The sequence below is a fragment of the Dermacentor andersoni genome, chromosome 4, assembly GCF_023375885.2.
Source record: "Dermacentor andersoni chromosome 4, qqDerAnde1_hic_scaffold, whole genome shotgun sequence".
Taxonomy (NCBI): Eukaryota; Metazoa; Arthropoda; class Arachnida; order Ixodida; family Ixodidae; genus Dermacentor; species Dermacentor andersoni.
The window spans coordinates 180,806,834-180,950,328 of NC_092817.1; the positions used below are offsets into that span (position 1 = coordinate 180,806,834).

The following is a 143,495-nucleotide window of genomic DNA, read 5'->3' on the forward strand; positions in this document are numbered from 1 at the left end:
TACGTACGCAATCATGTGCTTCATGGCCGAATTCCCGGCACTCAGAAAACCTTGGCACTCTGCAGTCTCTTCCAATGTGTCCTTTGCGTCGACACCACAGGCAAATTGGAGCTCTCACGGGAACGACAACCAGCACAGAGCCACCAAAGATCTTGAACAAATGGGGCAGAGCGTCCGGTGTTAAGTTCCCTCGGAGCGTCATCCGCACAATACGCGTGGTAGACTCAGCTTGCTCGAAGCCCCTCACCTTCCAATCCTCTTCTCTTACTTCTTTCACTTCGCCATAGTGGTCGAAAGCCTTCTTCAGTGCTTCCCCGGTAACGTGGAATGGAACCCAGTGCACTTTGAGTGTTACATCTTGTTGCACTGGGTCAATGACGGCGCAAAAGCGCCCTTTTACCTCCAGGCCACCCGCTTTAACCAGCGCTTCCTTCACCTCTGGAGTTCGTAGCTTGATGAGCCACACATGCGTCATTTGCAAGGGCTGTTAAGAATGGCCGTACGGGGTGGCAACGTGCCAGCTTTCAGCCCGCTGCTCGTGTTCCAAGCCCACCAGACGGGGCGCCCTTCGGAGAACTGCGAAGAGCCGGCAGCCGCGCGATCAACTCAGGAAATTGGTGCTTGGCCGAGCCATCCGGGACAAAGCAGAGTTCTACGAAGCCCTCTGACGTCGGCACTGAAAGCTGGGCGGTACCGAGAACTGTCCGGCCTTTTCACCTGTGTGTGAGTGCAACACGAACATTTCCGTCCACGGGGCCCTTGAACGTGTCAGCCTTTGTGTGTGTAGGCTCGAACGTGTGTGCCTTTGTGTGTGTGAGCCATACTGCGGGGCGGCGGCATGTTTACAATGATTGGACGAACATTCCCGACCATTCGTGCTCCGTCCACGCCGAACGATGACGTCGAACTATGACGTCAAGCGGAGAGCTTATAAGCAGCGTTTGCCGGCTGCTAGAGTGTGCTCTTGTCGTGCTCGTTGTCGGGAGCTGAGTGCTCTGTCATGCTCGAAATGTAGTAGTGAGCTGTGTGCTCGTAAGCTGTTAGCTGTATGTTAGTTTTGCGGGCTCCATATGGGAGTCGCGCTAGACTGCCAATGTATCTTGCTTAAACTGTTAATATGCAAATAAATCCTGTTCACCGAGTTCCTGTCTACGACCTTCATCTCCTTCAAATGGTGGCAGCGGTGAGATAGTCCGACGACTCCAATATCTGGTTGACAGCGGTAGGATCGTCCGACGAATCTAATAACTGAATGGCAGCAGTGAGATCAGCCTACGGCTCTTAGACCAGCCTACGGCTTCTAGATCGGCCTTTCGACTCGGAGACAGCAACGGCAGCTGACGGACGTTGGCACATGGTGACCGACCGGCATCCTGATCAAGTTGGAGGCGACTTGAGATTGACCACCTCTTGCAACTGACTGGATACGGCGGGGAAGGACTGGTGATATGGTGCTGCTTCAGTGGGTAAGCGTTTGGTCTTGGCTGTAAGATTTACCAGGCTTCAATTTCTCTGTGTTTTTGATTTGATTCGCTGGGGATCTTTTACTTGTATTTTGATTTGCGTGGGTATCGCAGCAAGTATTCTGTGACAGCAGAGCCAAAGCTTAAAGTAGCGACCATGATCCTAATGTGTTTGACGAGGGCTGACCTGTTGTGGTTGTGTGAGGAGATAGAGGTAAACGTAGAGGAGGACTTGACGGAATCAGATATTCGTAAGACAATTCTAGAAAGTAACAATGATTCGAAATTCATAGAACAACTGGGTAAACGAATTCTAAGAAAAAGGCAGGAACAGGAATCAATTAAGCAAGAATGCCAAGAGCGCGAGCGAAAACGCCAAGAGCGTGAGCAAAAACGGCAGGTGGTTGAAAAAGAAATTGCAGCAGTAAAGAAACAGATACAGGATTTGCAGCAGCTAAACGCAGGAAGTCAACAGCGGCTTGAGAAATCTGTAGGCTGGACGCAGCAAAAGTGTGAGGAAGTAGATTGCAGATTTTCGTCGAAAGCCGAGACTAGTAGTAGTACCTGTGAGAGTAGCAGCACGTTCATAGGTGAACTCGAAGTGCTAGCAGCTCACGAAGCCTTAGTGGCAACAGAGGCCGTTAAAGGCCAGAGTGAGAGCGACGAGGTGCTGTGCCAACAGAGGACTGTAGAGACAGCTAGGCCAGCTGCGAACAAATTGGCACAGTTACCGCGCGTGTGCGTCGCATCTCATGGTAGCGAGGTCGTTAGCGAGGTACAGAATACTACGGACTTGACAGACGCGAGCACCCATGTCGAGTCAGATCTGCGTGCAGAAGTGAAGTGCAAACTGGACGATGCAGTTGAGAATAGTTCTCGGGGTGGCGAGCTCCGTAGCTCACGAGAGAACAACTGCATTGTTCAGGGATCGGTGCGGCTCTCCGCCAGTCTAGATAGCCTAGATAGGGATGATTCAGTTGTTAATCATTCGGACTGTGCGTGTGAGACAGCGATCGATACCGACGGGCTGTGTACAGATGCACAGCGTCAGCTGGGCAATGCAGTAGAGGGCAGTTCGCAAAAGTGCGAGTTGCATAACTCGAGTAAAGCCTGCTGCATTGTGCCAGAGTCGGTTGAGCTGTCCGCCAGTCGAGGCAGCGAGAATGTTGATTTAAATGAAAATCAATCAGACTGTGCGGGTAAGAGACCGATCCGGGCCGACGAGATGTGTAACGGCCAGCACGAGGCGCGAGATGACGGCATGAAAGAGAGTTCGAGGAGAAAGCGCCGCAGAAAGAAGCGCCGAAAGGATCGGAATGCGGTGGCTAATGTAGCGAAGCCAAAGACGGCGACAGGCGCGAAAAGGCAGGGCGCGAAGAAAAGACAGGTGCGGTCGTCACGGACGATATTGACGCATCAAACACGTTCGAGCCACCGGTCAAAAGGGGACCGAGAAGCATGTTCTGCACAGACGCGGACAAAGGGCACGGGGCAGTTAAATTCCTCGTCGTTCCGTCGTTCTCTTAGAAGCTCAGCGTGCAGTACAAAGAAGCGCAAGGTGGCAAGACGAGACCAGGTGGGGAGTAGCGACGCGGTCAATCGAGGACATGCTGAAAACGAGGCGCGAGGACGCATATTGGCAGGGGACTCTAACGTCTTGGGGGAGCTGATAGTGAGTCAGCCCTTTTGTACTTCCCCCGTAGCCAGAGTAGCTTTCGGACCGCGACCACCTCGAGTACGGCTCAAAAGTATGAGTCAGTTGTAAATGCTTGGAACGGGAGGCCAAGGGAGCTTCCGTTGAAGTAAAGCATGTTGTTTTGTTTTATTTTTGAGCACTCAGATAATTTTCGCGATTTAAGTTTCTTTCAATATGTAAGGCATGAGCTCTGTTTATGTTTTGTTTGAGAAGCTCGAGATTTGAAAGACGCGTTTTAAGTAAACATGTAGTTTCGCGAGGTGTTCATTAATAAGTATATAGGCTTGCTTTTTTGTGTGTGTGAGTAACCTGAAGGTCAAGGTTATCGTTGAGAGGCCTATCGTAACGCGCGTGTGTGCTGTTTAACCTTCTTTTTTTAAGTGTTTTTTGAATTTTCTAAAGTTAAGCGCGTAGATTTTCAGTAAGTGCACGATTTGCACTGAGAAGAGCTCTTAAGTCTATTAGCACGTGTCCTGTGTGGACGGAAGGAAGCAGAACGTTGATGACTGGGTTGCTCGTGTGTGTCGAGGGCAGCCGTATTCTGACTTCTCTGGTGCGCGTGCGAAGAGCTAGTTAGTAAAAGACACATTTGTTCAAAGGTTCCTCTGTGTTGCGTAAGTTACGCAAGTGTGGTTGTTTGTTGAAGGAACGTGTCCTGTGTGGACTAAAGGAACAAATGTGAGTCAGCGTGATGAAAACTTTGTAGGATGCAAGCACGTGTTCGGAATAGGGACCACAAAGCTAGCGCGATTGTGATTGCGTACCTGTGGAGTTGGCCAAACTGTTCAGTGGCAACAGTACGTGAGATAAGTACGCCACTGCGATAGGGTAAGAACAGGCTGTTCGTGAAGTTAGGCTGCTTATGTTATGTTTGGGTATTGGTGTTTGAGAGCCTTCGGTTTAATTCTGCGTAAACCTTTACTCTTGTGCAGCACGACAGTCAGGTTTGGTCGAACTGAAAGGGAACGGGAACGCTCGCTTTGGCGGCACGAAATTTTGGGGCGAAATTTGGGATTCCCAGTTGAGTGACTTGCATTGGAATTGTGATAGGAGGCCTGGTGGGTTAGCAGCTGATTCCGGGCGTTTGAACGCTGAGCCGTATTGTGTTGCCGGGTCGGCTCTTCTGTGCCAGTTGTTGTATGATGGTTGAAGGCATTCCAAGTACGCAGGGGTTGCAGAGAGCAAAGCCATCATCTTGCTCGCCAGCCATTCTCTTCCTGCCCAGCGGTTGCCAGCACTGGCCAGGCGAGATTTTCCGGGCCATGGAGGAGCTGTTAAGAATGGCCGTACGGGGTGGCAACGTGCCAGCTTTCAGCCCGCTGCACGTGTTCCAAGCCCACCAGACGGGGCGCCCTTCGGAGAACTGCGAAGAGCCGGCAGCCACGTGGCGCGCGATCAACTCAGGAAATTGGTACTTGGCCGAGCCATCCGGGACAAAGCAGAGTTCTACGAAGCCCTCTGACGTCGGCACTGAAAGCTGGGCGGTACCGAGAACTGTCCGGCCTTTTCACCTGTGTGTGAGTGCAACACGAACATTTCCGTCCACGGGGCCCTCGAACGTGTCAGCCTTTGTGTGTGTAGGCTCGAACGTGTGTGCCTTTGTGTGTGTGAGCCATACTGCGGGGCGGCGGCAAGTTTACAATGATTGGACGAACACTCCCGACCATTCGTGCTCCGTCCACGCCGAACGATGACGTCGAACTATGACGTCAAGCGGAGAGCTTATAAGCAGCGTTTGCCGGCTGCTAGAGTGTGCTCTTGTCGTGCTCGTTGTCGGGAGCTGAGTGCTCTGTCATGCTCGAAATGTAGTAGTGAGCTGTGTTCGTTCGTAAGCTGTTTGCTGTATGTTAGTTTTGCGGGCTCCATATGGGAGTCACGCTAGACTGCCAATGTATGTCCTGTTCAAAATGTAAATACTGCCAGTAAATCCTAGTTCCTCCCAAGCTCCATCCTTACGTCTACGACCGCTCCAAACTCTAATAGGGCCCAATACCGGTCACGTCTTTAAGTACACCGAGTTCTTGCAGCGGGTCACGGAAGTCTTCGAGGCGGTATGGTCTCCCGGCAACGTCACAGTGTAAAAAAAGATACTCCTTCATAGTTTCGCCTGATGGCAAAGTCGGTAGTACATACCGATAGCCCGGTGGGGCGACAGAAGACCTGTTAACACGGCCAGACGCGGCCGCAGAAACGGCTCTTGCACAGCTCGACATCTTGCGTCCGAAGGCATCCGTGTCCAGAGGCAGAGTGCGATACTAACGAGGTGACATGCGAGGTGCCAGCTAAAGCAGTATATACACGATTTGAAAAAAAAAAAATACGCAAAAGCGTTCGCGCAATCTTACCCACAAGTGGAAAAAAATAGAGACAGCTACTGGGGCGGAGTGTCAAGTGCGACGCCGCGTGCGCCTATAAACAAGAAGGAAAAAAGAAACACTCCCCGTCGGGGAATCGAACCGCGGTCTCCCGCGTGACAGGCGGGGATACTGGCCACTATACTAACGAGGAGACATGAGAGGTGCCAGCTAAAGCAGTATATACACGATTTGAAAAAAAAAATAAATACGCGAAAGCGTTCGCGCAATCTTACCCACAAGTGGAAAAAAATAGACAGTTAATGGGGAGGAGTGTCAAGTGCGGCGCCGCGTGCGCCTATAAACAAGAAGGAAAAAAGAAACACTCCCCGTCGGGGAATCGAACCCCGGTCTCCCGCGTGACAGGCGGGGATACTGGCCACTATACTAACGAGGAGACATGAGAGGTGCCAGCTGAAGCAGTATATACACGATTTGAAAAAAAAAGAAAAATACGCGAAAGCGTTCGCGCAATCTTACCCACAAGTGGAAAAAAATAGACAGTTACTGGGGAGGAGTGTCAAGTGCGACGCCGCGTTGTCGCGGTTGGAGGACAGACTTCGGGATGAAAACAAAACTTGGGAGGGTTTATTTTACATTATATACAGAGAGGTGAGAGTCAAGTAACAGTCGTACAGTCATTACGGGCCGGCAGCGACTCGGACGCTGCGGCCCGCGGCAAGAAGTTCGAGAGAGGTCAATCAGGGAATGCTCTGGTCTCTCTGGAGTGCTTCATTTAAACCCTTCGAGGACTGGAAGTCGCGTCATGTTCGGCCAATGGGAGAGCCCGCTCCGATGACGCCACCTTCGGCCAATGGTAGGCACCCGTGCGGTGATGTCACACCCGGCGGCTCCCCGCGGTCTTGCCTTGCTGTGGTGCAATGCTCTCTTCAAAGGCGGCGAAGGGGCGACGATTGGGCTCCATTGTCCGAGGGCCCCCTGCTCCCGGTGGTACGGCCCCGCTGTGGTGGCAAATGCCCCCTTCAAAGGCGACCGGTGCGACACTGCCAGGCCTTCCCGGTACATCACAGCCGTTTGGCTTCGGGACTCACGTTACCTGGAACAGTGCCGGGCTATCCCTTCGCTTTTCTGGAAGAGTCAAGCAGTGAATAGCTACCGCGGGGCACATGAAGTGGGGGCCGCCAACTTGTTTGCACTTGTCGTGCCTCAGGGATGTGTCATCCATGCTTCTGCATTCCTTACGTAGCAGTGGCGCGATTCGATGTGGTCCGGGGGAACTCGAAGTAGGCGCAGGAAACAGCTCCATATCTAACAGCTCGTCCTCGCCCCGGTTGTTCTGAATGGCCGGTGAACTCAATTCGCTGGCCATGAGGAACGCTGAAAGAACTTGCAGGGTATTGGTGTCGAGCCTCGTTTGACGAACTTCGGGATCCTGGGCCCTGGAGAACATACGTCAAACAAACAAAACAACACAGCGCTGCACCACGCGTAAGCGCAGGCTCTTCACCCCTGACTCGCCAGGCTATTACTGAGTCAAAATGAACCCTGATCTTTTATTTCCCCAATTTTGACAAAGCAGGTCCAACCACCCTTCCAAACAGCTATCCATTTCTCCCGGAATGCCGACAAGACCAGAGTACTATTGTTGTTGCAAAACAAAGGGTCGTCGACGTTGCAAACAACAAATGAAAACAGCCGAACAAACTTAAGTGGCCTAACTACACGAACAGCATGTTTCCAATCTATCGCAGTGGCGTACTTATCGCACATATTGGTGCCACTGAACAATCCGGTCAACCTCACAAGTACGAAATCACAAGCGCACTGGCCTTGTGGTCACTAAACAGAACGCGTACTTGCGTTGTAGGCACGCTTTTCATTTACGCTTACTCACGTTTTTTCCCTGAAGGTCCTACAGGACACGTGACTTAAACGAACAATTAAACTTGCGGGACTTACACACTCCGCAGAACTCTTTAAATAGTGCGTCTTCTAATAACTAGTTCCAGGCACACTCACTAAAGAAGTCAGAATACGGCTGCCCTCAACACACACGAGCAACCCAGTCATAAATCTGCTTCCTTCCGTCCACACAGGACACGCGCTAAGGGAACTAAAAAAGTTTCTCCGTGCAAATCACGCACTCACTGAAAACCCACGCGGTTAACCTTAGAAAATAAAAAAAAAACACAAAAAAAGAAGGTTAACTAAAAAACACGCGCGTCATGATAGGCCTCTCACCGATAACCTTGACCCTCAGGTTACTCACACACAAAAAAAAGAAAGCCTATCTACTCATTAACTAACACTCACGAGACTATATGTTTACATAAACCTGATCTTTCAAATCTCGAGCTTCTCTAACGAAAACACAAACAAAGCTCAAACCTTACACATTGAAAGAAATCCTAGTCTCAATTCGCGAAAACTTTCCGATGCTCAAAATAAAAAACAAAACACTTCATTTCTACGGAAGCGCTCTTGGCCTCCCTTTCCAAACGCTTATGTCTGACTCATACTTTGAGCCGTACCCGAGGTGGTCGCGGTTTGAAAGCTACTCTGGCTGCCGAGGAATAACAAAAGGGCTGACTCACTATCAGCTCCCCCAAGACGTTACGGTCTCCTGCCAATTTGCGTCCTGGCGCCCCGCTTTCCTCACAAACTCGATTGACCGCGTCGCTACTCCCCACCTGGTCTCGTCTTGCCACCTTGCGTTCTTCGTACTGCACGCTGAGCTATAAAAAGAACTGCGGAACGACGAGGAGTTTAACAGCCCCGTGCCCTTTGTCCGCGTCCGTGCATAACATGCTTCTCGGTCTCCTTTTGACCGGTGGCTCGAACGTTTTCGATGCGTCAACATCGTCAGTGACGACTGCACCTTTTTCCTCGCGCCCTGCCCTCTTGGGTCTCTCGCCATCTAGGGCGGCGCTACATTAGTTACCGTCTTTCGGTCTTTACCGCGCTTCTTTTTACGGCGCTTTCTCTTCGCACTCACTTTCATGTCGCCTTCTCGTGCCTCGTGCTGGCCGGTACACATTTCGTCGGCCCGGATCGGTCTCTTACCCGCACAGTCGGAGTGATTTACATTTAAATGTACTCTCACTTTGCCTCGACTGGCGGACAGTCCAACCGACTCTGGAACAATGCAGCAGGCTTTACTCGAGTTAGACAACTCGCACTCTTGCGAACTGCCCTCTACTACATTGCCCAGCTCACGCTGTGCATCGACACACAGTCCGTCGGTATCGATCGCTGTCTCACCCGCACAGTCCAAATGATTAATAACTGAACCATCCCTATCTAGGCTATCTAGACTGGCGGAGAGCCGCACCGATCCCTGAACAATGCAGTTGTTCTCTCGTGAACTACGGAGCTCGCCATCCCGAGAACTACTCTCAACTGCATCGTCCAGTTCGCACTTCACTTCTGCACACAGATCTGGCTCGCGTCATGGGTGCTCGCGTCTGTCGGGTCAGCAGTACCCTTTTCTTCGCTATCAACTTCGCTAACATTACAAGCGACGCACACGCGCGGTAACTGGGCCAATTTGTTCGCAGCTGGCCTAGCTGTCTCTACAGTCATTTGTTGGCACAGCACCTCGTCGCTCTCCTTGCGGCCTTTAACGGCCTCTGTTGCCACTAAGGCATCGTTAGCAGCTAGCCTTTTTCCTTCACTTATGAATCTGCAGCCAATCTCACAGGCACTACTCTTCTCGTCGGCTTTTGGCGAAAATCCGCTCGATGCTGCCTCATTCTTTCGCTCTGTACTACTTACAGAATTCTCAGACAGCCGTTGTCTCTGTGCCATTAACTGATCACAATACTGTATCTCTTTGATCAGTGCTGCCTTCTCTCTCTCATACTTTTGCTCACGCTCAAGCTTACGTTCCTGATACTCACGTTCGCGTTCATTCTCACGTTCGTGACGCTCACACTTAAGAGTAAGTTCTTGAAGCTCATGCTTCCGTTCATTCTCGCGTTCTTCACGCTTACGCTCACTCTCACGTTCACGACGCTCACGCACGCGTTCACGACGCTCACGCTCCCGTGGCTCTTGCATCACCTCCCAAGCAAGCTCAATGCTTTTGTCATCATTGCCACTATCGTTAATCGCCTTTATGATAGCTGGCGTTTTCATCCGTTCGTCCGCCTCAACTCCCAAATCGTCGCACACCAACAAGTCTAACCTCGTCAACCTTCTAAGATCCATGGCAGCTGCCCCGACAGGTGGATAGAACTGTTTTCCTTAACTAATTTGTGCAAATACACAATGCATCAAATTCCCGATTCCCAGAACTATCAAAATGAACACACAACATTTCAGTCTGGCGAATCAAAAGGAAAAAAACCACGCGCTCACTTACGATTGCAGCACCCTGCCATCCAGTTCATTTGTCCGCTGTTCCCGGTTCCTCCGGACTCCCTGGGTCGAAGGCTTGCTCTTCTTCGCTACTCCCAGTTTCTTCGGACCTCTTTCGACGAAGGCTCTCTCTTCTTCGCTCTTCCCGGTTCCTTAGGATCTCTCTCGACGAAGGTTGATCCGTAGCGCTGCCACCAGCTGTTGCATTCGGAGGTGATCTCACCGCTGCCAACCAGTTGTCAGGGTTGGAGGACGGACTTCGGGATGAAAACAAAACTTGGGAGGGTTTATTTTACATTATATACAGAGAGGTGAGAGTCAAGTAACAGTCGTACAGTCATTACGGGCCGGCAGCAACTCGGACGCTGCGGCCCGCGGCAAGAAGTTCGAGAGAGGTCAATCAGGGAATGCTCTGGTCTCTCTGAAATGCTTCTTTTAAACCCTTCGAGGACTGGAAGTCGCGTCATGTTCGGCCAATGGGAGAGCCCGCTGCGATGACGCCACCTTCGGCCAATGGTAGGCACCCGTGCGGTGATGTCACACCCGGCGGCTCCCCGCGGTCTTGCCTTGCTGTGGTGCAATGCTCTCTTCAAAGGCGGCGAAGGAGGGACGATTGGGCTCCACTGTCCGAGGGCCCCCTGCTCCCGGTGGTACGGCCCCGCTGTGGTGGCAAATGCCCTCTTCAAAGGCGACCGGTGCGACGCTGCCAGGCCTTCCCGGTACATCACAGCCGTTTGGCTTCGGGACTCACGTTACCTGGAACAGTGCCGGGCTATCCCTTCGCTTTTCTAGAAGAGTCAAGCAGTGAATAGCTACCGCGGGGCACACGAAGTGGGGGCCGCCAACTTGTTTGCACTTGTCGTGCCTCAGGAATGTGTCATCCATGCTTCTGCGTTCCTTACGTAGCAGTGGCGCGATTCGATGTGGTCCGGGGGAACTCGAAGTAGGCGCAGGAAACAGCTCCATATCTAACAGCGTGCGCCTATAAACAAGAAGGAAAAAAGCAACACTCCCCGTCGGTGAATCGAACCCCGGTCTCCCGCGTGACAGGCGGGGATACTGGCCACTATACTAACGAGGAGACATGAGAGGAGCCAGCTAAAGCAGTATACACACGATTTGAAAAAAAAAAAAAAAATACGCGAAAGCGTTCGCGCAATCTTACCCACAAGTGGAAAAAAATAGACAGTTACTGGGGAGGAGTGTCATGTGCGACGCCGCGTGCGCCTATAAACAAGAAGCAAAAAAGAAACACTCCCCGTGGGGGAATCGAACCCCGGTCTCCCGCGTGACAGGCGGGGATACTGGCCACTATACTAACGAGGAGACATGAGAGGTGCCAGCTAAAGCAGTATATACACGATTTGAAAAAAAAAAAATACGCGAAAGCGTTCGCGCAATCTTACCCACAAGTGGAAAAAAATAGACAGTCACTGGGGAGGAGTGTCAAGTGCGACGCTGCGTGCGCCTATAAACAAGAAGTAAAAAAGAAACACTCCCCGTCGGGGAATCGAACCCCGGTCTCCCGCGTGACAGGCGGGGATACTGGCCACTATACTTTTTTTTTTCATTTATTGCCGTCTTGGACGTGTAATACAAAGTAACATATGGTAAAACACTTCAGCCACACTTGGACTGAGGCGAGTAGTGCTAAAATCTTTTCATTTGTGCTAAATCATCAAGCAGTGATATCCACTCTGGCGGATCAGTCTGAACCCTGAAACATTCGCGAAGATAAACAACACTTTCGATGAAGTTTTCATGTGTGGAACCTGTATTTATGTATGCATGTCGCACCTGCATACGCGTTTTCCACAAACTGTGGAGGCCAAGAAGCATAATTAAATCGTAGGGTACTTCTTCACTTTCAACTGGTAAGTACCGGATGCCGTAAGAATTTAAAGGAAGTTCCTTTTTAATCGTCCTCTGAAGGACATCCCAATAAAAAATTGGATTCCAGCATTCTAGGAAAACATGTTCCACTGTCTCGGGCTTCTTGCATAACAAGCAGTTTGTTGTCCATGGCACGAATAGCCCTTTATCATGCAGCCAGGTTTTAACAGGCAGCGTACCAGAATGCAGTTTAAAAAAAAAAAAAGGTTTAACCCCAGGTCTAACGGGCATATTCTTAACTCTTTTAAAAATATCTTGCCCTGAGCCTCCAAAGTGTGGTGTCCGATAAATGGGTACCGGCTACATCACGTCAACCAGCGCTTTGTACAGCTTTTTCTTATTAACATAACATAGGTATTCAGGGCTGAAACGTACTTTCAACACCTTGCACGAAAGAACAACCTCGCGCAAGTATCCTGTCACAGCACCACACATGTTATCACAGGAGACTACCCTTCCGGGGAGCAGTCTCTGTAGGCGCACTTGCATAACAGTTCTTAGAAAGGGATCACTTTGATCACGCAAAAACATAAATCGCGAGACCACTTGACGTAAAAAAAGATGCGCCAGGCCAAGGCCTCCTCTTTTAACTGAAACAAACAGGTTAGTTCGGCTGGTTCTTCCCCAGGTGGACGCCCAAATAAAAACAGCAAAAACACGATGCATTTCTTGAATAGCTGTTCGTGTCGCACAGAGCACATTCATTACATACCAGAGTTTCGAAATCAAAAAGACATTACAGATAGAGGCACGGGAAAACATTGATAGCTGTCTTCCTTGCCACGCGACCGCTTTCTCTTTCATTGTCGAAGTTTCTTCTTTCCAGTACGAGCTGGGATCCCGATAACCATCCAGGGACACTCCTAGATACCGCGTTGGCAAGGTGGACCATCGAAGCCGAGGAAAACAACCCGGTGTTACGTCCCATTCGCCATGCCAAAAACCGGAACTTTTTCCCCAATTGATCTGACTTCCAGTCTGAGCGCAGGACTTTTCGACCACACCCGTGGCTTCACAGATGCTCTGTCTATCAGCGCAAAACACCGCTATATCGTCAGCATACGCGAGTACTTTCACGTGTGATGACTGCAGTCTGTAACCTGAAATTCGGTCAGAGTTGATAATTGCCAGGCATAGCGGCTCTAAATACACTGCAAAAAGCAAGGGGGAAAGCGGGCATCCCTGTCTTACTGAAGAGCGTACAGCAAGTTTGTCAGTGAGATCGCCATTAACTATAATGCGAGTTGTACAGTTCTTGTATGCCATTTTAAAGCCTTCTACTATAACGTCGCCTAGTTTGGAATGTTCCAAGATGAAAAAAAGAATTTCGTGGGAGACGCGGTCAAACGCTTTCACCAAGTCGAGCTGTATCATTGCTATCTGACCGCCAACTGCATCAACACACTCTAATACGCTGCGTGCGACATGTATATTTGTGGCGATGCTACGGCCTTTAATTCCACACGTCTGGTGAGACCCTACCAATTTCGTGATCACAGACTGCAGTCTTTTTGCTAGAACCTTCATAAATACTTTGTAGTCGACGATGGTGAGACTAATCGGTCGATATGACCCCACCAACAGTCGTTCTTCCGCATCATCAGTCTTGGGAATGAGAACGATGTGGGACGTGTTGAAAGACAATGGAACATGTTTGCGTTCATAAGCCTCAGTTATCACATGGAGCATGCACTGTGCAACAGGAAGCTTAAAGGTTTTATAAAAGGCCGCACTTAGCCCATCTGGCCCAGGAGCTTTCCCAGATGGTAGGTCGTCTATTGCCTTTTCTATCTCCTGTAAAGTTATAGGCAGTTCAAGGCGTTCCTTAATTTCGTCATCTAGTGTTGGCACCAGTCTTAAAAAGTCTACATGGAAGCCTTCTATGGTGTCGAGCTTATTGCTTAGAAGTTCTGTGAAGTGTTTGGCTATAGCGCTCTGAATATCTCTCGCATCTTCCGAAGTCCGGCCGTCATATCGGATGCTCCTAATTTCTATCCGGCAAGCGTATCTTTTCTCGTCTGATAGCGCTCGTTTTGCCGGCGTTTCGCCAGCCCACAATTTTTCAGACCTTGCACGTATGACGGCGGCCCTATACTTGTCAGCGTCAATTCTTTCGAGCTGGCATTTCATTTCCCGTATTTCTTTCGTGAAAGTTCCCAGCGCGCTACTTTCCATGCTCAGCATCCATTCAAGTTGCCCGTTCATTTCTTTTTCTTTTTCTTTCTCTTTATAACGAGCCACGCTGCTCTTTTCTATTGCTTTCATTTTTACCCACTCTTTGAACTCCTCCCATTCAGTTGCAAAACTAGCTGGCTGCGCGTCTAGCAGTTTGTCTAGCTTGGTCTTTACTTGCATAATGAACCCTTCATCCTCCAAAAGCTTTGTGTTCAGTTTCCATAAGTGCCAGTTAAAGCGCGATTTCCTGCCCTTCATTCCTAAAGTCATGCTCACGAGGCAATGATCACTGAAAGACACAGGTTTAACGTCATAACCTGAGCATATCGACATAAGTTCGACCGATACATACATCCTGTCTAGTCTCGCATGGCTCTCCCGCTGAAAGTGCGTGTATTCAGGATGGGTCCCATTGGAAAACACATTGCCAACATCCTCGAGACCATACTCATGCACAAAAGTATTCAAAACTTCAGAGCTCTTGTCTCTCAGTGGCCTACACTTCACTCTGTCAACTGCGGCACACACACAGTTGAAGTCTCCCAGTACAAGCAAGAACTTGTCGCCTTTGAACCATGGCTCAAGGGATTCAAAAAAAATCTTGCGCTCGCTTTCTACATTAGGAGCATATACACAAACAATTCGCCACTATAAATTCGAAAAAGTGAAATCAGCAATCAAACGGCGACCACTTGGGCATGCAAATACAGACTCTACGTTGACTCTTAACGTCTTACGGATGAATACAAGGCACCCACCCGACGTCCCAACAGAATGACAAACGCACACATGAAAGTTTGCTTGAAAGGAAGACACCATGCGGTCAGTGTGCTCTTGGCTCTCTATTTTCGACTCTTGTATAGCAATTATATCAATATCGTTATCCAGAAGAAGGCGATTAAGCTGGTATTGTCGCCTTCTTGCTCCCAGCCCTCTGACATTCAAGGTCGCAACTCGAAGGGGAGTAATAAGAATAAAAGCCATGTCTTGGAAGAAGAAACGCCTCTATCCGCATGGTGCCTACCTTCATTAATGACGTAGCCTTCCTCACGACTGCCAGAACCTCTTGACACCGGTCGACCAACACAACCGGCGCTGACACGGACCAGGACCTTGTGCTACTACGGAGGCAGTTTCCCCGCCTTTCGCGTGTCGGTCGGAAGGTTCGGCCGCGGTTTTAAAGACGAGCGTCTCACTCCCCCTGGCTTCGGCGGAGGCTCCTCGCCGCCACCGCCAGGCTGCACCTTCACGTCGACGCTTTCTTCATGCGGACGTTTCCCAGCCGTGGTGCTCGCCGCTTCCAGGTTCGTCTCCATGGTATCAATGCCGGGGGTCTCCACGTTGCTTTCTTCGGCGACCGCGGCTTTCGCCGCCTCATTCACCTTGTCAACGTCGTCCAGTTCAGGCTTATGCTGCGCCTGTACACTACCATCTGTTGCGCGGGAGGGCCCCGCCTTCTGCTTCACCAGAGTCGTGAACGATGGCTGAGTATCGCGCTGTGGTTGTCCTCCTGCACGGGCTGCTTCCTCCGCATCCGTCTCGTCCATCAGCATCTCGGCCGAGTCTTCGCTGGTTCCCGGGCCTGCAATGCTCGCGTAAGTGCGAGTACACTGGTCTTCTTCGTGCCCGTAGCGTCGGCAGATTCCACAACGCGGGACTCGACATTCCTTGCGGATGTGGCCGTACCACGACACCGAAGGCACAGCGGGGGTCGACCTGGTACCACAACAAGCGCCAACTCACCGCCAACGCTCAGCTGGTGCGGCAAGTCATCCAACTTCACGCCCGCTTTCAACTTGAGGGTGACGAGCCGGGTAGTTGAGCCCTTCTCTGTCATACCTTGCACACGCCAGCGCTCCCGGCCTACTTCGGCAACTTTTCCATAGGGCGCAAAGGCGACACGCACGTCCTCATCAGGCACATTGTGTAGAAGCCAGTGGAGCTTCAGTCGAACATCCTGGTTCGCCGGGTCAATCACCAGGCAGCGCTGGTTTTTTACACGCAGCTCCCCGATGCTCGAGATCTTCTTCACCGCGTCCGCGTCCTTGAAAGTGATAGCCCAGACATGGCTCATGCGATACGCCCCCAGGGCGATAACATCCGGAAGAAGCGAATGCTGTGCCAATGCGTCACGGAAATCTTCAATCCGGTACGGTCGCGCCGTAATATCAGCGTGCGAAAAAACTGTATTTAAAACATAACGACCTGTTGGCATACCTGGCCGAACAACTTGGTGGGTGCCCTCCTGTTCCATCGTCCCGTTTCCGCGGCCAGAAAAGGCCGCTGAAGCCGCTCCAACGGAGCCCGTCATCATGCGTCCGTCACGCTCGGTGGCCGGAAGCAGAATCCACTGGCCACTATACTAACGAGGAGACATGAGAGGTGCCAGCTAAAGCAGTATCTACATGATCTGAAAAAAAAAAATACGCGAAAGCGTTCGCGCAATCTTACCCACAAGTGGAAAAAAATAGACAGTTACTGGGGAGGAGTGTCAAGTGCGACGCCGCGTGCGCCTATAAACAAGAAGGAAAAAAGAAACACTCCCCGTCGGGGAATCGAACCCCGGTCTCCCGCGTGACAGGCGGGGATACTGGCCACTATACTAACGAGGATTTTTTTTTTCTTTATTGCCGGATAATCAAAGATGCAGTACATTCACCATACTAAGGTAAGAACAAAACAAAGTGTTACATAGTCATTACATATACTTCTCGAAATGCACATGTTAAAAACGCTTTAAGGTCACCAGTGTATCCAGTACAGGTAACCATTCTGGTGGTTCAGCCTGAGATTTATACACGTCTCTTATTTGAGAAACACTTTCAATAAAATATTGTCTGGCTGGTTTGGCATCCACATCAGCATTTTGTACGGCCATTCGTGTTTTCCATATGGTGTGTAGGCTCAGCGTCATGATCATGTCATAGGGCACGTCGTTTTCTTTTTCAACTGGGAGAAAGCGGATACCGTAGGGTGATATAGGGAGCTCTTTTTTCAGCGTTCTTTGCAAGACATCCCAGTGGAATATTGCATCCCTGCAGTCTAAGAAAATGTGTTCTATTGTCTCAGGCTTTGAACAAATGAGACAATTAACTGACCACGGTACGAACAGTCCTCTCTTGCAACCATGGTTTAACTGGCAAGGTATTGGTATGGAGCTGAAAGAAGAACGTCTTAACTGAGGAGCGGACTGTCATTCTTTTACCACGTTTCAACACGTCACCTTCCGAACCTACACAATACATGGCACGATATATGGGCACTGGCAACATAATATCAATCAGATCCTTGTATAAACGCTTTTTAGGTACATTACTTAGGTACTCCATTGAGAATCTCACCTTTAGCATTCGAAAAGACATAACGACCTCACGAAGAAAGCCGCGAACACTCCCTTTTTTTTGTGACATTTGATACAACATATTCAGGAATTACATCACTCATTCGTAATTGTAAAATTGTTCGCAGAAATCCGTTATTTTGGTCGCGCAAAAAAATAAATCTTGACACAACTTGTTTGAGAAATAAATGACATAAACTTAGCCCGCCGCTACGGACTGATCGAAATAAATTAGTTCTGCTGCATCTTTCCCATGTTGAACGCCACACGAACACTGCAAAGACTCTGTGCAACTTCTGCACGTTGGTACGAGACATACAAAGCACTTGAAGAACATACCACACTTTCGCGACTAAAAACACGTTGCAAACTGTAGCACGCGCGAAAACGGAGAAATCCCGCCCACCCCATTTATCTGTTTGTTCCCTAACACGTTTGGTTTCCTCGTTCTAGTATTGCGTTGTATCGCGATAATGTTCTAAGGGCACTCCGAGATATTTGACAGGTGTCACAGTCCATTTCATGTTAGCGAAATAATCAGAGGTGTTTTCCCACGGCCCATGCCAGAAGCTAAACATTTGTTCCAATTTATCATACTGCCCGTGTGCGAGCAAAAAATTTCTGCTTCTTTAACGGTCTCCTTAACGCTTTCCTTATCGCCACAGAAGACTGCTATGTCGTCAGCATAACACAGTATTTTAACTTCACTCGTGAGTAATTTGAAGCCATGTATAGTGACATTATTAAGAATCTTTAAGCAGAAAGGTTCGAGAAAAATTTCAAACAATAATGAAGATAATGGACACCCTTGCCTAATACTACACTGAACTTTGAAACTTTCGCTGACACTTTTGTTTAAATTATGCTTGCTGAACTGTGAGTGTAACACATTTTCACACCAGTCGCAATCACAAACCCAACATTAATATACTCCAAAAGACTAAAAAGAATTTGATGTGATACACGATCGAAAGCTTTTTCTAGAGCAAACTGTAGCATTGCTACCCGTTCTGAAAAGTCATCGCAGTATTCAAGTACACTTCTGGTAACATGAATGTTAGTATATATCGAGCGTCCCCTGATCCCACATGTCTGGTGGGGTCCTACCAAAACTGTGATCACGGTTTGTAATCTTTTGGCCAGTACTTTCATATATATTTTGTAATCTACATTGCTTAAGCTTATCGGTCGATAGGACGAAACCGATAGAAGTTTAACTGGGTCATCTGTCTTGGGTATTAATACAACGTGAGAACAGTTGAAAGATAGGGGCACTGCATTTTCATTATATGCTTCGGTTATTACATGATGCAGGGCTTTTGCCAGATCCACTTTAAAAGCTTTGTAAAAACAACTGCTTAAGCCATCCGGGCCTGGAGATTTGCCTACGGATAACTCACTATTGCGTCTTCAATTTCGCGTACGGTAATGTCTGCTTCAAGGCGGGTCTTCACGTCATCGTCTAACCTTGGCATTAAGTGAAGGTAATCATTTTCAAAGCCGGTTTCAATATCAATTTTATGACCTAAGAGATTTTTAAAGTACTCTACAAAAGCAAGTTCAATTATCCGTTTGTATTTTGTTATAACGCCCTCGTACTGTATTTCTTTTATTTCATTTTTGACGGCATAACTTTTCTCATCCGCTAGTGAGCGCTTAGTAGGCGTTTCTCCCAACCACAGTCTTTCGCCGCGAGCGCGAACAATGGCTCCTTTATATCTTTCGACATCTATTGCTTCCAGTTTGTTTTTGACATACTTAATTATATTATTTAATGCCCCTGGTTGTGTGGTTTCTGCGTTCAGCGAATAGTCTAATTGACTACGGAGCACATTTTCTTCGTTTCTTTCACTGTGGCGTAGGGCGCATGCCCTCTCGATTGCAATGATCTTAATCTCTTGTTTGAACAGCTCCCATTCAGCGATGAAACTATCCGTTTTAGACAGTAGTCTTTCTATGCATTCTTTTGCTTTGCTCACAAAGTTATCATTGTTCATAAGCTTATCATTAAACTTCCAAAGTGTCCAACTGAATGATGACCCTTTGTGCTTTGCTCCTAAGGAAAACATAACCAAACTGTGATCACTGAACGAAACATGTTTTACGTTGTAATCTTGGCACAGCGGCACTATATTTGCAGATACGTATAACCTGTCCAAGCGTGCATGGCTTGCGCGTTGGAAGTGAGTGAAATGTGGCCGTTTTCTGCCAGCTGCAATGTGACCAATGTCTTCTAGGCAGTGATCCTGAACTATCGCGCTTAATTTCATGGCACTATTATCACGTACCGGTTCATTCTTTATTCTATCGGCAGAAAAACACACACAGTTAAAATCGCCAAGCATTAGAATCATTCTTTCAGAATTTAAATAAGATTCAAGAGATAGAGAGATAATTTAATTGAAAGAAGGCAGAGAGGTCGGCCTGAGCTAAGGTGCTCTAGCCTGCTACTCTGCACAGGAGGAGGGGGAACGGGGACATAAAGATGTGATAAGGGATGATGATGACATAGCAAGAGGGGTGCGCAAAGGTGAAAGCAAGTTCAACACTCTGATGATAAACATTCACAAATGTCATCCATGAAGCCACAATCAGGTTTCGCATCAAGTCTGTAGTCACCAATTCGAGTGAACTCAAAAATAGAGGCGCTAGGACGAAGCTGGTGTGTGGGCCTCCCCTGCGTGAACAGCACAAGTGCCAAACAAAACCTTTATAGCATATAAAGACCTGCAATGAGCGGCTCTAGCACGGCGAGCACTTGTAGGGCACTTTTAGCGGCCGGACTCTTGAGACCACCGAGAATCACGCGCATTGAGTCTACTAAGTGCTTCAGCATTTTTTGTACACTCTCCTTCTCATTGTGTTCATCTCCTTGCTTGCCCGTACTGTCACCGGTTTCATTGGCCCTGTAATTCTTGGCTTCATGGTGCAGAGGACCACTAGTGCCCGCTGGCATGGCCGTGGGCCTAGAGGGCAGCAAAGGCCATTCCGTGTCTGTATCAGCTGGCGGAGGTGAATGTTTGCCGCGTGCTGTCGTGGACCTTGAATTATCAGTAGACGCCGTTACCGTCTTCGATGCACACACAGGCAGAGGTGGACGTAAGATTCAAGACTTTCAAAAAAAGCTGAGCGATCGGTTTCTCTGGTAGGCGCGTACAAACATATTGCCCGCCACTTCAAAGCAGAGAAAATAAAATCCCACACAACTAACCGCCCAGTTTTACACAAAGTCACGGTCTCTACTACGATTCCCAGGGAGCTGCGTAGTAACAAGGCACATCCACCGGACGAGCCTACTGCGTGACACACACATACATAGTACCGTCGAGTAAAAGGTTCTACCATGCGATCTGTTTGATCTTGGCTTTCGACTTTGGTTTCTTGAATTGCTACGATATCAAGGTCATTTTCCATTAAAAGACGGCTTGCTTGGTACTGTCGACGCCTTGTAGAAAGGCCCCGCACGTTTAACGTGCCTATGCTAAGTGGCGCGTCAAGTTTTACTGCCATCTCTGAGAATGATCAAACAGGTCGCATGGCACTCACCTTGTTCTGTGAGAGGCTGAAAATTTTGACTGGAAGCTTTTCTATCTTCAGTTGCCATGGGCAAACACACCATCAATGTCTTAGAAAGAAGGAACTGGGGTTCCAGCCCCTTAGCTTGTTCTCGCCCACTTTTAGCATGTGTAGCTTCGGAACCAGGAGGCTGACCCGGGCTTCACTGATCCAGGGGGCTACGTGCCCCCCGGAATATGACGGTCCAGTGGTACGTTGGGCTTTGGCTTGAAGCTCGTGCGGCGCCCTTGGGCCGCTTTAGGGGGTGGCTCGCCGGCAGTGGGCTCGTTTGAGGCCGCGTTCACTGCTGGTGTTTCCTCGCGTGTTCTCTTCCCTGCACCGTTCTTCAAATCATTCATGTCGACATCTTCGGATTTCTCCAAAGGCGTTGACTGGCTCTTGATGGGTTTTTTTCCTGAACTGTTGGTCGCACTGGTTTTCGTCGCAGGAGGCAGCAAAGGTTGTACAACTTGCTCACCGTTATCCTCTTTCTCTTTGTTTACGGTGGGCGAATGCGACGAAGCGGGCGTTTCCTCTTGCTCGGGTTCTCTGGTCTTGCTGGTGGAAACATCCTCAGCTTCCGATTCATCCATTTGTAGCTCTGCGTTGTCGTCACACGCAGATCGGCCTGTAACCTTCGCATAAGTCTTCACGCACTCTTCCTCAGCGTGACCAAAACGTCTGCAAAGCGCGCACCGAGGAACACGACATTCGCGTCGTATGTGGCCAGTCCCTTTACACCGTAGGCAGAGTGGAGCTCTTCCAGCCACAACGACTAGCGTGAGATCACCTGCTACTCGTAGTTGATGTGGGATGTCTTCCTTCGTGTAGCCTGCCTTGAGCTGAAGACTGATAATACGCGTTGTAGAGCCTTTCTCCGATAACCCTTCCATTCGCCATCGCTCTCTTGCGACTTCGGTGACTTTTCCGTAGGGTGCAAAAGCGGTCCGTATGTCTTCGTCGTCCACATAATGCAGGACTCAATGCAGCTTTAGTCGAACATCTTGGTTGTTTGGATCTACGATGAGACAACGGCGCTCCTTCACGGTCACTTCAGTTGCAGAAAGCAACCTATTCTTAGCCTCCGTAGTCTTCAGCGTCACCGCCCACACGTGGTTCATTTGGTATGCCCCTAACGCTTCAACGTCAGGGAGCATTGCCAAAGCACCAAGTGCATCACGAATATCTTCTACACGGTAGGGTCTTCCACGAACATCCGCATGAAAAAATACAGTGTTCAAAACAATCCGACCGGTTGGTAGAGTAGGTAAAATGATTTCATAATCCTGGTTGGCACTGGCTGCATTCCGGTTTCCACGGCTAGACATAGCCGCTGACACCGCCCCAGAGGAGCGAAACATTCCCCGACCGTTCACGGTGGTGGCCGGAAGTGGAATCCCTATACTAACGAGGAGACATGAGAAGTGCCAGCTAAAGCAGTATATACACGATTTGAAAAAAAAAAAAATACGCGAAAGCGTTCGCGCAATCTTACCCACAAGTGGAAAAAAATAGACAGTTACTGGGGAGGAGTGTCAAGTGCGGCATTCTGCTTCTGGCAGCCGAGCTGATCGGATCGTTGAATCATGGCCTCAAGCGGGGCGGCGACAGCGGTCACTTTGGGCCGCGGAAACAGGTTCAGCAACGACAATGAAAGGGACTACCAGTTTATTTTGCCCCAACTGCCAAAAGGACGAATTGTTCTCAACACCGTCTTTTTACACGGTGATGTAAGAGCGAGGCCGTACAAGGTCGAGGATTTTCGGGATGCGCTTACGCCCACAAGCCTGCTGCCGGAAGTTGTGTGCCTCGGGGCCTACCAGGTCAATCACGTCTGGGCCGTGACCCTCAGTGACGCAGCTGCAACAAAACGCCTGCTGGCCCTGAAAGAGCTTCAGGTGAAAGGGCGTCGATGTGTCATCGTCGACCCGCAGGACCAGCAGGTGAAACTCCGGCTTCACTGGCTGCTGTACGGCGTTTCCGACGAGGACGTCCGGGCGGCATTCACAACCTTCGGCAAGGTAGAAGAGGTGAGCAGGGAGCGTTGGCGCGTCCAAGGCATGGGAGACAAGACCTCGACCACCCGGACCGTGCTACTGAAGCTGAGAAGCGGCATTAAAGTGGAAGACCTGCCTCACCAGGTCCGCGTCGGCGGAGAGCTGGCATTGGTGGTCGTACCTGGGCGGCCCATGCAGTGCCTGCGCTGCCAAGGGACAGGACACGTACGCCGTGATTGCAAAGTCCCCCGCTGTTCGAGATGCAGACGGTTCGGCAACGTCGACGCTGACTGCGTTAAATCTTACGCGGCCGTGACAGGACCAGCAGCGAGTGATGTTGCTGCAGAGCACGTCATGGACGCAGTCGAGACAGAAGAAGCTGCTAAGGGAGCCGGTGTGCAAGTGCCTTCATTGACGACAAATGCCACGACGGTACCGGAGGTCGCTCAAGCCAAGGTAGTCGAGGGTGCTGAGCAGGTGACTGGGCCTGCACGTGTCGAGAGGGACGAAGACCCTGTGAAGGCAGCTGCTAATGAAGGCGAACGCGAGGAGAATGAGTCAGCGATGCAACAGGGCGAGGATGCAAACGACGGGGACCAGGCGGCTAGTCTCGGTGCCACCTCCAAGCACCCCCGTGACGAGGGCGGAGACAAGGACAGCGCGGCATCCAGCACAAGTGACGGGCCACCAGCGAAGACGCCTCTTGGGAGGCGGTCGGTCTTCAAGCCGAAGCCAAATGTTCCGCCCGAGAGAAAGCCTGGTGACAAAGCACAGCAAAAGAATAACGCCGGGAAGACGGGTGGTCCCGCAGGCGGCTAGCCGAGGGCTGGTCGTGAAAGGTAAGCACCATGCTCCGGGTCTATCTCATACTTTAGTTCATAATGGCTCCTAATCCGTCGCTCACTATTGCCACACTAAACGTGAGAGGGTTGGCGGCCAAGCGTAGGCAAAGCCAAGTCCTACGGTTGGCCGCTGACCAAGACCTAGACGTTCTAGCTGTCCAGGAGACAAAGGTTGACGGAGAGGAGGAGACCGGGAGCATGGTGCGGCGTTTCATGACTAGATATTATGCGGTCGTGAGCCATGCGGTAGGGACGTCCGCCGGTTGTGTCCTGTTTGTTAAGAAGTTGCCTGGCCTTGTTGTTAAAAATGTATTTTCATGTCAAACCGGAAGGATCGTTTTTTGTGATTTTGTTTTTCGTGAATTGGCATTCAGAGTCATGTGCATATATGCACCGAATGCGGTGGAAGAACGCGCTTCATTTTTTGCGAGCCTTTTTCAGTATATTAGCACTGATAAGTGCATGGTTTTGTTGGGGGATTTCAATTGTGTTTTGAGGGCTCGGGATAGAGTCAATAATGCTGGTATTCGCGATAAAAGCAGTAGTGTTTTGACTAAGCTAATTAGTGATAATGAACTGGACGATGTCTGTGAGTGCCTGGAGGGGGAGCGGGAAGTCATGTACACACGATTCCAAGGTAGTAGTCATGCGCGGTTAGACCGCATATACGTATCGTAAGACATAATTCCAAAGTGCCATAGTTATTCGGTGGCACCAGTATCGTTTTCAGATCACTGCATTGTGAAATTTCATATAAGCACGGAGAGGAAGAAACAAGATTTTAATTGGGAACTATGGAAAATGAATGCCTTACTACTAAAAGACGAGCCATTTGTAGAGGCAGTACGAGAGGCCGTCAGGAAAGTAAGTGAAGAAAACAGTGAAACAATAGCAGAGAAATGGGAATACTTCAAACAAAACGTAAAAATGAAAGCTTTAGAAAGATCGAGCTGCTTACGATTTGAGAAGGAAATGAAAGAAAAGGGCTTACAAAAGACACTTAAGCAGCTGATAGCGCTGGAGTGCGAAGAGCCTGGGACGTATAAGCAAGATGTAGGAGCCATTAAAGAAAAAATCGAGCAGCTTGACAAGGAACGGTATCAAGGTGCGATTGTGCGAGCAAGAGCAAATGCATTAGTAGCTGGAGAGACGCCCACTAAACGGGCGCTGGGACTCGAAAAAGCGCAAGCTCGACGGAATCATGTCGACAGAATTTTATGGAACGGCACAGTTGCCGACGATAGTAAGAGCATAGGCCGAGCGTTTCTAGAGTATTATCAGTCACTCTTTGCGTTTCAAGAAGTGATTATAGACGAGTTCAGAAGGGCCTTTCTATCTCGGATGCCGCGAGTGAGTGACGATACAAAACAACGATTGGAATGGAAAATAACAGAACGTGAAGTTGAAAAAGCGATTGATGATTTGAACCAAGGCAAGTCACCTGGACCGGACGGTCTGGGCGCGTGTTTATATAAAGCTTTTAAGAAAGAACTGTCGCCGTTACTAACAGAGCTGTTTAATGATGCGTATGATAACAAAACTTTGCCGCCTTCTTTTGGAAAAGCTCATACCATACTCATCCCTAAGAGTGACCAAGTGGAGAAACTTAGGCTAGTAACATCTTACAGGCCAATATCTTTAACCAATGTTGATTATAAGGTTTTTATGAAAGTTTTGGCTGCCAGACTTCAAAGCGTCATAAATGACATAGTGGCAGATCACCAAACGTGTGGTATCAAAGGAAGGTCCATTTTTTCGAATATTCACACGATGCGGTGCGGGCTGGAGTGCTGTGACGCCACCTCGGGTGGAGTCGCGGTGCTCCAGCTGGACCTCGAGAAAGCGTTTGATTGTGTCTCTCATGATATTTTGTTTGCCATTTTGGATTACGTTAATGTTGGTTCCATCATCACTGAGGGAGTGGCGTTGGCGTACCAGAACTGCACAACACGCTTAATTGTGAACAAATCATTGGGGGCCCCCATTAACGTCATGCGTTCTGTGCGTCAGGGCTGCCCTCTCAGTCCTCTTTTGTTTGACATTTACATAGAAACTATGTGTTTGGCAATAACTGAGAATGAGCAAATACGCGGGTATAGCTTGGCAGCCGCACAAATCATGCTCTTGGCATATGCAGATGACATCGCGGTGTGTTGTACAGGCAAAGAAAGTGTGACGGAAACAATAAGGGTAGTGAAAAATTTTTGTGATGTGACGGGCAGTAGAGTGAACTGGGGAAAGTCCCTCGGTTTGTGGCACGGAGAGTGGTCTTCGGCCCCGGACCATTTTGCAAATGTGAGCTGGATAAAAACCCCGACCAAGTACTTAGGTGTCCCCATGGGCAGTTACAAAAATAGCGACGAATACAGGACGAACCAAGCAAAAGAAACAAGAGAAAAAGCAGACAGGTGGAAAGGCATCAACCTGTCGATTTTCGCAAAAGCAACTGTGTGTAACATGTTTTTTATTACGAAGTTGTGGTACGTCATGCAAACGTTGTACTGTTCAAGGGTAAACGTGCAAAGTTTGCACAGAGTGTTCGCGGTTTTTATCTGGGGCTCTACCTGGGAAAGGAGTAGCCGAACCAATCTGTTCCGGCACGTGAAGAACGGGGGGCTGGGCTTGGCGCATCTTTTTGTACGCCAGCTTGTGAACAGGTTTTTGTTTTTTCGGGATGTGCGTTATCCGTTTCTGCGCACTGTATGCCAACTCAGGTTGAGAGGTGCTTTGCCGGCACTTATTGTTAGTACAGATAGTATGCCCGGAACGCTTCGTGGCTATCTTAAAGAAGTTGCAGATAGTGTGCGCTTTCTTTCTGTGCGTTTTTCTTTTGAGTATTTATGTAATGTTAAAAGGAAAACATTGTATAAAGATATTTGCGATATTGTATTTCCAGTGCCATTGTACAGAGCGCTATACAGTGGAAGATCAGGACTGGATGTCCTTAAGCGAGTGAAAAATATGGAGGTGCCTACTGGGGTAAAGACATCCTTTTTTAAATTACACACAGGAACACTCTCAGTGAAGACATTCATGGAAGAACGTGGCTTTCTTGTACCCTGGGGCTCGCACTGCTTGATTTGCAAGCAACCAGAAACAATAGACCATGTCTTTTTGCATTGCTGGGCCGGAGTGTTCTTCTGGGATGTCCTACAAAGAACAATGAAGAAGGAGTTACCGTTAAATCCGCATGGCATCAGGTACTTAGCGGTAACGAATGACGACGGGGTTCCCTTCGACCTAATAATGCTCAAGGGCCTTCATAGTTTATGGCGTGCAAGGATGTCTGGGTACTACTGCGACCCGGACGCTAGGCCTGCGCGTACGTATTTCCGCGAAAGCATGTCTCGTTTCATTGAAATAAAGAAAATACGAGAATGTGTACCCGAATGGCTGTAGAGGATAGCACCTCTGACAGCACTGAAAGAATTTTAATTAGACAACGCCAGTCCTTATAGGAGTTAATGTTTTGTATTTGTTAATTGTGCATTGTAATTTTGTTCTGTATTATGTGCTCTGTACAATGTCGAAGACCGGCAATAAATAAAAAAAAAAAAAGAGTGTCAAGTGCGGCGCCGCGTGCGCCTATAAACAAGAAGGAAAAAAGAAACACTCCCCGTCGGGGAATCGAACCCCGGTCTCCCGCGTGACAGGCGGGGATACTGGCCACTATACTAACGAGGATTTTTTTTTCTTTATTGCCTTTTCACAGACGCAAACAAGAAGATCAAATACACGACATGTACATATTCTAATAACACCAGCCACAGCTCGGCCCATGTAAGGTGCTTAAAAGGGCTTCACAGAAGCCAATTGGTCTAGTACAGGAAGCCATTCCGGGGGTTCACATAGTGCTCTGAACAAGTCGCGTGTGTATATAATGCTCTCAACAAAATAGTGTCTTGCTGAGTGAGCCTGTATATGACAATGCCTGATGTCCATTCTCGTCTTCCATACGCTGTGCATGCAAAGCAGCATTAGCATATCACTCGGCGCTTCCCCTGTTTCAGCACGTGGAATACTAACGAGGAGACATGAGAGGTGCCAGCTAAAGCAGTATATACACGATCTGAAAAAAAAAAAATACGCGAAAGCGTTCGCGCAATCTTACCCACAAGTGGAAAAAAATAGACAGTTGCTGGGGAGGAGTGTCAAGTGCGGCGCCGCGTGCGCCTATAAACAAGAAGGAAAAAAGAAACACTCCCCGTCGGGGAATCGAACCCCGGTCTCCCGCGTGACAGGCGGGGATACTGGCCACTATACTAACGAGGAGACATGAGAGGTGCCAGCTAAAGCAGTATATACACGATCTGAAAAAAAAAAAAAAAATTACGCGAAAGCGTTCGCGCAATCTTACCCACAAGTGGAAAAAAATAGACAGTTGCTGGGGAGGAGTGTCAAGTGCGGCGCCGCGTGCGCCTATAAACAAGAAGGAAAAAAGAAACACTCCCCGTCGGGGAATCGAATCCCGGTCTCCCGCGTGACAGGCGGGGATACTGGCCACTTTACTAACGAGGAGACATGAGAGGTGCCAGCTAAAGCAGTATATGCACGATGTGAAAAAAAAAAGAATACGCGAAAGCGTTCGCGCAATCTTACCCACAACTGGAAAAAAATAGACAGTTACTGGGGAGGAGTGTCAAGTGCGGCGCCGCGTGCGCCTATAAACAAGAAGGAAAAAAGAAACACTCCCCGTCGGGGAATCGAACCCCGGTCTCCCGCGTGACAGGCGGGGATACTGGCCACTATACTAACGAGGAGACATGAGAGGTGCCAGCTAAAGCAGTATATACACGATCTGAAAAAAAAAAAAAAAAATTACGCGAAAGCGTTCGCGCAATCTTACCCACAAGTGGAAAAAAATAGACAGTTGCTGGGGAGGAGTGTCAAGTGCGGCGCCGCGTGCGCCTATAAACAAGAAGGAAAAAAGAAACACTCCCCGTCGGGGAATCGAATCCCGGTCTCCCGCGTGACAGGCGGGGATACTGGCCACTTTACTAACGAGGAGACATGAGAGGTGCCAGCTAAAGCAGTATATGCACGATGTGAAAAAAAAAAGAATACGCGAAAGCGTTCGCGCAATCTTACCCACAACTGGAAAAAAATAGACAGTTACTGGGGAGGAGTGTCAAGTGCGGCGCCGCGTGCGCCTACAAACAAGAAGGAAAAAAGAAACACTCCCCGTCGGGGAATCGAACCCCGGTCTCCCGCGTGACAGGCGGGGATACTGGCCACTATACTTTTTTTTTTTTTATTTACTGCCGGTCTTTGACATAACACAGAAAATACACGTATCTCACAAATGCAAAACAGCGAAAAAAAATTACAATAATGCCATCCGTCCGTATAGGACCGGCGTTGTCAAATTAAAATTCCTTCATGGCTGTGAGAGGTTCTAGCCTCGACAGCCAATCCGGTGCACATTCTTGCATTTTCTGTACATCAAGAAACCGCGACATACATTCTCTGAAATATATATGAACCGGCCGTGCGTCGGGATCTCAGTGGTACCCAGCCATTCGGGACCGCCATATACAGTGGAGGGCATTCATCATAATGAAGTCATATGGGATGCCATCTTCATCCTTAATAGGTAGATACCTGATCCCTTGGGGGTTTACAGGTAATTCTTTCTTCAGGGTTCGCTTCAAGACGTCCCAGAAGAACACAGCAGCCCAGCAGTGCAAGAACACATGATCTATGGTTTCGGGCTTCTTGCAGATCAAGCAGTGAGAACCCCAAGGTACGAGACAGCCTCGTTCTTCCATAAAAGTCTTCACGGACAGGGTTCCAGTGTGGAGCCTAAAAAAGAAGGATTTTACCCCTGGTGGCACCTGCATGCGTTTAACCCGTTTAAGGACGTCCTGTCCTGGCCCTCCACTGTACATGGCTCTGTATAACGGCACTGGGAAAACAATGTCGCACACATCTTTATACAGCGTTTTCCTTTTCACTTGACACAAGTAATCACTTGAAAAACGAACAGTAAGAAAACGCACACTGTCTACCACTTCCTTAAAATAGCCACGAAGTCTTCCGGTTATGCCGGCCGTACTGACAACATGTGCCGGCAATGCGTCGGTCAATCTGTGCTGACATACGGTGCGCAGGAAAGGATCGCGCACGTCGCGGAAAAACAAAAATCGGTTTACTAGTTGTCGAACAAAAAGATGCGCCAAACCCACACCCCCGTCCTTCACTCTTCTGAACAAATTGGTTCGACTGCACCTTTCCCAGGTTGAACCCCAGATGAACACCGCAAACACTCTGTGCAGCCTTTGCACATTTACTCTAGAACAATATAACGCTTGTATAACGTAGTATAACTTCGCGACTAAAAAGATGTTACAAACTGTCGCTCTTGCAAATACAGACAGGTTAGTAGCTTTCCATTTGTCTACTTTTTCTTTAATTTCACTCGTTTGCTTCCTCCAATATTCATCACTGCTATTGTAACTATCTAGGGGAACACCTAGATACCTCATCGGAGTTCTCACCCAGCTCACACTCGCGAAATAGTCCGGTGCGGAAAGCCAGTCCCCGTGCCACAGTCCGAGGGATTTGCTCCTATTTACTCTGCTACCAGACACTTCACAGAAATGATTTACTACAGTTATTGCTTCGGTTACGCTTGGTTTATCTATGCAACACACTGCAATGTCGTCTGCATACGCCAATAGCTTCACTTCTGTCGCTGCCAATCTAAAACCACGTATTTTGTCATTTTCATTGATTGCCACGCACATGGCCTCTATATAAGTAGCAAACAGAAGTGGGCTGAGGGGACAGCCTTGGCGCACTGAACGCATAATGTTAATGGGGGTCCCCAATGACTTATTAACAATTAATCTGGTTGTGCAATTCTTGTACGCCAAGGCCACGCCCTCAGTGATGATGGAACCGACATTAACGTGATCCAAGATGGTAAACAAAATAACATGCGCGACACAATCGAAAGCTTTCTCTAGATCGAGCTGAAGAACCGCAACGCCACCTCCGTTGACGTCACAGCACTCGAGAACACATCGCATCTTATGAATGTTAGAAAAAATAGTTCGCCCTCTGATGCCACAAGTTTGATGGTCTCCGACTATTTCTTTGATGACGCCTTGGAGTCTAGTAGCTAAAATCTTCATAAATATCTTGTAATCAACATTTGTTAGTGTTATTGGCCTATAGAACGACACTAATTTTAGTTTATCTATTTGATCGCTCTTAGGTATTAGTATGGTGTGCGCTTTTCCAAAGGAAGGGGGCAAACATTTCTGCTGATACGCGTCATTTAATACCTCTGCCAACAATGGCGCCAATTCTCTCTTAAACGCCTTATACCACCCAGCGCAGAGGCCATCAGGTCCAGGCGACTTTCCAAGGTTCAAATCGTCGATTGCCTTTTCTACTTCCCCCTCAGTTATTTTGGCTTCTAATCGTTCTTTGGTATCATCACTTATTCGCGGCATGAGATTAAGAAAATCCGCTTTAAAACCCCCTACATTCGCTGCCTGAAATGCAAAGAGTGACTGGTAGTACTCGAAGAAGGCGCTCCCAATGCTCTCACTGTCTTCAACGACAGTCCCGTTCAATAGAATTTTATCGATGTGGTTTCGCCGTCCGTGCGCCTTCTCAAGACCCAGCGCCCTTTTCGTGGGCGTCTCCCCTGCCACTAGTGCATCTGCTCGCGCACGCACGATAGCGCCTTGATAACGCTCTTTGTCGAACTTTTCAAGTTTTTCCTTGATGTTTCGCACGTCGTCTTTGTACGTACCAGGCTCTCTACACTCAAGCGTTATCAGCTGCTCAAGCAGTCTTCTTAAGCCCTTTTCTTTTATTTCCCTCTCGAATTTTAGGCAACTCGATCTTTCTATGGCTTTAATTTTAACCTTCTGTTTAAAACATTCCCACTTCTCCGCTATTGTTTCCGTTGCATCATCGAATACTTCGTTAACCGCATCCCTTACTGCTTTTACAAACCGCTGATCATTTAGTAACAAGGCATTCATTTTCCATAGATCCCAATTAAAAGCATGTTTCGTTTTCACTACACCTATGTGACATTTTACGAGGCAGTGGTCCGAAAACGGCACGGGCACTACACAATAACTGTGGCATCTTGGAATCATGTCCAACGACATGTACATTCGATCCAGTCGTGCATGACTACTACCCTGAAAACGAGTAAAAGTCACTTCACGCCCCCCTTCCAGACACTCGAAAACATCGTCAAGTTCATTTTCCCCTATTAGGTTTGATAATACGCTACTGCTTTTGTCGCGCACACCTCCATTATTCACTCGGTCTCTGGCATTCAACACACAATTAAAATCCCCTAACAAAATAACGCGCTTATCACAGCAGACATGCTTAGAAAGGTTAGAAAAAAAGGAGACACGCTCTTCGACAGAATTCGGAGCGTAGACGCATATGACACGGTATTCAACATTACATATCACGACATCGCAAAAAACAATCCTTCCAGATTCACAGGAATATACACTTTGAATCTGCAGTCCAGGCAGTTTCTTGACAAACAGAATGCACCCCCCGGACGTGCCTACCGCATGACTAACCACCGCAAAATATCTGTGCGTGAATCGTCGCACCATGCTCCCGGTCTGCTCCTCTCCATCAACCTTAGTCTCTTGGACGGCTAGTACGTCTAAGTTGTGGTCAGTGACCAACCGTAGGACCTGACTTTGCCTACGACTAGCCGCCAAGCCTCGCACGTTCAATGTGGCAATAATAAGGGACGGTATTTCAGCCATTTTCAGCTAGCGAGAAAAGCAGGCCCGGAGCATGGTGCTTACCGTTCACGACTAGCCCTCGGCTCGCCGTCTCCGGGACCTCCCGGCTTGTTTGTGTCGTCAAGCGTGGCCGTTTTGCCCGCAGGCTTCTTTCCAGGTGGTACATTGGGTTTTGGCTTGTAGCCCATCCGCCTTCCTTGAGGCGCCTTCGTCGGCGGCCCCTCGCTGGTGCTGGTGGCACCGCCGTCCTTGTCCTTGGTCTCGTCGTGGGGGCGCTTGACTGGGGCACCAATAATCGCGGTCCGCTCGCCGTCATTGACTTCCTTGTCCTGCAGCATTGCTGTCGTGTCGTTGTCGGGTGCGTCTTCGTTAACGCCCCCCGTAGCAAGGCTCACTGCAGGCAGGACCTGTACCGGTTTGCCCGTCTTCTCGGCAGCCTCAGCCACCGTGCTTTCAGCGCCAGCGGTAGATGACCCTTCAAGTGTGGCTGTCGAAACCAAGTCTCCAGTTCCTTTGGCGGCGTCCTCCGTCTCAACCACGTCCATGACGTGCTCCTCAGCAACGTCAGTCGCTGCTGGTCCTGTCACGGCGGCGTAGGATTTGACGCAGTCAGCGTCAACGTGGCCGAAACGTCTGCACCTGGAACAGCGTGGGACTTTACACTCTCGGCGGACGTGCCCCGTGCCTTGGCAGCGCAGGCACTGCATGGGTCGACCAGGCACAACCACCAAGGCCAACTCTCCGCCGACGCGGACCTGATGAGGAAGGTCCTCAACTTTAACGCCGTTCTTTAGCTTGAGGAGCACCGTCCTGGTGGTCGACGTCTTGCTTCCCATGCCTTCGACTCGCCACCGCTCCCGGCTCACCTCTTCCACCTTGCCGAAAGCCGCGAACGCTGTCCGGACGTCCTCGTCAGCCACTCCGTACAACAGCCAGTGAAGCCTAAGCTTCACCTGCTGGTCCTGCGGGTCCACGATGACGCAACGTCGTCCCTTCACTTGCAGGTCCTTTAGGGAAACCAGTCTTTTCGTCGCCGTCGCATCATTCAGGGTCACCGCCCAGACGTGGTTTATCTGGTACGCCCCTATGCATACCACGTCCGGCAGGAGGCCCGTCGGCAGTAGGGCGTCCCTGAAATCTTCGACCTTGTATGGTCTCGCACGCACATCACCGTGCAAAAACACGGTGTTAATCGCAACTCGTCCTTTCGGCAGTTGTGGCAAAATGAACGGATATTCCTTATCATCCTCTGCAATCCTGTTTCCGCGACCAAAAGTGGCCGCTGTCGCTGCCCCGGAAAAGGCCATGACCCTACGATCCGAACAGCTCGGCTGCCGGATGCAGAATTCTGGCCACTATACTAACGAGGAGACATTTTTTTTTTTATTTATTGCCGGTCTTCGACATTACTCAGACGATACAGTTATCACACACTTATGTATCACAAATTCCAACCATTGGAAGAAACACACGAAAAAAGGAACACCAACGGAAGGTGCCTAAGGATAGGAACCGCACAATTGAGCCGTCTGTCCATATTGGACTGGCGTTGTCAAACTAAAATTCCTTCATGGCTGTCAGGGGTTCTAGCCTTGACAGCCAATCCGGTACACATTCCTCTAGTTTCTGAATTTCAATAAATCGCGAGATACATTCTTTGAAATAAGCACGAGCTGGCCTAGCGTCAGGATCGCAATGGTACCCTGCCATACGGGCCCGCCATATACAGTGCAGAGCATTCAACATAACAAAGTCATAGGGAACCCCGTCGTCATCTTTAATGGCCAGATACCTGATACCTTGGGGGTCCACCGGTAGCTCTTTCTTCAGGGTTCGCTTTAAGACGTCCCAGAAGAAAACTGCCGCCCAGCAATGTAGGAAAACGTGATCTATATTTTCGGGCTTCTTGCATATCAAGCAGTGCGACCCCCAAGGTACGAGACAACCCCTTTCCTCCAGAAACGTCTTCACGGAGAGCGTTCCGGTGTGTAGCTTAAAGAAGAAGGTCTTTACCCCTGGTGGCACCTGCATATGTTTTACTCTTTTAAGTACGTCCTGTCCTGGCCCTCCACTGTATATGGATCTGTATAAAGGCACTGGGAACACTATGTCGCATACATCTCTATACAATATTTTCCTTTTCACTTCACAAAGATAATCATTTGTAAAACGAACAGAAAGGAAGTGTACACTGTCGACCACTTCCTTGAAATAACCACGCAGCGTTCCCGTCATGCTTGCCGTGCTAACAACATGTGCCGGCAAAGCGTTACTCAACCTTAGCTGACATACGGTGCGCAGAAATGGGTCGCGCACATCGCGAAAAAACAAAAATCGGTTTACAACTTGACGAACAAAAAGATGCGCCAGCCCCACACCCCCATCCTTCACTCTTCTGAACAAATTTGTTCGGCTGCACCGTTCCCATGTTGATCCCCAGATGAAAACCGCGAACACTCTGTGCAGCTTTTGCACATTTACTCTAGAACAATACAGTGTTTGCAGGACGTAATATAACTTAGTAATAAAAAACGCGTTACAAACTGTCGCTCTTGCAAAAATGGACAGGTTATTACCTTTCCATTTATCTACTTTTTCTTTCAGTTCTTTGGTTTGGTTCCTCCAGTATTCGTCGCTGCTATTGTACCTGTCTAGGGGAACACCCAGATACCTTGTCGGAGTTCTCACCCAGTTCATGTTCGCGAAATAGTCGGGTGCAGAAAACCAGTCCCCGTGCCACAGCCCTAGAGATTTGCCCCAGTTTACTCTGCTACCCGTTACGGCACAGAAATGCTTTACTACAGAGATTGTTTCCGTTACGCTCGGTTGGTCAGTGCAACACACCGCAATGTCATCTGCATATGCAAGCAACTTCACTTCTGTCGCTGCCAATCTGAAACCCCGTATTGCGTCATTTTCATCAATTGCTACACACATTGCTTCTACGTAGATAGCAAATAACAGCGGGCTGAGGGGGCAGCCTTGGCGCACTGAACGCATGACGTTGATGGGGGCCCCCAGAGACTTATTAACAATTAATCTTGTTGTGCAATTCTGGTACGCCAAGGCCACGCCCTCAGTGATGATGGAACCGACATTAACATGATCTAAGATGGCAAACAAAATAACGTGAGCAACACAATCGAACGCTTTCTCTAGGTCGAGCTGAAGAACTGCAACACCGCCACCGGTGACGTCACAGCACTCGAGCACACATCGCATCTTATGGATGTTTGAAAAAATAGATCGCCCTTTGATGCCACAAGTTTGATGGTCTGCGACTATTTCCTTGATGACGCCTTGAAGTCTGCTAGCTAAAACCTTCATAAATATTTTATAATCGACGTTTGTTAGTGAAATCGGTCTGTAGGATGACACTAATCTGAGTTTGTCTATTTGATCGCTCTTCGGTATTAGAATGGTGTGCGTTTTTCCGAAGGAAGGTGGTAACGATTTCTTCTCGTATGCATCATTAAATACGTGTGCTAGCAAAGGCGCCAGCTCTCTTTTAAAAGCTTTATATAGACCTGCGCTGAGTCCATCAGGTCCTGGTGATTTACCCATGTTCAAATCGTCGATTGCCTTTTCGACTTCTCTCTCCATTATTTTTTCTTCTAATCGCTTTTTCACATCATCACTCAAACGTGGCATGCGATGCAGAAAACCTGCTTCAAAACCGTCAACATTCGCTTCCTGAAATGCAAAAAGCGACTGGTAGTGCTCAAAGAAGGCTTGACGAATGCTACCACTGCCGTCAACGACATTCCCATTCACTAAAATCTGGTCGACATGGTTTCTTCGTCCATACGCCTTCTCTAAACCTAGCGCCCTTTTCGTGGGCGTCTCCCCTGCCGCTAGTGCATCTGCTCGTGCGCGCACGATGGCACCTTGATAGCGTTCCTTGTCAAACAGTTCAAGTTTTTCTTTGACGTTTCGCACATCGTGTTTGTACGCACCAGGCTCTTTGCACTCAAGCGTTAGCAGCTGCCCAAGCAGTGTTCTTAAACCCTTTTCTTTCATTTCCTTCTCGAATTTTTTACAACTGGATCTTTCTATCGCTTTCATTTTAATCTTTTGTTTAAAACTTTCCCACTTGTCGACGATTGTTCCCGCAACATCACATTGAACTTCATTAACCGCATCCCGTACTACCTGTAAAAAGGGCTGGTCATTTAGTAACAAGGCATTCATTTTCCACATATCCCAGTTAAATACATGTCTCCTTTTCATTATACCTACGTTACATTTCACCAGGCAGTGATCTGAAAACGACACTGGTACTACACAATAACTGTGGCATCTTGGAATTGTATCCAATGAAATGTATATTCGGTCCAAACGAGCATGGCTGCTGCCCTGAAAACGGGTGAAAGTCACTTGACGCCCCCCTTCCAGACATTCAAAAACATCATCGAGTTCATTTTCATTAATTAAATTTGATAACACTTCACTGCTTCGGTCACGCACACCTGTATTATTGACTCTGTCTCCAGCACTTAACACACAATTAAAGTCACCTAACAGCATCACGCGCATATTACAACATACATATTGTGAAAGGTTCGAAAAAAAACGGACGCGCTCATCTACTGAATTCGGCGCATATACGCATATAACGCGGAACTCAGCATCACACATAACAATATCACAGAGAACAATCCTTCCTGACGACACGAAAAAATATTTTGAATCTGCAGTCCAGGCAGCTTTTTCACAAGAAGAACGCACCCTCCAGCCGTGCCTAACGCATGGCTAACCACCACAAAAAACCTAGTCGTGAAACGTCGCACCATGCTCCCGGTCCCCTCCTCTCCTTCAACCTTCGTTTCCTGGACGGCTAGTACGTCTATGTCGTGGTCAGTGACTAACCGTAGGACCTGACTTTGCCTACGACTAGCCGCCAGGCCTCTCACGTTTAATGTGGCAATCCTAAGGGACGGTATTTGAGCCATCTTGATCTAAAAGAAAAGTAGGCCCGGAGCATGGTGCTTACCGCTCACGACTAGCCCTCGGCTAGCCGCCTCCGGGACCTCCCGGCTTGTTGGTGTCCTTAGACGTGGCCGCTTTGTCGGCAGGCTTCTTTTCAGGCGGTACATTGGGCTTTGGCTTGTAGCCCAACCGCCTCCCATGAGGCGTCTTCGTCGGCGGTCCCTCACTGGTGCTGGTTGCCCGATCCTCGCGGTCCTTCGTCTGGTCGTGGGTGCGCTTGACGGAGGCAGCAAGAGCCCCAGTATGGTCGTCGTCGGTGACGCTCTCGTCCTGCTGCATTGCGGTCGCGTCGTCAGGTGCGTCTTCACTGACGCTTCCCATCGCCTGCACCTCAGTCGTAGCGACCTGTTCCGCCCTACTCGGTTTCTGGGTAGCCTCAGCCGCCTTTACGTCTACCTCCAAAGTCGTCGTCCCTGTTGTTGTCGCTGTCGACACCATGTCACCGGTTCCTTTAGCCGCGTCCTCCGCCTCGGCCACGTCCATCACGTGCTCTGCCGCAACATCATTCGCTGGTGGGCCGGTCACAGCGGCATAGGACTTCACGCATTCAGCGTCGACGTGGCCGAAACGTCTGCACCGGGTACAACGTGGGACTCTGCACTCACGGCGGACGTGTCCCGTGCCGTGGCAGCGCAGGCACTGCATCGGTCGACCGGGAACGACAACCAAGGCTAACTCTCCACCAACGCGGATCTGATGGGGGAGGTCTTCCACTTTCATGCTGGCCTTCAGCTTGAGAAGGACGGTCCTGGTGGTTGAGGTCTTGGTTCCCATGCCTTCAACGCGCCACCGCTCCCGGCTCACCTCCTCCACCTTGCCGAAAGCCGCGAAAGCCGTCCGGACGTCCTCGTCGGCAACGCCGTAGAGCAGCCAGTGAAGCCTAAGCTTCACCTGTTGGTCCTGCGGGTCAACGATGAGGCACCGTCGTCCCTTCACTTGAAGTTCCTTCAGGGCAAGCAGCTTTTTCGTTGCAGCTGCATCGCAGAGGGTCACTGCCCAGACATGGTTGATTTGGTAAGCCCCTATGCATAGCACATCAGGCAGCAGGCCCGTCGGCAGAAGGGCATCCCTGAAATCCTCCACCTTGTACGGCCTCGCACGTACATCACCGTGCAAAAAGACGGTGTTAATCACCAGTTGTCCTTTAGGCTGCTGCGGCAGAATAAAAGCATAATCCTTATCATCGTTGAGCCTGTTTCCGCGGCCAAAAGTGGCCGCTGTCGCTGCTCCACTGGAGCCCATGATTCTGCCGACCGCTCAGCTCGGCTGCCGGAAGCAGAATGGACTAACGAGGAGACATGAGAGGTGCCAGCTAAAGCAGTATATACACGATCTGAAAAAAAAAAAAATACGCGAAAGCGTTCGCGCAATCTTACCCACAAGTGGAAAAAAATAGACAGTTACTGGGGAGGAGTGTCAAGTGCGGCGCCGCGTGCGCCTACAAACAAGAAGGAAAAAAGAAACACTCCCCGTCGGGGAATCGAACCCCGGTCTCCCGCGTGACAGGCGGGGATACTGGCCACTATACTAACGAGGAGGCATGAGAGGTGCCAGCTAAAGCAGTATATACACGATGTGAAAAAAAAAATACGCGAAAGCGTTCGCGCAATCTTACCCACAAGTGGAAAAAAATAGACAGTTGCTGGGGAGGAGTGTCAAGTGCGACGCCGCGTGCGCCTATAAACAAGAAGGAAAAAAGAAACACTCCCCGTCGGGGAATCGAACCCCGGTCTCCCGCGTGACAGGCGGGGATACTGGCCACTATACTAACGAGGAGACATGAGAGGTGCCAGCTAAAGCAGTATATACACGATCTGAAAAAAAAAAAAAAATACGCGAAAGCGTTCGCGCAATCTTACCCACAAGTGGAAAAAAATAGACAGTTACTGGGGAGGAGTGTCAAGTGCGGCGCCGTGTGCGCCTACAAACAAGAAGGAAAAAAGAAACACTCCCCGTCGGGGAATCGAACCCCGGTCTCCCGCGTGACAGGCGGGGATACTGGCCACTATACTAACGAGGAGACATGAGAGGTGCCAGCTAAAGCTGTATATACACGATGTGAAAAAAAAAAATACGCGAAAGCGTTCGCGCAATCTTACCCACAAGTGGAAAAAAATAGACAGTTGCTGGGGAGGAGTGTCAAGTGCGGCGCCGCGTGCGCCTATAAACAAGAAGGAAAAAAGAAACACTCCCCGTCGGGGAATCGAACCCCGGTCTCCCGCGTGACAGGCGGGGATACTGGCCACTATACTAACGAGGAGACATGAGAGGTGCCAGCTAAAGCAGTATATACACGATGTGAAAAAAAAAAAATACGTGAAAGCGTTCGCGCAATCTTACCCACAAGTGGAAAAAAATAGACAGTTACTGGGGAGGAGTGTCAAGTGCGGCGCCGCGTGCGCCTACAAACAAGAAGGAAAAAAGAAACACTCCCCGTCGGGGAATCGAACCCCGGTCTCCCGCGTGACAGGCGGGGATACTGGCCACTATACTAACGAGGAGACATGAGAGGTGCCAGCTAAAGCAGTATATACACGATGTGAAAAAAAAAATACGTGAAAGCGTTCGCGCAATCTTACCCACAAGTGGAAAAAAATAGACAGTTGCTGGGGAGGAGTGTCAAGTGCGACCCCGCGTGCGCCAGAAACAAGAAGGAAAAAAGAAACACTCCCCGTCGGGGAATCGAACCCCGGTCTCCCGCGTGACAGGCGGGGATACTGGCCACTATACTAACGAGGAGACATGAGAGGTGCCAGCTAAAGCAGTATATGCACGATGTGAAAAAAAAAAAAGAATACGCGAAATCGTTCGCGCAATCTTACCCACAAGTGGAAAAAATAGACAGTTACTGGGGAGGAGTGTCAAGTGCGGCGCCGCGTGCGCCTATAAACAAGAAGGAAAAAAAAGAAACACTCCCCGTCGGGGAATCGAACCCCGGTCTCCCGCGTGACAGGCGGGGATACTGGCCACTATACTAAGGAGGAGACATGAGAGGTGCCAGCTAAAGCAGTATATACACGATGTGAAAAAAAAAAAAATACGTGAAAGCGTTCGCGCAATCTTACCCACAAGTGGAAAAAAATAGACCGTTGCTGGGGAGGAGTGTCAAGTGCGACCCCGCGTGCGCCAGAAACAAGAAGGAAAAAAGAAACACTCCCCGTCGGGGAATTGAACCCCGGTCTCCCGCGTGACAGGCGGGGATACTGGCCACTATACTAACGAGGAGACATGAGAGGTGCCAGCTAAAGCAGTATATACACGATCTGAAAAAAAAAAAAAAAAATACGCGAAAGCGTTCGCGCAATCTTACCCACAAGTGGAAAAAAATAGACAGTTGCTGGGGAGGAGTGTCAAGTGCGGCGCCGCGTGCGCCTACAAACAAGAAGGAAAAAAGAAACACTCCCCGTCGGGGAATCGAACCCCGGTCTCCCGCGTGACAGGCGGGGATACTGGCCACTATACTAACGAGGAGACATGAGAGGTGCCAGCTAAAGCAGTATATGCACGATGTGAAAAAAAAAAAAGAATACGCGAAATCGTTCGCGCAATCTTACCCACAAGTGGAAAAAATAGACAGTTACTGGGGAGGAGTGTCAAGTGCGGCGCCGCGTGCGCCTATAAACAAGAAGGAAAAAAAAGAAACACTCCCCGTCGGGGAATCGAACCCCGGTCTCCCGCGTGACAGGCGGGGATACTGGCCACTATACTAAGGAGGAGACATGAGAGGTGCCAGCTAAAGCAGTATATACACGATGTGAAAAAAAAAAAATACGTGAAAGCGTTCGCGCAATCTTACCCACAAGTGGAAAAAAATAGACCGTTGCTGGGGAGGAGTGTCAAGTGCGACCCCGCGTGCGCCAGAAACAAGAAGGAAAAAAGAAACACTCCCCGTCGGGGAATTGAACCCCGGTCTCCCGCGTGACAGGCGGGGATACTGGCCACTATACTAACGAGGAGACATGAGAGGTGCCAGCTAAAGCAGTATATACACGATGTGAAAAAAAAAAAAATACGTGAAAGCGTTCGCGCAATCTTACCCACAAGTGGAAAAAAATAGACCGTTGCTGGGGAGGAGTGTCAAGTGCGACCCCGCGTGCGCCAGAAACAAGAAGGAAAAAAGAAACACTCCCCGTCGGGGAATTGAACCCCGGTCTCCCGCGTGACAGGCGGGGATACTGGCCACTATACTAACGAGGAGACATGAGAGGTGCCAGCTAAAGCAGTATATACACGATCTGAAAAAAAAAAAAATACGCGAAAGCGTTCGCGCAATCTTACCCACAAGTGGAAAAAAATACAGTTACTGGGGAGGAGTGTCAAGTGCGGCGCCGCGTGCGCCTACAAACAAGAAGGAAAAAAGAAACACTCCCCGTCGGGGAATCGAACCCCGGTCTCCCGCGTGACAGGCGGGGATACTGGCCACTATACTAACGAGGATTTTTTTTTTCTTAATTTCCTCGTTACAGAAATGCCATGCGAATACGTTGTTAAAAAGAGAATCAGCTTAGCTTATGCTGACTCTCTGAAATTAAAATCGCTTGAATTTAGCCAACTCATCGAACAGCGGCAACCAATCGGGCGGTTCTTTCTGGGCTTTGTACACTTCACGCATGTAGACGACACTTTCAATAAAGTTTTCTCGCACAGAATGGGCATTCACATCAGCATGACATACCGACATTCTTGTGGACCATATACTATGGAGGCTCAGCAGCATAATAAGGTCATATGGAATATCGTTATTGCCTGTGTCTAAGTACCTGATACCACGTGGGGTTATTGGTAATGCTTTCTTTAATGTTCGTTGTAAGATGTCCCAATGAAAAAAGGGATCCCAACAATCAATGAAGACGTGATCGACAGTCTCTGGTTTTTTACACATTATGCAATCGGTGGTCCACGGCACATATATTCCCTTGTCGGCCAGCCAAGTCTTTACTGGCAAGGTATTTGTGAGACATGAGAGGTGCCAGCTAAAGCAGTATATACACGATGTGAAAAAAAAAAATACGCGAAAGCGTTCGCGCAATCTTACCCACAAGTGGAAAAAAATAGACAGTTGCTGGGGAGGAGTGTCAAGTGCGACGCCGCGTGCGCCTATAAACAAGAAGGAAAAAAGAAACACTCCCCGTCGGGGAATCGAACCCCGGTCTCCCGCGTGACAGGCGGGGATACTGGCCAGTATACTTTTTTTTTTTTCTTTATTGCAGTCTTGGACGTGTAATACAAAGTAACATATGGTAAAACACTTCAGCCACACTTGGGCTGAGGAGAGTGGTGCTAAAAACTTTTCATTTGTGACAAATCATCAAACAGTGATATCCACTCTGGTGGATCAGTCTGAGCCCTGAAACATTCGCGAAGATAAACTACACTTTCGATGAAGTTTTCACGTGTGGATCTTGTATTAATGTCTGCATGTCGCACCTGCATTCGCGTTTTCCACAAACTGTGGAGGCCAAGAAGCATAATTAAATCGTAGGGCACGTCTTCACTTTCAACTGATAAGTACCGGATGCCATAAGGACTTAAAGGGAGTTCCTTTTTAATCGTCCTCTGAAGGACATCCCAATAAAAAATTGGATCCCAACATTCTAGGAAAACATGTTCCACTGTCTCGGGCTTCCTGCATAACAAGCAGTTTGTTGTCCATGGCACGAAAAAACCTTTATCATGCAGCCAGGTTTTAACAGGCAGCGTACCGGAATGCAGCTTAAAAAAAAAGGTTTTGACCACAGGTCTAACGGGCATGTTCTTAACTCTTTTTAAAATATCTTGCCCTGGGCCTCCAAAGTGTGGTGTCCGATAAATGGGTACCGGCAACATCACGTCAACCAACGCTTTGTACAGCTTTTTCTTATTGACATTACATAGGTATTCAGGGCTGAAACGTACTTCCAGTATCTTGCACGAAAGAACAACCTCGCGCAAGTATCCTGTCACAGCACCACAAATGTTATCACAGGAGACTACCCTTCCAGGGAGCAGTCTCTGTAGGCGCACTTGCATAACAGATCTTAGAAAGGGATCACTTTGATCACGCAAAAACATAAATCGCGAGACCACTTGACGCAAAAAAAGATGCGCCAGGCCAAGGCCTCCGCTTTAAACGGAAACAAACAGGTTAGTTCGGCTAGTTCTTTCCCAGGTGGACGCCCAAATAAAAACAGCAAAAACACGATGCATTTTTTGAATAGCTGTTCGGGTCGCACACAGCACATTCATGACATACCAGAGCTTCGAAATCAAAAAGACATTACAGATAGAGGCACGGGAAAACATTGATAGCTGTCTTCCTTGCCACGCGACCGCTTTCTCTTTCATTCTCGAAGTTTCTTCTTTCCAGTACGAGCTGGGATCCCGATAACAATCCAGAGGTACTCCTAGATACCGCGTTGGCAAGGTGGACCATCGAAGCCGAGAAAAACAACCCGGTGTTACGTCCCATTCGCCATGCCAAAAACCGGAACTTTTTCCCCAATTGATCTGACTTCCAGTCTGAGCGCAGAATTTTTCAATCACAATTGTCGCTTCACAGATGCTCTGTCTATCAGCGCAAAAAACCGCTATATCGTCAGCATACGCGAGTACTTTCACGTGTGATGACTGCAGTCTGTAACCTGAAATTCGGTCAGAGTTGATAATTGCCAGGCATAGCGGCTCTAAATACACTGCAAAAAGCAAGGGGGAAAGCGGGCATCTCTGTCTTACTGAAGAACGTACAGCAAGTCTGTCAGTGAGATCGCCATTAACTATAATGCGGGTCGTACAGTTCTTGTAGGCCATTTTTACGCCCTCTACTATAATGTCGCCTAGTTTGGAGTGTTGCAGGATGGAAAAAAGGATTTCGTGGGAGACGCGGTCAAAGGCTTTCGCCAAGTCGAGCTGCATCATTGCTATCTGACCGCCAACTGCATCGACACACTCTAATACGTTGCGTGCGACATGTATATTTGTAGCGATGCTACGGCCTTTAATTCCACACGTCTGGTGAGACCCTACCAATTTCGTGATCACAGACTGCAGTCTTTTTGCTAGAACCTTCATAAATACTTTGTAGTCGACATTGGTGAGACTAATCGGTCGATATGACCCCACCAACAGTCGTTCTTCCGGATCATCAGTCTTGGGAATGAGAACGATGTGAGACGTGTTGAAAGACAATGGAACCTGTTTGCGTTCATAAGCCTCAGTTATCACATGGAGCATGCACTGTGCAACAGGAAGCTTAAAGGTTTTATAAAAGGCCGCACTTAGCCCATCTGGTCCAGGAGCTTTCCCAGATGGTAGGTCGTCTATTGCTTTTTCTATCTCCTGTAAAGTTATAGGCAGTTCAAGACGTTCCTTAATTTCATCATCTAGTCTTGGCACCAGCCTCAAGAAGTCTACATGGAAGCCTTCTATGGTCTCGAGCTTATTGCTAAGAAGTTCTGTGAAATGTTCGGCTATAGCACACTGAATGTCTCTCGCATCTTCCGAAGTCCGGCCGTCAAATCGGATGCTCCTAATTTCTTTCTGGCAAGCGTATCTTTTCTCGTCTGATAGCGCTCGTTTTGTCGGCGTTTCGCCAGCCCACAATTTTTCAGACCTTGCACGTATGACGGCGGCCCTATACCTGTCCGCGTCGATTCTTTCGAGCTGGCATTTCACTTCCCGTATTTCTTTCGTGAAAGTTCCCGGCGCGCTATTTTCCATGCTCAGCATCCATTCAAGTTGCCCGTTCATTTCTTTTTCTTTTTCTTTCTCTTTATAGCGAGCCACGCTGCTCTTTTCTATTGCTTTCATTTTTACCCACTCTTTGAACCCCTCCCATCCAGTTGCAAAACTAGCTGGCTGCGCGTCTAGCAGTTTGTCTAGCTTGGTCTTTATTTGTATAATGAACCCTTCATCCTCCAAAAGCTTTGTGTTCAATTTCCATAAGTGCCAGTTAAAGCGCAATTTCCTGCCCTTCATTCCTAAAGTCATGCTCACGAGGCAATGATCACTGAAAGGCACAGGTTTAACGTCATAACTTGAGCATAGCGGCATAAGATCGACAGATACATACATTCTGTCTAGTCTCGCATGGCTCTCCCGCTGAAAGTGCGTGTATTGTGGGTGGGTCCCAGTGGAAAACACATTGCCAACATCCTCGAGACCATACTCATGCACAAAAGTATTCAAAACTTCAGAGCTCTTGTCTCTCAGTGGCCTAAACTTCACTCTGTCAGCTGCGGCGCACACACAGTTGAAGTCTCCTAGTACAAGCAAAAGCTTGTCGCCATTCAACCATGGCTCAAGTGATTCAAAGAAAATTTTACGCTCGCTTTCTACAGTAGGAGCATATACACAAACAATTCGCCACCAAAAATTCGAAAATGTGAAATCAGCAATCAAAAGGCGACCACTTGGGCATGCAAATACAGACTCTAAGTTCACTCTTAACGTCTTACGTATGAATACAAGGCACCCACCCGACGTCCCAACAGAATGACAAACGCACACATGAAAGTTTGCTTGAAAGGAAGACACCATGCGGTCAGTGTGCTCTTGGCTCTCTATTTTCGACTCTTGTAAAGCAATTATGTCAATATCGTTATCCAGAAGAAGGCGATTAAGCTGGTATTGTCGCCTTCTTGCTCCCAGACCTCTGACGTTCAAAGTCGCAACTCGAAGTGGAGCAATAAGATTAAAAGCCATGTCTTAGAAGAAGAAACGCCTCTATCCGCATGGTGCCTACCTTCATGGTTGACGTAGCCTTCCTCACGACTGCCAGGACCTCTTGACACCGGTCGACCAACACAACCGGCGCTGACACCGACCAGGACACTGTGTTACTACGGAGGCTGTTTCCCCGCCTTCCGCGGGTCGGCCGGAAGGTTCGGCCGCGGTTTTAAAGACGAGCGTCTCACTCCCCCTGCCTTCGGCGGAGGCTCATCGCCGCTACCGCCTGGCTGCAGCTTGACGTCCCCGCTTTCTTCATGCGGACGTTTTCCAGCAATGGTGCTCGCCGCTTCCTGGTTCGTCTCCATGGTATCAATGCCGGGGGTCTCCACGCTGCTTTCTTTAGCGTCCGCGGCTTTCGCCGCCTCCTTTGCCTTGTCATCGTCGTCCTGTTCAGGCTTATGCTGCGCCTGTACACTACCATCTGTTGCGCCGGAGGGCCCCGCCTTCTGCTTCACCAGAGTCGTGAACGATGGCTGAGTATGGCGCTGTGGTTGTCCACCCACACGGGCTGCTTCCTCAGCATCCGTCTCGTCCATCAGCATCTCGGACGCGTCCTCGCTGGTTCCCGGGCCTGTAATGCTCGCGTAAGTGCGAGTACACTGGTCTTCTTCGTGCCCGAAGCGCCGGCAGATTCCGCAACGCGGGACTCGACATTCCTTGCGGATGTGGCCCGTACCGCGACACCGAAGGCACAGCGGGGGTCTGCCTGGTACCACGACAAGCGCCAACTCACCGCCAACGCTCAGCTGGTGTGGCAAGTCATCCAACTTCACGCCCGCTTTCAACTTGAGGGTGACAAGCCGGGTGGTTGATCCCTTCTCTGTCATACCTTGTACACGCCAGCGCTCCCGGGCTACTTCGGTAACTTTTCCATAGGGCGCAAAGGCGACACGCACGTCCTCATCAGGCAGATTGTGTAGAAGCCAGTGGAGCTTCAGTCGAACGTCCTGGTTCGCCGGGTCAATCACCAGGCAGCGCCGGTTTTTTACACGCAGCTCCCCGATGCTCGAGATCTTCTTCACCGCGTCCGCGTCCTTGAAAGTGATAGCCCAGACATGGCTCATGCGATACGCCCCCAGGGCGATAACATCCGGAAGAAGCGAATGCGGTGCCAATGCGTCACGGAAATCTTCAATCCGGTACGGTCGCGCCGTGATATCAGCGTGCAAAAAAACTGTATTTAAAACATAACGACCTGTTGGCAGACCTGGCAGAACAACTTGGTAGGTGCCCTCCTGTTCCATCGTCCTGTTTCCGCGGCCAGAAAAGGCCGCTGTAGCCGCTCCAACGGAGCCCGTCATCATGCGTCCGTCACGCTCGGTGGCCGGAAGCAGCACTGGCCACTATACTAACGAGGAGACATGAGAGGTGCCAGCTAAAGCAGTATATACACGATTTAAAAAAAAAAAGATACGCGAAAGCGTTCGCGCAATCTTACCCACAAGTGGAAAAAAATAGACAGTTGCTGGGGAGGAGTGTCAAGTGCGACCCCGCGTGCGCCAGAAACAAGAAGGAAAAAAGAAACACTCCCCGTCGGGGAATCGAACCCCGGTCTCCCGCGTGACAGGCGGGGATACTGGCCACTATACTAACGAGGAGACATGAGAGGTGCCAGCTAAAGCAGTATATACACGATCTGAAAAAAAAAAAAATACGCGAAAGCGTTCGCGCAATCTTACCCACAAGTGGAAAAAAATAGACAGTTACTGGGGAGGAGTGTCAAGTGCGGCGCCGCGTGCGCCTACAAACAAGAAGGAAAAAAGAAACACTCCCCGTCGGGGAATCGAACCCCGGTCTCCCGCGTGACAGGCGGGGATACTGGCCACTATACTAACGAGGAGACATGAGAGGTGCCAGCTAAAGCAGTATATACACGATCTGAAAAAAAAAAAAATACGCGAAAGCGTTCGCGCAATCTTACCCACAAGTGGAAAAAAATAGACAGTTACTGGGGAGGAGCGTCAAGTGCGGCGCCGCGTGCGCCTACAAACAAGAAGGAAAAAAGAAACACTCCCCGTCGGGGAATCGAACCCCGGTCTCCCGCGTGACAGGCGGGGATACTGGCCACTATACTAACGAGGAGACATGAGAGGTGCCAGCTAAAGCAGTATATGCACGATGTGAAAAAAAAAAAAAGAATACGCGAAATCGTTCGCGCAATCTTACCCACAAGTGGAAAAAAATAGACAGTTACTGGGGAGGAGTGTCAAGTGCGGCGCCGCGTGCGCCTACAAACAAGAAGGAAAAAAGAAACACTCCCCGTCGGGGAATCGAACCCCGGTCTCCCGCGTGACAGGCGGGGATACTGGCCACTATACTGACCCTCTCTTTTTTTTATTACCTTTCTCAGGATTGAAACAAAGCGATACAATCACAAATTCACACTACATAAAGTAATTAAAAACGCTTGCCCGCTTTGGGCAAGCGTGGGTATTTAAAACCGCTTCAGGTTGACAAGAGCATCTAATACAGGCATCCATGCTGGTGGATCAATCTGTGCTTTATTTATCTCACGAATAAACGCGATACTTTCTTTAAAGTACTCTCTGGCTGGCTGGGCGTTCATATGTGCATGATACACTGCCATTCTTGTTTTCCAGATGCTGTGAAGACATAAAGCCATAAACATGTCATACGGCTCCTCTTCATCATTATCGGTTGGGAGGAAGCGGATGCCATATGGGGTAATCGGTAACTCTTTCTTTAAAGTACGTTGTAGTATGTCCCATAAGGAGGTGGTATCTACGCAATCAAGAAAAATATGGTCGATAGTTTCTGGTTGCTTGCACAATAAGCAGTTTATCGTCCAAGGCACGAAGATACCCTTCTGCTCTAACCACGGTTTAACGGGCAGAGTTCCGGTGTGCAAGTAAAAGAAGAACGTTTTCACCGTGGACCGTACTGGCATCCGCTTTACCCTTTTCAGTACGTCTTTGCCTGCTCCTGCTGACAACATGGTGCGATACAGTGGTTCTGGCATACATACATCAACAACATCTTTGTACAGTTTCTTTCGTGTGACATTGCTTAGATACTGTAATGAGAACCGTGCTGCGATGAACTCGTAAGACCAGACGACTTCTCGCAGGAAGCCTCGTACTTTCGGCCCATCAACCCGATCAGACGACACAATAAACGCTGGCATAACGTCACACAATCACATTTGAAACACAGTACGTAGGAAAGCATTGCTTTGCTCTCGCATAAAGAGAAATCTGGACGCTACCTGTTTTAGAAACAAATGCGCCAAGCCCAGTCCGCCACTTTTCACTGACCGGAATAAACTTGTACGGCTTGTACGTTCCCAAGTTGATCCCCATATATACACTGCTAGCACCCTGTGGAGTCTTTGAATGCTTGCTCTCGTCGCACACAGTACTTGCAGAACGTACGAAATCTTGGCTACAAGAAAAAGGTTACATACTGTTGACCTTGCAAATATAGATAAGTCTCTCCCTCCAAATGTTGTCGATTTTTCTTTTATTTGTTCCGCTTCATTTCTCCAATAATCACTAGTGTCTTCGTAGTGATTTAAAGGCACCCCGAGGTATTTCGTTGGCGAAACCGTCCACTGCATGCTTTCAATAACGTCCGAGGTGTCGTCCCAATCCCCATGCCAAAAGCCCAAAGATTTGCTCCAGTTGATAACGCTTCCGGTCGCTTTACAAAAACTCTTCGCCATACTGATGGCATTCCTGACACTTTCTTGGTACGAACAGAAAACTGCAATATCGTCAGCGTACGTAAGTAGCTTAACCTCACTTGTGCTCAACTTAAAACCTTTTATTCCACTCGATGACATGATTTTCAAACAGAAAGGTTCCAGGTACAGCGCGAACAGTAAAGGAGACAAAGGGCATCCCTGCCAAACAGAGGACTTTATCTGGAAACTGGCAGTTAATGATTTATTAATTTTAATCCTGCTAGAAATGTCTGGGTAACACATTTCTATACCTTCTGATAGGACCTTCCCGACATTAATGTGTTCTAGAATGTTGAAAAGGACTTTATGCACAACTCTGTCGAATGCCTTCTCTAAATCCAGTTGTACCATGGCGGCCTTACTACAGTACGCATCACAGCACTCCAGGACGGTTCTAGCCACGTGTATGTTTGTTACAATGGACCTTCCTTATATGCCGCAAGTCTGATGCGGCCCCACAAGCGTGGTTATAACACTTTGCAGTCTCCTACCCAAAACTTTAGCGAAGATCTTGTAGTCCCTGTTCGTTAGAGTTATCGGTCGATACGCTCGTACAGAGAGCAAGGCAGCTGGATCCTCTGTTTTTGGAAAAAGTACAACATGGCTGTGCCTGAAAGAAGGAGGCAACTTCTTTGTTCTGTATGCCTCCTTTATTACGTTATGCAGGACAACTGCTATCTCAGTTTTAAAAGCCTTGTAGAATTCTGAGCCAAAACCATCAGGGCCTGGCGATTTCCCTGCACTCAATTCATCAATTGCCCCTTCAATTTCTGCAACGCTGATTGGTGCTTCGAGATTCGTTTTAACTTCTGCTTCAAGTTTTGGCATGTGTCTCAAGAAATCGCTTTGAAAACCTTCCACAATCTGTGGTTCGTGGCCAACTAAATCCCGATAATAATCAACAAATGCGCGACGTATCAGTTCCTCGTCTTGCACAACTTCATCTCTGTACATTATCGCTTTTATTTCGTTGCGCGACGCATAGCTTTTTTCATCTGATAGAGCGCGTTTGGTCGGGATTTCACCTATATACATTTTTTCCGTACGCGCTCGTACAACTGCGCCCCTGTACTTTTCTGTATTAATAATTTCTAGTTTGCTTTTATATTTCTTTTATTTCTCTGGCAAAGTTACCCGGGGCTCTAGCCTCTGCATTCAAATAAAAATCAAGCTGGCTTTGGAGCTCAGTTTCTTCTTTGTTTTGCTTCCTCCGCAATGCCCCGGCTGTTTCGATGGCTGAGATTTTTGCGTTTTCCTTAAAATGTTCCCATGCCTCCGCATAACACTCCGGTTCATTTGCCAGTAGGTCTCCAATTTTTTTCTTTTGTTTCCTTCATATATACCTCATCACTGAGGAGTTTAACATTGCATTTCCACAGCTGCCAGTTAAATTTCGCCGGTTTCCTCGGACCTAGTGCGCACACAACCAAACCATGGTCGCTAAAGAAAACGTTTTTAATGTCATACTTATTGCAGACGGGTGCCAAATCTGCCGAAACATAAATACGATCTAATCTAGCGTGGCTGTCCCCCTGGTAGTGGGTAAACCGAGGCAATGTGCCATTTGACAGGAAGCACCCTACATCTTCTAACAGGTGACCTTCAGTCAGCGCATTTAGTACCGACATACTCGCATCTCGTATCGGTGCATCTCTTGTCCTGTCTTCTACTCTGGATACGCAATTAAAGTCCCCCATCATTATAATTGCCCTGTCACAATTCAGATAATGTTCAACACTTTCAAAAAACAATCTGCGCTCACTTGGTGCATTTGGGGCATGTAAACAAACTATTCGGAACTTCTGGGCTTGCAACGTTATGTCACATACAATAAGTCGTCCAGTGTCACACGCGTACACACTATCAACAGATATACCTGTGGAGTGCTTCAAGAACAGCGCACAACCACCGGCTGTATCTACTGCATGCGCAACGCATACATTGTAGTACGCCCTAAAAGGTTCAACCATGCGGTTTGTTCCTTCCTGACTTTCGATCTTCGTTTCCTGTATGGGTATTACGTCCAATTCATTTTCCATAAAAAGTCGACTCAGCTGGTATTGTTTTCTCCGTGTCGACAGGCCCCGCACGTTAAGAGTGCCTACATAAAGAGGCGTTTGGAGAGTAACACCCATTTTTTTTTATAAACACAAACCGCATAGTATCCCTTGCTTATCACAAGACGGCAAAATACTCACATTTTTTATAGAAAATCCCAGTCGTTCCAGCCATATTGATTAGAATTTAGACTTCGCCGTGACGACGTCAACGCACTGTCTTTCCAGTCCCTTCCGCTGATAGTGTCCGGTTGGAAAAAAAGAAGGCTCGACACCTAGTCACGTCGCCGGCGGGGCCGGCGGTTTCCGCTCGGGCCGTGGCTCGAGCGGTATTTTCGGTGCGGGTTTAAATGTAGTCCTTCGATGGGGTGTCGTTTTCACAGGCGGCTCATCCGTTGCATTCTGGTCGGTCTTGTGCCCTTCTTTGCCGTCCTCATGGAGTCGTTTTGGTGCAGGGCTGCTGGTACTTGCCATAATGACGTCTGTAGTCTCAGGGCTTTGCTCGACACTCGCGCCAGGTGCAATGTGTTGGCTCGTTGGAGCGCCCATCGCCTGTGTCTCTACAGCCTCTGTTGAAGCGATGGCTGTGTCTTCCGCAATAATGACTGCAGCCTTTTGCTTCACATGTGACACGTTTGCTGCACCAATAGTTCGCGAGCTGTCTGCCTCGGGGGTAGTTTCGGCCGCGTCTGCCTCGTCCATTAGATGTTCCGTCGAGAGTTCATCATTTGCTTTGACTCCGGCCACGTTTGCGTAGGTTCGCACGCAGACGCTTTCATCGTGGCCATATCGCCGACATTTGGCACAACGCGGTACCCGGCAGTCGCGCCTGATATGGCCTGTGGCATGGCACCTCAAGCATAGCGGTGGGCGTCCCGGCGCAACGAGTAGAACCATGATTCCTGCAACGCGCCACTGATGGGGTAAATCTTCTAGAGTTGCACCAGGCTTGAGCTTCAGACCAAACGTGCGCGTAGACGAGCCTTTGTCAGCTATTCCGTGCACTCGCCAGCGCTCCTTGTATATATCGCATGCTTTCCCATACGGTGCTAGAGCAGAGCGCACTTCTTCGTCCGGAACATTATGTAGCACCCAGTAAAGCTTGATGCGCACTTCTTGATTTTCGGGGTCAACCACAAGGCACCGTTTCTCCTTGACCAGAACTTCCCCAATTTCTACCATCTTCTTCGTAGCTTCTGCACTTTTAAAAGTGACGGCCCAAACATGGTTCATCTGGAACGCCCCCAAAGCTATCACTTCAGGAAGCACTCCGAGATGAAACAACGTGTCCCGAAAGTCTTCTACACGGTAAGGCCTGGCTTTCAAATCCACGTCAAGAAAAACAGTATTCGCTACAGACGCACCTGTTGGCAGCGACGGCAGAATAACTTGATAGTACAGGGCTTCATCAGCAAAAAACCTGTTTCCGCGGCCCGACTGGGCCGCTGATACCGCTCCGGCGGAGCACATTCCACACGCGTCCGTTTGCTATCACGGCCGGAAGTAGAATCCGCAAGCAATTTGGCATGCTCAAAGTCTGCAATCCAGGCCCGTAGTTTTTAAAAAGTTCAGTAATGGCTGAATGGCCTTGAAACTCGATTGAGCATCTGGCCAAGGGCCTAAAATAATGTCCTCCGACAACGGTGCGCTGTCGAGACGCGTAGGGTCGTTGTCCAACCTTTCACGATCTTCCACGTACTGAGGGCAGTCACAAAGCACATGACCTATAGTCTCAGTCACATTGCACACCTCACAGTGTGGAGACTCGGTGCGTAGCATGAGGTGCACGTATCCGCGCGTAAACGCTACCCCCAGCCTTAGTCTGTGCAGAAGACTGGCACAGCTTCGTTGAATTTTCGGTGGTAGCCTAAAATTCATGGCAGGGTCCAATCTCTGGAGTCGTCTGTGGCGATTATCCGGATTGTCCCAGTGCTTTGCTGTCAATTTTCGGATGACACTGGAGAGGAGACAGTTGGCGTCCGCTTTTGAAAAAGGAATTGAAAGCAGTGACTCTCGTTCTTCGAGTGCTTTCTTCGCTTCCGCGTCGGCCAGTTCGTTGCCCTGTATACCACAGTGACTGGGAATCCACTGAAATGTGATGTGGTGGCCGTTTTCTTGCGCTAAAGTGTAGAGCTCGGCAGTTTGAAGAGGCAACACTCTGTAAGCGCTTTCTTTCAACACCACTCTAAGTAGCTGAAGAGCCGATTTTGCGTCGCTGAAGACTGTCCATATTTCAGCAGGCTGTCGCGAAATATATTGAACGGCCTCTCTGATTGCCACTAGTTCCGTAGATGTTGAAGTCGTCTTCTTATGCAGACGAAACCGTCGAATGACTTGATGCGCAGGCACGACGAAAGCCGCACCAGACGCATACGACGATACCGATCCGTCTGTTTACACGCTCACCGAGGAGTCATATTCTTTCGATATATATTGAAGTGTTAAATGTCTGAGGCCGATGGTAGGTATTCGCGATTTTTTAGAAATTCCCAGAATAGATAGACGTACCGGTATTTTGGACATTACCCATGGGGGCATATGCGGAAGGTCAGCCGGGGCAAAGTATGCTGGTATGGCAGATTATTGCCATTTAACGGCTCTTGAAAAAGTGGAGTCCTGCCGTATATCGGGTAATGTCGATAAGGGATGACGTCCATGACGACAAAGCAGTCGCAGAAATACTCGAAGAGGTTCGCATCGTAGATAGACAGGTAAAGGGGTGACGCGAACCTCCTGAATTGTTCCGTGGGTTGAGGTGCAACGTGGAACACCGAGACATGTTTTCAGCATCTGTGCCTGGGCACTTTCCAGCGTGCGTAAACATGACGGGCTCATACCTGATAGAACTGGCAGGCTATACCGAATGTATCCGACGTAGAGAGCCTGGTACAGCCGGAGTAGCGAACTCTCAGATGGACCCCACTTCATACCGGCCAGAAAGCGAAAAACTTGAGCAAGCCCAGTTAATTTTTTCTTTAACATTGCCACATGTTTCGACCATGAAACACCGCGGTCAATGACAACGCCGAGGTACTTGTGGTGGGTGACATATGGGATCGCATTTCCATTGATCATAATTGGATACCAACACATAAGCTTCCGTGTGAACGCTATCGCAGCGCACTTGTCTGGGGCCAGTTGCCGTCCTTGGCGCTGCAGGTACTGAGACGTTAAAGAAACAGCTCGCTGCAATGGTAAAACTGCAATCTGGCACGAATTTGCGGTCGCGTGACTGCGGGTGCCCATATGCATATGTCTACTGCGTATGTACTGATGCGTACTGTATCAGGAAATATTTCCGCAAGGCCAATAAGGGCAACATCGAAAATAGTCGGGCTGAGAACTCCTCCTTCAGGCACTCTACTGAGAACTCCTCCTTGAGGCCACTATACTAACGAGGAGACATGCGAGGTGCCAGCTAAAGCAGTATATACACGATTTGAAAAAAAAAAAAAGATATGCAAAAGCGTTCACGCAATCTTACCCACAAGTGGAAAAAAATAGAGACAGCTACTAGGGTGCAGTGTCGAGTGCGGCGCCGCGTGCGCCTACAAACAAGAAGGAAAAAAAGAAACACTCCCCGTCGGGGAATCGAACCCCGGTCTCCCGCGTGACAGGCGGGGATACTGGCAACTACACCAACGAGGAGACATGGGATGTGCCAGCTAAAGCAGTATATACACGATTTGAAAAAAAAAAAAAAGATATGCAACAGCATTCACGCAATCTTACCCACAAGTGGAAAAAAATAGACACACCTACTAGGGTGGAGCGTCGAGTGCGGCGCCGCGGGCGCCTACAAACAAGAAGGAAAAAAGAAACACTCTCCGTCGGGGAATCAAACCCCGGTCTCCCGCGCGACAGGCGGGAATACTGGCCACTATACTTTTTTTTCTTTATTTCCGAAATTCACATGATGAGGGACAATGAGCCACAAACGATAAAGCACTTCAGCTGCGCTTGAGCTGAGACGAGCAAAGTTAAAATTTCTTCAAACTCACTAAATCATCAAGAAGTGTTACCCCCTGAGGTGGGTCATGCTGCGCCCTGATGCAGTCCCGAAGGTAAGCAGCGCTTTCAATAAAGTTTTCACGTGCACTGCGCGTATTAACATCTGCATGCCTTACTTGCATTTGTGTTTTCCACAAGCTGTGGAGGCCAAGAAGCATGAACAAATCATATGGTACATCTTCGTGATCAACCGGTAAAAACCTAATACCATAAGGGTCTAGTGGTAACTCTTTCTCTATAATTCTCTGTAGGACGTCCCAGTGGAATATCGCGTCCCAGCAGTCCAGAAAAACATGTTCGATTGTCTCTGGCCTCTTACATAAAAGACAGTTCGTTGTCCAAGGGACAAAGATTCCCTCCTCTGGAAGCCACGTTTTGACAGGTAATGTATTAGAGTGTAACTTGATTAAGAATGTTTTCACGCCTGGCCTAACTGGCATCTTCTTCACTCGCTTTAAAATATTCTGCCCTGAGCCTCCACGATAAGGCGCCCGGTACAATGGCTACGGCAGCATGATATCCACAATATCTTTGTACAGCTTTTTCTTGGGAACACTGTACAAATAGTCTGGGGAAAAACGCACTTCTAACAACTTACAAGAAAGCACAACCTCGCGCAAAAATCCGGTTACAGCACCGCACATGTTTTCACCAGAGGACACTATGTCTCTTGGGAGTAGCCTCTGCAATCGGACCTGTATAACCGTTCTTAAGAAGATGTCATTTTGATCACGAAAGAAAATAAAGCGTGATATCACTTGACGCAAAAACAAATGAACCAGTGCAAGGCCCCCACTCTTCACTGAAAGAAACAGGTTTGTTCTCCTCGTTTTTTCCCAGGTCGAAGTCCAAAGAAAGACGGCAAATATACGATGCAATTTTTGAATAGAGGTCCGCGAAGCACACAGCACATTCATGAGGTACCATATTTTTGAAATGAGAAAAACATTGCAGACAAAGGCACGTGAGAAAATTGACAGATTCCTTCCCTGCCATGCTCCCGCTTTCTCTCTCGCCCTTGACATCTCTTCGTTCCAAAGTGGGCTGGGATCGCGGTAACATTCTAGGGGCACACCAAGGTATCGCGTTGGCATGGGAGACCATTGCAGCCGTGAGAAAAATTGCGGTGTAATATCCCATTCCCCGTGCCAAAATCCGGAACTTTTTTCCCAGTTTACTTGACATCCAGTCTGGTTACAAAACCTTTGCAGAATGTTTGTAACTTTACAAATGCTTTCTCTGTTCGTGCAAAATACCGCTATGTCGTCCGCATACGCAAGAAGTTTCACCTGAGCAGATTGCAGCTTGAAACCCGTGACGTAATCACTGTTGATAATGGCCATACATAAAGGCTCTAGATACGCTGCAAAAAGCAGGGCAGAGAGCGGACAACCTTGCCTCACCGAAGAACGCACTGTGAGGCGCTCAGTAAGGTCACCATTAACTATAATGCGTGTCATACAATTTGCGTACGCCATTTTTACTCCTACTATTACACTACCCAGGTTAGCATGCTCTAGAATGGAGAAAAGAATCTCATGTGAAACGCGGTCGAACGCTTTAGCGAAGTCCAGCTGTATCATAGCTACCTGGCTTCCAAGCGCGTCAACACATTCCAATACGGTTCTGGCCACATGTATATTTGTTGCAATGCTGCGTCCTCTGATGCCACAGGTTTGGTGCGGCCCTACTAATTTGTCGATTACACTCTGAAGTCGTCTGGCTAGTACTTTCATGTACACCTCATAGTCGACATTAGTGAGGCTGATAGGTCTGTAGGAACCCACTAACATTCGTTTCTCCGGATCATCAGACTTGGGAATAAGTACAATGTGTGAAATACCAAAGGACAATGGAACTTTTTTGCGTTCATAGGCTTCTGTTATCACTTGTAACAAGAACTGAGAAACATCATGTTTAAAGGTTTTATAGAAGGCAGCGTTCAGCCCATCTGGCCCCGGCGCTTTTCCAGACGGAAGATCATCTATTGCTTTCTCGATCTCTTCCAAAGTAATAGGCAATTCAAGACGCTCTCTTACATCATTGTCGAGTGTTGGCATTAGTCGGAGGAAATCCCCTTCAAACCCTTGCGCATGCTCGCGCCTATTGCCGAAAAGTTCAGCAAAGTATTCCATAATAGCGCGCTGAATCTTACTAGGGTCGTTTGTAATGTGCCCCTCGTATCTTACTTGCCCGATTTCCTTCCGGCAAGCGTACCGCTTTTCATCTGATAGCGCCCGCTTTGTAGGCGCTTCGCCTGCCCACAAGTTATCGCTCCTTGAGCGTATTATTGCTGCTCTGTACCTGTCAGTGTCAATTGTTTCGATCTGACACTTTACGTCTTTTATTTCTTTACTAAAATTTCCTGGCTTATTGGTTTCCATCCTAACCAAGCACTCGAGTTGTTCGCGAAGTTCCCTTTCTTTTTCTTTCTGTTTATACCGAATTGCGCTACTTTTTCCTATAGCTTTAAGCTTCACTCGTTCTTTGAAACTTTCCCATTAAACGGCAAAGCAGTCCGCTTGCTCAGCTAGTACACCATCAAGATCGCTTTTAATTTCCTTGACAAATCCTTCATCGTCTAAAATTTTCTCATTTAGTTTCCAAAGGTACCAATTAAAGCGTGATTTCCTTCCCTTCGTTCCAAAAGTCGCGCTCACAAGGCAATGATCACTAAACGACTCAGGTTTTACATCATAGGCTGTGCATTGTGGCACGAGATCAGCAGAAACATACAACCTATCTAATCTTGCGTGACTGTCGCGTTGAAAGTGTGTGTAATCAGGCCGTGTTCCAGCCGAAAACACACTTCCAACGTCCTCCAATAAATAATCATGCACAAATTCAGTCAACAGTTCCGCGCTCTTGTCCCTCACTGGTCTATACTTCACTCGGTCAGTAGCAGCACATACGCAGTTAAATTCTCCCAATACAAGCAACACCTTGTCACAATTCAACTACGGCTCAATGGAATCAAAAAAACATTTACGTTCACTTTCAACATTGGGGGCATAAACACATACAACGCGCCAGTGTAAGTTTGAAAAAGAAAAATCAACAACCAAGAGGTGGCCACTTTCACATGCAAATACAGACTCCACACTTATACCTAATGTGTTGCGAATGAAGATAAGGCATCCACCCGATGTCCCAACGGAGTGACACACACACACTTCAAAGTTGGCGCGGAAAGGGGGCACCATGCGGTCAGCATGTTCTTGCGACTCTATCTTTGATTCTTGCACAGCTATTAGGTCAAGGTCATTATCAATAAGGAGGCGATTAAGCTGACATTGCCGCCTTCGTGCTCCCAGCCCTCTAACATTCAAAGTTGCTACACGCAATGGGGTTCTTAGCTCAACTACCATACCTTTACGTAATAAAAAGGGGCGCGATCCGCATGGTGCCTACCTCTGTCGACCATGTGATTCTCCCGACTGGTGTTCCGCAATGATGTTCGGGGGGTCTGTCAGGCCACCCAAAGGGTTGTCTGGTGTTTGCCTCGACGTGGTCTGAGGCAATTCCTCGTCGCATCCTCCACTTTGCATGCGCGCAAACTCGAAAAGTAAGCCAAAAACACCGTGTCGGTCGATACACAACCGACGCTGACATTCCACAGAACACAGGAAAAAAATTACGGAGGCAGTTTACCTGCCTGCCATGGCTCGGCCAAAAGGTTTGGACGCGGCTTCAACGACGAACGTCGACTTCCTGTCGTTTTTGGAGGCGGCTCCCCACTGCTACTACCACCAGGCTGCAGGTTCTCACCGGCGCTCTCTTCGCGGGACCGTTTTCCAGCGGTTAGGGCAGCCGCTTTATCGTCGGCAATGACGGCGTCGGCAATGCGAGGCTCCACGCGGTCCGGGGTTTTCAGCGAAGCTTTCGTATCGGCCACCACGCTGTGACTGCTGTCGCTTTCGGGGTCACGCTGCGCTAGCTGAGATGCCACCACTGCAGGAGACGTCAACGTTGTCGTTGTCTTCTGCTTAACCAGAGGCGTAAACGAAGGCCCATCTTTCGTCTCCATTTTCCCAGTTGTCCTCGCTGCCTCTTCTGCGTCCGCCTCATCCATCAAATACTCCGAGGCATCTTCACTGGTTCCAGGGCCGGTGATGCTCGCATAAGTACGGGGGCACTCACCGTCTTCGTGACCGAAACGTCGACAAGCTCCGCATCGCGGGACCTTACACTCCCGACGAATGTGTCCCGTACCTCGGCAGCGAAGGCATAACGGAGGCCTTCCAGGCACAACGACGAGTGCCAAGTCACCCCCAACGTTAAGCTGGTGCGGCAAGTCGTCCAGTTTAACGCCAGCTTTAATTTCGGCGTGACCATCCTGCTCGTTGAGCCTTTCTCTGACACGCCGTGCACACGCCAGCGCTCCCGGACTACCTCGGAGACCTTTCCGTACGGTGCAAGCGCGACACGCACGTCCTCGTCCGGCGCCGTGTGAAGCAGCCAATGGAGCTTGAGACGTACGTCCTGGTTCGCCGGGTCAATAACCATGCAGCGGCGTTCTTTGACGCGCAGCTCGCCGACGCCTGCAATCTTCTTAACGGCATCCGCATCCTTCAGCGTGATGGCCCTGACATGGCTCATCCGATACGCCCCCAGGGCGATAACATCTGAGAGAAGCGATTGCCTAGCCAACTCGTCTCGAAAATCTTCTACCCGGTACGGGCGGGCCCTGATATCCGCGTGCAAAAAAAACAGTATTTAAAACTAAACGCCCGGTCGGGAGACTTGGCAGAACAACCTGGTAGTCGTTTTCCATTTCCATAGCCCTGTTACCGCGGCCAGAACTGGCCGCTGAAGCCGCTCCAACGGAGCCAGTCGTCATACGTCCGTCACGCTTGGTGGCCGGAAGCACAATCCATGCTGGCCACTATACTAACGAGGATTTTTTTATTACCTTTATCAGGATTGAAACAAAGCGATACAATCACAAATTCACACTACATAAGGTAATTAAAAACGCTTGCCCGGTTTGGGCAAGCGTGGGTATTTAAAACCGCTTCAGGTTGACAAGAGCATCTAATACAGGCATCCATGCTGGTGCATCAATCTGTGCTTTATATATCTCACAAATAAACGCGATACTTTCTTTGAAGTACACTCTGGCTGGCTGGGCGTTCATATCTGCATGATACACTGACATTCTTGTTTTCCAGATGCTGTGAAGACATAAAGCCATAAACATGTCATACGGAACCCCTTCATCATTATCGGTTGGGAGGAAGCGGATGCCATATGGGGTAATCGGTAACTCTTTTTTTAAAGTACGTTGCAGTATGTCCCATAAGAAGGTGGCGTCTACGCAATCAAGAAAAATATGGTCGATAGTTTCTGGTTGCTTGCACAATAAGCAGCCAAGATTTGGTACGTTCTGCAAGTACTGTGTGCGACGAGAGCAAGCATTCAAAGACTCCACAGGGTGCTAGCAGTGTATATATGGGGACCAACTTGGGAACGTACAAGCCGTACAAATTTATTCCGGTCAGTGAAAAGTGGCGAACTGGGCTTGGCGTATTTGTTTCTAAAACAGGTAGTGTCCAGATTTCTCTTTATGCGAGAGCAAAGCAATGCTTTCCTACGTACTGTGATTCAAATGCGATTGTGTGACGTTATGCCAGCGTTTATTGTGTCGTCTGATCGGGTTGATGGGCCGAAAGTACGAGGCTTCCTGCGAGAAGTCGTCTGGTCTTACGAGTTCCTCGCAGCACGGTTCTCATTACAGTATCTAAGCAACGTCACACGAAAGTAACTGTACAAAGATGTTGTTGATGTATGTATGCCAGAACCACTGTATCGCACCATTTTGTCAACAGGAGCAGGCAAAGACGTACTGAAAAGGGTGAAGCGGATGCCAGTACGGTGCACGGTGAAAACGTTCTTCTTTTACTTGCACACCGGAACTCTGCCCGTTAAACCGTGGTTAGAGCAGAAGGGTATCTTCGTGCTTTGGACGATACTAACGAGGAGACATGGGATGTGCCAGCTAAAGCAGTATATACACGATTTGAAAAAAAAAAGATATGTAAAAGTGTTCACGGAATCTTACCCACAAGTGGAAAAAAGATAGAGACAGCTACTAAGGTGCAGTGTCGAGTGCGGCGCCGCGTGCGCCTACAAACAAGAAGAAAAAAAGAAACACTCCCCGTCGGGGAATCGAACCCCGGTCTCCCGCGTGACAGGCGGGGATACTGGCCACTATACTAACGAGGAGACGTGGGATGTGCCAGCTAAAGTAGTATATACACGATTTGAAAAAAAAAAGATATGCAAAAGCGTTCACGCAATCTTACCCACAAGTAGAAAAAGATAGAGACAGCTACTAAGGTGCAGTGTCGAGTGCGGCGCCGCGTGCGCCTACAACCAAGAAGGAAAAAAGAAACACTCCCCGTCGGGGAATCGAACCCCGGTCTCCCGCGTGACAGGCGGGGATACTGGCCACTATACTAACGAGGAGACGTGGGATGTGCCTGCTAAAGCAGTATATACACGATTTGAAAAAAAAAAAGATATGCAAAAGCGTTCACGCAATCTTAGCCACAAGTAGAAAAAAGATAGAGACAGCTACTAAGGTGCAGTGTCGAGTGCGGCGCCGCGTGCGCCTACAAACAAGAAGGAAAAAGAAACACTCCCCGTCGGGGAATCGAACCCCGGTCTCCCGCGTGACAGGCGGGGATACTGGCCACTATACTAACGAGGAGACGTGGGATGTGCCAGCTAAAGCAGTATATACACGATTTGAAAAAAAAAAAGATATGCAAAAGCGTTCACGCAATCTTACCCACAAGTAGAAAAAAGATAGAGACAGCTACTAAGGTGCAGTGTCGAGTGCGGCGCCGCGTGCGCCTACAAACAAGAAGGAAAAAAGAAACACTCCCCGTAGGGGAATTCAACCCCGGTCTCCCGCGTGACAGGCGGGGATACTGGCCACTATACTAACGAGGTTCTTTTTTTTCTTTATTACCGGTTTGGCACTTCCAAACACAGAACTCATAAATACAATTTTACAAGTGCAATAAAAGACGCATGAGCCTTTTCTTGGCTGGAGTGTGAAGCTAAAATGGCTTCAGAGAAGCCAGCTTATCAAACACAGGTATCCAATCCGGTGGGTTCCTCTGGGTTTTGAGAACATCTCGTATGTACACACAGTTCTCACTGAAGTTTTGCGTGGCCGATCTTGCGTTGACATCTGCATTTCTGACCGCTCTCCTCGTTTTCCACACACTATGTAAACACAGTAACATGAACATGTCACATGGCATTTCATCAGGAGCTTCACATGGCAAGAATCGGATACCAAAGGGTGTTACTGGCAAATCTTTCTGAAGTGTCCGTTTAAGGATGTCCCACAGGAAAACAGCAACCCCGGTCTCCCGCGTGACAGGCGGGGATACTGGCCACTATACTAACGAGGATTTTTTTTTCTTTATTGCCATTCTTTGACAAGTGAAACAGACATACAGATGGCGTAAGGATGATATGTACAGTGCTCTGGTGATATAACCGCCTGCCGTCATTTGGCAGGCGTGCATTGTTAGAACCGCTTTAGACAGACGATTTCATCTAACAAGGTAGCCCATTCAGGCTTATCTAGTCGTGCATTGCAAGCCTCGCGCAAGAGCAAAATACTTTCAGGAAAGTGCTCTCTAGCTGGGCGAATAACCAGTCTCATGCCTGACGTCCATGCGTGTTTTCCACAGGCTGTGTAGAATCAACGCCATAAGCATTTCATAAGGAACACCACCTTCACTGGCAATTGGAAGGAAATAGATGACGTACGGTGGAATAGGCAACTCCTTTTTTAGTGTACGTTGCAGAATGTCCCACAAGAAAAGTGCGTCCGAGCAGTCCTAAAATATGTGTTCGACCGTCTCTGGTTTTCGACACCTGCTGCAGTTGATCGACCATGCGACAAAGAGGCTTTTTTCTTGTAGCCAAGGTTTGACGGGAAGAGTTCCAGTATGCAATTGAAAGAAAAAAGTTTTAACCCCAGATCGCACTGGCATCCGTTTCACTCGCTTCAATACATCTGCTCCTGTGGTCGGTGAATACTCATGAAAAGCTCATGAAAAGCTGCTTTGATGTCGTCACGCACAGTACTCATTCCTAAAACTGATGATGCAGCGGAATTAAGATATGTTACGGCGTATCGTCCCATAGCACTCATCAATATCGAGTATAAAATCTTTATTAAGATATTGGTGCGAAGATTGCAGTCAGTGATACAGGACATCGTCGGGCCTCACCAGACATGTGGGATTAAAGGCCGGAGTATTGTTACTAATATTCACAATGCGCGCAGTGTACTTGAGTGCTGTGATGATTGTAATGGTCGGATTGCCATTTTACAGATTGACCTCGAGAAGGCTTTTGATGGCGTGGCTCATGACATCTTGTTTGCCGCTTTAGACTATGCCAATCTCGGATCTGTAATCTGCGAGGGGGTCGCCCTGGCGTACCGTAACTGCATGACCAGATTGATCGTGAATAAGAGTTTGGGGGCTCCCATTAGGCTGCAACGTTCTGTGCGTCAGGGCTGCCCCCTCAGCCCTCTGTTGTTTTGTATCTACATTGAAACCCTGTGTATGAGATTGATTGAAAACAATAGAATTACGGGATTCAAGCTTCAAGCAGTTGAAGTGAAGCTGCTGGCTTATGCAGATGATGTCGCTGTTTTTGCGGAGGATCAGGGGAGCATAATTGAGGCTGTCAAATGTGTCCGTAAATTTAGCCATGTCACTGGTAGTGGAGTTAACTGGTCGAAGTGCCTCGGGCTCTGGCATGGATCGTGGCAAACGAAGCCAGATCATTTTGCCAACGTGCATTGGGTGACGACCCCAGGCAAGTACTTGGGCGTTCCGCTCGATGCCTATCGTGATAGTGAGCAGTACTGGAAAGGGCAGGTCAAAGACACACGGGAGAGATGGCGCACCTACGTGTGTCTCAAAAAAAAAAAAGAAGTAAAAACATCACTCCCTTTCGGGGAATCGAACCCCGGTCTCCCGCGTGAGAGGCGAAGATATTGGCCACTATACTAACGAGGAGACATGAGAAGCGTCCGTTAAAGCACTATATACACGATGGGAATAAAAGCGCAAAAGGTTTCGCACAACCTTACTCGCAAGCGCGCGAAAGATACAGACAGGTACTGCAGATAATTGTTGCGGGCGCACCTACGTGTGTCTAAAAAAAAGAAGTAAGAAGATTACTTCCTTTCGGGGAATCGAACCCCTGTCTCCCGCGTGACAGACGGGGATACTGGCCAATTCTCTTTTTATTTATTGCCGGTCTTCGACATTGTACAGAGCACAAAATACAGAACAACATTACAATACACAATTAACAAATAGAAATCATTTTGAAAGAACATACATGCCATCAGTCCTATAAGGACTGGCGTTGTCTAATTAAAATTCTTTCAGTGCTGTCAGAAGTTCTATCCTCGACAGCCATTCGGGTACACATTCTTGTATTTTCTTTATTTCAATGAAACGAGACATGCTTTCTCGGAAATACGTAGGCGCAGGCCTAGCGTCCGGGTCGCAGTAGTACCCAGACATCCTTGCACGCCATAAACTATGAAGGCCCGTGAGCATTATTAGGTCGAAGGGAACCCCGTCGTCATTCGTTACCGCTAAGTACCTGATGCCATGCGGATTTAACGGTAACTCCTTCTTCATTGTTCTTGCTCCTTTAAAGGTATCGCTGAAAAGTGGAGCAAACTTGATTTAGTTGCCGTCTTGCACGTGTGCTAATTTTTTTTACCCAGAGTATGAATAAAAGTGTTTTGAAATGCTTACAGTGCCAATGCCTAGAATGTTGCTGATAGTAGTGTTGACACACGAGGCTGAAACAAAAGATCGAAGAATGAACAGAAAACAGAATTTATGCTCGTGGCTGTGGTTTATGTGGCGTAAAAGTTTCAAAGTGCGCCGCTACCACTAGCTAACGTACGACCTAAGCACCACCTGGAGGAAGTAATTTTCTGGGTGAGTTGTTCTGGCTGCGTAAACTCGTTATTTACCGCCCCACACGGAGGGCTGCATTTTTACAGCAGCGGAGCGAGCGAGAGCATGGCACGCGTTTCAGCGACGACAGCCTCGAAAGGTTTATGATTTTGAAGCAAGGTAATATTTTTTGTCGTTGAAACTTATAGCAGTGGGGAATTTCGGTCCAAAGTAATTATTTATAATGGACATTAGGAATTAGGCTCTCCTCTGTGATAACCTTTTAGGAAAGCTTCATTGACCGGTATTAAGATAATAACGCTGCTGCACGTGCTGCAGTTGCGACATTGAAGCCAAAAGATGCTCAAAGCGCACACAACGAGAAGGAATTGCGATGTCATGGCACCAGTTAAGGGATAATCGTCTTCAAACTTGCGGGGACATGAGTCGGCTTTCTCCATACCACCTTCCCATAAAGCCTTCCTTGGCACTGCAGAAATAACCTACGCGGAACAATGATGTGCTTAATGGGTTATCGGCCGGACGGCGAAACATATAACACTGGCTAGACTGAGCGTTGACCACTGTCAAAGAGCGCCGAAAAGCACCGAGACGAAATGACCTAAGGACGGAAGCATAGGTTCCAAACGCAATATTTAATAGGCAATAATGAGCTCGGTGATTTCTGTTACAAGCCCTGCGAGCGACTGTCCACATAGGCTTCGAAATCATCTTTCGCACTCTGACTCACCTCGAGGAAAGTTAGCACTTTCCCCATCACTTTACGTTAACAAGGAGCTCCTTATCTTCTTCGATAACGCTGGTATTCTTTAAGTCTTAGTTCATACAAGCTTTTTATTTCATCGTCACATACATCCAGTATAGAAAAAATAGAAGTCCTACGATACGTGTACTAAAAACTTGGATTAAAGTTAAGCTCAAAGTCCTAATCACTTTATATAGGGCATTTGTCCGCAGCCATATAATTGATTTCATTGTAAGTTGGGGTCATTAGTATTCAAAAACAAGTTCTTCGCATCATTTATTTTCTGGCTTGAAGAACACCTTCTTTCTTTTATTCAACCTAATAAATAACCTGCCCTTGTCACAGGTTTATTTGTATGAAAAGGGTAATACGTTCGTCTTAGTTCGGCCGACGCATTTTTGTTTTCAGCATATTCCCAGAACCCATGCTTTCCAATAAAAACTATACTTCATCACAACTTGCGTTTACAGATAATTTATAATTAGTATGCATCAACTCTGCTTTCTTCTGCTGTATCTTTTTGCGGGACCCATTCAGTATTATTTGAAAGGAATAGCTTGTTTGGAATTGTTTGAAGGAAGCATGGAAATATTCCCTATTTAGTTCTAATAAACAATATCTTAATAATTTCAATTTCGGCCTTACCTCTTTTTAATGTATTCTGGAATTCGCTCTCAAAGGCTTCGCTTTTCCTTAGTTTACTTGCACAGGGGGCCCCGCACACCGTGTATTATCTTGAGATCTCCTTCTGTATTTCATGTTTCTGTATTTACGATTGATATTCTCTGAACAATCTTGAATTATCCGTCTGTCTATATTGTCTTCCTGCATTGTACCTGGCGGGGTGAACGACTTTCCTCTCGTTTCGTTTGCTTGTTACTTAGAGTTGAAAGCAAGTCCATACATAATTCTGTAGGTCAAGAAGCAGAGAAATAAGGACGTGCTGACCATCAAATTGTTTTTATGGACGAGCACAGCGGTAAAAGTGCGCGCTGAACGTTGAAACCGGAGTCATCAGATGTCATTTTTTCCCCCGAGAAACGTATTCTTCCGTTGGTATTGCACAGTACTTCGAGTGCCGCCGTTAAGCCTTAGGAATTAACACAGGCGCTTCGTGATGGCAATGAGCAACGAGCGATAATAAGGGCTCGCAATTCAGTGTCCACGGATTGGTGCCGTCACATTCGACTCATCACCGTAGCGTTACGTTTATCCCGCAGCTTATATCGGTGAGTAAATGATGGTATCGATTACGCACAGAGCGAACTGCCGCGCCACGCTGTTTCACGAAACGACCGCGACGGTTTCTATGTGCGATATCGGCGGGCTATGATTATTTTTATCAGAGTACAGCAGCTTGTAGGTTGAATATTCAAAGTGTGAACAGCGTGGGCTGATACCACCGCCCTAGCTGTGCAACTAAGGTGGCGCGGTGCTGAGCGCCAGGTGGCTGTTTCGATCCCGGCGGCGGCCCCATTGCGATGGGGCAGAATGCGAAAAGCTCGTGCGCTGTTCTGTGCACGTTAATGAACTTCAAGTGGCCGAAATCATTCCGCTTTCTGTCACTACGGTGCGCTATTATCAGATCGTCATTTTGCTACGTAAATCAATTCAGGTATCAGCAGGTCAGGCATCATTTTCAGGCGTCAATTCATGCATCAGCAGGCATCAGCAGGTCAGTCGAGTTTTTCTCTCCTGTACATAAAACGGTGCGCGTATATCCTTTGTGCTTGCATTTTCATTGGCTGTAGGTTTACGAACGGATTGAAAACTGGGCAATCACCAAAAAGGTTTTTGTTGCCTCTTTTCAAAAAACTCGACGCGTGATACGCTGATTATAAGTGGTGTGTCAGAGCTTAGAGGCGTCGCTTGGAAAACTTGTCTTTGTTGCGTGTTGCTCGGTGTTTATTGGTTTTTATTACGGTGTGACTGGAGGTGCCTTGGAAGCGAATAACTTCACCTGTCAGTACTTTGCACAGGTTATCTACACCAATAAGTAGACTAATTCTAGTTTCCGTGTCCAATTCCGCCGTCACCCATTGGCTCACTAGACTCTTGCCTTCGTATCAGACCTGCTGAACAAAGTCTTGTCCAGTGATGGCAAGGTGACGTCATGACGGATTACAGGTATTGTGGCAGATTCAATGGTGACGAGATTTCTGCCGTGCGTAACTGCTAAATGGAAGCTCCACGACCTGCTTTTCAGCTCAAATGGAGCGTGCACCTTCGAAAGTGTTCACCACAAATTGCATCTTCCGTAACAATATCAATTGAAGCTTGGAAGCCAATTACTGCTGAATAAAGGTTTTTCATTCCTGCCATCGAAACTCAACAAGTGATTCTTCTACGATCGTTGTTGGCAATCCTTGTTCGAAATGTTTGAAGATAAACCACGTTGAATTTTGTTTGGTGACTGGACAACGCTTCTTCCGCAGATGATAGTGCACTGGATGAAGCATAGACTGTGCTGCTTCCTGCTATCTCCCTTTACGAAGCGTTACGTTTCTTATACGTTGGATCGCACATATTTGATGTGCGTCTCCCGCAGCATGACAAGTAAGCCAACCTAACGCGCCACTCTTTATCTTAGCGTCCTACTGATGTGCATGGAGAACACCGGCGATATTTTCCCAACAGCTTCTTCTTTCTCGAAATGCAGATGTCTGCATCGCTGCTTCGTATCCCATGCTTGTCTCAAGGACAAAAGAAGCATTCGATCATATTGCCGGACGTAAAATTTAGAAATGCTGCTGCTGGTGTTTCTTTGTGTATACCACTGTGCTCCTAGAAAGTAGGCTTTTGATGAGGTGCGGCACACTGTTCACGACTGTCCGCCAACTCGACTCTCATATTGTCCGACAAAGCTGCTGGGGGAATTATTGCAGACTCATCTTGGGACGTGTTTCTTTAATCGGGGCTTCAAGGCGCGGCTTTGTGTTTCACCTGATCACCCCAGCAGATGTTGCATGGTAACGCCAACTGAAAGATGTATAAGTCAGCAGAGAAGAGAACGCCTCAACATGGAGGGCGCTTAAACAGCGGATATGAAGCTGTGCGGCGTCGTGTAGCTTGCGCAGACCTCGTACGGGCCTTGCCTTCTTCACGTTGGGAAAATCGCGAAGTACTGTTAAATGATTCTTTGCAATTCTTGGCCGGTCCCAGTGCCTTTTGTTTAGAAATGCAACGGCATCAGCATAGTAAGCCTCTGAAGTTAGGAACCCTGCGATCCCTTCTGCTGCTTCTCCAGCGAAGGAACTTCGCACATAATGAAGCTTGGTACAAAAAGCGAAAGCGTGATTTAGGTAAACAGTCTGTTCAGACTGCTCCTAAATTATATCCAAATGTTGAAGTTGCTCTTACAAATTGGTAATTCCTATTTCAGTAATTTGGCCCTGCTAACCTTGTCGAGGTCTTGTTTCTAGCTGTGACAGGTTCGGTTATTTGCGCAGAGTTGCTTCTTTCTCGCTACAGGTCAGTGATTCGGCAGCGAATTTCAGCCAGCATGCTCATGGCTTGATCGTTATAATCAGCTACTGTCGTGTACTCTGCTTCGAGGTATTCAGTTGGAATCTGTGCTTCGAGTAATTCGTAAAGCTTGGTAAACTCATCGTTGCTGGTAGCAAGACGGTATTGAATGCTTGGGAGCCTGCCGACGTCAATCGTTGGCGCCCTTTATCTTATTTATTCTGTACACCTACACTACTATACGAAGTACACTGAGATTTTTTCACGTCAAGATCGAGAACGCACTAGCGCTCTGATCATACTGCTTGCTCTACACGTACAGGCTGTACCAGCTATCATGCACCGACTTATAAAAAAAGAGAAAGACGGATCAGCCTACGCAAAGGATGCCAAGTGTATCTTGCTCGAAGTCCAGTTGAGAAACCGCCAGTAATATTTTATTCGCTGACATCCAGTAGGTAAAATAAAATCAATCATCTAAAACATAATTGTTATTCAGAATGTCAATGAAAGAGATTTAGATAACCGCCACAGTGGGCATATTCAGAAGTTTCCAGCAAAACACAAACCACGAGTTTACTTTTCCTGCCAAGAAGCGAAAGCTTGCCAAATACAAAAAAAAAAAAAATATATCGTGCGACTACGCGCCGGCGCGCACGAGGATAGCAGCACCATGAAACAGTCTTCGTGGGAAAGCCAGTGGTGCATCACAGGCTCACCGCTTCAGGGCAGCGCGTTTCCTTGAATTTAGTCAACAATAGCCATCGGGATCTGTTGATGCGTCGTGCAAAGAAGAGGCGAACTTTCATCGTCGCCACTAGACCCAGTAATAGGTCAACAGCTTGTTTTCCCAGACATTGAAGTATTGAAATGTTAGGACCGTCTCTGCTGAGCTACAGGACCGGCAATTGCCGATTTTTCATTAGCAACATTTAAATTGCATCTAAACAGAGGACGCCGCACAGGGTGGTTTACGAATATGCCGCAGCACTCCGCCCACGAGATTCTTCAGCGGGCGGTGGGCAACCGCGGGCGCCGCCTGATCTCGGAGGCCACGCCGAGGAGCCGCGAGGATAGAAGTATGCCGCGAAATCTGGGGGATGTTTCAGTTTCAGCAAGCAGTAATGGCGGTGTTCTTTTCAATTTTGCCAGAAAAAAACGTACGCTTTTTTGAAAGCATCTGGTCTTGTGACGAATCCACTATTGTTTCAAACGTAATTTTCTTTTACACACTCTGCTTCTGAAACTAGCCGCTTTACGTGGTCAAAATTTTCTTGAGGCTGGACTTTAAGGCCTCTGGCCCTGGAAGCACATATAAATAAATAAATAAATAAATAAATAAATAAATAAATAAATAAATAAGTAAATAAATAATCCGGGATGAGCGTATAGAGCGCCATACGTGGTCAAGGTGTTCTATAAAGCCGGTGTCTTGATCGCGCGCTAAACCAGCCGTGGTTGCTCAGTGGCTGTAGTGTTCGGCTGCTGAGCACGAGGTCGCGGGATCGAATCCCGGCCACGGCGACCACATTCCGATGGGGGCGAAATGCGAAAACACCCGTGTGCTTAGATTTAAGTGCACGTTAAAGAACCCCAGGTGGTCGAAATTTCCGGAGTCCTCCACCACGGCGGCCCTTATAATCAGAAAGTAGTTTTGGTACGTAAAACCCCATGATTTAATTTAATCCCGGGCTAATTTAGAAGGAAATGCATCAGTTTGAATGTAATACCGTAGTGAAAACCTGTATAATTCAGTTAAAATGTATTGTCTGCTTACGCATTTCCGTATTTCCACTACTCTGGTTACTCTTGAAAAACAAAGCATTACAAGAACCTATTCCGTAATCATTTTGGCTAGGAATGAATGCTTTGAAATGTTTGTTTAACAAGAATACTAGAATGGTCTAGTGCTGTTAATGGGTCAAGTAACATTGGCCACCATTCTCGCTAAACTTGGCGATGCAATGTAGTGTTGTACACTCACAGGCCAAGGCTGTGGCTCCCGACGTCGTGGCTGTGATGACCAGGAGTGCAGCAGGGAGGAAGTACGCAGAAGCCATCGTTAAGGAACCGCGAAAGAACCCTCGGATGCGGCATCTTTAATGGAACGCGTGGGTATTTATATATCGAATGTTTCCCGTGGAAACGGCACAGGCCGAGCAGTATCGAGAATGCTTTATAATCCGAAAACACTATTAGGGCTTAAGCACGCGTTCGTAGTGAGTTCAATGTGCAGTTGCTAAGGGGTTAACCCCTGAGCAACAATTGTCAGCTGCTCCTGCTGACATACTGTGCCATTACACGTGCTTTTTGTACCCATTTCAGTGCCTTGCACGAACAGGAAGGACGTACATTTCTCTGGTGCTGAGCGTGCAGTAAATTCAAAAGAAAGGTGATGCACGAGTAGGCGCGTTTCGTTCCGCTATCAAAAATAGCGCCTGATCGGCAGAAAAAAAAATTAAGTCTTTGCACCCCAGTCTGTTTCAGGCTACTATTATGTTTAGAAGCCGTTGGGCTTCATTTCTGACTCACCCATGGATCATTACAGAAACGTGCTATGGTACACGGATACGTACGAACGCTCATCCAAGTTCAGTCAAAAAGTGAACGCAAAGATACGATGTTTTTCATTTGAGTCCTGTGTGCTAAACTGCTCAGAAGTTTGGTGCTGCGTTATGCCAGACCCATGACAACATTCTCGTGAACACGCACCATCTTCTCACGTTATTCACTCAACACAGCACATCCACTGCGCACACATTTGCGCGTTCCCTGGATGTATCAGAAGAAAACCGCGTATATATTATACGTGCGTGCTGGTGGTAGAAATTTTAATAAACGGTATCGAAAGGTTAGCCGAGCAAAACGGTTTGCATGCTACTGCGGGCTTCATACATGACAAGACGTCGAAGGTGGAGAGAAAAGGGGAAACAAAGAAGCACACGCATCCCCCACCACAAAAACGTGGAAAAGGCCAACAATGAGCACCGCCGAATGCACAAAGTGCGCCTTCAGGGCACTTTCAATAAACAAAATTTTATCTACGTCGCAGTGGCGGCACCACGGAGATGGACATAAGGTACCATTTGTGGACTGACTTTTTCTGCTGCATCGGTAATAAAACCGGTAATATACGTCATTGTGTAATCCATGCTAAGGTCACAGAAAAGGATGTCATAAGTTGATTCTCTAAATTGTTTCTACTCACGCTATGCTATATGGAATCGGGAAGCATACGTAGGGCAGTAATGTTGCCGTAATGGGTTCCCCTTTATGAGGAAGTGGTCGATTTCACGTGGACGTTTTGATGACATTCCATTTTAAGTAATGAAGCTCAGCCGCAGGACCATTCCATACAAACACATCTGTTCAAGGAGGAGGAGGAGCAAGTGAAGGGAGAAGGCAGGGATGTTAATCGAAAATGTGTCTGGTTGGGTACCCTATGCTCTCGGGGACGGCAAATAGGGAATAGAAGGAGTAGATATGGAGAAGTAGGGGAGGCGGAGGAAAGCAGTTCAAGAGCACCACTTATGCTGGACATTCTAATAGGTGGGCTCTCTTTTAATAAAGATCGAGGCATGCATCAGAGGTTAATGTAAAGTTTTATTGGGGCCGAAGACTTACGGAGTCACCATGTGTCTGAAGCGTGTCACTTGGGTAGTATGAGGGATAACGCGGTGAGCTGCTCTTAAGTTTGGCTGACCGCGCTCAATAAAAACACAACGCGGGAGCCCTCTTGAACATTTCTGTAAGTACTCTCCAAGCGGAAGAAGCTTTTAGTGTCAAAATAATAATCTTGGGCAAACTGAAAGCACAGAATCGTTTACAGACGCTATCTCTTTACCGAATATGTACAGTGAACGCCCATTGCGCGCGGCCACCGCGATTGAGTCCCCTGAACCGGCTTCTTGCGTGAAAGGTTGGCAGTCGCTGAGAGCAAACTATGTGAAATATGCTCTTATGGTGAGCTGCCTTTATATTACCAAATCGAGCACAAGAGAATGAAGCCTCAATGCAGCGATCACACGGGTTCGCGCTGACCGACTGTGCGTCTGCATGCATGTCCGCTCAGAATGTTTCGCTTTCGCTGCGAGCTCATTTTGGTGCCATGCCTTGAGCTTTAGTCGGCAGAATATGAGCCTTTGACTATACACAAGCAATCATTGTTGCGTGGACAACAAGAGAAAATAATTTCGTTAGAACTAGGGACTTTGACGCCTACGGCGATTTGTGATATGTGCCATGGCGACAATTCAACCTTTTTTTTCAAAATCTTTGGACATTTCAATATCATTATTTCTCAAATTGCGTCGCTATGTGCATTTATCGGTCTTCTCAAAGAGCAATTATCCGCTGCTCCTTTTTCTTATTCCAGTACATTATTCATTGTTTGGTGCTACACAAAACCTGACACCTGACAGTTCTTGTAATTACGGGACCTCCTTCTGTAATAATGATGAATGATGAAATAAAAATAAAAAAGGGAACATGAACATATCCCATGCCCTTCTTTATGTGCTTCTTACCGTTCCCTTTCCATTCTAGTGAACTTGCCAGTATCTAGCATCAACACGTTCATAGAACAAAGCTTCATGACAATAGCCGGGCAGCGTGCGCGGTTGAGCGTCTCAGTGCGCGCTTTCTGCTACTAACCGAACACCTCAGCCACGAGCCCGTATCAGAAATCCTGCTCGCGGAAGTGCTTGCTGCACACCCTAGTTGTAGCCGATGGCTGGTTGCCGGTTCTCAGTTTCGCGATCCAAGCTTCACGTAGCTTCTTGTCCTGCGTACCACCTCGAGGCGCGTTTGGAGGGAAAATGCTGGTAAGCACCAACAATACCCACGACTATTGCTACCCAACGAGATGAGGCGAACGCGTCCTCATGATTTGTTCTGGAGATCGCATTCTGCAGGACAAAACTTAATTGTTCCGATTTGAAGTGTGTCTCCTGGATAAACAATGCATTCGGCTGATATTGAGATAACAATTCAGTTATACCAACAGGATTACGGATAAATATCCCGGCATTGCAATGCATTATCCGTGTCGCCATAATAATAACTACAAAATGTGTTCTCTGAGTGAGCGACAAACGCAAATTTGTGTTCAGGTGTCTTTTTGACCCTTGATCATTCGTTTTTCTTATTTCATGGGTAAGGAAAGCCGCGAAGCTTATTTGACTCAAAAAGCGCTACCTTTGTTGCGTTCAATGGCTCACTAGAGAGGCTGGGTGCTCGCACTTTGGGGTAGTTTCTTCGTCTTTCAGGCTCCGCCTGGTGAGGAGCGGTCTTGTGGCCCAATGGCCCCGGAGTTCGCGGACTTTGCCGCTGAGTGGGGGAGGGCAGTGGCTTTGCCTACTGCCACCGTGGGGGCAGGCGCCACAGCCGAGGACTCGCTGCACGCAGGCCGGGCAGTGGTCGGCGGTCGATGCAACGCAGCGCCCTGAGGTACCGCATCAGTAGAAGCTGAAGTGTGAAAGGCTCAGCACCTATTACAAGCTACTTTGAAAATGGCACTTTCTTTGACTTTGAGCTTGATTATTTCCTTTTTCCTTTTTGCATTCGGACAAGAGGGCGAATATGCTGCGTGGTCGGCTTCGCAGTTGGCGGCATGCCAGCGCAGTTGTGCGAGGGGTGGTTTTGGATTCAATGTTTTGCACAGGTCAGTAGGCCACATCACCTCTGGGAGCAATGGCTATATCGCTGACACTGCGCAAGCATCGTCGGGGTTTTGGAGTGTACGGGCCTACAGCTATCCTAAAATATCCTGTTTCAATGGTCTCTGGCAGAACGCTGGATACAAAGGTTAGTATCAGTTGTTTGGTTGGGTTTTCCTTGCTGTTACGTCACGTGTTGATGGTTACCTTTCCGTTCTTTCCAATCCTCGAGCAGTAAGGCTTCGGATTGGTCCGTGAAATAACCTGTACTACCTGATCACCGATCATGTAGTCTTGCAAAGGATGGTGGTCCGATACCCGTGTACTTTGTTTCGATAGTAATAGCAGCCACCCACTACGGTGCGCAACTTGGGCACACTGCAAGATTTAATAGGTAGGGTGTCCCAACTATGAGGCACAAAGACTTAAAAATATGCAAATGCTACGCAGCTGGAGAGAACCAAAGTTATGTTTTTCGCAGTCGCTTGGATATACTCAGATTATTTTTCCATTTCTCCTAATTACGCAATTAGTCTTGATTAATTAATCAACTTCTCAAATATTATAACTAGACGAAAAGTCCCAACTAGACAATCGTAGACCAATATGAAAAGCTCCCGATAAAGCTTCCTATTGCTCAATACGTGCTACATAAAAGTGATTTTTAAGAGCGTTAAAGAAGCAAGAAAAAAAAAAAGAAGCTCATAGGCTGGTCTCGAAGATGTGAGCACTTTTGCTAATTACGAAAAATTTTAAAATGCATTAAGATCAGCTTTACACGCTCAGGAGGACATGGAGAGGGATATTAAAGAATGAGCCTATGTTCAATTCTAAAACAGTCATAAAAAGATTAGCAGTGGCTTAGCTCGGCTATGCCAGGATATACGTAGCGAAAGCTAAGGCGTAGCATGGTTAGCCTTGGTCAATCTTGATTGCAAGTCCAGGTTAGTCTTGTCGTCTAGCTATGCTCCGGCGTTTAGCCAGTCGTTCGGCGCGCTGTTCGCCTGTTTCCTGGGAGATTCACTTCCTCTTCATCTGCTTCCGATGTGGATTCCAGGCCTCCTCCTGCTTATCAGAATTATCGCCGTCCATACTGCCGCCTCAACTGTGGTTGCGCCGCGCGCGAGCTCTCCTTTTCAATCACCGCCTTCTCTCCAGTGTCATCTCTTACACTACTCGCTCCTGCTAGACACAACACAAACACGCAACGACCTTAATGAAGTATCAATTACACGCTAGTTGACACGCTGTCGATGTATATTTCCGCTGAGCACCGGGATTGGACCGTGGTCCTGTCTATGGTGACATTGTCCGTCTCCAGCCTCGCTCAACAACACCGCTCGTTACTCATCACGGTTTTTTTTTTGTCGGCAAGAGCATAGTGTATTTCCTCTGAATGTGCTTTCGGCTTTAGGCGTGACCTTGCACGCCCGCTTATTCTGTTACGTTGACGGCGACCGTTGTCGTCAGGCTGCCACCTCATTCTGAGCTTCGCAGTCACCAGAGAGCACAGAAAGCTGTCTTCACAAACAAGCCACCGGGATTCGAGCCCATTTCCCAAATGCTCCATCTTGCATTTGGGAAATGGGCACGCTAACCATTACGCTACCACCTGCCTCCACCAATTTCTTTTTATCTATCTGCCTTCCCACTCCACGTTTTTGCCGCAGACGCAGGCAGAACGGATGCACCAACGAAAAAAAAAATTGCTTGATCCGCCAGCTGACACATGACCTTAACTTTGGCAGGTTATTCTCATTGGAGCGCATGTAGGCTTGCGGCTGCGTGCAGATTGTGGGTCGCCTTAGCTTTATTGTAAATTTGCTTTCACCGACTCTTTTCAGCTAGAACTCAAATGCCGGACAAAAATGATACCTACCGTTGAACATTTCTTTCTTGTTTTCTTGGTTTCAACAAAAAACGCTCACTTACAAAAATAGTGATTTTTTTAAGAAATGGCATAATGATACTATATTTCGAGGTCATGTCGTTGTGTCAATACGGGCCGGCACCACGTATCGACGAAAGGGCATCACAGTGCCGATGCACGCGGCAGGTTACTGAAGAAAACAGGAAACGACTGTTTTTCAGTTCTCGCAACATATTGTACACAGAACACAAGGCACCCACCACCATTACATTTTATTTTTGACAACTGCGACACACAATGGCGGACTGATATACTTCCTAAAGGGGTTTCATTTTATTTTTTCATCGGAGAACCGCAAGCACAGGTTGCGTCGCGCCTATACCGCAGCCACGTACTATGGCCACACTCCTTTTCCTCTAACAATGTGGCCCCCGGCGGCTTCACGCGCTCCCGTAGGTGGCGGATTGGACTGTCACCCTAGTAGTTTAAATACACAACCTCTTTGCATAGAAACGACGGCATGATCGTTAACATATTGTTGGCTTGGATATGTTTGGCACGAGGCCCAAGACCCTGTCTTCTAACACGTTCTTATGTTTGCGTTCGCGTCTCTGTCTTGAAGGGACGCGCACCGTAACATGCTACAATGGTGCTTGCGTTGGGCGTATGTAAGGCGAAAAACGCGGTTCTAAAATGTCTGTTCACTAACTTGTGCAGTAAACCCATGTTTATAGTATTCGCGCAGTATAGTAGTAGTATAGTAAGTCACGAGTACGACATCCGTAACCGCAAGCGTCACGTTATGGTCGTAACTTGTCAGGACAGCGTAGTTGTAATCCACAGACCCTGCCACTAAGGAATACGTGGCTAGCCATGGCTGATAAATAAGTAATTGCGAAGATTGGTTTTCAGTAAAGGTTTGTTACCAAGAACGACGGGAGCTTATACTGTCGCAAAGGACGGATGCTGGGTGGTGACTCCAATCATTTACTCGGCACATCACACATCTACCCTGGAATTCAACTGGTTTCGCCAACTCTTGCTTATATTGTCTCGCCTCTAAGCTGCGACTTCGCCTGCCACCCAGGCCCCAGCTTTTCCTCTTTGTCCCCCGCTTCTTTCCCAATCTGCTGAGACGTGCTTCCACTGATGCTTGCTCCTCCTTTTTCTCAATAAATGAAGGCATTCGTCCATGCATTCCTAAGTTGCTGCAGAAAATAGCCTGTCTTTATCTCCATAACCACACTGTCTCTCACCTGGACTCTCCCATCGCAAAACAAAGTTGCTGTGTTCCAAATGGCTGGGCGTCACATATACAATTTTCTAGGAATGGCCAGTAGCACGGCGGGCAATATTCGGTGGGTGACTATACAGTATATAGAACACTTTATCTGCCATATCCACACTCAGTGCTCTGCTTCGTGAGCTACTATTAGCCGCTACGACGAAGTACGAAATGAAAGAAACTTAGATGGGCTGGACGCGGGCAGCTCTTTTTGGATTCGTGATGCGTCGATTTAAAATAATAATATTTCTTCATCGTCATCATCATCATCAGCCTAGTTACGCCCACTGCAGGGCAAAGGCCTCTCCCATACTTCTCCAACTACGCCGGTCATGTACTAATTGTGGCCATGTTGTCCCTGCAAACGTCTTAATGTCATCCGCCCACCTAACTTTCTGCCGCCCCCTACTACGCTTTCCTTCCCTTGGAATCCAGTCCGTAACCCCTAATTACCATCGGTTATCTTCCCTCCACATTACATGTCCGGCCCATGCCCATTTCTTTTTCTTGATTTACACTAAGATGTCATTTACCCGCGTTTGTTCCCTCACTAAATCCGCTCTTTTCTTATCCCTTAACGTTACACCTATCATTCTTCTTTCCATGGCTCGTTGCGTCGTCCTCAATTTCAGCAGAACCCTTTTCGTAAGCCTCCAGGTTTCTGCCCCGTAGGTGAGTACTGGTAAGACACAGCTGTTATACACTTTCCTCTTGAGGTATAGTGGCAACCTGCTGTTCATGATTTGAGAATGCCTGCCAAACACACCCCAGCCCATTCTTATTCTTCTGGTTATTTCAGTCTCATGATCCGGATCCGTGGTCACTACCTGCCCTAAGTAGATGTATTCCCTTACCACTTCCCGTGCCTCGCTACCTATCGTAAACTGCTGTTCTCTTCCGAGACTGTTAAACATTACTTTAGTTTTCTGTAGATTAATTTTCAGACCCACCCTTCTGCTTTGTCTCTCCAGGTCAGTGAGCATGCATTGCAATTGGTCTCCTGAGTTACTAAGCAAGGCAATATCATCAGCGAATCGCAAGTTGCTTAGGTATTCTCCATCAACTTTTATCCCCAATTCTTCCCACTCCAGGTCTCTCAATACCTCCTGTAAACACGCTGTGAATAGAATTGGAGATATCGTATCTCCCTGTCTGACGCCTTTCTTTATTGGGATTTTGTTGCTTTCTTTGTGGAGGATTACGGTGGCTGTGAAACCGCTATAGATAGCTTCCAGTATCTTTACATATGGCTCATCTACACCCTGATTCCGTAGTGCCTCCATGAGTGCTGAGGTTTCGACTGAATCAAATGCTTTTTCGTAATCAATGAAGGCTATATATAAGGGTTGGTTATATTCCGCACATTTCTCTATCACCTGATTGATAGTGTGAATATGGTCTATTGTTGAGTAGCCTTTACGGAATCCTGCCTGGTCCTTTGGTTGACAGAAGTCTAAGGTATTCCTGATTCTATTTGCGATTACCTTAGTAAATACTTTGTAGGCAACGGACAGTAAGCTGATCGGTCTATAATTTTTCAAGTCTTTGGCGTCCCCTTTCTTATGGATTAGGATTATGTTAGCGTTCTTCCAAGATTCCGGTACGTTCGAGGTCATGAGGCATTGTGTATATAGGGCGGCCAACCTTTCTAGGACAGTGTTCCCACCATCCTTCAACAAATCTGCTGTTACCTGATCCTCCCCAGCTGCCTTCCCCCTTTGAGTAGCTCCCAAGGCATTCTTTACCTCTTCCGGTGTTACTTGTGGGATTTCAAGTTCCTCTAGACTATTCTCTCTCACCTTATCGTAGTGGGTGTTACTGGTACTGTATAAATCTCTATAAAACTCTTCAGCCACTTGAACTATCTCATCCATATCAGTAACGATATTGCCGGCTTTGTCTCTTAACGCACACATCTGATTCTTGCCTATTCCTAGTTTCTTCTTTACTGCTTTTAGGCTTCCTCCGTTCCTGAGAGCCTGTTCAATTCTATCCATATTATATAGTTCCTTATGTCCGCTGTCTTACGCTTGTTGATTAACTTAGAAAGTTCTGCTAGTTCTATTCTAGCTGTAGGGTTAGAGGCTTTCATACATTGGCGTTTCTTGATCAGATCTTTCGTCTCCTGCGATAGCTTACTGGTTTCCTGTTTAACGGCGTTACCACCGACTTCTATTGCGCACTCCTTAATGATGCCCATAAGATTGTCGTTCATTGCTTCAACACTATGGTCGTCTTCCTGGGTTAAAGCCGAATACCTGTTCTGTAGCTTGATCCGGAATTCCTCTAGTTTCCCTCTTACCGCTAACTCATTGATTGGTTTCTTATGTACCAGTTTCTTCCGTTCCCTCCTCAAGTCAAGGCTAATTCGAGTTCTTACCATCCTATGGTCACTGCAGCGCACCTTGCCGAGCACGTCTACATCTTGTATGATGGCAGGGTTCGCGCAGAGTATAAAGTCGATTTCATTTCTAGTCTCACCATTCGGGCTCCTCCACGTCCACTTTCGGCTAACCCGCTTGCGGAGAAAGGTATTCATTATCCGCATATTATTCTGTTCTGCAAACTCTACTAATAACTCTCCTCTGCTATTCCTAGAGCCTATGCCATATTCCCCCACTGACTTGTCTCCGGCCTGCTTCTTGCCTACCCTGGCATTGAAATCGCCCATCAGTATACTGTATTTTGTTTTGACTTTACCCATTGCCGATTCCACGTCTTCATAGAAGCTTTCGACTTCCTGGTCATCATGACTAGATGTAGGGGCGTAGACCTGTACAACCTTCATTTTGTACCTCTTATTAACTTTCACAACAAGACATGCCACCCTCTCGTTAATGCTATAGAATTCCTGTATGTTACCAGCTATGTTCTTATTAATCAGGAATCCGACTCCTAGTTCTCGTCTCTCTGCTAAGCCCCGGTAGCAAAAGACGTGCCCGCTTTTTAGCACTGTATATGCTTCTTTTGGCCTCCTAACTTCACTGAGCCCTATTATATCCCATTTACTGCCCTCTAATTCCTCCAATAGCACTGCTAGACTCGCCTCACTAGATAACGTTCTAGCGTTAAACGTTGCCAGGTTCATATTCCAATGGCGGCCTGTCCGGAGCCAGGCATTCTTAGCACCCTCTGCAGCGTCGCAGGTCTGACCGCCGCCGTGGTCAGTTGCTTCGCAGCTGCTGGGGACTGAGGGCCGGGGTTTGATTGTTGTGTTCATATAGGAGGTTTTGGCCAAGTACAGCACCAGGGTGGCCACTCCTGCTCTGGTGAGAGAGTGCGTTACCGGTTCTCGTCACCGGGATCAGGCCGCACTCCAGGCCGGTTTGTGCAATTTTCTCAACACACGGTTGTTTTTTTTTCTGGTATTTTCCGGTGGAGAATTGTGCGGCCCTGGTTTCGAATCACGGTCCTCTTGCACGGGAGGCGGATACTGTACCGTCCCCGCAGGAGTTAAATTTAAAAATAAATTGTGCGATTTTACGTGACAAAACCACTTTCTGATTATGAGGCACGCCGTAGTGGAGGACTCCGGAAATTTCGACCACCTGGGGTTCTTTAACGTGCACCTAAATCTAAGTACACGGGTGTTTTCGCATTTCACACGGGTGTTTTCGCATTTCGATCCCATCGAAATGCGGCCGCCGTGGCCGGGATCCGATCCCGCGACCTCGTGCTCAGCAGTCTAACACCATAGCCACTGAGTAACCACGGCGGGTCCTGCAGGAGTTGTACGCCTCATTTAATATACAGTGGTGCCCTATTTGATCAGTCAAGGTGGACCAATCTGAGCTCGGTTATACCGCACGGATGGCACTCGGCTAGAGAACCTGGTATTTATGACCTGCACATGTGAGGCCATACATACTTGAAGATATGTATCTTTCTTTTTTTTATTTTAGGAGGGTTCCCGTACAGTGATAAAGGAGAAGACATTAAAAGAAAGAAAAAGAAAAGAAAGAAAAAAGGGGCGAAAAATAAAGGAACATAACAGGTGATTTGAACTCGTGACCCTTCGATGTTGCCCGGAAAGATAGCTCAGTCGGTTGGTTCGTCAGGCCCCAGGCTACTTTCAAGCGCCACAGCTCCTGCTCCGAGCCTCACACTTACGTGGAAAGGGACTCATGTTGTCCGCGATAGTCGGTTTTTGCGAGTGGTTGGAAGGCATACTTTCTTGGAAAAAATGGCTGCCCGAGGAGAAGAGCGAACTCGAGCGGCTTTAGAGACAAGGAAAACTGCCTTAAAATATTTAGACTTGAGGGAAAGCTTCGTTAACAAACTATAACACGGCAATCAGAACTCGAATACGATGAGAGAAATTATTGAGACGTGGAAAATTTCCTTGAAATAAATATGGTTTGCGAGACAAATGCTTGTAAGTATTGAACCTCTTAAAAGATGAGGGGAAATTTGCGCTCACCGAGAGGGCATCGTCCGTACGAGACCACCACCAGGCACCTTACTGAGACGTGGAGAGCTTTGCGGCCGGGACAAAGCCTCCCGTCCCCACCGGCCAAGAGGGGGAAACGCGCTTTCCGATCGCTCAAGGTTGCGCGGACATAGTATAACTCTAGCGTCTAGCAGAAGCTTAACAAGGTGCGATGGCGGCACGCATAGCGTGGGAAGCTAGCCGCCAGAACAACAATCTCAAGGACTGCTGCTGACGAGGGCGAAATACCTTCGTGTAATTATAATAACCCCTAATAAGACTACTTTCGAAAGAAAAAAAAGGAAACGGCCCAGAGGGCTATACTACGAGAGCTATGACTGATAGTTTTCTATATATATATATATATATATATATATATATTTATATATATATATATATATATATATATATATATATATATATATATATATGTATATATATATATTCATCTCATTTATGGGATCGCATGCGCGCGCTGTTGCTTTGTCTCTGCGTGTAGTAGTTAAGAGAGCCAGTTTAAGGGCGGAGGAGAAGGAAGGAAAGGAAAGCAAAAACTGCAGCGCCGTGGTTTTAAAGCGCACCCGTGGTAGAGAAACGGAAGGCGATATAAGCGTGCGTAGCCATGATACGCACACGACAAACTGCCTTAAAATATTTAGACTTGAGGGAAAGCTTCGGTAACAAACAATAGCACAGCAATCAGCACTCGAATATAATTATAACCCTAATAATAATTGTAAATATTGATCTTATCTATGGGACCTAATGCGCGCGCTGTTGCTTTGTCTCTGCGTGTAGTAGTTAAGAGAGCCAGTTTAAGGGCGGAGAAGAAGGAAGGAAAGGAAAATCTCTGAAGCAAAATTGCAGCGCCGTGGTTTCAAAGCGCACCCGTGGTAGAGAAACGGAAGGCGATATAAGCGTGCGTGTCCATGATACGCACACGACAAACTGCCTTAAAATATTTATACTTCAGGGAAAGCTTCGTTAAAAAACGATAGCACGGCAATCAGCACTCGAATATAATTATAACCCTAATAATAATTGTAAATATTCATCTCATCTATGGGATCTAATGCGCGCGCTGTTGCTTTGTCTCTGCGTGTAGTAGTTAAGAGAGCCAGTTTAAGGGCGGAGAAGAAGGAAGGAAAGGAAAATCTCTGAAGCAAAATTGCAGCGCCGTGGTTTTAAAGCGCACCCGTGGTAGAGAAACGGAAGGCGATATAAGCATGCGTGGCCATGATACCCACACGACAAACTGCCTTAAAATATTTATACTTGAGGGAAAGCTTCGTTAACAAACAAGAGCACAGCAATCAGCACTCGAATATAATTATAACCCTAATAATAATTGTAAATATTCATCTCATCTATGGGATCTAATGCGCGCGCTGTTGCTTTGTTTCTGCGTGTAGTAGTTAATAGCGCCAGTTTAAGGGCGGAGAAGAAGGGAGGAAAGGAAAATCTCTGAAGCAAAGTTGCAGCGCCGTGGTTTTAAAGCGCACCCGTGGTAGAGAAATGGAAGGCGATATAAGCGTACGTGGCCATGGTACGCACCCGACAAACTGCCTTAAAATATTTAGACTTGAGGGAAAGCTTCGTTAACACACTATAACACGGCAATCAGAACTCGAATATGACGAGACAAATTATTGAGACGTGGAAAATTTCCTTGAAATAAATATGGTTTGCGAGACAAATGCTTGTAAGTATTGAACCTCTTAAAAGATGAGGGGAAATTTGCGCTCACCGATAGGGCATCGTCCGTACGAGACCACCACCAGGCACCTTACTGAGACGTGGAGAGCTTTGCGGCCGGAACAAAGCCTCCCGTCCCCGCCGGCAGAGAGGGGGAAACGCGCTTTCCGATCGCTCAAGGTTGCGCGGACATAATATTTCTTATCTAAGCCTAAATGACAGCTATCTAGGCGAGGTGAGTTACGGTAGCTAGTTGGCTTGGACTAACGACGCTCTTCCCGCAGCACTTTCGTCTTATGCGTGTTTGCGAACGGGAATGAAAGACAGGAGGGTAACACGCCTTCTTGAAATGACACATTCGGAATAACCCTTTGTTTGGCGGTTGGACATATGCCGAGGGTCCCCGATACGAACAATCTACAAGTCTGTATCACCTTGTAAAGGGGAACTCAGATGAAACGTTGTCAAACGAATAGGCTTTTAATTATCCTAAGTATATCTTTATTGAAATTCCTTACCATGAGGTGAAAGCCGACTAATAAGCATTTACATTTTCTGTGTTATTAAAACATCCTGTTATTAAAAGGTTGCTGTGCTTTACAGCCCCCTAAATTAAAACGTAAGTTATGGAAAGTAAAATAGTGCGGTAAATGTGCAAACGCAGACGCAAGAAAAGGCCTAGTCCATTTCCAAGTATTCACTCAATGAAGATGGAGCACCTCTATACTCTCCCGTTTTAGTAATGTCAAGAACAAAACACTTCGAAAAGAGTCAGTCACGAATGTTACTTATTATAAGATGAGCTTGCGCTGGAAAAGAAAATAACACTCAAAGATAACGATGGCTGCGCGCAAAGTGCTTCCTCTGATTCCGATCTACGGATCAAGGCGTCGGTTCATCAGATTGGAATGCTCGTACATCGCTGCGCAATCTCGGGTCGGCAAATGTGATGGAGAATGTACGCCAGTATTCACTTCACGCGCGCAATCTGATAAGATAACGCTCTTTCGCTATTGAATCCGTGCCAACATACTGGATATTAGAAACACATGCAGGCGCATCTTGAGCTAACTGATAACTTTGGAACTGAGGTTAGACGCTAAAAAAAGCCCCCCCCCCCCCCCCCCCTAAAAGAAAGAATACAGTTGCTTTCAATATCTACGGAAACATAGTCCTGGTGGTATAGAAAGGGCCCCCAACACTGCACAGCGGTGCCGATTGACATACAGAAAATTCAAGAGCGAACCACTTTACAATTACTGGTATTTACCAAACCAGCATATCGTGGTTCAATGTAGCCCTGTAGTCCAGGGGCCCGTTCCACCATGGGTACTGTGTCGGAGCTCATATTTCATGTCAGCGTTAATTGTCACAAAATCAAAACATTTTTTCTTTAGATCTTAACATTAGACAGCCAAAATACATGCAGCGAAACCCTCACCTTAATATTTCAGTACTTTTCGTTCTAACGTACATATCCGTGCTGATCCATATGTTACAAAGTGCTGAAAATGTACCCAATGCTTTCCTCCAGGAAGCTGTTTTTATTCCTTATGATGCCAGGAAACCGAGTCTGATGCCACCAACGCTCAGAAACCTAATAGGGAGCGCGCACAATGTTCTCGCATACCTTGTGGGATGTACCGTAGCGCTGAGGTGCTTCTTGTATAATGTATGACAATCGGCTGTAAAGACATACGTGCAAGGTTGGGCCATGTGCTTAAGCTCATGAAGTTGATTTGTGCCAAGATAACCTGTCCAAGCATTCACTCTTACTTTAGAAGAAGTCTACAGCACCAGCAATATGCCGGCTGCTTTTAGCTGCACCAAACAAAACTATTCGAACGACACAAACAATGTTAACTTCATTTTATCATTCAAGTGTTCAGATTGGTAACCTCTAGATGCGTAGTAAGTTGAGAAGTTGTTGCCGTAATTAACAAAGCTACGTTAATTAAATTTTCAGTAATCGTTCTTACGTGGTTAAAGAAAATGAGCAGTTTGGAGCTCGCCCTCGAGATTATGCAGCCAAGCGAACAAATTTCGACTAAACATGCTTCTGTAAGAGCCATGCGAACAAAACTTTTCCAAGTAAGCACTCTTGGAAGACGTAACTGACGCAGAAAAAGAACATCTGTAAAGTCACAGAAAGAACAGCGCTTCACGACGGGACACAAAGGAGGAAGCACACACAAACTGCGCTTACTTTAAGCGCTGTTCTTTATGGGATAATGAAGCAACTAGCCCGTCAGTCATTCCTTCCAAACCTGTAAAGTCAACCTGACCACATCTAGCCTTTTGTGATGCTGTCATCAATAGTATGGCCCCGTGAACATGTTCCCCATGGCCACATATTCGCGTTCCATTTTTATTCATGCTGCTTTCTCGAAGGCAAGCATCTTAAAGTTTTAGTGTCAATACGGCAGTGAACGTGTGCCGCCGAAAGCTTGCTTGGTCGCGGAAGCAATGCATGACGGAATGATGGGGCAGATTTAGCGTGTCGTTGGCATCAAGACATTGCGCTGCCGCCGAGGGAAAGAAGATAACGAAAGTGAACAGCTTGGTAGCTGCGCACGGAGCCGTGCCGATGGTGGCGGTGCCATCATGACAAAATCTGAGGCGGTGATATTGACTGCTGAGGCGTTTTTTCTTTTAATCTTTTATTCCTTTTTTTTACAGCGAAGTCGTTAAGAGTATGCTTTAACTCGGGCCCAACTCCGACGCAGCCTATTCACATAGATGAAAAACGCCGAAACGATTTTCTGAGATAACCCCTGGGCCGATTTTAATGAATTTTGCTGGGTTCGGTAGAGAAAGGTAAATTCTAGTGACTATTGGAAGCGGAATTTCTATTTAGGGCTTGAATTCTGGTAAAAGATTTTCAAAAATTCGAAAGTGCGGAAAATACAGAAGCACGAAGTTTACAATTTAATAACTCCGCATCAAGAACTGATATCGCGGTTCTGTAAACAGCATCCTTTAGACAATTCAAAGCGGACAAATCCAATATGCCAATTTATATCTTACGTGAAGTCGTTACGTTGTGAACAAGGTTTGTGAAAAAGCTGTATTTCCACATTACTATTTTTTTAGATTTATGCGTAATATATCAATTTTGTCCGCTTTAGATGTGCTGTTAGATGCAACGTACAGAAATGTGATATCAGTTTTCCTTGCCGAAAGACAGAGTTGTAAACTTAGTTTCGTTTTCTGAAAATTTGCAATTTTTGCCAATTTTGAATAAACAAATGATGACCTAAATCGAAAATTCTAATCCAACAGTCACTAGTTTTCAAGTATTTCTTTTAAGTGCAACAAACCTTGTAAAATTTGATGCAGTGGTTGTGGAGAAAAACGAATTATCCTTTTACATGTATTTAGATAGGACCACCAGAGCTAAAGGTTCCTCTTAAGGGCTACTTTCCCCACTATCGCGTCCGCGTATAGAGCAAAATCCCGAAGATAGCGTAGTACCGGCCTGACCCGCAGCAGAGGTGCAGCAAGCGTTCAGCGTTCCCCATACGTGGGCTGTTCCCGAATGTAACGCCATGCCAGGCCGACCAGCGGCGGAGGTGAAGCAGGCATTAAGCACTCCCCATACGTGGACCGATCCCGAAGACAGTGCAATGCGGTGCCGACATACGGCGGAGGTGCAGTTCGCCATTAAGGGGCCCATATACACAGCTTTGCTGGTCAGCTTTCTTCACAGAGTGGGAGGGCACTGAGATTTTTTACTTATCAAACATCAGGTCATCGACGGCGAAACAAGGGACACCAAAGCCGTCCTCGGGCTCCACCTAGAAAGCGCCTTCGACAAAGTGACGCACTCTGCCATCCTCGCACAGGTATCCCATCTAAACCTAGGCGAGATGTCGTACGAATATTTCAAAGGCTTCCTCACCAGCAGAACGGCGGAGCTCAGAGACGGCGACCTGAAGACGGACAGGAAGACATCAGGGAGCCAGGGCACTCCCCAAGGCTCCGTCATCTCACCCATGCTATTTAACCTTGTTATGATTCAAGTTGCCAAAAGACTATGCTAGCTTGAAGGACTGAAGCACACGATATACGCGGACGACATTACGCTGTGGGTGGACGGGGGCAGTGATGCCTGCATAGAATTCACACTGCAGACGGCCGTCGACACGATCGAAGAAAGCCTGGAAGGTACGGGACTGCGTTGCTCCCCAAGTAAGTCGGAGCTCCTGCTTTACCAACCGATAAAAACGCACAGAATCAAGAAGCAACGGGAACAAGAAAAGCTCAAGATCCGCACCAGGGATGGTCGCACAATACCGACGGTAAGCAAGATCCGAGTCCTGGGCATGACGATCGAATCGCTCGGCACGAACGGAGACATCGTCACCCGCATCACGGGAAAGACGGCCAACGCGACCAGACTGCTCAAGCGCGTTACCACCAACAAGGGAGGCATGAAGGAGGAAAACCTCATCAGACTTATACACTCCTTCGTACTCTGCCAGTGTACGTGGCAGCCTTCCACAAGTGGGTGAAAAGCGAAAAGAACAAGCTAGACATCCTAATCCGGAGGGCTTACAAGACACCCCTCGGTCTACCTGAAACTACCAACACGAAACTTCTCCTCCATCTGGGCATACACAACACGCTCGACGAGATCGCCGAAACGCAAAGAGCCGCTCAGTTGGAAAGATTGTCATCAACAAAGGCCGGCAGAAAGATCCTGTGCAGTCAAGGCATCGCTTATCATGAACAGCAGGGACCAAAATGCCCCGTCCCCGACCACGTACGATGGAACGTGCAGGTTGACCCCTTGCCGAGGAACATGCACCCGGAATTCAAGGAAGGCAGAAGACGCGCTAGAGCCAAGGCACTGACGGGTCTGCACGCGGAAGACACCGATGCCAGATACGTGGATGCAGCCGAACATGCCAGCCGCAACTGCTTCGCGATCGCGGTGGTCAACTCCGGAGGCAACGTGCGGGCGACCGCTGTCGCACCTCAGGGCGATCCCTCCGTTAGCAACCAGTTTGTTGCAGCTGTAGGCGATCCCACTGCTAGCGACCTGTCTCTCAAAGTTCCACCGACATTACTTATTGGGTAGCGTGGCGTTGTCGGCGAGCTGCAGGCATCCGGTGGACCATAGCGACCGAGCAAGGGCGAGACGATTTGCTAGTGCGAAACTTGCACTGTTTAATCAAAGGTAGTTGAAAGAAAATAAGAAGAGAATAAAGTATGAAGTATGAAGTATATTTCGGAGCCCCTTAAATAGGCTCTCTACAATCGTGTGGGCGGGATCGTGCTTTCGTCGATGACACGTGACAGGCACAAAGAGAAGGCCCCTCCTCCTGCAATACCAAGCACGGGAAGGAGAAGTCGATCCTCTTTTCGACGAATCTGGGGGGAGCGTCGGGTGAGTGGCCTCTCCGGTAGCGTGGGGATGAGGCAGCACCCACAGGCCCCGAGCAAGTTGAGAGGAGAAGGGGATGTCGATCCTCTTTTCGACGGATCCGGGGAGAGGGTCGGGTGAATGATCTCTCTTCGACGAATCCGGGGAGTGCGTCGGGTGAGGGCGTCTCTCTTCGACGAATCCGGCGAGAGCGTCGGGTGAGTGACCTCTCCGGTAGCGTGGGGATGACGCAGCACCCACGGGCCCCGACCATGAGAGGGGAAGGGGATGACGTAGCACCCACGGGGCCCTTGGCGTCCGGCCATACCTAACACCGCCAGCACATCGAGCAAGCAAGTGGAGGAAGCAGAAGAAATAGCCATCGCCCTGGCCATCGTAGACCGAGAATGCCACATGATCCTCAGCGACTCCAGACAAGCGGTGAGGAACTACGCCAAAGGAAGAATTGCCCCAATGGCCTCACGCGTCCTGCTCCGACAGGCATACCGTGACAAGAGGACTCGAATCAAGTGGTTCCCGGTGCACGCAGGACAAGCGTCGGAGAAGCATGCCAATCGCAATGAAACGGTACACGCCAGAGCACGAGGATTAGCCGACCGCGCCCAAGGCAACGGCTTCCCGCTGTGTTTCAGCGCCAAAGACCGTATGACCACCTATAACGAACTGACCAAGGCTTTCGGCTGGATCGCAGTCTTCTCCCGCCGCGATGCCAAGGGCTGAGCAGGTCGCAGGCCGTGCTGTTCGGGCAACTACAAAGAGAACGCTTCCAAGCCCGGCGCTATTGCACAGGATGTACCCAGAATCGCCCCCCCCCCCCCCCCCCCTGACAAGTGCAGAGCGTGCTGCAGGGAGAAGGCCACATTCGACACATGCTATAGGATTGCTCCAAACATCCAAGCCAAGCTAAGTCAGGACGTATACCGCCGCAGCTTGAGGAAGCAACGTGGAGCGAAGACCAAGAAAAACAACTACAGGCTGTCCTGCAGGTCACCGAGGCGCTGGCTAGGCAGGAGCCTGGCGAGCCGGCGACGGCGAGCGGGGATCCTCGCAGAGCACCCGCCACGATGACGACGTAGGCCACGTCCGAAGCGCGCCTTCGCGCTTTACTGCAGGCTCAATAAACGTTTTCCCAATCCAATCCAATTACTTATCCGCGTTTGTCCTGCATGCGTGTGCGATAGAAACAAGAAGCAGGTATGCATAGAAAATCTGAGGTGGCGGCGGCAGGTCGTAGCGCCGAAGTTAGCATGCCCAGCCCCTCCACGTACTTACATCTGCATTGACATGGGTTCGTGGTAGTGATAGCGACCACAGCTCTACTTTTTCTGCGCGTGCTAGCCATTGTGAAACTAAGGATGTAGTTAGCATGCCCAGTCACTTAATGCAAATTGTAGCAGTTACGAGTGGTGGAACCCCGCTGGAGCTCATTGTGAAGTAAGCTTCCTTTCTCTGTCCACTCTCGCGATGGTGAAGCTAAAATGAGGAGGAAGCCTGACGGACACAACGTTGTTGGCCACCATAACAGAATGGATGGACAACCTGCGGAAAGGACGAAGCACACCAAGTCTTTAGCACTTGGCCTAGAGTAAAGCGCTACAATGGCTAGTATAGCCTCATGGGGATGGTATAGACCGAATTGCTTCTCACTGCTAACACTGGACTGATACTAATACTCCGTTCGCAGACACCACGCTACACTGAAATTAGCAAAACAATATCACTTTATAAACTGATAGTGTCAATTATGTGGTGTCCTTCTTGTGTGTGTGAAGGGCATAAAGGTCCTCGCAATGAAATGGTAGTATCTTTGTTTTTGCTGCAGTTGCACACAAACAAAATTTGTTGAAGTGATCGGACAGCGATCTACCAGCAGAGAAGACCAACCCGCAAATTAAAAATAATTGCTGGTTTCAGATGTTCCAATGTACTTTGTGTTCAGCTGCTATCTGTAATATTTTTTTTCTTTTTGTGCTCTTATTAAGAGGAAAACTCCACATTACTACAATATCAACAACAGTACACAGAATGGACTGGCTTTGAAGCTGTGACCACGAACCGCACTTTTGTACATTCAGCACATGTAGTATTGGGGCAATGCGTTTGAGTAAAATGATTAGGTTTTCAGTCAAAGCACTGTGACAGGCGGGAGGAAATCGTTGTCATGCCCGGTCGAAATAATATCATCTGAAATCTTATTTACCTATACATATTTTTTTGAATAATCACTATAACCCTTTATACATTTCCTTCGTATGAGTTATATACTAGCTTGCCTCGTCAATCTCAATAATGCATTCTCTTTGTGGGAGAAGGCTTTCGTGAAAAACGACCCAACATAACAGTAAAGCATCCAGCATGGTTCCTATCCAGATGATTGACGAAATTGTGCACTGAGAACGTGTCGACTAGCGTGCGATTGAAAGTTGAATTATGATCGTTGTAAGCTTGTGTTGCGTCTAGCACGAGCGAGTAGTGTTAGCGATGACATTGGTGTGAAAATGGTCAGCTCGGTCTGCGATTTGTTTTTGTGGATCTCCACATTGAACGTCGCAGTCGTCACGATGAGAGCACTCCTGTGACATAATTAGCTCAGTAGGCTGGGAAGGCTCGAGTGGTAGCTCACTTTGAGGGGTATTGGCTAACAATTATTAATGTACGTACTTTGCGATGATGAAAAAGATGAAAAAAGTGTTGTCTAACTATTCGTAAACAGGCCCCCAAATTTCAATTGGCCCACCCCAAGCATTAAGTAGGCTCACCCCCAAATTTCAAGTTGGCACACCCTCAAATTTAAATTGGCCCACCCCCCAAATTTAAATTCGGCCACGCCCGATTTTCTTTTCGCCCAGCCCTAAACTCAAATCCCAATCCCAAATTTCAATTGGGCCACCCCTAATTTTCAAGTTGGTGCATGCACGCACGAGTTTCCATAAATCGACGTCCAAATTTCGAGTCGGCGCACCCCAAAATTTAGGCTGGCCCACTCCCATATCGCCCCCAAATTCAGATTGGCCGACCCCGAGGTTGTCCCTACATTTAGGTAGGACCAACCCCATATCACCCCCGAATACAAATTGGGCTGCCTCCACAACACCACCAAATTTAGGTTGGCCCACTCCAATACCACCTGCAAATAGAGGTTGGCCCACTCCCATATCCACCCCAAACTAGCGCTGGCCCACCCCTCGATCACCCAAAATTTAGGATGGCCCACCGCAAATCACACACCAAAGAATGTTAGTCCACCCATATATCACCCCCCCCCCCCCCAATTCAGCTTGGCGCAACCACACATCACCCCCATGGTTAGGTTAGCCCGTCCCAATGTCACCCCAAATTTAGGTTGGCCCACCCGCATATCATCCCCAAATCCAGGTTGGCCCATTCCCATATCAGCCCCAAACTTAGCCTGGCCCACCCCTCTACCACCTCAAATTTAGGATGGCCCACCGCAAATCACTCCCACATTTAGGTTAGCCCATCCCCATTACACCCCCGATTCAGCTTCGCCCAGCCCCATGTAACCCCCATGGTTAGGGTGTCCCACTACCCATATCCCACCAAATTTAGGTTCTCCCACCCCCGTATCATCCCCAAATCCAGGCTGGGCCACCCCCCATATTCCCCCAAACTTAGGCTTACCCACCCATATATCACCTCAAATTTAGGTTGGGCCACCCCCATATCAGGCTCAAATTCAGCTTGGCTCATTACCATTTCACCCCAAATTTAGGTTGGGCCACTCCCATATCACTACCAAATTCAGCTTGGCCCATCCCTGTATCACGCCCAAATTTATGCTGATGGCACTTCCAATTTCAAGTTGGCCACCCCAACCCTTATTATGACGACCTATGTATTCATATGGGAAATTCGTCAAGTTTTTTGGCGTTACAGACACGATTTTGCACGATTTTGCTACCAAATTGTTGGGGTACTCGCCAACGAATGCTGCGCAATAAAAGCAACTGCACCGAACGAGCGACGCCATGTGTTGATCCTAAATACTGACGGCTAGCCAAGCTAGCTTCTCTGTAGAGCGACCGGGGCAGCCACAGCACGGGACATTTATTCAAATGGATTTTTTACGGGCACACCTACAGATTCATACCACTTGGCTGTAGGGAACAAATTAACAGTAGCTATTAATCCACACGCTGCACGTCTTCTCCTAGCTGGTGCATTTCTTATTTGGATGAATCTTTAGAAATAGTTAACGTTCGGGCAGCGACTCAGCTTAGCAGACCCTTTGTTCCGCATGAATGTTGCATAGGAATGGCACTGGCCACCGGGTGGCATTGTGGCCCAGGTGGACCTGATTCGCTCGGAGTGTGTGCCATTAAGGACAGGCGAAAGTCGTGAAAACGGACCTTCCAGAAGAACGTAATAAGAATAGCCATTTTGTTCTCCCAGGTTCCACGCTACAAAGCATTAAAGTATTTCTTTTTTTGCATAACACAAAGCTATGCGCAAGCTTCTAGTTATGATGTCCAATGAATAAAATATTCATAAATGCGATGACCTAACTAATGAACACGACACTGCTATGTTTTAGGAAGGAAAAATAGAAAACATAATATTTCAATAGAACCACTGCAAAACCAGAACCGAAAGCAAATATTGGATTTTGTGTTTCTGCCATCCAGTGACAGACTATAAAACTACGCCCTATACGGCTTAAAAAAAAGTGCGAAGCGGGAATCGAACCGCGGCATCCGCGACGGGAGACGAAAGGTGCGCGCGATTCTACCACTCCGCCACGGCTTCCGAGGCTTCGCCCAGTGGTACGCTCATGTTTTTATAGATACCACGTGAATTTTCCCGACAGTGTTACAAAAAACGCTTTTGGGAACAGTGTTGCGCCATGTGTGGAGAGTCGAAATAGGCATCAATCGAAAGCTGAGTCTCCGGACTACATACGCTGCACTGCGTATTACGATAGACGTCGTAGGTTAATTACAGGCACCGTTCGTGCCTCGAAAATCGAGTACAAATTTTCGTCCTTTCCATAGGCTTCCATTGCTAAACCTTTAACCACTGTGGGAACAAAATTCTTACGTGCCATAGCGTGCTCACTGCATTTGGATCGTGTGGATTGTCTTCCAGAACACGTCTGTCGCCTGCGTTTTTCGATAATCGACCTGCAGCTTTTGTTATTCGCGAAAAACCCGCTTGTTCCATTGAAAACGCGCTAGCTTCGTGCCGGGGCCGCTTGGGGCGCTAGTTGGTACGTGTCCAGGAAAGCTGGATATGGACACGGCGAAATCGCAAGTTCGCGGCCAGTAAAGCTTTCGCTTTAATATCCATGGCGAGGCGCGCGTTGTGACGTCATGTGCCTCCTCGGAGCCTGTGCCATGTGTCTCCTTGTGCGGGGGAACACATCAAACGGCAGACAGGTTCTGCAAGCATCGTTTCCATCGTTTGTATACTATTACGGAGGGGAGATGCCTTGCCGAGACTACCAGCCGACAAGGCAGTTCTGCTCCATCTGTAGAATCACCGGACACCGACCAGACGTCTGCCCCAACCGAACGGTTCGTGCGTGCAACGTTTGCAGCAACATTAACCTAGACGCCGGACACACTTGTGTTCCGAAGTGCGCCCTGTGCGGAGGGACCCATCTCACGGCCGCAACAGGGTGCAACAACAAGCTCAAGCGCATTCCACCCAGATGGAAGCCTGCCTCCACCACCACACCCAAAACCCAACGACAGCCCCGCCCGGTCACTCAGTGGACCAAGGCGGCTGACCTTCGCCCGCGATGGTTCTGCTCCGAGCGGGAAGACTCCGACTTCGACTACTCGGAGTCTCCGAGCATCTACGGATCCCGGTCCGGTTCCAACCCGAGGTCCAGGTCCCGCTCCTGCTCTCGCCCCCGGTCTCACTTTCGGTCGCCCAGACGGCGATCCCTGTCGACGCCCAAACAAGGACAGCAGGCAGCACCAGCGACCGCGGCACTCAAAGGCAAGGGGCCCCAGTAACACAACCAAAAGACCAAGGAGGCCTCGCTCAAGAGGACTACCACCAAAGTACACGAGGTAAGCTGGGTAGCAGTAGCCTCCCCTTCGTATAAAAAACCACAGACGCCACCATCTGTAAACTTGGAACAGGAACTCGCGGCCATGCGCGCACAGATACAAACACTCACACAAGAAAACAGACAACTCAAACAACAAGTGTTACAGCTCACACAAATACCACAAGAGATGGCTCCACACAAGGACATCATTGACCTACAAACCCATGTCGATGCCATCCGCACCCAGATGCAAGCCTTCATGGACGCTACACGCACCCAATTGGAACAAATCACACAGACTGCAATACAACGCACAGATGCAGCAATAAAACACATGGAAGCCACTGTAGACAGCAAGCTTAAGAACCAGCTTCACTCCATAAAACTACGTAAGACGCTACGACAGAACCTTTACAAGGCCACACCTGTAGCAGCACCGAACCAAATTGTAACATCACCGACCACAACGTCCAACAATGCCTAGACCATACAGGCAAGTCAAAGAAAACTTAGAAATTTGGCAATGGAACTGCCGTGGGTACCGGAGGAAGAAAGGGCTGCTGACACAATTTATCGCTCATTCCTCGAAGCCACCTGGGGTCATAGCCCTACAAGAGCCCGGTACCCGACCAACACTACATGGCTACGAAGAATACCACACAAGTCAAGACGACAAGTGGAAGGTAGCCACACTAGTATACATAAACATCACAACCATACAACGCAAACCCATAGACGACGTGGACGTACTACATGTACTTCTCGAAATAATATACAAAGGCAACCAGGAACAGAGCGCCTTCGTTCTCAACATTTATTGCCCCCCCCAGCCAAAGGCGGGCAAACATAGGTAAACACTTTGGGGGCACCCTCCGCCTCGCTAAAGACAGTCCCCTGGTAATCATAGGCGACTTCAACGCTCAGAACATGCTGTGGGGATACCAGAAGCAGGACTGGAAAGGTCTCCAGCTACAAACACTAATTGAACAGTGTCACCTCACACTCATCACAGACCCGAACATACCGACGAGGGAAGGGAACAGCATAACACGCGACACCACTCCCGACCTCGCCCTCATCACTCAAACAACGCGAGCCGAATGGCTCAACACACTCGAAAACCTAGGCAGCGATCACTACATATTAAACATAACACTACAGACTGGACGCCTACGCAGGCAAAACGGCACAGCTAAACTCACTGACTGGCGAAAAATCAGGGAAGCTCAAGAACAGGATGCCGACACAATCACGAACCTGGAAGACTGGTGCGACAACCTCCGTCGACATAAACAACGCCACACAAAGGAAATCGCCAGAACGGAAGAGACCCCAGAGGTGGATCCCCACTTACTACACCTGTGGGATGCCAAACGGGGCATTACCCGCCGCTGGAACAAACAGAAATATAACAGGAAACTGAAAACGCGCATAGCCCAAATAACAGCGGAAGCAGAAGAATATGCCATGCAACTCACCTCCGCGAACTGGTATAGATTCTGTGACTCCTTCGGTGGCACGCTGGACACAGCCAAGACGTGGCACATCCTCAACGCCATCCTGGACCTCACCAAAACCAAAGGAGAAGGACACAGGGCTCTGGAACGGTTACTACACACCTACCCAGGTAGCAAACAAGACCTCATCGATGCCATCAAGACCAAGTGCTATGGAGATCCCACTCCCACACAAGCATGTAGAACACCCTACACAGGACAACCCAACCCGCTAATGGACGAACCTATCACCGAAAACGAAATGAGAGCGGTCATCGCAGCCACCACCCGTAACACAGCGGCGGGCACGGACGAGATCACGAATTCGATGATCAGAAACCTGAGCGACAAGTCTATCTCCGCGCTCACGGCCTTTGTCAACCAACACTGGGAACAAGGTACGGTGCCGGCGATGTGGAAACACTCACGAATAATCATGATCCCCAAACCGGGCAAGAAATTGGCAATTGAAAACCTTAGGCCCATATCGCTCACGTCCTGCCTTGGCAAGGTGTACGAAAAAGTTATAAACGCGAGACTGCAGAGACACTTGGAAGATAACAAACACCTGCCGGACACCATGTTCGGTTTCCGCGCAGGCCTGTCCACACAAGATGTGCTACTCCAAATCAAGGAAGAAGTCCTCAGTAACGTTTCCCGCAGCGGCGAACACGTCCTCCTAGCAATCGACATCAAAGGGGCTTTCGACAACGTCAGCCACCAAGGAATCCTAGAAGGGCTGGCCAACACCAACTGCGGCGAGCGAACGTACAAGTATGTTCAGAGCTTCCTGAGCCATCGCACGGCGGAGCTGAAGATGGGAGAGATCCAGACTCCAGTGTACCACCCTCCCAACAAGGGCACACCACAAGGTGCTGTCATCTCTCCCACGCTGTTCAACGTCGCCATGATCGGTCTCGCAAGCAAACTGCAGGACGTAGCAGGTCTTCGGCACGCAATCTACGCAGATGATATAACACTCTGGACCAGAACAGGGTCCCTCATTGAAAAAGAAGAACGGCTGCAAACTGCAGCAAATATCATCCAGGAATACGTCAGCCAACGGGGACTGCAATGTTCTCCCGAGAAATCTGAGCTCCTACGAGTCTGGCGAGGCCGGGGTAACCACGCAGTCCCCACAGACCCAACAAGAAGACTCGAGGTACGCCGCAACGGGGGCCTCATACCAGAGAAGCCATTGCTGAGGGTGCTGGGCATGTGGCTGCAGTCCAACCAGCGGGCCACACACACCCTTACACTCCTCAAAACCAGTGTCAAGGCGATATCACGCATGATCTCCCGCGCAGCATCCAAGAACAGAGGCATGAAGGAAAGCGACACCCTGCGACTGGTCAGTAGCCTGGTGGTGAGCAGAATCACATACAGCCTGCCTTACTACCACCTCACACAGTCCCAGACGAAGTAGGCCGACACACTTTTAAGGATGGCTTTGAAGACCGCTCTCCGCCTGCCGATGAGTACATCGACTGAAAAGTTATTGGCGCTAGGGTTGCACAACACCCTCAGCGAACTGGCAGAAGCCCATTACGTCTCGCAATAACGGAGACTTGCGCGGACTCGCACGGGCCGGGAGGTCCTACAAACCTTGGGGTTCCCAGCAATAACAAAACAAACCCAAGAAACCTGTTCCATACCTCGTCACGTCCAGGACAGGTTTCACGTTGCCCCGATACCACGCAACATGGACCCTAACCTACACTCCGGCAGGAGGAGAGCAAGGGCCCAGTACATGAAGAAAGCGTTCAGATTCAATACCACGGCCCGTTTTACGGACGCTGCCATGTATGGCACGAACAACAAGGGCGCAGTTGCAGTGGCATGCGACTACCGAGGCCACGTTACCTCCGCTGCATCGACCCGCCCCTGCACGATTACGGAAGCCGAGGAGCTGGCCATCGCGTTAGCCATCCGCGAGGGCCTACACGAAAACCAACAACTGACGATCCTCACGGATTCCCAGCAGGCCTGCCGCAACTTCCTACAGGGAAGAATTGGAAGACCTGCTGCACAAGTCCTAGCCGGAATACTCAAGGAGGACCCTGAGGACTTCACCACCCAAACCATCATCTGGATACCGGGCCACACTGGCCTCACGGGCAGCCTGCAGGCCGACAGAGCAGCTCGAGGATTCGTACATAACCGAGCACTCAACACGCCGGCTGCAGAAGACCTGGACCCTGTCGACCTCGAGTATTCAGCCATCGTGAACTACCACAGAGGGCGTCGCTTGCGATATCCACCACCCCATCGAAATCTAAACACAGAAGATGCCGCTGCCTGGCGTAGGCTCCAGACAGGCACTTACACGAACTTACACATATTACATAGGATACACCCCACAGCGTACAGGGACGAATGCCCATGGTGTGGGGCCACACCAACGCTATACCACATTACGTGGGAGTGCGCACTACACAACATAGAACACCCAGACACGAACACCACGAGGGAGCAATGGGAGGCACTGCTGTCCAGCTCAACCCTCGACGACCAGCTCAAGCTGATAAAGAGAGCTGAGAAGATGGCAAGAGCCAGCGGAGCCCTGGACTAAGGGCCCCGACCATTAGCTGTTTTTTTATTATTATTTTAATAAAGCTTATCTATCTATCTATCTATCTATCTATCTATCTATCTATCTATCTATCTATCTATCTATCTATCTATCTATCTATCTATCTATCTATCTATCTATCTACCTATCTATCTATCTATCTATCTATCTATCTATCTATCTATCTATCTATCTATCTATCTATCTATCTATCTATCTATCTATCTATCCAACTCCCCTTTGTGGTGCGACAAAGAAGACGACGTAGAAAGCGCGGCAAGAAGCACCTGCAAGCCCAGCAGGTCCTGACAACACGCAATTTCAGCGTGGCATCACCTGCGAGAACGCGGTCTCCCTCGCCAGCTCTTGAGAGGCGCCGCAGTCGCACCAGGAGGCGCTATGGCTCCCGCGCGCGTTCGCGCTCCAGGGTGCGAATCCAAGAGGCTTGCACCACCTGGGCGGATCGAGCCAAGCCAAGGCTGGCGCAGCAGCCAGCACAGGTAACGCACGCGGCACTGCCAGAACAAAAGGAAGACTCTAGGGTCGCCTTTCTAATTCAGGAGAACGCTACCTTAAAAGTCCCGCTTCAGCAGATGAGGGCCGAGTTGGAAGCTCTCAGGAATTCAGCACAGCCCCTGACGCGGTCTCCGTCGGCGGCGCCGCGGCCGGCTAAGCGTAAGATAGGTCCGGAGGGAGAGGTTACAGCGGCATCCGACTCAGTCCTTGGAGCAATCAGGGATTTGCAAAAGTCGGTAGCGTGGCGAGCGGAATGCTTTGACCTCGTAGCACGTAAGGTTGCAATGATCGAAAGCAGGCTTGGTCTTGGCGAGAACTCTCTTGTCCTCCCGGCGATGCCCGTCTCTCTGGTTCCCCAGGTGGATCCCGGTATGCCAATGCTCAGGCCACCGTAAATAAGGACGTGCCGATAAATCGGCAAAACAGTGGTAGCAGTCATGGCTACCAACGCAAAAGAGTTTGTCATTTGGCAGTGGAACTGCGCGGGGTTTAGGAAGCGTAAGGCCTCCATCCAGCAGTACATTGGTCCATTGGCAGTTAGGCCGCATGTGATTGCTTTACAGGAAACCATTCACACGGCAGTTGCCTTGCCCGGCTATCGTTCTGTATCGGATAGGGGGGACGGGCAACGTTGTCTGGTTATCTTGGTTGTGAGGAAATATGCGTTCGTAGAACACAAGCTTGACCTAGGCCACTCTCATTGGAGGCCCAGCTGATCGAAATCATCCCGAATAATTGGCTTAAGTGTAGCATCTTCATATTGAATGTCGACAGTACCCCTCTGAATCACAGGCAAGCGTTTTACTCGGTGATCAAGTCGCCGCTCGTAGCTGTCGGGGACTTCAATGCACACCACCCGACCTGGGGATATCCGAAGGCCACTGTTAAGGTGAGAAACCTGGTTCAAGCTATGACGAACTGTTCATTGGAGCTGGTCACGGACCCTCAGTTCCCAACTAGGGTGGGCACCTCCGTTACAAGAGACACCACTCCGCCTCTAGCATTTACCAAAAACGCTGTGAGCTTACAGTGGGCAAAGCTGCAGGAAAGCCTGGGAAGCGATCACTTTATCCTCTCGGTCACCCTGGAAAACAGGGCGGCTTCGACTATGGATTTCAGGGTGACGGACTGGCACGAGTTTAGAAAGCGCCGCAAGGCTGATCAGACCGAATATGCAACGTTGGAGGACCTCTTCTCTCGATTAGCGGAGGATGCGCTCCTCGCAACCAAGACGGTCCAGACTGACTTACAAGTGCATGCAGTGGACTCACGTCTTGCGCATTTGTTGGAGGCTAAAAAATCACTAGTTGACAAATGGCGCACGCAGAAGCTCAATAGGAGGCTGCGTAAGCGAATAGCGCTCCTCAATAAAGAAATCGAGGAATATTGCGTGGAGCTATCTAGGCAGCAGTGGAATGAAGTTTGCTCGAAAGTAGACGGGCAGATGCGCACCGCAGCCAAATGGAACCTCTTGAAGGTGCTGCTAGATCAAACTAACTCCAAAGGTAATCAGAGGTTGGCAATCGACCGATTGCTCCAAGCAGAGAGAAGGAATGAGGTTGATGACACAACTGTACTTAAGAAATTGGCGGAGCAATACCTTCCGGTTGGTCCTGTCGGGGACCGGGATTACCCAGAATACCGGGGGCGGCCGCTGGAGGAAATCGACTAGCCCTTTACGAAACTTGAGATCGAAGAAGTGTTTCATGAGCTTAATAGTCGCTCGGCCCCGGGTCCTGATGGAATCACGAATAGGTTTCTGCGTAATCTTTATAAGTCCATCGCCAAGTTTACCGAGGATGTGAATCTCCTCTGGACAGAAGGCCGCGTGCCGGAGGCTTGGAGGACCGCCTCGGTGGTACTCATTCCCAAGCCGGGCAGGGCACTCGCCAAGGAGAACTTATGTCCCATCTCCCTTACCTCATGTGTGGGGAAGGTGATAGAGCATGCGGTTCATAACGGGGTTAATAGGCATATCGAGGATAACGAGCTCTTTCCACATAACATGGTAGGCTTCCGGCCGGGTTTCTCCACCCAGGATGTGATGCCGCTGATTTATAGGCAAATTATCCACCGAGAATCCCGAGATGTGTGAGCAATATTGGCCCTCGACCTCGCCAAGGTCTCTGATACCATTTCATATAATTTCATCCAGGAGGCGGTCGAGAGCATGGGGCTGGGAACATAGTTCCGAGCCTAAGTTTGCGCCTGCCTCCGGGACCGCAAAGCAACCATAAAGATCGGGCAATCACAATAGAGGAACTTTACCCTGGGGTCGAGGGGCACCCCGCAGGGAGTGGTAATTTCGCCTCTCTTGTTCAACATAGCCATGAAAGGCCTTTCGGAGCGTCTTTCTACTATAGCCAATATTAACCACGCCCTATATGCGGACGACATTACTGTCTGGTGCATGGGAGGTTCGGGCGATGAGGCGGAGGAAGCGCTCCAGTCGGCATTGTTTATCACCGAAAGTTTTCTGGAAGGTACGGGGCTTCGACTCCCCCCCCCCCTCCAAATCGGAGTTGATTCTCTACAGACCGGTTCGGCCCGGGAGGAGGCCCTCCTCGCCGCTTGATCAGGTACACATTACGCTAACCACAAGGGACGGTGCTTGGCTGGCTTTTTGAGTCCAACGGCAGGAACTCGCAGGTTTTAGCGCCCACCACCTCCAAAACGGAAAACATGCTTAGGCTGATTTTAAGGGCCTCAAACCGCAGGGGAGGGCTGAGGCAGAGCAACCTACTTTGGCTCTACCACGTGTTCCTCATGAGCCATATTAATTACCTCGCATCGGCACTACATTGGTCTAAACGCGAAGAAGATAAACTCGACACTTTAATGCGGAAAAGTATCAAAAGGGTGCTGGGACTCCCCATGAGCACCGGCTCGGACAGGCTCATGAGCATGGGCATGCACAACACCCTATCGGAGGTGATTAAGCCACAGAAACTAGTTCAGGTCGCGCGGCTCTCCTCCACCAAGGCTGGGCAGCGTCTCCTACAATCGCTGGGCTGCCATCATACGGGCAGTCCGGAACAGACGGTCTTTTTGAAAAAAAAAAATTAAGGATACCTTCGAGGTGAAACCCTTCCCGCGTAACGTTCATCCGCAGTACAATGTTGGCCGGCGAAAGGCACGCGCCAGCTCTCTGCTTGACTTCGCAGCTAGATCCCCGGGAAAAGTGGCTTTCGCTAATGCGACACAGTATGGCCACTCCAATAGCTTTGCGGCCGTAGTCGTTGATCATCGGGGACGCTAACTCAACTATGCTTCCGTTAAGAAGGTGTCTGCCTCCGTAGGAGAGCAGGTAGCGGTAGCTCTAGCGATGAAGGACCCTTCGCGTCCTGACATATTCACTGACTCCAGGGCTGCCGTCCGGGCCTTCGCCTCGGGGGTGGTCTCCAGGGAGGCTGCCGCTATCCTCAGCTCTGGGGGTACAGTAGGTTTTCACACAATTACCTGGTTTCCGGCCCACATGGGCTTAGGGGTTCATCCGTCAGTTCCCAACGTCAACGAACTTGCCCATAACCGTGCGCGAGAAATCACATGCCGCGGCTAGCTGGGTCCGCAGGCGGGTTCGCGGAGAGCTTCAGGGATCCACTTAGCGCCTTTCACGAGGTTACGTCTCACTATCAACTGTCAAGATGGAGGTACCCCCTCCCGCATTCCAAGCTCACTATACCGCAGTCATCGGCTCTCCGGATGCTGCAGGCAGGTTCATTCCCGTCTCGTAGCACGTTTAGTCACTTTGCTGAAGGCATAGATCCAGGATGCCCAAGCTGCGGGGCGGATAAGGGCACACTCGCTCACATGCTCTGGCAGTATTCGGCGTTACGTAGACCCAAGTTCAGCACACAGCAGGACTGGGAGAGGGCCCTTAAAAGCAGCGAACTCTCAGTCCACCTCTTGGCAGTCATGGCGTGACGGATCTACTTGTGAGAATCAAGTGCCTCGGTGAATTCATTCATTCATTCCTTCATTCATTCCTTCCTTCCTTCATTCATTCATTCATTCATTCATTCATTCATTCATTCATTCATTCATCTTAAAAGATGGAAGAGATCGAGGTAAAGGCTGCATACAAGCAGCCTGAGGAGCCCTCAACTCCCGCATAAGCAGCAACAATGAAAGGCGTACGGATGTCGTTACATAGTTCTGGAGCTCTGCCTAGCTTCATGTTTCCAGCTTCGTATTCTCACTTTCTTTTCAGCTTCTAATTCAGCTTCGTACTCGACGTCGTCAGTGACAAGCTCTTCGATTCTAGCGTTTATTTCAGCGAGGGAGCGTTTTTCTGTCATCGAGTTCGCTTAGGCGAACTTTCAGGTCGGAAGGCGTCGATTCGGTTTATTGCAAGGTTTCGCTTGCGGTGGTGATGACTCTGCTAGCGGCGCTTCGAATGACGCCGTGCTGATGGCGTAGTCGGTGGATGATCGGTGGTACGGACGGCAGTCCCTGGGTTTCGGCGTCATGATGTTGGGTAACAAGCGTTTGGCCATCCGTCGATCACGATTCCTCAGTGCAACCGCTTTTTGGGGAACCCTGCTTCTTGTCTTTTACCACACACAGTGGCGCATAGCCATTATGGGGGATTGGCAAAGCAGTAGGCGATTTTTCGTATGCTTAAAAGTAAAGCGAAACAATATTTAAATAATGGAGCGTGGGACTATAGAACTGTAATTTAGAAATATAATGAAAATATTGTTAAGAAGTTTGATAAAGTAAGTTAGCGTAAACGAATGGAATATTCGAAAATATTGATAATTTTACAAATTTAGCAAGATACCCTTTAGTCTCTCTAAAAAAACTGTAAACTGCAAGAAAAGCCTCCCTGTGGCTAGATTCTTGTGAAGTCACCCCAAAAGAAATAATGGTTGGCGAGGTTAGCGATAGCCCAAGTTTGATAAATGAGTATTCTAATAGTTTTCTTTGTCTTATAAAGCGGCAGCACGAGAGAAAATAATGTTCGATAGTTTCAGGTTCACTGCAAAAGGAACATGGAGGGACATAGCGAGACCAGACCTCTGTAAGTAAAAATTTAGAGGAGGTTTACGACATCTCAATTTTGTAAAAGAAACTTCCAATTGCCATGAAGGACACCAATTATTATTCCATGGCACGCCAAGATGGTGGAATTCTGAAGACGGTGTTAGTATGGATATTGCACAGTCTTGAGATATAGAGAAGTTTCTGTACCTAGCCGCTGTGACATAAGCTGACGTTTCCAAAACAGATATGATAGGGCCGTTGAGGGATGCTCGTGCGAGTGAATCAGTCATTTCATTCAAACGCAACCCATGATGTCCCGGTACCCAAAGCAAACATACTTTCCGTAAGTACGGAGGTACCATCGAACGAAATGTTCTTTGAATTCTTGAAATTAAAGATGCAGTAAGTTCTTTACATACAGATAGCGAGTCGATCAGAATAACAGCTAATGGGCCATTTTGGGGGAGTTTTCGTAATGCTAATATATACGCTAATAATTCCACCTGAAATATGGTTGTGAAGTCGGGAAGGCGAAGGGAGTAAGACCATTGAAGATATTCAGAGAAGATACCCACTCCTGCCTTCTTATTGCACAAAGAAGCGTCAGTAGCTATTTCATTGTCAGTGGTTTGCTTGTGTAGGTGGCCGTGTAAGACATGAAATAAATCTTGCCTTGGTAATAGTCTAGCAGGATTTGGAAATATGTCCTCAAACTCAATTTCGAGGTCTGTTAGGGCATCATTTGAATGGCAAACTTCGCGTGTGGACACATCCAATTTTCGTAACTGTGCTTGCACAAATGTTATCTGAGGACAGTGGAATCTCAACCACGATACTTGAAAAAACTCAGACGGTTCAGTGATAAATGTATATTGTGTCATCATCATCATCCTAATCATCACCATGATCATCATCATCATCATTAGCCTGGTTACGCCCACTTTTTAGATACGGCTCGTCCGCACCCTTATTCCGCAGTGCCTCCATGACTGCTGAAGTTTCGACTAAATCAAACGTTTCCTCGTAATCAATGAAAGCTATATATAAGGGTTGGTTATATTCCGCACATTTCTCTATAACCTAATTGATACTGTGAATACTTGTCTATTGTTGAGTAGCGTTTACGGAATCCTGCCTTGTCCTTTGATTGGGAGAAGTCTAAGGTGTTCATGATTCTATTTGCGATTACCTTAGTAAATATTTTGTAGGTCATGGACAGTAAGCTGATCACTCTATAATTTTTCAAGTCCTAAGTGTCTCCTTTCTTATGGATTAGAATTATGTTAGCGTTCTTCCAATATTCCGGTACGCTCGAGGTCATTAGGCAATGCGTATACAGGGTGGCTAGTTTTTCTAGAACAATCTGCCCACCATCCTTTCACAAATCTGCTGTTGCCTGATCCTCCCCAGCTGCCTTCGCTCTGTGCATAGCTCCCAAGGCTTTCTTTACTTCTTCCAGCATTACTTGTGGGATTTCAAATTCCTCTAGACTATTCTCTCTTCCATTATCGTCGTGGGTGCCACTGGTACTGCATATATCTCTATAGAACCCCTCAGACACTTGAACTATCTCATCCATATTAGTAATGATATTGCCGCCTTTGCCTCTTAACGCATACATCTGATTCTTGCCAATTCCTAGTTTCTTCTTCACTGCTTTTAGGCTTCGTCCATTCCTGAGAGCATGTTCAATTCTATCCATATTATACTTCCTTCTGTCAGCTGTCTTACGCTTGTTGATCAACTTGGAAAGTTCGGCCAGTGTTATTCTAGCTGTAGGGTTGGAGGCTTTCATACATTGGCGTTTCTTGATCAGATCTTTCGTCTCCTGCGATAGCTTACTGGCATCCTGTCTAACGGAGTTACCACCGACTTCTATTGCACACTGCTTAATGATGCCCACAAGATTGTCGTTTATTGCTTCAACACTAAGGTCCTCTTCCTAAGTCAAAGCCGAATACCTGTTCTGTAGCTTGATCTGGAATTCCACTATTTTCCCTCTTACCGCTAACTCATTGATCGACTTCCTATGTACCAGTTGCTTCCGTTCCCTCCTCAGGTCTAGGCTAATTCGAGTTCTTACCATCCTATGGTCACTGCAGCGTACCTTGCTGAGCACGTCCACATCTTGTATGATGCCAGGAATAGCGCAGAGTATGAAGTCTATTCATTTCTAGTCTCGCCATTCGGGCTCCTCCACGTCCCCTTTCTGCTATCCCGCTTGCGGAAGAAGGTATTCATTATCCGCATATTATTCTGTTCCGCAAACTCTACTAATAACTCTCCCCTGGTATTTCTAGTGCATATACCATATTCCCCCACTGACTTGTCTGCCGCCTGCTTCTTGCCTACCTTGGCATTGAAGTCGCCCATCAGTATTGTGTATTTTGTTTTAACTTTACCCATCGCCAATTCCCCGTCTTCACAGAAGCTTTCGTCTTTGTGGTCATCATGACTAGATGTAGGGGCGTAGACCTGAACGACCCTTAATTTGTGCCTGTTATTATGTTTTACAACACCTGCCACCCTCTCGTTGATGTTATAGAATTCCTGTATGTTACCAGCTATATTGTTATTAATCAGGAGTCCGACTCCTAGTTCCCGTCTCTCTGCTAAGCCCCGGTAGCACAGAACGTGCCCGCTTTTTAGCACCGTATATGCTTCTTTTGTCCTCCTAACTTCACTGAGCTCTATTATATCCCATTTACTGCCCTTTAATTCTTCTAATAGCACTGCTAGACTCGCCTCACTAGATAACGTTCTAGCGTTAAACGTTGCCAGGTTCAGATTCCAATGTCGGCCTGTCCGGCATATGTGTACGTCTTTTCAAAAAGTGATAAATGTTTGAAAATGTCTGAACCGCAAGCATACGGAATCTGCAATTTAGGGTGGGTATATGAGCATCCTCACATAAAACAGCGTTGGCAACAAATCTGGTAGCCCGAGGCATGATCGTAGAGCTTTTCTTCCTAAAAGTATGAGAGGTTTAATTTTGTAGGTTGGTCCAACAGATAATATTACGCAGTCGTATTCTTATGTGCGCCGAATATACATTTTATATATCGTCAGTAAGGTGCCCCTGCGTAGTCCAGAGTAACGGTAGTTGAGCCGGCGGAGCATAGCTACGGCACGTTCAGCCTTTGTTTTAATACGTTCAATGTGACTGCGCCAGGTGAGCTTGCCATCGTAAATTACACCAAGATGCTTGACTTCGTCAACTTGAATGATTTCCTGTCGGTATTGTAAAGATATATGCACCTGTGTAGTTAATGGGACAACTAATACCGCACTTTTGCTAATATTTAACGACATACAACAACCCTCAAGCATTAATCCAGCATTAATAAGTGATTCTGCAACGACTGTTGTAGTGAATGTATAATAATTGCCGATCTAAAAAATGTGATATCGTCCGCATAAACATAAAGATCTACATCCGGAGCCAAACGAATTGTGCTTAGCAAAATGTTACATAATATAGGGGAAAGAACGGAACCCCGCGGTACACTTCTTGTCTGCTTGTGTTTGGACGTCGAAATACCATGATGGTAACAATAAAACTCTCTATTCCTTATGAATTCATAGATGTAAGTGATTATATATTTTCGGAAATTCGTAGACTGAAGCTAATCGAAGAGAATACAATGTTCTACAGAGTTGTATGCTTTTGATACACCTGGCGTCACAAAAGTGGCGTACTCTCGTTTGCGGCGAGCAAGTTTAATGCGGCTCTCTAAATCAACATGGGCGCCCAATATGGAGTGGTCAGGACGAAATACCATCTGACAAGGACTGAGAAGGGGATCATCCTGCATAAAATTTGTTATTCGGCAGTGTACAACCCTTTCTGTTAATTTGACGACATTGGAAGTAAGAGAAATTCTCTTATGTTGTCTAAGTCAAGTTCAGCTGATTTTTTCTTCAGTAGTGGAATAAATTTAGCTACTCTTCACTCTCTTGGAACCCATGAATTCTCGAGAGAGAAATATATTATATTTAGCAGGTACTGAGGCGCATAATGAAACAAAACTTTCAGCATTCCTGCTGTAATTCTATCTGGACCTGGGGCTGACGCCGCTAACGAATAATACCTTCAATCTCTGTCGCTGTTACTGTTACAAAGTCGTCTCCCAAGGGAGGTTTCTTTAGTCCGATCGGCAATTTATGTTTAAAACGTCGCGGAAGTCCTTGAGCGATTTTCTCAAGTGGTTCCGATAATTCGTTTATTCATAGAACCACAGGGTCGACATTCACGGGTGCCGGTATAACATTACGAGATCGAAGAAATTTAAACAGGGCTTTTTTATTGTTAGACCTCCAAAGTTATGTGTAGTGCTTGGAGTCATAATCCTCCTTAGCTTTTGAGACTGTTCATTTAAATGTAGTAGCTATATATCTATAATCAGCACAACGAACGGGACATTGGTTGTGTAAAAGTTTTTCCACGTAGCTTTTCTACGTCTAAAATCTCGCTCGCAGCCAGAATTCCACCAGGGACAATAGGATTCACCGTTAGTAGATTGCACAACAAATTGAGCTTTTTTTATGATTGCTTTAGAATTGAACCTAGGATCATTGTTTAATATCCCTCTCCATGCCCTCCTGAGCGTGCAAAGTTGATTTTAATGGATTTTTACGTCTTTCGGAGATAAAAAAAGTGCGCTCATTACTATCTAAACTAGTTAACAAGGTAAGCAGTTCAAAAATTATAGGGAGATGATCACTGTTAGTTCCGGAATGTACAGTCTTCCAGGAGGTGACATGCATGCTCCGGGTAGCAAATGTAAGAGCTAGGGCAGATCGCGACTGACCACGAATGAAAGTATGTGCTCTCGAATTTAAGCAAGACAAATGATTCGTTAAGACCCAATCACACAACCGTTTGCCACAAGTGTCCCTTCGCAAACCCCACGATACATGATGTAAATTAATATCTCCCACTAGTATGATGATCTAGTAGTAGTTCTGACTGCAAGCAATATCTAGAGTATCTAGATAGCGGGTATCTTGCACTCCAGCCGGGAAGTACGTGGTAATTATAGAAAAAGATGTGCAACCAGGAAGTATTATATCCAATGCGAAGATATCAGTCTGGGGACATTATCTGGTATGCTATAGTAGCTCTATGGTAGATTTTTGATGAGACAAACAAAACTAAACCACCGCCTCTGGATAGGGCATCCAATAGAAAACATCGGAAATTTTTGAGACGAGAAGTCTGAACAGCAGTAAGCCAAGTGACCTGTAAGATAATGAGATCTGGAGAATATCTAGAAAGAAATAATAAATTTATTGCAGGAGAAAGTATTGAACGACAGTTACGCTGAATTACCGTTAAAGTTCCTATAGTGAACAAATCCGAGCAGCAGAGACTGCTTGGTCTAAAACGCTCTCTTTTAAGAAATCCTTTTTAGTCGAAGTCTCTCTAACGTACATTTTTGACTTGGAGTTGGTGGGAGAGCTAGAGTTTTTCTCTGTCGGTGACCTTGTTCGTTTAATAGATCGGGGGGTCCATTTCTACGTCTTGATTTTCCATCCCCTCTGTGCCGGAGAGACAGATCTGTTCGACTTTCTCAGAAGTTGGTGGCTTTGATGAATCGTTATTCGTGAGTGGCTGCGATGTCTATATTTCAATTGGTAGAGTCCGCGGTAGACCCGACACCGGTTCGTCAATATTGGCTTTATTAGTTAGTTGAAGCCACGGAGCTAATTGTGAGGACAGCACCTGAACAAGGGAGTCGATGAGATTTGTCACAATGCGCTCCATTGCTTTTTCCAATGCCTTTTCTACGGAAGCTGCCACAGTCTCAGAGATTGATTTTTCCCCACACAGTGTGTGACGGGCCGTTATACCAGCATGCCCTTGAGTCCTGCTCTTAATTTCTCCAATGGCCGCACGACGAGAGCATCGACGTCTATAAATTTTTTCGAGGATTTGCGCTTCTTTTTACCTTGCAGGGCAGCAGGATTTATTTCGGGAAGAGCAGTCATTTGAATTATGGCCTTCTCCACAAATTCGCCATTGCGTGTTGGACCTGCAACCTTTTATGGAGTGCCCAAACTGCCAGCACTTTAAACACTGAAGGACACGAAGTGATAGAGGCTCAACTCGGTATATAAGTGGTCATGCCTTGATTTCCGATGGGCGGTTCATTCCAGCAAAAGTAGCAATGACTGTTTCTGTGGGCATGCGCTTATTATCAACGAGCGGCTGCAACGATACACAGAAATTGCACCTGCCGCTGGAAACATTTCCGAAATTTCTGCCGGACATAGACTTATGTCGACACCGCAGACTAGGCCTTTGGTACATGCAGGGTGATGAGCAATGAAACTTCTCACCGTACGTGGCGCAAGAATATCGCACTTCAGTATATATTGAACACAAACCTGGTCTGACGAGCAGCAAAGAATGCCCCCTCGGCCAAACTGTTGAACCTCGGTGATTTGCTGAAAATTGGCCGAGGCCAAGGGGAGTTCGGTTTGAATTGCCTTGAGATTCTTCATGCGAATCACTCCGTCATCACTCGGAACCAAAGATACAGGTGCACTGCTCGTGCCACTGCGTAAGAAAAGCTACACCGGCCAATCAGAGTTAGGAACAGAAACCGCCCAGGTGGAAGCCTCCTGGCATGGCGATGAGAGTGACATTGCAGAGAAATAGGAAATTACTCTGGCAGTTAACAGATATTGAAACTACAGGTAAACAATTACGTACAAGACAAGAAATTAAATTAACGTAAAAGAAAACCGCCAGCTACTTCACCAGAACCAGTTTTCGGGAGCTCAGCCTCAGCCTGTCGCAGCTCTCCCATAAACTCCGATTCAACTCCTCTGCCCATGCGCATTGTAATGGCGCGCCTCTTCTTCCGTGCACAGCACCACATCAGCGCGCCTTGCTTACAAATGTTGTTTTTCACTTTTGTGAAGAATCACCAGCAGCTTTCAGTGTTAATGTTATTTAACATTTCTTTATTCGCTTCTTTTCATTTATAGACATTTTCGACCTTGTTCAATGTAGTTCATTGCTCATGTGAATTATATCTCTGTTTTGCTTGCGTTCACGTTTTGGGGATCTAATTCCTCTGATACACTTGTGAAAATCATTTGTGAAACTCTTCGAATTCCTTTAAAAGCAAGCAGAAACACTGATAAGAACGAAAAAAAAGAGCATTCTGAGAATTACTATACGTTTCAACCTCCCTGATTACGAAAATCGTAGAATAAATTAATACAAGTCATGAGAAGTTGTTTTAATCTAGCAAATACGAGCAGCTGCGAAGGCGGGAGATGCCGTGGGCCAACTAACGGGTTCTGATGATGAAGATGTTTGTGGCGTCATCCTGGGTATCGGTGAAGTGCGTGTTTTGAAGAGGGCGCTCCCGCGATCCAGGTGTCAACTTCATACTACCACCCGTTGTTTTCAGCGCTGTGCTGGGCACGCGATGGGGGGGTGGGAGGGGGGGCGGGGGAATCTTCGACGAAAATTCAAACGGCGATGGCGGCGCTGCGAGGAACACAATCGAGAAAATAACTGAGACGTTTAACTACACTGTCACATTGTGGTCACGTTGAAAAACATAGTAGCAAATCTGCATGTCGCGAAACTACTTTCTTTTTGGACAAACTTGTTTCCAGAGAAACCAAGTGACACTATAAGAACAACGAGAGCGGCGACCACAGTCGGATATAGTCGAAATCTGGCGGGCTATTCTGTAACTGTCCACAAAGTGGACGTGTCCATTTCATCTGCTCCTGAAGTGCTTATTGGCTGAAGGTACCTATAGCCGTCTGACGATTACCCCAGCCCAGCCAATTAGAACTTCAGCAGCAATACCCTTCCCCCTGCCCCCCCCCCCCCATTGGGTGGGTCAGACGCGTTGCTATTCACACTTGACTCGTATTAGGTTCCTGCGCAATCGCCGATGAGCGAACAAATTTTAGAATGTACAACACATGCAACCCGATTCCCAAAGACTCGGCCGCAATTCAGACAACAGGTAGAACTGGCTACAAGAACCGCGGATGTTGTCATTCAAGTATGTGCGTCCGGCGCCGAGCAATCACGCTCAACATTTAACCGGTGAAAAACGGTCGCCGAAAGAAGATAAAATAACTGCACGTGTAGATACTGTCGCAGCCCTTACCAAGCCACCGTAAATCTTCCAATTTTAAACCCTCTTCAGCGTCCTTTAAATTAGTAACTGGCGACACGTTTATGCTAGGTTTCTTTTATATGCATCATTATGTTCAGCAACAAATTAAAAATTAAATTCTAAGGTTTATTATCGGGGGCACCAGATGCAATTTTGAACCTCTGGGGTTCTTTAACGTGCACCTCCATGACTCTGAGTGGCACTGTCTGAATCTGCAATGGTTATATCTAGTGCTCTTAGTGCTCTAGTGCCTAGTGCTCTAATGCCTAGTGCTCTAGTGCCGTCGGTCTACCGCAATCGGCAGTGTATCGCACGAGTAATGCGAAGATGGTGGGTTCGGTTTCTACTACGACAAGTTATCTTTCAGCCAATAAAAATATCGAGACCTACTGTTTCCCTTCTCTTTATATATACATTATAGTCACCGGTTTCTGCATAAAATTTGTTGAGAACCTGTGTTGTGTGCTTCTATTCTTGTCCGTCTTGTTATTCTCGCGCTGCATCTATAGTGATGAATCACCAACGAGCCCAACGTTCCACCACTTGACCTTTTTTGTTTTTACACATGCTATCGTATCTGCCTAATTAGAAAAAGAAATAATTGTACAAATAAAAGTGGTATATGGTAAGACCGTCTGAGAGCATCGGAAACCGTAAAATCAAGCAGTGCGATACTAATCTAAGAACCATATTGGAATCAATGGACAATTAATTTGTACAGAAGTTCCGTCTAAGCGTTCAAACGACTTTGTACTAGACTACAACGTTACTGCGCGCACTCGTATCCGTCTCCTGTTAGGGTTACATTGTCCCCAGCGCCTGGCACAGCAGTTCCATAAACGCAGGGTGACGCAGTATAGCTCAAGCATTCCGACCTATAGACCGCCAGAAAAATATTAATTATAACTTTGAATGAGTTCGCGCAATGAATTGACATTCAACGGTAAACATTCAGCGAACCAAGCAAACAAATTAAATCTGCAGCACTTGACGAAACATCACTGCGTCTCCTCGCTTTGAGAGTCACATGTGAAAAAGGTTCGCAACACACTCAACTGTGCACACCGCAATTGGAGAGTCTCATTGCAGCTCAAGTTGGACAAGCAAGGCCGAGCCGATACGAGGTCGTTGAATGTGGCGAATCAGGAAAAGAAGCTGCACCTTTTCTCGACATACATCCCCGAATCTTTCGGGCAGGAGAACGCTTTGGCGAAAGCACGATGGCCCCGCACCGCTTTGTTGCAGTCTGCCGAAGACGTGCGCCTCTGCTCACGTGACGTGCAAGTCATGTAGCACAGTGTCAGAAAGAAAACCTTGTCATTGGAGAGATTTTTGTCAATCCGCCGATCGTGCTTGTTTGCTTTCTGGTAGGCCACGTAGGCAATGTCTAGAGCCGGTATTTCTGGGAATATGCTTGGAAAGCCATTTTTCTTGAGGCAGCTCTCCTTTGCATGGTAAGTGGTCATTGTAGACTTGGACATTATAGAGTATCCGAGGCCGCGGGAAGGTTTCCACCTGAGACCTTCAGTATCCAACGTCTTCACTATCTGAAGCGCCATGGAAAACCCGAGTCCGCCATACAACATCGCCATCGTTCCGCTCGGGTAAAATAGTGGTCTCGCAACTCCTCCAAGTGCTGTGCCGAGACTGTTCTGCATGTAATTGAAGCTGAAGTATTCAGGCGAGTTGTTATCGGGCAGCTCGAGGACGTGCTCGTAATCGGATACCCTCTGCCGGACCTTGCGAAGTAACCGCCGTGTATTTACCCAGTATTCGCCAAAAGACGGCTCGTTATACGGAAAATCGAAATAAATAGCCTCGAGCGCGTCTTTATCGAGGAACTTTGGAAGAGGCCACAGACGGTTGTCGAGAAGCGATGCCTTCTTGCCGAGCAGTTTCTTGCTGGCCATATCGATCCAACTCGAAGCATTGAGTTGAGCGGACAAGGTCAACTTGAGGCTCTCGAAGGCTTCCATCACGCGGTCACGCTCCTCAGCCTGGAATTTCGAGGCGATGTGCAGGGCCAGAACGAGCGCCTTGTACGACACTTCAACGTTGGTGCCGCAGAAAATGGGACGGTGGGACTCAATAGCCTCCACGCTACCGAATCGTGCACGGAAGAACCGATAGCTGGAAACAACTGCGTACTCCTGAACAACATGCCATGCCAAATGAGTGAGCAGCTCCTCGTTGCTGTAGGTGGCAAAAATCCTGCCGATTTCTTTCAAGTAGCCGATGTCGTCAGAGATCATTTTGTCACTGCTAGCGATCGCTGAGCCCAGGTTCATCTTGGCGTTGAGCTGCATTATCCATTCCTCGGATGAAAGTGGTTTCGTATAGCGGTCGATGGCCCCAGCCTTAAACTCGGCAGCAGACTTCGGCTGGGCCTCGGAGGCGTTCACCAAGCGCTTTAGTATGTCGGCTTCAATACGAGCAGCTCTCTCAATTTCGGCATCGCTGGTAGGAGGCATGGAGTCGTTAAGAAACACAGTCTCAAAGTCCTTCCAGTACCTAGCGTACATTCCACTCGAGCTGACGCTCTGGTGGTGTCGCAGGAGCAGCGAGATGGAGGGAACATGCGAGAGGGCAATTACACGTTTGCTGCCTAGTTTCCATGTTGTCACTGTAAACCAGAAGGCGGCCTGCAAGTCGACGTCGAGGGCGATGAGTACGCCGAGAGCATTTACGTTGGGAAGGGGGGGTCCTGGCCAGCGTAGCCCGTACTGCTGTAGCACCTCGAGGAATTGTGCCACCGACTCCCCGTACTGCGATTCGGTGCCCATGCAGGAGTCGTACATGGCGCGGGCTTTCATCCCGACAGGCAACGCCAACGTCCCGCGGTAGAGGCTTGTGTTGAAGTCCTTGTACCACGCAAATCTTAGCTCATCCAACGTAGACTTCGCGTAGTCGCGGTACCTGCTGTCCAGTAACCAACGGGAACACACGTGGCCGTACAGGTCCTCGCAAGGGTCGATGCTCGTGTTCATATTGCGCAACAGCAAGCTAGCGTGCTGCTGGCAGTCTTCTGTGCGGCAGAGCTCCTCGACGCGCTGTGGTTGGCGTTTCCTGGAAAGCAGTAATACCGCAGCAACCGCGGCGATGGCGATGAATGTTGCGGCAGCGATCAAGGCCTGTTGGATTCTCTTCTCAACATCGGGAAATGCGTGACTCACTACCTGAAAAAATATTGCGCCCCATGAAGACAGATAAGCTCCTCACAAGAAAACGTGTCGATACTGAACTCGATAATTTATGACTTTATGACATTTATTATGACTCTATTGTGATAATTTAGACGCCATCGGTTGTTATCATGTAGGCGTCCAACTTTAAGGACGTCCCAAAACCTCCAGATATGCTTACTATACGCAGAGCATGCAGTGGGAACACTTGAAAATATTACGCTATTGACCTGTGCAATTGAACTCTGCATTGTGTAACAATATTTTAACTGTGTAAACATTCCGTCATGCGGCTTGTTCACCCTATCTAATCTCTGTAGCAAACACTCAGGAGATGCGCCGCCAGGAAGAAAAAAATTCAGCCCGCGGTGTTCTCTACGTGATACCCCTTATATACAATGTCGTCGAACCAACGCTTTCCTAATTTTTCACAAATGAAATATAAGTGAAATGGCATTTGGCAAGCGATTTCGTCAACTTCATCACTTGACAGTTACAGCGGAAATTTGGATTTCCTTGCGAGTAAATTCGACAAGAATTTCTTCATGCAAATATGCAAACGTCCTTTGAATTGCAGACAAATTTAAAAGGAATGTCAAAGCACTTAAGAAAACCTCGGCACATTGCTTTAAAAAATACAGTATTTCTTACAACTTCAGATAGTACAAGTGTCATTAAAGTATGATGACGTCATCCTTCATTAACGAGTGATAGCCGCAGTACCTAGTCTGGATCCTTTAGAGAAGTTGATTACATGTTGATTTTTGCTTTTCACAGTCTTTCGGAGGTTGACGCTAGCCGTCCAAAACTTTTTTTTATTGTATTCAGAGAGTTATATTTTGCTGCTGTTGCTGCGGACTAGAAGCTCTCAATGTCGTTATAGGGTAATTTTCCCACATGTATTTAACACCAAAGCAACCTGGAAGACGCAAAAAATTTATAAATTGTTATCGCTGTCATATTGAGGCAATTTTTGAAGTGTATGGATTAATCAGGGATTAAATGGAAATTGTAAAACCCTCTTTCTCAGCCCGTTTCGAGGCGTTAAACAAAATGTTCACAAGGTTTCATATTTAGTGTAAATAAGCTGCACTTCATAGGTGACGTGTGGTAAAAGTTTGAAATCTGTAGAGTGATTATGCGCTTAAACAGACTTACAGGATACTCGTATTCTCCCAAATTTTACGATTTACACGAGGCAAGCAGTTAGTTTCCCGGTCTCTTCAGGAAACGATGGCCGGCGCTTTGTTTATTTTTCGTTCACGGTATGTACACCGCCTTCGAGTAAAAACATTTACAATTCTAGTCATAAAGCATCCGTTACATTTTTTATCGTGTAAAGCCTATGTAAACCTTTCACGTAATTAAATTATGAAAACTATAGAAGATATGTTTTACATTGAAAATGGACTGAATTAGGAGTGTTGCGCGAACCGTAGTAACTAAGAAACAGTAAGTACGAAACAAATGCCAACGGGCCGGTGCCGATTGGAGAAAAGCCGCGTTATCATCAAAAGAGTGAAAGATGTAACTCGTGGCATACTGTTTTTTTTCTTTTTGGAGAGATAATTGCACCGCCCCCCCCCCCCCCTCCCCATAGTATTAAAAGTCGCCACTCAGTTTCGGTTATTCTGCTTCAGTGCACAGCTGCATGTATAAAAAAACAGCACGCAAAATTTCATGCGAACATATTATGACAAAAAGTTATAACTGCTCGCGTAACTACCGAAAGCAAAAAAAAAGAAGAGTGTTTTGAGAAAATGGTTGGAACATAACGAAATTTCTAGGTATTGAAAGCCCTCTAGTGGAAGTTTTTACCTGATTAGAAAACAACAACCATCCCAAAATACATTTAAAAGCTTTTGTAACGTACCAAACCAAATTAAAATTGCATGTTATTTAAACCAAGCGATATTTGTGCTGAAAGTGCTCATGTCATGAAATAAAAAAAAGTTCAGTTTTTGTTTCGGATGCAAGCAGGAGAGGATGGGAAAACATTCATTACTTTTCAACGGCTTAAGATGCAAACTTAATTGATATTGCTATTATTCTAGAATAACCAGAGATCTATAATAGTATCCATGGCACAAAACCGATATTTGTTTCAGAAAATACGCTTCTAAACGACGTGGCGTACCCTAATAGGAAGCATGTGAACGGTTGCATACGGAAGCGTACAGTTTCGGTAGTAACAGGCGATAAATGTTTATTCCATATAGCATAACTACAGTTCTTGCAGGAAATTACTTATTTAGGCATATGAGGGTGTCATACTGCGGTTATTCATAATTTTTCCCCAGAGTCCTAAAAGAGCTGTGCAAGACACCAAGCTCAACCTCGGTGCATATTGGGTGAATATGAAGTGTAACGTGTGACGAAAGTTCCATGGGATGGACCCAGTTAGAAGCTTTGCAAATAAGTAATAAGCCATAGTTCTAGCTCCTGAAACCTGGCCGGCTCCGTGCTAGGTTCTATGTATACGCTGCTGGCGTTTTCATTTTCTTTCATATTTTACAGGACTAATGCTGGAAAAAAAAAGAGCATAACATGTCAAAATAAAAAAAATATGCATACAAATTTATTTTATCCTGAGGAAACAAGTGTCTACTCATCTCCACAAGACAACCCATAACTGCTTGCCCCATGATATATGACACAGCCATAAATTCTTGCCTCACTGAAGCACCCTTATCCTAAATAAAGAACGGGGCCGACAGACACGGTGGTTTATAGGCTATTTAAACAGGGATGAACTGCCTCATAGAGGCTGGGCAACGTTTCGGTAGGCCAACCTATCTTCGTCACAGGTGGCCTTTTCATCAACGGCGGGTTAGATTTATCCATAGAGTAAAAACACTAACTGAAAAACAAAACTGGGGGAAAGAAGTGGCAAAAGCAAAGGCGCCGCCACATTGCTAACTGTCAATTTTCATAGCTAAAAATATGCAAAATGCGCTGGAAAACCAGCATTTACACGTAGCACGTACGCATGGACAATATGGATATTTTATTTCGTATCATTTTCAAAAGGATCGGATGGCTATTTGTAAAATAATAATGTCATATTTACAGTGCACGAAAAAATGTGTTTGGAGGCCAGTGAACTGGGTGGCGCTGTCACCATGAGGAAGGCGAAGGACCGCGTTGACTGCGCGCCTCGCCTGAATTGGCTCTATCTGCGGCTGCGCGCCTACACAGAGTAGCACCACTACGATGCCCTTCAAGTTGCTGATTTCAAGGCCCCATGGGGAGCTTTTCTTCGGAAGGTCTCGATTTGAACCCGACGGTTTTAACCGGTTAATAGGGCGACGACGCGGCAGCTTGCTGTATAGGAAGAGGCTGAAAAGAAAACGAGCGCTTTCATTCGGCGTTTCCAAGCATCGAGGCGTGAATGAAATGGTTGGAAGAGGAGGGGAAGGGAGAGCCGGGAAAGTGGGAGGAGGCTGAAAAATAAGGAAATCGGCAGAACCCGTCTCAGGACGAGTGTCACCGGTAACGCGCTTGGCGACGAATTATTATAGCCGCACAGTGTATTGCCCCCGTCAAAACGAATTGCGTACGAGACGTGCACTCCAGCGGGACTCCTCTTTCGTGCTTCCCCGAAGAACACTTGGCGCCTCCTGACGGCGTCGCCACGAAGCCTGCACGTGGCCTCCGAAATGCATGGTGCGCTGGTTCGTGTGGATGGATGGATGGATGGATGTTATGAGCGTCCTCTTTGGAACGGGGCGGTGGGTTGCGCCACCAAGCTGTTGCTATTATACTGCCTAATGTCCTACCGAGGTTAAACAATAAAAAAAGAGAAAAAAAAAGACACTATGAACTCCCACAACCAAATTTTCTGATCCCCTATTGCGCACTTTGCTTTCGTACGTCCCCGTTTTTTGTCGTTTCCACACTTTTATTCCACGAATCCCCCAATCACCTCTTACTAATCCCTATTGTGGACATGTTTACTTTACCACTGTTCCCGCTGAACTCAAGGGCTTCAAGGAGGCCAGTGGTGCCTAAATCGACCACTGGGCAGATGTCTTCACATTCTAATAAAACATGCTCCATCGTTTCCCTAGCTTTACCGCAGCAAGAACATGCTTCTTCCTTCTTCTTGAACGCCAAGAAGCGCGCCATCTGGCGGCTGAGTTCTTCTAGCGCTTTATTTTTCTGGACAGACTGCGCCATTTAGTGGCGCTGCCGAGAAGTTCGCGCTTGGGTTCCGAGACGAGAAGAGTCGCGTGCTGGTGCGTGCGAACGTTAAGGATTGTTCCCTCGCTTGCCGCACTCCTGGTGGCCCATGCATAGTGACCAAAGTCGGCGGGTGGGGTGGGGAGTGTGGGGAGTGTGAGGGTGGGGAGGAGTGTGCGATGCGTACTTAAAAACGCCAAGGAAATCATTTAGCAAGGCGTTACCACGAGGTCCCCTCATCGTAACGTCTGCTTGCCACATTCCTTGTTCTACTACTCCTAAACATAGCACTAGTTAAGTAGCGTAGGTCGTGTTCATCGCTGCGTGTTCTTGCAAAAGAATGAGTCCCCATGTTCAGTCGAGTTGCATGCGTTTCCAGACGCATGTCCCAGCAGGCACAGTGCCTATATCCAGCTACGTGCGTTTTCAGAAAACCACACTCACAAACGCGGCTGGTGTTGCACCTCTTAAACGGACTTTGATCCCGCGCTTGCAACAATGGGCCTGCCTCATCGGCGCAAAGTTGTGTGAATGTAGTACTGAATGAATCCACTCACTCCCATCGCTGAACTCAGTTCCCGTTTGCTTTCGGGCTAATTCACTCAACGCTTTGCAGGGAATCCGGAGTACGGTGACAAAAAGAGATCTGTTCGTGCGTCATCGAGTATCCGAGATTTATCACCTGACAGACATCGCCGACACGGTGGTATCATCGTGCCGGAAAGAGACGATCTAGCTCGCTTGGTCGCACTAAATGTACGGTGAGCCCGTCTTTTTCGTGTCAACTGAAACACGGAATGAGAGTGAAAGTGGCCGAAGCGCGATACCTGCGCGACGGAGCGACTGCGTCAGCCAGGCGTGAAGCGTAAAGTTAGTTGACAACGGTACAGGGTTAAACCATGCCACTTCAACCCCCGCGTAATCATGATTTGTCTAGCGTTGTATCGTTTCGCGGTACGACGACTACATTGAGTGGCAGAACGAATATATTGGTGAATGCAGCCAAGATTTTGTGAATACCGGTGCACTCTTCACCGCCGCGTACGTATACATTTCGACGGGGCTACCGCGAAAGAAACGATACGTCCAGTTCCCCATCACATTTGCGGAAAGCGCACTGTACTGTCTTTGCACAACGTGATCAGCTTAAAGAATGACGAGAAAAGTTTCGCAGCTAAGTACGCGATATGCGCAAGAACGCTGCAAAATATTATTATTACCCGCGTCTGATGCCGTTGTTCTTGATGATTGGTTGGTGAATGCACGACTTCTCTCCTACTTCGCCAACCGCACGAACTTTCCACTTTTGTACGCGCTTTCGGAGGTATGCACCTGCATACTAGATCTTGCAAGTCCCACGCCCTTTATACCTAACCAGTCATTTAACACAATTTTACACCCTTATTATGTTCTTTCGCCACAGACTGATGTAGATTGATCTCTGTTGGACCGTCCATGCAATTAAACGAGTGGTTGGCTTTCCCGTTGCATAAAAGAACAAAGTGCTATAGCGACTTTGTGCGAAAAACGTAATAACAGCCTGAAGGAAACACACAAGCGTTACACACCGTAGTTCCTGCCGTCTACACCCGAAACAGTTTTAAATTCGGCAGTGATTAAACCGTGATTGCGCGCGGCAGCGCCACCGTTTCCTGCCTCCTCACCAAGGACCTGGCTTCCAAGGCGGCGTCCAAGTGGCTGAGGATGCCGCTCGTGAGGGCCTTGGGGCCCACAGCGCCGGTCGGTTCGTCGAAACCTACGCTGTCCGGTTCCAAGGAGCACATGGCAAACTCTTCGGCCCTGATGGCTACGGCCAACTGGTCATACAGCGCCATCGTGTCCGGCGTGGCGGCACCGGCATTGTGGGGAGCGGTCTCCGAGGCAGCTGCGGCAGCGCATTTTTTCCGTGCTCTCTTCGCTCTGCAAGCATAGATGTGATGTAAGATGCAAATGTCGCAAATATATCTCCGCACGCTTTATCGTCTCGGTGCAGCAGCACGAACGTCGTGGTCTATGATGCCGCTTTATTTCTTACGGATCTTGCCTGAAATTGAGGATTTTTACTGCCACAACTAATGTCATTTTTAAAAGTTTGTAAGACGCTACTTTCTTGTTGGTCAGCGATCCAAGAGGTCTTTTATCTATTAATGGTTTCGCTTGGGGTTGATCTTGACCAACATTTTAATTTCGATAACCTTATAGCCTCGCTTATGCCGTTACTAAAATGTTGTTAAAATGTTATCCTTATTTCAGTTATCAATCTTTTGTCGCTCCATTACGCCTTCTTCCCAGTCATATTACCTACGGCACTTCATCATGGGCAACACCTACATTTCTCATTTATGCCCAGTTCAACAAATTCTGATTCAAGCTATACCTAATATAACTTTTGGTGCTCGTATGTATAACGCCTCTTTGTTACTTTTGACGAATAACATTTTATCGGCAAAAACGTTGTACCTATAATTTATTGATATTATGATGTTTATGTACGCGTCTGGAAAGCTCCCGCTTGGTTAGTTGGCCAGTTTTCTCTTGTTTGGTTGACACGCTTTGCTACAGCGAATAAATGCTTGTTATCTAAGCTCCAAATAAATTATGGTTAGTTCACTGGAAGGTTTTCAGTGGTTTCATTGTGGAATTCGTTGTCTGGAGGCATGTATATAAAGTAAGGTTCCATTCATTCGTTTGAATTTGCGTCAATATTTTGCGAATATATAGCTTCCTCCTGATAACTTTAGTTTCTTCGCAATGCTGTACTTATTCTATTCATTAAGCTTGTTTTGCAATTTGCGGTGTTAGCTATTCTAAAGAACCTGATGCTGTTTATTCTATAATTATTTTTCTTTAATGCACGCAATAACAGGAGGTCTCGCAATCAGTGTTTACAACGTGAAAACGTCTTTTTTGAAATCAATATTGCATATTTGTCAGAATAGAATACAATTGAATAGTGTTGCCAACTCTGCGGGATATCATTTTAATGGCGATAAATACCGAAAACGTTATGCAGATCCCACGCACAATAGGAATGCATATTAAGCGAAGCATTTTGCTTGTAGCTGGCAATCCACAATGGAGTGGGGTTCCGCAACGTGGTACCAGGAGGACCAACGTGTTTATTTAAAGTGACCAGTTCTGGGTACGACGTTAGTACTTGTTCGAAAAGAGCAGCAAATCGACGGTGACGATGATCGAACGATGGCGACGGCATGACTCCTACTCCGGCCGTTCGACGCCAGCTGGCGGCATGCTAATTCTACGAACCTACGGCTATCGCACGAACCCACGTCGAAGTCATGCGGTCTATGTTAAAACGACGATTGCGTTTGCACTACGCCGAACAAACGTCAACACACGTCCATCCATGAAAGTGGCACAATTTCGCACAGCTTCTAGGTAAGGCAAACTGCTACGACGAAAGGGCCGAGGAATCTGTGGTAAACCCGAATCATGTGTCTCAAAGCTTTTACGATGAGATGATACAGGGGTAATTGGAGATCGCAGGGAGAGGCCTTCGTCTTGCAGTGGACACAAAAAGGATGATGATGATGATGATGATGATGATGATGATGATGATGATGATGATGATGAACGCGAGAAACTGGCACGTGATACACACGCTCACTCCTCAAACAGCTAAATTCGCTTTGGCAGGAGATTAGAATGCTTGCGACCATGTCCTGATAATGAAGCATCGCGCTGCATCGCTGGGTCCGGAGGTCCGAGCCCACGAGCGGTGTCGGATTTCTTCTTATTGAGGAGGCCCGAAACGAGGAGAGACAGGAACCTAACTATCAATACACCTACGGCAAGGTGCCTGGAATGAGGCCAAAAATGCTCCGCATTAAAACGGCAAATCCAGTGTCACGTGCACAGATGCCTCGACACTGACAGAAATCGTGGAGTTTCTTTTGTGCGCTGGCATTCGGCGTCCTCCGGCACTTCCGCACTGAGTGCTATGCTACTATGGAGTGGCGCAGTGGACGGCGCCGATTGAGCGAAATTGCATGCACCTTCCTGCATACGCGTGAGAACCGCGTTGTGCGAGTTCGAGTGATACTTCACGCTGTTCCACTTTAGTTAGCCAACAATGTCAGCAATGAATGTTCGTGTGAGTGCCGTATCAACCTTCTCCTTTTCACCAGCTCACTGAAATTGAATGCGACTAAAATAAGAAAGAAAGGGAGCCAATGACAAGGCACGGATCCGTGAGTTGATGTCTTGCGAGCCACATTCGTTATCTTGCGTGTAAAGCTTTGATGCCACCATGCCTACATACACCATCATTACGCCATCCCCTTATGCGTTGCTGCTTTCTCATTCCAAGTTTTAGCTGCCAAGTTTCACCGCCACCACACTACGTTTATCCTGGTGCAAAAATAAAAAAAATGACAAAAATAAAATGCTGGCTCTCCCGTAATAGAGAGTATATGTAAGCGTGAAATGGCAATCGGCAAACGAGATTGGTTGGAGACGATACTAGCCACAATCTTAAAATTGGTGTGGTGCATGTTCACAACAACACACACCACCCCGTCGCGCCGCACCACGCGAGACTGTGTCCTGGTCCATATGGACATTGCCCGGCTAGAAGAAGAAAACGGGCTGAAGGCCGCACGACAGGCAGCGAAAGACGCCAGGGAAACAGCAGAGGACACTGCCCAGCTAGAAGAATGAATTTTGTGATTTTATGTGCCACAACCACGTTTTAGGCTTAGACACGCCGCAGTGGGGAACACCAAATGAAACTGGATCAACAAGGGCCCTTTAATGAACCCCGAATGCACGGGACAGAGGCGTTCTTGCATTTCGCCTCCATTGAAATGTAGCCGATGCGGCCGGGATGTAATCCCGCGACATCGTGCTTAGCAGCGCAACACCATAACCACTAAGCCACCCCGGCGGATAGAAGTGACTGAAGGTGGCTCCACGTAGCGTGGCGCCATCTCTCGATATGACGTACAACCCACGCCGCGCCACTCGCGGGCCGCTGACGTTCAGTGCTCGGCGCCAAAAAAAGACTATACTGCCCTGTATCGTCCTTTTGAACGTCGCTATTGGAAATCAGCGTAATAGAAGGTACAGCACGAGTGATATTGTGAACACCCATTATGAAGAACTCGGAAGCAATATTTTTCGTAACTTGTTAGGACAGTAACTAGCCTATGTAATGTGGTCCGGCAGAAAGAGTTGGGTGTCATAGACGGCATTATTTTATGTTTTGACTCGTTGCCCGGATGATTTCGTATTGCTCTTGCAAACTTGCCCGGATAACGGCTCGGGCTTTTGGCTCAATGGCACCTGATGGTCGCCGACAACGCGAGCGTCAGGTGCAGGACAACGCGAGCCTAAAACAAAGTTATAAAAGGAACGTAAGCAAGCTGGCTGGAAAGCACTGGCTCCGGCCACCATGGCAACACGATGAAAGGCGATGCATGGTAATCTCGCCGGCGCTCATCCTTCCGAGTCTTTTAACATTTAGCAAGCCTGTGAAGCTGAACTAGTTTGCGCAGCTCTTAGAAGAAGTTCTTTATCAAGCAAATTTATCATCATATATTGTCACGTGGTGGTGACGTTCAATAACACAGTAGCAATACTGTGAACGACAAAACTAACTTTTATTGGGCGAACCTGTGCCCACAAAATAGGCTACACTTATAGCACAACGATAGTGGCGAACACGCTCGGCGATCGTCGAATATCTGATCAGCGGGTCAAGCGCGTCGGCTTTTATACAACAGTCGTCGAATGTTCCAGACTAATCGTTGGGACCCGCATGCCTTCCACAAAGTTCTACAACATTCGAGTAACGCGATGAAATCAGATACTACAAGGTTCGGCGACAACAGACAGCGGATAGAAGCATCGATAACTTTCCAGAAACTTCGGATACATGCAGATGCCTCCCGCGCTGTGCGATAACATTTGTTAGGTGGCGAAACGTGGTTGCCCGTTAAATATAAGTACACGTGTCAATACCCCCCTCTTAAAAAAAAAAGCATCGACCCGATGCTGCATACAAATGAAAGCAATAAAGAAAAACACCCGTAGCAAAGAAAACAAAAATAAGGAAGTTCGTCAGCGTCCGTAAAAGGGTTTCAGACGCACCACGTGGACCACATCAGATCGTGTGCGGCGCCGCTGTGAATGCGACATTCCGTCTGGCACGACCTCATAGTCCAGTGCGCCCATACGTCGGATGATCTTATACGGTCCGAAATAGCGGCGCAAAACCTTCTCGCTCAGTCCTCGTCGTCGTATAGGGGTCCAAACCCAAACACGGTCACCGGGCTGGTACTCGACGAAGCGTCGTCGCAGGTTGTAGTGTCGGCTGTCGGTCCTCTGCTGGCTCTTGATTCGCAGGCGGGCGAGCTGTCGGGCTTCTTCGGCGCGCTGAAGGTAGCTAGCGACGTCAACATTCTCTTCGTCAGTTACGTGCGGCAGCATGGCGTCAAGCGTCGTCGTCGGGTTCCTGCCGTAAACTACCTTAAACGGCGTGATCTGTGTTGTTTCTTGCACCGCCGTGTTGTACGCAAAGGTTACGTACGGCAGGACCGCGTCCCACGTCTTGTGTTCGACGTCGACGTACGTTGCTAGCATGTCGGCGAGGTTCTTGTTCAGGCGCTCCGTGAGACCATTCGTCTGCGGATGGTAGGCAGTTGTCCTCCTGTGGCTTGTCTGGCTGTACTGCAGAATGGCTTGGGTGAGCTCTGCTGTAAAAGCCGTTTGTCTGTCGGTGATGAGGACTTCTGGGGCACCATGTCGCAGCAGGATGTTCTCGACGAAAAATTTCGCCACTTCGGCTGCGCTGCCTTTTGGTAGAGCTTTAGTTTCAGCAAAGCGGGTGAGATAGTCCGTCGCCACGGCGATCCACTTATTCCCGGATGTTGATATCGGAAACGGCCCCAACAAATCCATCCCAATCTGCTGGAATGGTCGGCGAGGAGGTTCGATCGGCTGTAGTAATCCTGCTGGCGTTGTCGGTGGTGTCTTGCGTCGTTGACAGTCTCGGCATGTCTTGACATAACGGGCGACTTCGGCGGTCAGACGCGGCCAGTAATACCTTTCCTGTATTCTCGAAAGCGTCCGGGAGAATCCGAGGTGCCCAGCGGTTGGATCGTCGTGTATGGCGTGCAGTATTTCTGGACGCAGCGCTGACGGTACAACAAGAAGGTAGCTGGCGCGGACTGGGGAGAAGTTCTTCTTCACGAGCAGGTTGTTTTGTAGCGTGAACGACGACAACCCGCGCTTAAATGCCCTAGGGACAACGTCGGTGTTCCCTTCCAAATACTCGACGAGGCCTTTTAGCTCCGGGTCTGCTCGTTGCTGTTCAGTGAAGTCTTCCGCGCTTATTATCCCAAGGAAGGCGTCGTCGTCCTCGTCGTCTTGCGGCGGGGGATCGATGGGAGGCGCGATAAGCAGTCGCGTCGGAGTGTTTTCTTCCGGACTTGTATATTACCGTGACGTCATATTCTTGTAGTCTGAGGCTCTACCGCGCCAGCCGTCCTGAAGGGTCCTTTAAGTTAGCTAGCCAACACAATGCGTGATGGTCACTGACGACTTTGAATGGCCTGCCATAGAGGTAAGGGCGGAATTTAGCTATAGCCCAAATGATGGCGAGGCATTCCTTTTCAGTCGTAGAATAGTTGCTTTCCGCTTTTGACAGCGACCGGCTAGCATACGATATCACCCTTTCAAGTCCTTCTTTCCTCTGGACTAGGACGGCACCGAGGCCTAGGCTACTGGCGTCAGTGTGGATTTCGGTATCGGCGTCCTCGTCGAAGTGTGCAAGTACCGGCGGCGACTGCATGCGTCGTTTGAGTTCTTGAAATGCCTTGGCCTGCGGCGTTTCCCACTTGAACGCGACATCACATTTGGTTAGATGTGTTAGCGGCTCCGCGATGCGTGAGAAGTCCTTGACAAAGCGCCTATAGTAGGCACACATGCCAAGGAATCTGCGCATTGCCTTCTTGTCGGCTGGCTGCGGGAATGTTGCGATGGCAGCTTTCTTCTGTGGGTCGGGGCGTACTCCTGGTTTGCCGATGACGTGGCCTAGGAACAAAAGCTCATCGTAAGCGAAGTGGCACTTTTCCGGCTTCAGAGTGAGCCCTGATGACTTAATGGCCTCTAACACTGTCGCAAGCCGCCTAAGGGGATCATCAAAATTTCCGGCGAGGACAACGACGTCATCCAAGTAAACAAGGCACGTCTGCCACTTCAGTCGGGCTAACACTGTGCCCATGACGCGCTGAAACGTTGCAGGCGCCGAGCACAGTCCGAATGGCATGACCTTGAACTCGTAGAGGCCGTCTGGCGTGATGAAGGCAGTCTTTTCGCGATCTCTCTCGTCCACTTCTATTTGCCAGTAGCCAGACTTGAGGTCCATCGACGAGAAGTATTTAGCGTTGCAGAGCCGACCCAATGCGTCGTCTATCCGTGGATGGGGGTACACATCCTTCTTCGTGATCTTGTTCAGTCGACGATAATCGACGCAGAAGCGTAGGGCTCCGTCCTTTTTCTTTACCAGGACTACAGCAGAGGCCCACGGGCTTTTCGACGGCTGGATGATGTCGTCGGGCAGCATTTCGTCGACTTGTTGCCTAATAGCTTCACGTTCTCGCGTCGAAACTAAAAAAAAATAAATTATGGGGTTTAACGTGCCAAAACCACTTTCTGATTATGAGGCACGCCGTAGTGGAGGACTCCGGAAATTTCGACTACCTGGGGTTCTTTAACGTGCACCTAAATCTAAGTACACGGGTGCTTTCGCATTTCGCCCCCATCGAAATGCGGTCGCCGTGGCCGGGATTCGATCCCGCGACCTCGTGCTCAGCAGCCCAACACCATAGCCACTGAGCAACCACGGCGGGTACGCGTCGAAACTCGGTAAGGGCTCTGGCGGAGTGGTCGAGCGCTCTCTTCGGTTATTATGCGATGCTTTGCAACTGGTGTTTGTCGAATCCTCCATGACGTCGAAAAGCAGTCTTTGTATGTCGGAGAAGACTTCTGATCTGTTCCTGCTTACTCATAGGAAGACTTGGATTCACGTCGAAGTCTGGTTCGGGGACAATGCTCATCGGGGTAGATGCGACTGAATCCGAGAGGACAAAGGCATTGCTGGTTTCCACAATTTTCTCGATGTATGCGATTGTCGTGCCCTTGTTGATGTGCTTGAACTCTTGGCTGAAGTTGGTTAGCATAACTTCCACTTGCCCTCCGTGGAGTCGAGCGATCCCTCTTGCGACGCAAATTTCACGGTCGAGCAGTAGATGTTGGTCGCCCTCGATGACGCCTTCTACGTCAGCGGGTGTTTCAGTGCCGACGGAAATAATAATGCTGGCGCGCGGCGGGATGCTCACTTGATCTTCGAGCACACTCAAGGCGTGGTGACTACGGTAGTTCTCCGGCGGTATCGCTTGATCTTGTGACAGCGTTATCGATTTCGACTTCAGGTCGATGACTGCGCCATGTTAATTCAGGAAGTCCATGCAGAGAATGACGTCTCGTGAACACTGTTGGAGGACAACGAAGGTGGCAGGGTAAGTCCGGTCATGAACGGTAATTCTTGCCGTGCAGATACCAGTCGGCGTAATCAGGTGTCCTCCAGCGGTCCGAATTTGAGGGCCTTCCCATGCAGTCTTAACTTTCCTCAACTGGGCGGCGATGGGTCCACTCATGACGGAGTAATCGGCTCCTGTGTCTACTAAGGCGGTGACTGCGTGGCCGTCGAGAAGCACGTCGAGGTCGGTGGTTCTTTGTCTTGCGTTGCAGTTGGGTCTCGGCGTCGGATCACGGCCGCGTCGTGTTGAACTGAAGCTGGAACGTCGCGTCGTCAAGTCGTCTTTTGTCGGTGTAGTCTTGGCTTCCTGACTTCGTCGGGACGGCGGCGTGTCGTCATTAGGTCGTCGAGATGGTTTCTTCGTCGTCTTCGTCGGCGGCGGAGGATCTTCGTCAGTTCGACGAACAGCAACCGAACCTCCATCGGTTGCTGCTTTTAGTTTTCCGGATACGGGCTCGCTGACCGGCCCCGGGCTGGGCCAGTGTATGGTCGGCGCTGCGGCGACAGATAGCGGCCTGGTGATGGCGAACGCGACGGTCGTCGAGAGCTCCACTGAGTAGCGGCGAGGTAGTCGGCGATATCGCGAGGGAGTTCACCTCGCTGCGGGCGCGGAGCATTGACGGCGAAACCTCGCAGTCCCATCTCCCGGTATGGGCATCGGCGATACACATGGCCGGCTTCTCAGCAGTGATAGCAGAGCGGACGGTGGTCGGGGGCTCGCCAAATGTCCGTCTTCCTCGCGTAGGTGCGCTGGGCGACGGGTGGGCGTGCTGGCGGCGGCGGCGGCGGACGACGGAATTGCGTCGTTGCAGGGCCCTGGCGTGGTCGCGGAGGGGGACCTTGACGGCGTGCGACGGCGGCGTAGGTCATCGCTTCTGGCTGGGGCTGCGGTAATTGAGGTTGCACCTCAGGAACCCCAAGCGATCGCTGAACCTCATCTTTCACGATGTCAGCGATCGAAGCTACTTGAGGCTGCGACGAAGGCAGGACCTTGCGCAGTTCTTCACGCACAATGGCCCTGATGGTCTCTTGAAGGTCGTCCGAACCCAGTCCTTGGATGGCATACTGCGGCGTGTGCCCCTGGCGGTTATATTGCCGGGTGCGCATCTCCAGAGTTTTCTCGATCATCGATGCCTCTGCAGAAAACTCAGCCACAGTCTTCGGTGGGTTACGAATAAGTCCGGCGAAAAGGTCTTGCTTGACGCCGCGCATCACGAAGCGAACTTTTTTCTCCTCCGACATTTCCGGGTCGGCGTGCCGGAAAAGACGGGCCATCTCCTCCGTGAAGATCGCGATTGCCTCGTTTGGCAGCTGCACTCTGGTTTCTAGTAGAGCTTGGACTCGCTCTTTTCGCACGACGCTTGTGAACGTGTGCAAGAAGCCGCTTCGAAACAGGTCCCACGTCGTTAAGGTGGCTTCCCGATTCTCGAACCACGTCCTGGCGGCGTCTTCCAATGCGAAATAGACATGCCGCAGCTTGTCGTCGCTGTCCCAAATGTTAAACTTAGCGACCCTCTCATACGTCTCCAGCCAGCTTTCTGGGTCCTCAAATGTGGAACCGCGGAACGTCGGTGGCTCCCTGGGCTGCTGCAGAACTATTGGGGCTGCTCCGGCTGCCATTGGGGCTGTCTTCTTGGTCGTCTCTGGACGAACTTCTCTGACGCTCTTCTTGGTCGTCTCTGGTAGAATTCCGTGTTCCCGGGGCAGCTGCTGTAGGCGGCGGCTTGCTCGATGTTTCGGGACGGCGCTGGTGTTGTCTTTGCGGTCCGGGCTTGAATTACGGCTTGTCGGGGGCGTCCGGTACATGAACGTAAAGCACCTCCACCAGATGTCACGTGGTGGTGACATTCAATAACACAGTAGCAATACTGTGAACGACAAAACTAACTTTTATTGGGCGAACCTGTGCCCACAAAACAGGCTACACTTATAGCACAACGATAGCGGCGAACACGCTCGGCGATCGTCGAAAATGTGATCAGCGGGTCAAGCGCGTCGGCTTTTATACAACAATCGTCGAATGTTCCAGACTAATCGTTGGGACCCGCATGCCTTCCACAAAGTTCTACAACATTCGAGTCACGCGATGAAATCAGATAATACAAGGTTCGGCGACAACAGACAGCGGATAGAAGCATCGATAACCTTCCATTAACTTCGGATACATGCAGACGCGTCGCGCGCTGTGCGATAACATTTGTTAGGTGGCGAAACGTGGTTGCCCGTTAAATATAAGTACACGTGTCAATATACAGTCATCCATCTTCACAGAGTAGAATGGCTCTGAAATATTTCTCATGCTTCCCACTGTTTGCGAGGAGTCTTCTGTCAGCAGAGTTTATGTCGCCGTAGTGGCTTCGATTTCTGATACCTCTGCTTCACATTGGATCATGTTGTTTTGAAAGATGACGGAGCTCATCGGGCCCGTGTTACTGTACAGCGATTGTTTAGAGCGCAGTTCTTAGGCGCCCATTCCTGCGGCGTGCCTCGGCGTAGCAGCTCTGCATAATCGAGGGAACTAGAGCAGCGAAAGATAAACGCGAGCGAGCGCGAAGCGCCACGCGGGATGAAAGACGCGAGGGGGAAAGCGGAGCAGGGTGCAGCTGAATAATGATGCGGAAAGCGGAGGAGGGCATGGCGGAAAGCGTCAGACGAAAAGTGCAGTGCGGCGACAAAGGCAACGACACGACGCCAGCGAAGCCCGCATGCAGCGCGCGTCGGTCAGTCGGCGGCGGCTGCAGTGAATCGCGCCCACCCGTGACCCAGGCGTTGGCTCTCGCGACTCTCCAAATTAGCGAGGCAGTCGCGCCGCACGTCGCTCCGTTTGCAACGTGTCGCACGAGAGAGATTGTCCGCGTCCGCCGATAAATCGCTAAATGAAAACACGTATAGAGGTGCGCAAAAATTTCGTAGCAAGGGGTATCGTAATTCATCGGTGAATTTTTTGGGGTTACAGCCTGATATATCTAAGACAGTTCACCGCGTACCGCAATATCTCACAAAATGGAAGCACTGTATAAGCAAAAACGCCAATGTGTAGCATGAGGTGAAGAAGCTTGTGCCGGTCTTAAATAAAAAAGAACTATCCGTAAAAAAAAGGAAAACGAACGCACGTTTTTTAAAGCATTATATGGAGCCTTCAACTGTCTATTTAGCGTTAATAATAAATACCGTACACACTCGACTAAGGGCCGCGCTCGCGTAAGGGCCGCTCCCCTCAACTTGCCAGTCCAAATTAAAAAGAAAAAAAAAAGAATTCTCGCCAGCAAAAGGCAGCATCTTCCCGTACGGCACCTTTCGCGGAAGCCACCAGATGGCAATCCTGTGGCTTCGTCACGCGGCGCAATCTGTGAGCTTCGGGCGCGTGGCGCTATCTGGGAGATCTTGTCGCTATTCTCGGCGGCGCCATTGATCCTTTGTGCTGCTGTTCATTTTGACGACTGCCTATAGCATAACCGCTTGCGATGGAATACAAGAAAGGCTTAACCGCGTGCGATGCTGCGTTCAAACTTCAAGTTGTCGCATACGCCGAACAGAATGGAAATGTGCAACCGGCCGCAATTTCCACGTCGACAAGTGCGTGCGTCGATGGTGCGACCAAGAGAGCTGGCCTCAACAACCAACCAAGACTAGGAAAGAATTCCGCGGGAAGCCTTGCAAATTTCCAACATTTGAGAAGGAGCTCATGAAGTACGTCACGGATATCAGGAAAGACGGCTACGCGTTGTTAGCCCAGATGCTCCGCGTCAAGGCCCTTGCAATCGCACGCCGCATGAACATTTCTCCTACGGATTTCAAGGCAAGCGAGGGATGGCTTCGGAGAGTTATGAAGGGACAACAGCTCAGCATCCGCCGCCGGACAACACTCTGCCAAAGACTTCCACGCGAGTTCGATAACAAAGTGATAAAGTTTCGCCGCTTTGTTAACGCGCTGCGAGCGGACCACGAGTAGCACCTACACCAGATGGGAAACGCGGACCAAACGCCTGTTTCTTTCGATGCTCCCGAGAACACGACGGTCAACCAAACGGGCGCGAAGAGCATCCTTGTGCGCACGGCCGGTGCCGAGCGTCAGCGTTGCACTGTAATGCTATCTGTCACAGCAGATGCAAGGAAGCTGCCCCCGTACGTAGTGTTTGAGCGAAAGACGCTACCCAAGGAGAGCTTCCCGAATGGAATCGTCGTCAGAGTGCAAGGGCTGGATGTTCGATGAACTGGTGGTGGACTGAATGAAAACGGTGTGGGCTAACCGGCCGGAACGGTGTGGGCTAACCGGCCGGGAGGCCTGCTGCGACGGAACGCCGTGTTCGTATTGGACAGCTTTCGTGGCCACCTCACAGAGGGCGTGAAGGCTCGTCTTGCAGAAGCTCGTACACATCTGGTGGTCATTCCCGTCGGTTTAACAAGCATGCTGCAACCACTGGATGTGTCTTTTAATAGGCCATTTAAGGAGGAAATCAGAGGCCAGTACTCAGAATGGATGGCAGTGGGCGACCACGCGAAAACGCCGACCGTACGACAAAGGAGGGTGTCACTTCAGCTGGTCTGCTCTTGAATTTTAAACGCGTGGCGTGCGGTGTCCACGGACACTATTGTAAAGAGTTTTGAGACCACCTGGATTTACAATGCCATGGACGGCGCTGAGGACGATTGGATACATGAACGTGCGGATGACACGAGCAGCGGCGACTAGCCAAGCCCGAGCAGCGATACCGATGAAGACATCCAGCGAGGATGTCCACAGCTAGACGCCACATATCTCATCGTTAGGTATATATGGCACCATTAAACAGGTTTTTCCATACGTGGATCGAAAAGTGAACAAAAATTTCACACTTCCGTGGAAGGGCGGCACCGCATCAAAATCGCGGAAAAAAGTGCGGTCCTCACACGAGTGCATACTGCAGTTATATTTCATCGCTTCAGTTAGCAGATGCGACTTCTTTTGGCGCCTACGCCTAATTCGAGAAGAAGATTTCGCACTATCCGCGACATAAAGATGTGTATGCATATTGAATGAAACGATATTGTTGTATTTCTGCATATTCGCCCCTTCGATGTAATGTCCTGAAAGCATTCACTTCTATAACAAATATCAGGGCTCTATTCTTACCTGTTGCTCGGCTCAGAGAATGAGTGCGCCCGCTTGGCGGCACTGTCTGCATCCGTTCGTTCCAGTGGATTCGTGGTTCCACGTTTCTTACGGCTGGCCCCAAACTTTTCGCTACCCGCTTCTCCATTGTGACGTGGTGATGACTGCTTGCGCTGTGAAATAATAGTTTGACCGGGACGTTCAGAACACTATATAATACTTGATACTACGGAGCGAAAAAAGCACAACTTATTTAGAATGCAGGCAAGCATTGTGCGCTCGATCATAGGCCATTGAAATAGCATTGCCATGAGTGCGGAAGGAACGTGAAAACAGCATGAGCTGAAATTTCAATATTTGTTGAGAAGATCTAGATGGCAGAAATTGCAGTGAGATATAGTGATCCTGTATTCACTTGAGTCCACCTCGACGTTAGTCAAAGGCAGCTTTCAAAACTACCAAGGAGCATAGTGTAGTTTCGTCATTAACCACGTCATCAGTTTGTTTGAATATACCTTTGTCGAAAACAACACCGATTAAACGTGACAGATAGAGAGAGGGAGAGAGAGGAATAGAAGAGCTCCTAAACACCTAGTTCTAGTATAAGCATTCATGTTCACACAGTAAAGGCATAACCAACATCCTAAACAGAAGCTGTAGTGCAAAATACCACGCAAATACAACTCTAATAACGGGCCATAAACGCAACATTTGCAAAGATAGGAAGACCTTGAAATTGAGCGCACTTACAGGCTCATCAGGCACTTCCAGGCTCAGAATCGAACTGGCCGAACTTTCCAAGTTAATCAACAAGCGTAAGACAGCTGAAATAAGGAAGTATAGTATGGAAAGAATTAAACATGGTCTGAGGAACGGAGGAAGCCTAAAAGCAGTGAAGAAGAAACTAGGAATAGGCAAGTATCAGATGTATGCGCTAAGAGACAAAGCCGGCAATATCACTACTAATATGGATGAGATAGTTCAAGTGGCTGAGGAGTTCTATAGAGATTTGTGCAGTACCAGTGGCACCCACGACGATAATGGAAGAGAGAATAGTCTAGAGGAACTTGAAATCCCACAAGTAACGCCGGAAGAAGTAAAGAAAGCCTTGGGAGCTATGCAAAGAGGGAAGGCAGCTGGGGACGATCAGGTAACTGCAGGTTTTTGAAGGATGGTGTGCAATTGTTCTAGAAAATCTGGCCACCCTCTACACGCAATGCCTCATGACTTCGAGCGTACCGAAATCTTGGAAGAACGCTAACATAATCCTAATCCATCAGAAAGGGGATGCCAAAGACTTGCAAAATTATATACCGAGCAGCTTACTGTCGGTTGCCTACAAAATATTTACTAAGGTAATCACAAATAGAATCAGGAGCACCTTAGACTTCTGTCAAGCAAAAGACCAGGCAGGATTGCGTAAAGGCTACTCAACAATAGACCATATTTACACTATCAATCAGGTGATAGAGAAATGTGCGAAATATAACCAACCCGTATATATTGCTTTCATTGATTACGAGAAAGCGTTTGATTCAGTCGAAACCTCAGCAGTCATGCAGGCATTACGTTATCAGGGTGTAGACGAGCGGTATGTAAAAATACCGAAAGATAACTATAGCGGCTCCACCAGCCACCGTAGTCCTCCATAAAGAAAGTAACAAAATCCGAATAAAGAAATGCGTGAGGCAGGGAGATACGATCTCCCCAATGCTATTCACAGCGTGTTTACAGGAGGTATTCAGAGACCTGAATTGGGAAGAATGGGGGATAAAAGTTAAAGGAGAATACCTTAGTAACTTGCGATTCCCTGATGATATTGCCTTGCTTAGTAATTCAGGGCACCAATTGCAATGCGTGCTGACTGACCTGGAGATGCAAAGCAAAAGGGTGGGTCTAAAAATTAATCTGCAGAAAACTAAAGTAATGTTTACCAGTCTCAGAAGAGAACAGGAGTATACGATAGGTAGCGAGGCACTGGAAGTGATAAGGGAACACATCTACTTAGGACTGGTAGTGATCGCGAATCCGGATCATGAGACTGAAATAATCAGAAGAATAAGAATGGGCTGGGGTGCGCTTGGCAGGCATTCTCAGATCATGAACAGCAGGTTGTCATTATTCCTCAAGAGAAAAGTGTATAACAGCTGTGTCTTACCAGTACTCACGTACGGGGCAGAAACCTGGAGGCTTACAAAAAGGGTTCTACTTAAATTGAGGACGACGCAACGAGCTATGTAAATAAGAATAATAGGTGTAACATTAACGGATAAGAAAAGAGCAGATTGGGTGAGGCAACAAACGCGAGTTAATGACATCTTAGTTGAAATCAAGAAAATGAAATGGGCATGGGCAGAACATGTTATGAGTAGGGAAGATAACCGATGGTCATTAAGGGTTGCGGACTGGATTCCAATGGAAGGGAAGCGTAGCAGAGGACGGCAGAAAGTTAGGTGGGCGGATGAGATTAAAAAGTTTGCAGGGACAACATGGCCACAATTACTACATGACCGGGGTAGTTGGGGAAGCATGGGAGAGGCCTGTGCCCTGCAGTGGCTGATGATGATGATGATGATGATGATGATGATAATGATGATGATGATGATGACAGGCTCATCAAGAGGTATGAAATCAACAAGTAGCACTGCTTTTTGCCAGACCTCGATATTGCCTATTCCAAGCTGCCGTGGTTGTTCGAGACCTTCGAGACCATTGCCTTTGACGTATGGATTTACAAAATGAAAACGGTAGAATGGTGTCTGCATAGTACTCTACAGTATACTACTGTACGAGTTTGTGTAATGGCAGCCAGTGGTTTCGTGCATAGACTAGGTAAACAGAACAAAGCTTTGTATTATTCGTATTCCTTCACCTAACCTTAACGTCATAGATGCACGGCCACACTATCTTATATATATATATATATATATATATATATATATATATATATATGAGGGTCATCTCCACGAATCCAGAAACTTCCAGAATCCAGCTGCCTTCTCGAATGCTAGAAATTGTTCTGCCTGCTCGAGCTCAAAATAAACCACTTAATAACGAAGCTAAACAGGAAACAGACGGCTCTCCCATGCAACATAGGTGGAAACCAGGCAAAGTTCGCGCGTTGCAATGAATTTATGTCCCGGTATACCCACGCCATACTGGAATGACGGGTAGCCGTAGCTGTCAATGACTTCCTGGACATAGATGTGAAGATTATGTACTATAGCGTGCCTAAAGCAGGGTTGCATCAGCAGCAGCAACAGCGCCAGGAAAATCGGGAGAATAGCAAAGAAAGCTTCGCTTTAAAAAACAAGGCCCGCTCCTTCAACAGATACATCAGCACTACCAGGATTCAAGACGATCATGCAGTCCCCCTTCGCGCTCTTTGCTCCCAGCTGAAAGAGCTTTGCGAAACGAGTCTCGCCGTAATGTCATCGCAGTGTCCGTCCACACGTTCTTCTCGTGGCCGGTGTTCGCCAATATTTCATCGAAATAATATGTTGTCCCAAGAAGAAATGTATTCAACGATGTTTCAGCTACACGAGACGGCTTTGGTATTTGCTGTGCTTCCTTAAAAAAAGGATGAGTATAACCACCTTCCCTCTTTAAAACGCCTCATCACCTAGCCCATAACCAAGTATATATATATATATATATATATATATATATATATATATATATATCACGAGACAATGTTGTGCTTATTCCAGGAGTGTAGGGTATGACAGCCCGCTTTCTTGGTCGGGGATTAACTGGTCGGACGGAATTGGACAGGCGGTGTTCCACAGCACTCGAAAAACTTAGAGGATGCTTAAACTTGGCCTTTAAGAGTGGAACGCGATAGCACTCAAAAACTTCATGAGACCGAGAACCCTATCAGGCCGATAACATCAATGGGAACCTGTCTGGCAAAGTCCTGTCGGATTCTAGAGCACGAATCCATGCTTCCATGGCCATGTCAGTCGGAATTGAGGTAAACAGCGACATCACCTCGAATGAAACCATCACCTCGTCGTCATCACGAACCTTTTCAATTAATTAGTCGGAGTTGCTGACATGCGTGGAGCTCTTCCCGATGCGTGGAGACAGAATCTGGTGCAGGTATCCGGACAATTTTTCTATCTCAGGTTCTGTCTCCATTCATTGGGAAGGGCTCCATACATGTGAGCAACTCCTGCGGCTTTACTGAAAATGCTTGTGACGTGACTCTGAACAACGATCGAAAGGACACTCACACTGCTGCTTCCAATACTTTCAGTCCGTTCATCCTGACGCTCACAAAAGGTGGGCTGCTGCCTCCTTGTTCAACCGTGGGAACTGCATTCGTACCAAAGCAGAAGGTCGTTCCATCGACTTGGACTGCGTGCGAGTCCAATGGACTGCGTGCATGTCCTATTCCGTCCGACCGACTTATCTCCGACCAAAACCGCGAGCTGCCATACCTTACGTTCCCGGTGTAAGCCAAATCTTGTCTCGCGTTCTGCGCAGTTATGACGTTGAGGTGGCAAACGCGCCTGTGTGTAAGCTGAGGCACGCATTCGTGAGCAGTATAAGGACAGGCTCGTGAAAGAGTAGTTTCCTGGCGTAGTCTACAGGATACCGTGCGCTGATTGCGACTACGCATACATGGGTGAATCGGGCAACTTCAAACAGAGACTGAGGCAGTACCAGAACGATGTAGAAAAGAAACGAACAGTTTCGAATACCCCTGCCGATGACGCGGAGTCAACGGGCCAGAAGATTGACTGGAAAAAGTCAAGAATTATCGGCCAAGGAAAAAACTTGAAATCGCGGCTGCATCTTGAGTGGTTGGAGATGCATAGAACATGTCACGCGTTCATTCGAAGCCAGGAAACCCTCCCCCCGTCGTACACGCGCTGCTTAGGTCACGTGCTGAAGAATAAATAGGCTTCCATGAACTTACTTTCGTCCGATTGTGAACAAGGCTTCCGTAGCGAAGCCAAAACGTCTTAAGGAATTATTCATTTTTAGCATTTCGATTGGTCGGTGTCTGTCGTTTTATTGCTTCACGTAAGCGTAAGTAATGTTCACAGAATGTGCAAAGAATCTTCTTGCATGCTAACGTGCGCTGCATAGTTCTAATAATTAAGACACACGCGAGCAATTAAAGCATGATACCACTTACCAGATGATGCGTGTTTGTTATCGTCCTTTCTTAGTTTGCGTCTTTTAAGAACTATGCCACGCCACTTGGCATACACGACCAAGAACTTCCTAGCCTTACATGTACGCAACCAGCTAAAGAGTCTTCACGCGAAAAAAAAAAAAGCATTGTCGGTTCGTTGGGATTTGTTTTCCCAGAAAAATTTCTTCTTTTCGCTTGTTCGTTACAGCGCATTTGTACAGTATTGTTATTTTTATGGTCGCCTTTGTTTACAAATCCACTTCTGAGTGCGCGATAGCATCGTTGGAGTATATCGAAATAATAAAATCGTCGAAACTTGAATGTAAACTACAAAACGAAAAAAAAGAAGAAAAGGCGAGAAACGAGAGAAAAAGAAAACAAGAAGAGACACCAGTGCTGTTTAAGATTATGTTGCGGGAGATCACTATGGATAACCTCAAAATGATCATACTCAATTTGAACAATGTATCTATCGGATTTGAGATCGCGCTAGCTATTTGTTTGCTTAAATGAGAACGCAGCTTCAAAAAAGGAAAAAAGGAAAGGCAGGTACTTCTACATATTTTTAAACTACACGTTTGTATTCAAAAGAGAGGAAGGTTATTGTCGGTGCTTTCTTATGTTTTTTTAGCCGACTTTCAATAATTTTGGATCGTAGATGTAAGAAAATAATGTCCCTCTCTTGCAGTAGGCTACCAGAAGCTGTAGGTTGGAGCTATTCGGCACACGCAATATATATATATATATATATATATATATATATATATATATATATATATATATATATATATATATATTTTGTCAGGATACATCACAATATGCACGCAGGCTGTAACACTAGGGTCACAGCATGTCACTACAGCTTTAGTGCACTTACGTTCCTGCCTTTCGTATCAATCAGTCTCGCCGGCGGACGCGACGAATGGGCACCTCCTTCCACCCGCGCTCCGGTAGCACCTGGAGTGTTTGGTTCAGGGGCGTCCTGTTTACCGTGCGGTAAGTTCTCTGTGCTCTCGGAAGGACGCGGCGGCGGCGAGGCGGAACCGGCACCTCCGAGCCCGTGGTCCATTGCCTTACCCGAAGCATCCACCAACGATGAGGGAACGGCAGCGGAGCGTTCGATCCTGCCACTCTGTCGCACCTTGTGGCTACCGTGGCGTCGCCTGCTCAGGCTCGCAGCCTTGAGGGGCGTGGCTGTCTGGTCCGTGCCCATGAAAGACTTCGCGCTCGGCGATGCAGGAAGCAAGCCTTCTGGACAATTCGGTGGAGCGCTGACCAGGTCAGTAGCTGGTGCTGTGCCGTTTGTCCGAGCGCTCGTGCTCAACGAGACCCCAGTGAGCGGATCGCTCGGCGGTGCAGCTCCCTTCGAGTTGCTGAAAGGTGCTTGGCGACTAACAGCGCTGGTCGAGGCCGAAACAATACAGGAAGGTTGGTGGCAGTTGCGGGCGAACCTCTCATTCTCTGGTTTCCCTTCGCGCATGGTGGCAGGCCGACGACGCTCGCTGTCGATGCCCAGTGCGCAAGCCGCGTACGGCGTTGACACTGCAAGGAATGGCTCGCGACGTTGCGCCCGCAGCAAGAAGAACCGGTGCTACGCACACAGTCGATCGCTTGCACTGCAGCTTGCACTGATACCAATGTCTGCTCGCCGCCAGGAATCACACCTGCAAACTAATTGCCTCGGTGCACTGTAGACTCGTGGAAAAGGCGAAGGCTGAGCGCAAGGTCACAGAACGATGTACTCCGTGGGTGAAAAGTCTTCTTCTTCATCTTCCGTAGGACGATGCTGGTGATGACAAGACCAGACAGTGGCACAGACCAATAACGGGAGATTGGCTAAGAAGTCAGTGTTACCAGTAGGTATCACGATTATGGTGATTATGTTTATCCGGATTAAGGGCGCGCACCAAATAATGGGGGTAAGCCAAGAATTGGGCACCAATGAGCAACTTGATACAATCATATTTTTAGTGAAGAAAAAGGAATGAACGGAAGAACAAGAGCACGTGAATCGAGTAGTAAAACTAACAAAACATATGTGTGAAAGAAGCATTAATGAAGGAGAGAATAATGACCCCATTAATAAAGAAGTTGAAGAAAAATTGATGCGAAATATTAGTGAACAGAACAGTAAAGATTTAAAGGAAATGAGCAGGTGGTCCAGTGCTTTCACAAAGAGCTCCTATATATATTTCAAGGAAAGGTTCTGTATGTCCGGTGCATACGTAG

At 48.2% G+C, this 143,495-nt stretch overlaps 23 non-coding genes and 1 pseudogene across 23 annotated transcripts; all 24 read right to left on the reverse strand.

Annotated features, from left to right (window-relative positions):
- Positions 1-5,838: 5,838 nt before the first annotated feature.
- Positions 5,839-5,910, reverse strand: TRNAD-GUC (transfer RNA aspartic acid (anticodon GUC)). Its single transcript has one exon. It is a non-coding gene; the product is annotated as a tRNA-Asp (tRNA).
- A 5,177-nt stretch (positions 5,911-11,087) lies between these two features.
- On the reverse strand, positions 11,088-11,159 carry TRNAD-GUC (transfer RNA aspartic acid (anticodon GUC)). Its single transcript has one exon. It is a non-coding gene; the product is annotated as a tRNA-Asp (tRNA).
- Positions 11,160-16,441: 5,282 nt separating this feature from the next.
- TRNAD-GUC (transfer RNA aspartic acid (anticodon GUC)) lies at positions 16,442-16,513 on the reverse strand. Its single transcript has one exon. It is a non-coding gene; the product is annotated as a tRNA-Asp (tRNA).
- Positions 16,514-20,975: 4,462 nt separating this feature from the next.
- LOC140217271 (uncharacterized) lies at positions 20,976-23,045 on the reverse strand (annotated as a pseudogene).
- A 4,202-nt stretch (positions 23,046-27,247) lies between these two features.
- Positions 27,248-27,319, reverse strand: TRNAD-GUC (transfer RNA aspartic acid (anticodon GUC)). Its single transcript has one exon. It is a non-coding gene; the product is annotated as a tRNA-Asp (tRNA).
- A 516-nt stretch (positions 27,320-27,835) lies between these two features.
- On the reverse strand, positions 27,836-27,907 carry TRNAD-GUC (transfer RNA aspartic acid (anticodon GUC)). The gene has a single exon. It is a non-coding gene; the product is annotated as a tRNA-Asp (tRNA).
- Positions 27,908-28,323: 416 nt separating this feature from the next.
- TRNAD-GUC (transfer RNA aspartic acid (anticodon GUC)) lies at positions 28,324-28,395 on the reverse strand. The gene has a single exon. It is a non-coding gene; the product is annotated as a tRNA-Asp (tRNA).
- Positions 28,396-38,830: 10,435 nt separating this feature from the next.
- On the reverse strand, positions 38,831-38,902 carry TRNAD-GUC (transfer RNA aspartic acid (anticodon GUC)). The gene has a single exon. It is a non-coding gene; the product is annotated as a tRNA-Asp (tRNA).
- Positions 38,903-39,069: 167 nt separating this feature from the next.
- TRNAD-GUC (transfer RNA aspartic acid (anticodon GUC)) lies at positions 39,070-39,141 on the reverse strand. Its single transcript has one exon. It is a non-coding gene; the product is annotated as a tRNA-Asp (tRNA).
- A 172-nt stretch (positions 39,142-39,313) lies between these two features.
- On the reverse strand, positions 39,314-39,385 carry TRNAD-GUC (transfer RNA aspartic acid (anticodon GUC)). Its single transcript has one exon. It is a non-coding gene; the product is annotated as a tRNA-Asp (tRNA).
- A 168-nt stretch (positions 39,386-39,553) lies between these two features.
- On the reverse strand, positions 39,554-39,625 carry TRNAD-GUC (transfer RNA aspartic acid (anticodon GUC)). The gene has a single exon. It is a non-coding gene; the product is annotated as a tRNA-Asp (tRNA).
- Positions 39,626-39,794: 169 nt separating this feature from the next.
- On the reverse strand, positions 39,795-39,866 carry TRNAD-GUC (transfer RNA aspartic acid (anticodon GUC)). Its single transcript has one exon. It is a non-coding gene; the product is annotated as a tRNA-Asp (tRNA).
- Positions 39,867-40,032: 166 nt separating this feature from the next.
- Positions 40,033-40,104, reverse strand: TRNAD-GUC (transfer RNA aspartic acid (anticodon GUC)). The gene has a single exon. It is a non-coding gene; the product is annotated as a tRNA-Asp (tRNA).
- Positions 40,105-40,518: 414 nt separating this feature from the next.
- TRNAD-GUC (transfer RNA aspartic acid (anticodon GUC)) lies at positions 40,519-40,590 on the reverse strand. The gene has a single exon. It is a non-coding gene; the product is annotated as a tRNA-Asp (tRNA).
- A 174-nt stretch (positions 40,591-40,764) lies between these two features.
- On the reverse strand, positions 40,765-40,836 carry TRNAD-GUC (transfer RNA aspartic acid (anticodon GUC)). Its single transcript has one exon. It is a non-coding gene; the product is annotated as a tRNA-Asp (tRNA).
- Positions 40,837-41,249: 413 nt separating this feature from the next.
- On the reverse strand, positions 41,250-41,321 carry TRNAD-GUC (transfer RNA aspartic acid (anticodon GUC)). The gene has a single exon. It is a non-coding gene; the product is annotated as a tRNA-Asp (tRNA).
- A 169-nt stretch (positions 41,322-41,490) lies between these two features.
- On the reverse strand, positions 41,491-41,562 carry TRNAD-GUC (transfer RNA aspartic acid (anticodon GUC)). Its single transcript has one exon. It is a non-coding gene; the product is annotated as a tRNA-Asp (tRNA).
- A 168-nt stretch (positions 41,563-41,730) lies between these two features.
- TRNAD-GUC (transfer RNA aspartic acid (anticodon GUC)) lies at positions 41,731-41,802 on the reverse strand. The gene has a single exon. It is a non-coding gene; the product is annotated as a tRNA-Asp (tRNA).
- Positions 41,803-47,597: 5,795 nt separating this feature from the next.
- TRNAD-GUC (transfer RNA aspartic acid (anticodon GUC)) lies at positions 47,598-47,669 on the reverse strand. Its single transcript has one exon. It is a non-coding gene; the product is annotated as a tRNA-Asp (tRNA).
- A 170-nt stretch (positions 47,670-47,839) lies between these two features.
- On the reverse strand, positions 47,840-47,911 carry TRNAD-GUC (transfer RNA aspartic acid (anticodon GUC)). The gene has a single exon. It is a non-coding gene; the product is annotated as a tRNA-Asp (tRNA).
- Positions 47,912-48,081: 170 nt separating this feature from the next.
- On the reverse strand, positions 48,082-48,153 carry TRNAD-GUC (transfer RNA aspartic acid (anticodon GUC)). Its single transcript has one exon. It is a non-coding gene; the product is annotated as a tRNA-Asp (tRNA).
- A 13,842-nt stretch (positions 48,154-61,995) lies between these two features.
- Positions 61,996-62,067, reverse strand: TRNAD-GUC (transfer RNA aspartic acid (anticodon GUC)). Its single transcript has one exon. It is a non-coding gene; the product is annotated as a tRNA-Asp (tRNA).
- A 171-nt stretch (positions 62,068-62,238) lies between these two features.
- Positions 62,239-62,310, reverse strand: TRNAD-GUC (transfer RNA aspartic acid (anticodon GUC)). The gene has a single exon. It is a non-coding gene; the product is annotated as a tRNA-Asp (tRNA).
- A 172-nt stretch (positions 62,311-62,482) lies between these two features.
- Positions 62,483-62,554, reverse strand: TRNAD-GUC (transfer RNA aspartic acid (anticodon GUC)). The gene has a single exon. It is a non-coding gene; the product is annotated as a tRNA-Asp (tRNA).
- Positions 62,555-143,495: the final 80,941 nt, after the last annotated feature.